Here is a 104543-nt window from a genome sequence, read left to right on the forward strand (position 1 = left end):
CCACCTCCCGACCGCCACGGAGCCACGTATCGATCGGTCAGTCTCTGATCGCTAATCAAACATTTTGCTCGTTTTGCGAACAAATGGGTCCCATAATTCAAATTGCATGGTTGGCTGCCTACGGCGCGAGGGAAGTTCAGTGTACCTACGAACAGTGGGTATATTGTGGGGTAAGGGGAGTACATAGACTGCCACGAAACTTTTAACGACAAACGATAATTTTATTGATTAGTTAACAAAAACACAATCCAATTACCGACACAAATAAGGTACATGAATTGAATCATAAAACCTACATTGCCATATGTTCTGCCAAATAAACATCTGTGCCCCCTGGTGTCTAGAGTAACACTAAACTGGTCACGCACGAACAAAGACAAAGATCTCCCATATAGCCTTCAACATACTGATGGGGCAAGTGCTGTTAGCGAGCACCTATGTAGGCCAGGAACGGCACATGAGGGGGTGGGTGGCCAGCACCATGCCCGGCCGCTTTTGTCTCTGCCCGGTGTGGCGATGATTTTTACACACCGCACCCAGGTACTAATTTGAGGCCGAGTCGACCTAGGGGAGGGCCCAGGACCGGTTCAGATAATCGTCACTGCTGTTGGCCGTGAGCGGGAAGCATGGGGTTCATAGAGCAGTGCGCTAACCTGGCTGTGTCGGGTGGTGGTGGCGGAGGGTTTAACGACACACACATTTATATTTACACGATCTAACCCAAAAAATAAACTTCTGTTATGGATAATATTGGTCGCGAAAGCTACCTCAGTGTTTAAACGTTATGTCATTTATTTGATAACTCATTGACTTAAACTACAGTCGGCTCTCGATTGATCCACATGCGGTTTATGCCGATTTGTCGATGAACTGCGCGCACACTGAGATTTTGACAGAATTGATAACTCCTGAATTTTCCCTGAACTCAAATTAATAATCCGAAAACGGTTATGCGACGTTCTTCTCGGAAATGTTCATTCTAAATAACGCGGTGTTGATACCAAACAAATATGTTTGCTCCCGTTTCATCCGAAATCAAATGTGATTGCCTCGACAGGACAGTAGTTGCCAAATCGTTACGACAGTGGGTGATGCAGTTTGATTGATGTTGATTGGCTGTGGCTCTGCAATCATTAACTCAGTGACAAGAGTCTTCTGCTGGGTGGGAACCAGGGAAGTGTCGTTATCACTAAGCATGCGCATCATCGATGGGTCGATTCTTTACCACACGTTTTGTTTTGGTAAATTAACTAACTTAATTGTCTTAGTGGGTATTGGCAGAGAGGTCGGCGGAAAATGTTAATATTTTTGGATTATAAGCAATTTTTAATTATCCATGGAACGTCCTCCCAGTCATTAGCGCGGACAATCGAGAGTTCTAGTGCATGGCTGTTGTGTAGCCATGTAAATAAAGTTGAACCAATCATGTTACGCGACGTTGGAAGATATATTATACTATCTGGGCTCATGGACTAACAGTGACCAAACTCCTCCCATCCATCCTTCCTCTCTCGCCTCGTCTCCACCGCTCCCCTTGAACCCCGGGGTCACTCGGAGACTTCGGGCGGCAGGAGGCTGTACCCGCCGCTGTGCCCTCGCCGTCTGCGGTGGTGGATCAGGGAGCCGCCCACGAAGAGAGCCGCAAACACCACGGCCAGTGGGGTGAGCAGCTGACTCAGGTTCACTGTGGGGCAGAGGTGGGGGGAGAAAGGAATGCGGCATGGCATCACGACGTCGCCCCATCGCGGTTTTGCCCGTGCGAATCCGAAGCCGGTGTGAGCGCCGCCCTGACAACAGACATTCCCTATCAACGCTCCTCCGCTCCTCCCACTGATGTTGAAAGAGCGAATGCATTTGCTCTCTCCGTCCTTCTTCTGGTCTGTCCATCTGTGACGGATGGGGGGGGCGTGAGATAACCCAATTGTCAAGGTGATCCGATACGCCTGACACGTGGCCAGGCCCAGTGCAACGGCGCATTTCAGAATCTTTACGTTATACCGCAGGAGGAATCCGATGAGCTGTAAAGTGCTTTCTCGCGCACACGTCCAGCTCGGTCTCTATGAAGCCCCACGTGACCGAACTGCCCCTGTCGACTGCTGAGATCGACCGATGAGGGGGAATCGGTAAACATCCGCAGGGTGCGACTGCGAAGATCTGGGGCCTGTGCCTTTGTTCACGCAGCTCCCTCCGTACTGTGGAATTCCCTTTCCTTGTCAGATGAGGCCTGATACTCCGTCGTTTTAAAACAGAACTTAAAAGATGAACCTGTTAATTTTGAGATGAAAATTAGTGTTTCAAAATGTACACTTCATATTCTTTGGGTCTTTTGGTAAAGTCACATAGAACAAAAAAGTGTACATAGTAGTTTTTTGTGAAAAGATTTGTTCTACGTGACTTTACAAAAGACCCAAGAATATGAACTCTTACAGTCACGGAAGCTTTAAGTCAATGATTGGTTTTAGACTAATTTTAATTGCGTGATTTTCACATTTTAATAGATGCATTGATTTATTTGAATAGAACGGGCCCACATGAGCTGTTGTTAATCCTCTATGTCGAGGATAATCATTTATGTACAGGGGGGTGGGGGGGGGGCTTGGTTTAAGAAAGTCGCCTTCTAAGGAATACAATTCCGCATCGATTTGTGGTTGCTGTGAGGAACGTAACTCTTCAAAACTGGGCACACGTTTTGGGGCAACCCTTTTGCGATCAAATGGCTTGCGCAAGACTTAAAGGTACAATTCAGTGCTAGGAGTGCAGTAGACTCTCGATGTATACGCGGCGCGGTTTATCAGATTCACAGATGAACCGTGCGCGCACTAAGATTTTGACGTGAATTAATAACCCATTGATTTACCCTTAAGCCCAAATTAATAATAAAAAACTGTTACACGTTGCTATTTTTGGAAATGTGTACTCCAAGTCACACGGTGCTTAAAGCGTAGAGATATGTTTCTCCAGTTAATCCGAAATCCACGTGATTGCCACTACAGTACAGTAGTTGCCATATCTTTACAACAGTGGGTGGCAGAGTTTGATTGATAGTGATTGGCTATGGCTCTGTTATCATCCACTCAATGGGCCCAGTTTGATTGATGTTGATTGGCTGTGGCTCTGCTATTATCCACTCAGTGGGCCGAGTCTTCTGCTGGGCGGGAGCCAGGAAAGTGTCGTCATTATCGATCGGTCGATCATGAGCGTTTGTTCTCAATCGAAAGAGTAATCGTCGGTTATGCCTCGTTTTTTGGCGATTTATCCGATCGTTTATTTTGTAAGATTACATTTTTTATGAAAACTGCTAAACGCTGGAGAGCATTGGGGAGACCCTGCGCCCACGGACATAGGAGGCCGATAAACGAGTCACCACGATATGGGAACTCAACAGACGTTGCAGGCTGTGGTTTTAGCGGTGGTTTCATGCCGGCTCTGTTGTGATGTTAACGACCTCACCTCGCTTTATTTTGGTGATTTTGAAAAGTTTTTTGGTTTGGCCATGTTTGTTGTAGTATGGAGTAAGAATGATGGCCTTAATCTAAGTTGTCTTGTGGTTGTTGTTGTTGTTGTTGTTTGACTTGCATCCCACTGGCATTTCTGCACACAGCGTTGGTGTACGGTGTTTTTTCTGCAATATTTTGCTGTCTTTTCTTAAATGTTCTGTTTGCACTTAGTCACATATTCACTTTAAGATGTTTTCTTGTTCATGTTTTGTTGTTTGTTTGTTGCGGTTGCACCCGATTCAAGAGCCAAATTGCTCACAGGGCTATACCTAATAAATGAACTTGAACTTGGTATGCAGGAGGTCGTGGGTTTGTTTCCAACCTTAACGTCTGCTGTATATTTGGAGTTTGCGTGCCTCTCTCTCTCTCCGTGGTCGCGTGGATATGTCTCCGGGTCCTCCGGTTGTCCCCTCCACATTTAGAATCAACGTCACCAGGCGTTCAGACTATTTGGCTGTTGCTATAAATTTTCACGTGATGATGATAATCCACTTGGCTGAGCTGCTGTCATTTGTGATAGCCAGGTCGCTTCTGAAAAAAGAGCTACTTCGTAGCTCAGTGGTGGGCGCCTTACACCTGGTTACAAAATAGTTTGTAGTTTTGTTTAACTAGTAGGCTTTCGCGACCAATACTCGAATTGTAGATGCAGTAGTGGGTTTACCCTCCAACACACCACCGGTGAGTGTTGGACTAGTAACGAATTGGCCACGTTTTGTTTACGTGACAAACGCAGATTAAATTGGCTTTGTCGGGTGGTGGTGGCAGGTTTAACGACACATTCATATTGACATGGTCTAACCGATACAACCCTCTCTTATGTAGTTTATAGATTTATTCTCTCTTGCCCAACCCATCCTTCTCTCCTTGTTGTCCTCCCTGACTCGCACGAACGCCACCTTTCCTGTCCCCCCAATTCCCCGTGGTCGCCCACCGTCAATCCACCATCTCATTCCCATCTCCGTTTATTCCACGCTTCGTCACTACCACCAAAGACAAAGATCCATCCCCCGTGTAGCCTTAACAGACTGTTGGGGCGAGTGCTGTTAGCGAGTAGCAGCACCTACGAAGGCCGGCACTGTGGCATACGAGGGGGTGGGTGGCCAACAGCGTGCCTGGCCACCTTTGTCTCCCAAGTGACGATGTTTACATACCGCACCAGGTACTCATTTGAGGCTGAGTCCACCTAACGGAGACCCAGGACCGGTTCAGATGATCGTCACCGGTGTTGGCCGCGAGTGGGAATCGAACTCGGGTCGCTAACCACTACACCACCACCCTCCACCACCTAATTTTACACACACACATCCGATCCACTCATCTCGTTCCATCTCGCGAACCCATCTTGTAGTTTAGTTTGTTGTGTGTCTGTGCGGGGAAGGTGGTGGTGGGTTACCTCCTCCGGTCGATCGCTCCGCCGATTCCCCGTAGACCAGCGGCCCCCGTGAGACGGTGTGAATTTCCGACTGCACTGTGCCCTCCTCCGCGCTCCTCCTGCGCCTCGCCGAGCCCCCCCCGGCTGGCAGGCAGCCCTGCTGGCACCGCGTGTTGGGCTCTCCCACCTTGCACACGATCACGTCGCAGTGGACAAACACCTGCCGGCCAGGGAGAGACAAACACAGAAATGTAACTAAACATTTCTAAATCGCCTCGATAACATCTCCTAGCCACTGTGGGCACCTATGAGATAATTAACATATCATAGTCACCATGGGTGCCCACGAGGGAGTTAACATCTCCTAGCCACTGTGAGCGCCGACGAGCAAGATAACATCTTTCAGCCACCGTGCATGCCCATTGTGGCTAGGAGATGTTAATTCCCTCGCCTGGTATGAAGGAGGTCATGGGACTTATTCTGACCCCGACGATGCGTGTTGTGTATGTAAAGTCTGCGTCTTTCTCTCCCAATGGCGAGATGTAAACTACCTTGCCTGGTATTAGAGGCCGACCGAAATTCGGTTTCGGTTTCGGCACCGAAAGTTGGCAAATGGCCTCTTTCGGCATACTTTCAGTTTCGGCCGAAAGTATTTTTTTTACTTTCGGTTTACTTTTGGTTTTGGCCGAAAGTCAATTTTGTACTTTCGGTCTGGTTTTGGTTTCGGCTGAAAATGATATTGACTTTCAGTCGTCATTCGTCAACCGAAGATCTATTTTTAGAATATAACGCTAGTGCTACGTCTATCACTCTGCCGATCGGCCGGTCAGTCGGCGCTAGGCAATCCTATGCGATAGGTTGCAAACACACACACGTCAGCAGCTTGGGAGCGAGGTTACAGCCACAACCATAGTTTGCTAATGTATATACGACTGGTCAACAGACAACAGGCTGTCTGGCTGAATGCGGAAAAACTGTTGTTTCTTAACTACAACATTTGTTTGTTTGGATATGATTACTAAGTAAGTAACACCTAAAGATTTGATATTTAGCGACTCTTACTGCAGGCTCTGAATGATTAGTTCTAGATTTATTTTTAATTAAAGTAGCATTGCATCATGACATATTTCATATCTGTATAAAGGTGTCAGTTTTTGTACCAGTTGAAAGGGTAAAAACCTATTACTATATTGTGCCACTGGTAAAGGAGGTCTCATAGTGTAAATGCTTACCCCGAGCTATCAATACTCTGATAGTGCGCTGTTTTTGAGTTGTACGCCTTTTGGCGTCATCTGGTCCAACACCAATGGAGACTAGGCTCTAAGAAAAGCTGTCTCGGGTGTGGACCAATCAACTTTAAGGACAGTGCATATCATTATCAGAGTTGTTTATTTTTGTTTGCATTTTGACTGATTGTGCTGTGGTTATTGCAAACATGATCCCTTGTATAAAGGTGTCAGTTATTGTACCAGTTGAAAGGGTAAAAAACTATTACTATATTTTACATTTCTTTGCATTCGGTAACTTCGGTTATATACCTTTCTGTTTCGGTCTCGGTCGAAAGTGTCGTAAACTTTCGGTTTCGGCTTTGGTTTCGGGCGAAAGTATTTTTTTTACTTTCGGTCTGGTTTCAGTTTCGGCCGAAACCAGAAATTCAGTTTCGGTCGGCCTCTACCTAGTATACAAGAGGTCGTGGGTTCAACCCCTTGAAAATGCCTGCTGCTGTATATTTGGAGTCTGCATCTTTCTCTCTCTCCCCGTCGTACTCAGATTGTAAATGTGGATTTGCTCTCCAACACACTGGTGTGCTGTACTAGTATACTACACTACACACTACACTACTATACACTAGTGCTGTAATAGTAACTAATTGGCGTTTTGTTTACATGACAAAACCTTACTAATTGGCTGTTTCGGGTGGTGGTGGGTTTAACGGCACGGTTATATTTATGCCATCTAACCCCCCAAAAAATCCTATATTATGGAACCATCATCAGGCGGACAGCCAGAGTTTGTGGATAAATCCTCCCGTTACAACTAGCAGAAACTCCAATGCCCCCCTCCTCCCCGAAAGAGCAACTTTTAAAAGTCAACTCTCCATCCCATGCTCTCCCCCCCCTCCCCGCCGCTCTTTGTGTTCCCACTTCGTGAAGTCTCTCCGGCCATCTCAACCCAGCCGCGCGACGCGGAGAGGGGGAACCGGCAACACAACTCAAACGCGATCGGATGTCCACACCCCCCGCCCCCCAATGCTCTCCCATCAGCCGGCCTGTTATCTTGGCACGATTAGGGCAGGAGAGAGAGCGAGAGACAGGCCGGATGGGCAGGCTACACCATTGTCGCTTTTCAAGTAGCCTCATTCTCTTTCGGGTGGCTCAATAAGGCCCCATCAAGGAAAACTTCTGAGCGGCTAAGTTCGAGCCCTGGGTCTGTGTGTCTGACCTCCTGGTCTCGGATGGATCATAATGGCCGTGTCTGGGCGGACGGACCTGGTGGAAGTTGCCGATAAAGTTGAACGCCGTGAAGCTGAACTGATTCTTCTTCAGGAAGCTGCTGAAGCTCCTCCACGTAGGGTCAGTGGGGCAGCTGCCAGGGGGATAAAAATCAGCAGCGTCACCATCATCACCATCATCACTGTTATCATTATCATCAGTATCATTAGCATCGCCATCATCAGTATCATCAGCAGGCTCAGCATCACAATTATCAGCATTAACATCAGCATCACCATCATCAGTAGGATCACCATGATCAGTAGCATCATCAGTATCATCACCATCATCAACATCACCATCATCAACATCACCATCATCAGTATCATCACCATCATCAGTATAATCGCCATCATCAGTCACAAGAGCATCATCAGCAGCATTAGTATCATCACCATCATCATTATCATCATCATCAGTTACATCAGCATCATCAGCAGTGTCAGTATCATCACCAGCATCAGCATCACCATCATCAGTATCACCATCATCAGTCACATCACCATCATCAGTCACATCAGCATCATCAGCAGCGTCATTATCATCACCATCACCAGCATCACCATCATCAGTATCATCACCATCAGCATCGTCAGCATTTTGTGTGGCGAGTTGCTAAGACGAAGCCAGGTGCTGAGCACAGGCCTGCGTGTCACGTGAGCACTCCACCCCTGCATAGATGCGGCCTTCAGATGCCCCTCGATGAGCTGTAAAACTACTTTTCTCACAGATGTCCAGTAGAGGGGGGCCACGGGGTCAGAACGTGGCCACAATAACAGCAAACAACAAAAATACTCACAAACACGATAGGAGCGCAAGGTATAGGAAAGGTAAACACGTCACTTTAACAAACATATATATAAATAAAACTATCTTTTTTCTTCTTACCAGGTAAAGCCCCACTAAGATATGTAGCTTCTTTTTCAGAAGCGACCTGGCCCTCGCAAATGATAGCAGCTCAACCAAGTGGGCCTTCTCGTATCCACGGGGTCCCAAGTTAACTTTACTACTGTCGATTCCAAACACGGGGGAATGGTTTTAAAAGTTGTAAAATCTCCTCGAGATGTAGATGCCACCGGTTCTTCATGTTCTGCAGATGTAGATGTAACTGGTTCTTTACGTTCTGCAGATGTAGATTCCACTGGTTCTTCATGTCCTGCAGATGTAGATTCCACTGGTTCTTCATGTCCTGCTGATGTAGATGCCACTGGTTCTTCATGTTCTGCAGATGTAGATGTCACTGGTTTTTCACGTTCTGCAGATGTAGATGCCACTGGTTCTACATGTTCTGCAGATGTAGATGCCACTGGTTCTTCACGTTCTGCAGATGTAGATGCCACTGGTTCTACATGTTCTGCAGATGGTGATGCCACTGGTTCTTCACGTTCTGCAGATGTAGATGCCACTGGTTCTTTACGTTCTGTAGATGTAGATGCCACTGGTTCTTTACGTTCTGTAGATGTAAATGCTACTGGTTATTCATGTTCTTCAGATGTAGATGCCACTGGTTCTTCACGTTCTGTAGATGTAGATGCCACTGGTTCTTCGCGTTCTGTAGATGCCACTGGTTCTTCCCGTTCTGCAGATGTAGATGCCACTGGTTCTTCACGTTCTGTAGATATAGATGCCACTAGTTCTTCACGTTCTGCAGATGTAGATACTACTGGTTCTTCGTGTTCTGCAGATGTAGATGCCACTGGTTCTTCACGTTTTGCAGATGTAGATGCCACTAGGTTTTCATGTTCTGCAGATGTAGATGCCACTGGTTCTTCACGTTTTGCAGATGTAGATGCCACTAGGTTTTCATGTTCTGCAGATGTAGATGCCACTGGTTCTTCATGTTCTGCAGATGTAGATGCCACTGGTTCTTCACGTTCTGTATATGTAGATGCCACTGGCTCTTCACGTTTTGCAGATGTAGATGCCACTGGTTCTCCACGTTCTGCAGATGTAGATGCCACTGGTTTTCCACGTTCTGTATATGTAGATGCCACTGGTTCTCCACGTTCTGTATATGTAGATGCCACTGGCTCTTCACGTTTTGCAGATGTAGATGCCACTGGTTCTCCACGTTCTGCAGATGTAGATGCCACTGGTTCTCCACGTTCTCGAGATGTAGATGCCACTGGTTCTTCATGTTCTGCAGATGTAGATGCTACTGGTTCTTCCCTTTCTGCAGATGTAGATGCCACTGGTCCTTCACGTTTTGCAGATGTAGATGCCACTGGTTCTTCACGTTTTGCAGATGTAGATTCCAGTAGTTTCTTCACGTTTTGCAGATGTAGATGATATTGGTTCTTCATGTTCTTCCGATGTAGATGACACTAGTTTCTTCACGTTCTGCAGATGTAAATGACACCGCCGCCAGTTAATGTACGGTGGTTGAACTTATGACTCTCGGTCCGAACGGGCAAATGGACATACAGGACAGGTTTGTTCGTATCTCTGAAATGTTTTAAGTCGAATGTTCCTAAGTAGAGGAGCCCCTGCATGTAGCAGCATCGGCATTTCTATCACCACCAGAAGCTCACCACCAAGTGTCCCGCTGGAGCCTCGCGCACTCCCCCACTAAGATCAACGCCCCCCCCCCCCCTCCCACTCACCCGTCCTTGAGGAGGTCATATCGGATGGAGTCGTGGGGGTCACCGCTGGGTGTCGCGTAGCAGTTCTCTGCGAAGAGGGTGATACTCAGGGTGGACTTGACAGCGAGCTGCAGGTAAACCTCCTGGTCCTTCTTGTAGTGCACAGGGAAGTCGTTCCTCCTGTAGACATGGCGGGGGGGGGGGGCGTGGGGAGGAGACTCACTTCAGACAGGGTTTGCCCGTGGCATTACAGGACCTCCGGTTGGCCACGTACGGTCGCGTAAGAAGTCCAACGTGCAGTCTCCGTTCTCCTCTACAACGTTGTATGGGTAGTTGCACTGCTGGAGAACACCACGTTATGGAGAAATCACGTTGTACTAAATCAATAATATTTAACATAGGTGGGCGGTAAAGCACTGTCCATGGTAACGCGCGATGTTCCACGCAACGTAGGCCCGAGCAAAGTCCGAGGCGCGGTCAGGTAGCGTCTGGAAGCATCCAGCAGCATCCCGATGCCTCGTGCGACGACGATGCTACACGGAGGCAGCCATACATACGGTCGCTTGTTCTGACTGCGACATAGCTCCATTCGCTCAATCGGCATCAGCGTTATGAAAAACGTGATCCCCCTACCATACATTCAACCATGACGTTCTGTCATCCAATTTGCATTATTAAAAGCACACGCGGAGTTATAGGAGAATTGACTACACACGTACATGCAAGTGTGTGTGACGTCAGTCGGAATGGTCAAGAAATTACGTTCCGGGAATTGTTTTGAAACACGCGACATCCGTATCACCTGCATCAAGCGGCTCATCCCATCCCACCTCCACTCAAATCTACCAGTGGGGAAGGCATTATCAACTATAAACTATTAAACAGTTTTTACTTTAACAGGTAAGGCCCACCACTGAGCTACACACTTTTACAGAAGCGACCCTGGTTATCACAATGCTAGCGGCTCAACGAAGTGGCGGTTTATCATCATCATCATCACGTGGAAAGTTATAGTAGCAGGCAATACTCTAAACGCGTGGTGATGTTAATTCTAAATGTGGAGGGAAAATACCGGATAACCCGGAGAAAAATTAACACGACCACCATGGGGAGAGAGGCACGCAACCTCCAAATATACGGCAGCAGGCATCGTCAGGGTTGGGATCGAACCCACGGCCTCCTGTATACCGGGTGAGGGAGTTAACATCTAGCCACAGTGGGAATAGGGAGAGATAGGGGAAGAGAGAGAGAAGAAGCCTCCACATAGATAACAGCAGCAGGCATCGTCAGGGTCGGGATCGAAACCACGGCCTCCTGTACACCGGGCGAGGTAGTTAGCATCTCCTAGCCACTGTGGCTGCCCTCCGCACACCCCTCCCCCCACCCCCCGATGATGGTGAGCGGTGAAAATCCCTGCCTGTAGGCGAGTGCGAATGCGTCCGTGGTGAAGAGGTCGATGTTGAAGACGAAGTCCCCAAGCCCCTTCTCCGTGATGAAGATGCTGCCCGTGTCCGGAGTGAAGCTCACGGCCAGCTTCTTGCGCTTGTCGTACACACAGCTGAGGGCAAACGGAGGGATACGATGTATGTGCTTGCTGCGCAACGCGATGTATGTGTTTGGTTTGTGCGCCTTTAGCTTCTTTCACACTGTGTATGGCCCGACCGTGACTAATTGGAGGTGGGGGGGGTGGGGGGGGACAACAAACTAACACAACAACAACGACAAGCAGAAGTTCTATAGAAATTAGTTTGTCAATCTATATGATGATGATGATTTAAAAGTGCATCATAGCTTCTAGTAGCTTCCTAATATCGGAAGGAAGAGCGTTTTAGACCACAGGAGAAACAGCAGCGCATCTGAAAGCGCCACTCGATGATGCGGTGAGCACCGTCTTTGTTCGATGGCCAGCCAAAAGCCAGCGCTGCTGTTACGAGGATAACTGGAGTGCGTGTGATGATGGTTTATGATCCTAGACGTGATCAGCGAGGTGTATGATACATCGTAGCATCGTAGCATCGCAGCAACCCTTTCCATGCACACACGGCCAGCCGTGTACACCAATGCACAAAGACAGAGATTCACCCGTGTAGCCTCTAACAGACTGTTGGGGCAAGTGCTGTTAGTAGCGAGTATAAGCACCTATGACAGCTGGCACCGCACACAAAGGGGTGGTGTGGAAAGGACTACACCCGGTCTCCTTTGTCTCCACGCTAATGATGTTTGCACACTGCACCGGGTACTAAGTTATGGCTAAGTCGACCTATAGGTGGCCCAAGATTGTTGCCACTGATGTAAGTCTCGAGCGGGAATCAAACCTGGACTGCCGGGTTCGTTGCGCAGTGCACTAACCACTATACTACCGCTCCTCACCCCATACATGCACAAAAGACAAACATCCCCCATTTCGCCTTCAAGAGACTGTTGGGGCAAGTGCCATTAGCTTGTAGCAGCTATGAAGGCTGGGATGGCACACGAGGGGGTGGGTGGTCAGCACCACGCCCAGCCGCCTTTGTCTCCCCTGTGGCAATGTTTGCACACTGCACCAAGTACTTATTTTAGGTTGAGTCGACCTAGGGGAGGCCCAGGACCGGTTCAGATAATCGTCACTGGTGTTGGCCGATAGCGGGAATCGAACTCAGGTCGCCGGGTTCGTAGCGCAATACAGCCGACACAGGCCGTACGTGGCAAGTGCACTTAGTGGGCACCCATTTATATATTTCACACAGCACAGGCCTGCACGTACGTGATGAGGAGCTCGATGTCGTTGAAGTTGCGCGTGATCACTTGGCCTTCTTCGTTCTCCTTGAGTGTCAGCGTCTGGGAGAAAATCATCGACGTGTTCGATTCCTGTACGGGGAGGGAAGCCAATGGGGAGAGAGACGGTCACACATCAATGCTGCCATCGTCGGCCATGATCCGTGCACCACTGGTTTAACTTAACTGTTAACTCTTTTTTATTTCACCAGGTCAAGCCTGCTAAGATATTAGCTTATATGTTAGAAGCGACCCTGGCAATCACAAACGATAGCAACTCAACAAAGTGGCTTGTCACATGGCAGCTAAATACTCTAAACCTATAGAGATGCATCAACAACAACCGCCATTCGCCACTAAGTGATGGTGACATCACCACGACGCTTGTGCCAGGCCATGTGCACCTTGAGGCCACGTGAAGTGTCGAATGCCTGCTGGCAGGAGGTCACGGGGCAGACCCAGGTGCCACGGGTCGACTGACTGAGATAAAGATGCATTGATACAGATAGCCACCCATAGACTATACTAAAACTAAACTATTTTGTATTGTTACCAAGTAAGGTCCCACCACTGAGTTGCTATGTAGCTCTTTTTTCAGAAGTGACCCTGGCAATCACAAAAGATAGCAACTCAACAAAGTGGCTTATCATCATCATCATCATCACGTGGAAATGTACAGCAGCAGCCAAATACTCTGAATGCGTGGTGATGTTGATTCTAAATGCAGAGGAGGAAAAAAGGAGGAATACCCGGAGAAAAATCCTCGCGATAATAGGGAGAGAAGAGAAATGCAAACTCCAAATATACAGGCATCAGGGTCGGGATCGAACCCACGACCTGCTGCATACCAGGCGAGGGAGATAGCTTCTCGACACATCACATAAGGCATCCCCAGGAAGTGTTCATCTCTCGAGGTTACTCCAATGCAAAAATCAATTCGTCGGTGGATTTATTTGTTGGACATCTGATTCTAGATTTGAAGCTTTCGTGACTGCAAGGAATCATCAGCATTGTGTTGGCGTGTGCAGTAATTGGCCGCTTGCGCACAAGCGCTTCCACGTCCATCGCCCACCCTTTTGGCCTCGCCCCACCTCCCTCCCGATACGTTCCTTTCATTGGCTACCATAGTCTGATGAGCTCCCCCCTCCCTCTCCCTCCCCCCTCAACTCGCTTTTTAGGGATTACATCTTGAATCATTGCCTCACTTGATACAGCTAATCTGGCTGTGACGGTCCCACCTGATGACGGAGACTTGTGTTGCCTCCGAAACGTCGTGATTTTTGTTTTTTATTTTATTTTACTTTCTACGTGACTTTACCGAAAAAACCTAAGAAGATGGACATCTGATGTGCCAGACAGTCAAATAGTCTGTTGATTGGTGGATTAGTCTTCTTCTGGACTGGTTAATTGATTATTGAGTTGGCCAATTGGTCAGTTGATGGACTTGTTGGTTGTTTGATCAGTCAATTGATCAGTCAGTCAATCAGTCAATCAGTCAGTTGAAGAATTTATTCCTTGATGAATTACTCGGCTAATCAGCCAGTCGGCCGATGAATGAATTTATTCATCGGTCGCTCTCTCAGTTGATCCGTCGATCATCCGACCGATCTATGCCGATGAGTCGAAATGCAATCGGTCAGGGGGGAACGCCGTTGATGCCTAGCACGCGTCACCTGACAGACGGCGCCACAGTCAGCAATGCCGATGTCGAAGGTGATGAAGTCTCCGTCGTCGACAAGGGAGCAGCCGGGCAGCGCGGGGTCATTGAGCCGCGTGTCACTCGCCGTGTAGTTCAGCACCAGCGTGCGCGGGACTCGTGCAGACATGCGCTCTCCCTCACATGACAACTCCACCTCCGCTACGGGGGGAGAAGGAGGAGGAACGAGGCACCAGGAAGTGTTTGCACTGTAGAAACTGAGCCGTGCTTTTGACCTCGCACGCGGTGAACGAGCGCGGGCGCATGCAGGTGACGCGGTGACGCGGGTATGTCACATGGTGATGCTGCGTCCTCATGGCGTACTGTCCATTTGTAGGTACGTTGAACGTATTTCGCATTGCACATAGCCAACCACACTGATCGGAGGTGCGGTGGCAGGACAAAGCAACGCACAAAAATATCTTCTAAAGAAGTAAGTTATCGAATCTAAATTTAAATGTGTATATGACTTCTTATAATCTGACGAAATAAAACAATCCACACCGTGAGATATCCTGCCGTTGGCTCGGCTCAGTTTTTCCAGCGGAAAAGGGGTTATAAGTGAATGTGCCCCGGCGTGGGTGGCCCTGGCAGAAAAGAGGGGGGGTGGTGGAGGTGGGGGTGGTGGGTACCTGCGTGGCAGCCGAAGCGGCCCTCCTTGAGGAAGCACGCCTGTCCCCCATGGCACCCGCCTGCCTCCTCCACGACCACCCCCTGGGAGCGGCATGTGAAGCGACGCGAGCAGTCGTGGGTGTACCACGACTCGGCCACCTGAAATCACACGACACATGCACACACGCACACACAGGGCACGCATCATGCGGGGGTGGTGTTAAAGTTCATGTGGTTGCTTGTCGTGTTGTATATACATATAACGACATAGTGTGAGTGTTGAGCTTACATTGTGCTGGCGGTGGTGTCAGTGCTGGTTTAAAGTTTGTAGTGTGAATGTTGTTGTGCTCACATCTCTGTAGACGCCACCCTGCTTAAACCTGCAGACTCTCACCACCGTATGGTGTTGGTGTTAGGACCGCGCTTGTCGTGATGTAGAGCAAGTGAGAGGCTCAGTCTTTATCTCAGTGTGACCGTGTTGGTGTCCGGCAAAGACAACCCCCTACCTCCTCGGTGGTGCCGGACGGTAATGCTGTGCCAGATGTGAGTAATGTCATGGAGCGAATGGCTGAAGTGCAATCTATTCAGGAAGTATGGAAGGCGATTCAGAGTCTGAGACCAGGAAAAGCGCCGGGCAGAGATGCTCTCCCAAGCGTAATGCTGAGGCAGGGTGGTATTTGTGTGCAGACTGCCATATATGACATCATAATAACAGTCTGGATCACTGGACCGTTTTAACCAGACTGGATTTGTGAGGAGCTCACACATGCTTGAAAGATCCGGATAGTATCCCATTGGTGAGCTCCTCCCGCAGGCTTTGCTGCATTGGCTGGGTCATGTAGCCCACATGCCCAGCCACTGCATGCCTAAATATATTTTGTTCCATCGGATAGAGGGGTCTAAACGAACGCAGAATGGGCTAGAAAAGAAATGGTACAATTGGATGTGGAGCCGAGTGGACTTGCCGATGACTGGTACTAGCTGTATCAAGATCGGCCTCTGTGGAGGAGGCTCGTGAAGAATGCTACTGGGCAGTTGGAGGAAGTCACCCTCCAGCACCGGCAGAAGGCACAACAATGAGCAGAGCGCCAGATGGTTAAAACACAGTAATAGGCACAATAGAGGGCACAGGTGGTGCATCGGCCAGTCATCTCTGTCAGTTAACCCATGGCACCTGGGTTTGTCCCGTGACCTCCTGCTAGCGGGCATTTGACACTTCGCGTGGCCTCAAAGTGCACTTAGACTGGCAAAGGTGCCGTGGTGACGTCTACGTCACTTAGCGGCAAATAGTGGTTGTTGCTGTTGTCTTGGTGTTGAGGTCACGTCTCTGAAGACTCCGTTGTACATGCAGTGTCGGTGTTAAGACCGTGCTTGCGATGATGTAGGGTGTAGTGGTAAGGTGAGTGGTAGGGTGAGTGATAGGGTGAGTATTTATCTCAGTGTGACAGTGTTCGCCTTGAGCTCACATCTCTGTAGACGCCGTCGTACGTGCACCCGCAGTCCGCCGCCGCCACGCACGTGCCGCCCTGCAGGAAGAAGCCGGCGTCGCACACGCAGCCCTCGGCGCAACTGCGGCTCCGCGGGCACGCGGCTGCAGGTAGGCCGCACGATGATGGGCAGGGAGGGGTGCACGTGCTGTACGTGCTGTGAGCTGGGCACGCCAGCACTGTGCACATACACAAACACGGAGAGACACACACACAGTTTTTCTAAAACTACCGGGACTATACTAGGCCAAACCAAAATGGGGCTTTGGTAGATTTCATTTTTCGTTGAGAGCATGAAGAAATTCCCCTCGCTTACAGCAGTTGGCGGCCGCCCTCCACTCAGCAAGCACCACTCCGTGCGTCAGGCATGTGTCGAAGTATCCCTGGAGGTGCGAGCAGCGCAGCGCCGTGTCCATGCCCGTCACGGCCAGGTCGAACACGCATTTGGTGAAGTACGGCCCGGGCGGCACCGTCGTGAAGCACGGGGCGAAGGGCGACTGGGCGCCACGCAGGAAGTCGCACGGCACCTCCGCCAGTGCCTTGTCCGCGTCGCTGGGCGTCACCACGCGGCCGTAGTCCGGCCCACAGCTATGATCGCCATGGGGATGGGAGGACAGAAAGAGTTTACAGACCTTTGATTAAAGTCGGTGGCCTGCGGTTTTGGCTTGAATAGAAGCCCAGGGATAAGAGGACTGAAAATGCTATTACAATTTGTTCCCTCAGCCAGATTCGGACGTCTTCTTCTGAGATCTGCAGTGCATCGTGGTTTAGTTTCTGTCTCGGCATGGCAGGTAGCGTGTGTGCGTGTGTTTGTCCGGCAAAACAACCCCCTTCCTGCTCGCGGTGCTGGACGGGAAACACTGTCGTGGACATTGCTGTGGGGGGAGGGCCAATGCCCATTGGCCTCTCCCCTCATGGCGTCTGTGACCACCACAGTGGCTAAACGGGGGCTCTGGACGGGTGCGAGGGGCTGGTAACCCCTCTACCTTCAATTAATTACCACGAGACTACGATATAAACATAAAAATGTAACAATTAAGATTGTGCTGGAGGCCCCAGAGGGACAGGCTTCTATGATGTTTCCTGGCCAAACCCCAATTGGCGGAGCCAGGAGATTGAATCTTCACCCTTGGGGCTCCTCCAGAAACAACGAAAAACCACTGTGGATGGCCACGTGGAATGTTTGAACGCTCACTGCGGAGGAGAGGCTGCCACTCCTTTGTCGGGAGCTAGACCAGTACCGCCTGGATCTCTGTGGCATTAGGAGGTCCGGTGGACCGGTTCTGTCTCCTGTCACCATGAGGGGTGGACAGTCCTCCACTCGGAGCAGGAGACTGCCAAACAACAGGGTGTGGCTCTTCTTCTGAACAAAAGAATGAAGGGGGCGTGGGAGCGTGGCGGTGAGGTGTGGGAAGCTGTATGCCCCAGGATACTTTGGGCTCGCCTTCCCATCAACCGGAGGCGAGGAGTGGTGGTCGTGGTTACGTATGCCCCCACCGAAGACGAACATCCGTGGAGGGATGCAGGCAAAGCCGATGAGTCAGATGACTTCTATGAGCTCCTGTCACAGGTGCTGGCTAAAGTGGCCACTGGGGACAGAGTCATCTTGTTGGGTGACTTCAATGCCCGGGTTGGTCATGATACTGGCACCTGGTCTGGAGTGATTGGAAGGCATGGACCAGATCAGCTCAATAACAACGGTAGGAGGCTGCTAGATTTGTGTGCAGCCCATGGGCTTGTAATTACCAACACGCTCTTCCGGCATTGGCGCATCCACACAACATCATGGATGCATGCCGGGTCCAAGCAAGAACATCTGCTGGACTACATAGTGACGGACCAGAGGATGCGAGCCCATGTCCTTGACACCAGGACTTACCGTGTAGCTGATCTGCCCTCTGACCATCGACTAGTCATCTGTAAGATGCGCCTGCCATTCTTCCACTCCGGTGGTGGGTGTACACCCAGGACCCCATTCCAACCTAAAGTGGCCTGGTCTCAGTTAGCTGATGAAAGTTGCAAGCGAGAATTTCATCATCGCTTGCAGCTGGGGTTGGCATCATCCCCCACTCCTCCTGATGTCGAGGGTAAATGGGCGAGGTTTAGGACTGTGACTCATGCAGCTGCAATGGCTGCTTTGGGTACGCGGTCCAGACCTCCCCAGAAACCCTGGCTGACAGAGGAGGTGTTCAGGTTAGTTGAGAAAAAGCGACAGGCCCACTCTCATCGGCTACAGCATCCCACGTCAGAGAATGAGGAGGTTTACCGCAACCTTCGCTCGGAGGTTCGGAGAGCATAAGGCGCTGCAAGGATGGGTGGTGGTCGCGGGTTGCCGAGGAGATGGAGTCTGCCTCAGTGGCCCGCGATCACAAATCACGATTTATCTCCATCAAAAAAGTAACCTGCAGTGCCACACCTATTACCATCATTAGGGGAAAGAACGGTGATCCAATCTCTGACCCCCAGGAACAGGTTTGCCGTTTTTTCTGAGCATTTCTGTGAGGTCCTGTGGGAGGGTAAATCCCTCAGCCAGGAAAACATCATGGCCCAAAGTGGGGATAACTCTAATAGGGCTGCGGTGCCTCAAATATTGGAAGAGGTCACCCCCTGTGAGTGGCTGGCTGAGGTGCCATCTGTTGAGGAAGTACTGAAGGCGATCCAGAGTCTGAGACCAGGAAGGCACCGGGCAGAGATGATCTCCCAAGCGAAATGCTCAGGGAGGGTGGCGTTTGTGCACAGACTGCCCTATATGACACCATAACAACAGTCTGGACCACTGGACGGGTTCCGCAGGATTGGAAGGATGCCCTGGTGGTCCCCCTCTTTAAGAAGGGGGACCGCACAGACTGTAACAACTACAGGGGCATCTCACTCCTCAGTGTGCCGGGAAAGGTCCTGGCAAGGATTATTCAACATTGCCTTGCTAGGCACGCTGAGGAGAGGCTTGCGGAGCCCCAATGCGGTTTCAGGAAAGGGCGGTCCTGCACAGATGCCATATTTTCTGTCCGTCTGCTACAGCAGAGGTGTAGGGATTTCAACAATACCTACATCTCTGCTTTATTGACCTGGTCAAGGCCGATGATACCATCAGTAGGCCTGGGCTCTGGGTTGTTCTTCGTGCTTTCGGAGTCCCTGCCCCTCTGCTCACGATCATTAAGGACCTTCATGATGGTGAGCGGGCCCGGGTAAAACTACGTGGCCGGGAGTCAGAGCCTTTCCCTGTACACCTTGGGGTGCGACAAGGATGTCCTCTGGCTCCCACATTATTTAACATCTATTTTGACTGCGTAGTTCGTGAAGCCTTCAATAGCTGTACCGGGGGAATTTCCATCTGGTACAGATATAATGGGAGGCTGATCGACGCCCGGGTGCGATCAAGGGATGGCTCCTCCCTATTGGTCAACCACGTTATGTATGCCGATGATTTGGTAATAGCTGCTCATTCAGAAGAGGAGTTGGAGACGCTGCTGCTGAGGCTGGAGCATGCCACTAACTAAGCACCTGCCTGGGTATTTTGTACCATCGGACACTCCACCCTCACAACTCCCAATCGGCAATGGGGCAGTAGTGGAGAGAGTGGAGAGTTTCCCATACTTGGACAGTGTGCTTATGACCGGCTCAAGTTTAACAGCAGAGGTCTCTCTCCGAATCAGTCGAGCGGCAATATCTTTTCATCGGTTGCGTAACGCTGTGTGGAAGCTACCTGGTCTGTCGCTCCGCACGAAGTATCAGGTCTTCTCGGCCACAGTCATTCCCTCCCTTCTCTATGCTTGCGAAACGTGGACCCCCCTAATGGAGCATCTTCGCCGGTTGAAACATTTAGACTGGCCTGCCTATGATCCATCCTGGGTTTAACCAGGCTGGATTGTGTGAGGAGCTCACAACTCCTTCAAAGTCCCATCAGTGAGCTCCTCCGGCAGGCAATGCTGCATTGGCTGGGTCATGTAGCCCGCATGCCCAGCCACCGCATGCCTAAACAACTTTTGTTCGGCCGGATCGAGGGGGCTAAACGGGCGCGGCACGGGCTAGAGACGAGATGGAGTGATGTGGTACAGGAGGACGTGGAGCTGAGTGGACTTGCCGATGACTGGTACCAGCGGTGTCAAGATCGGCCTCAGTGGAGGAGGCTCGTGAAGGACGCTACTGGGCAGTTGGAGGCAGTCGCCCTCCAACAACAACGGAGGGCAGAGGAGCGACGCTCACAACAACGAGCGGAGCGCCGGGTGGCTAAAGCACAGTAAGTTGGCACAGTAGGGGGCACAGGTGGTGCATCAGCCAGTCATCTCGGTCATCTCGGTCAGTCGACCCGTGGCACCTGGGTCTGCCCCGTGACGTCCTGCCAGCGGGCGTTCGACACTTCACGTGGCCTCAAGGTGCACATAGCCTGGCACAAGCATCGTGGTGACGTCACCGCCACTTAGTGGCGAATGGCGGTTGTTGTTGTTGTTGTGTGTTTGTATGCCTACGAGCGCTCACGTTGGTCTCCAGGCAGACTCTTCGCTCTTCCAGGCATTGCCGAATGTGTACGGCGTGCTGTGGTCCTCGCCGGCAGGCCCCGTGAAGTCGTCGCTGACGTCTCCGTTGTAGTTCCCACACAGCCCCTCAACAGCGCCCGCAAAGTCGGCCTTGAGCCCCACGTCCACATAGGAGAAGCCGTCGTACTTGACGGTGAGGCCGGCTGCCGGCGCCGACAGCACCGCCAGGTTCCCCAGCTGCACCACCGTGGCGCCGGGCAGTAGCGCCGGCAGGCTCACCGTCTCGCCGTTCAGCTGCAAGTTGCCAACAACAATTCATCATCGTCATCATCGCTTTACATTTAATACGTCACCCATAATACAGGTTTTTTTGGGCTAGATCGTGTAAATGTAAATGTTGTGTCGTCAAACCACCCGACAGAGCCAATTAGTAAGGTTTTGTCACGTAAACAGAACGTGCCAATTTGTTACTGGTATGGCCACACTGGTGTGTTGGAGAGCAAAGGCACGACATTTAAAATCTGAGTACAACGTATCACTGGTAATTACTTCTGACAGGCAGACACATCACGTTCACGCCGCGCGCCATTCGGGTTCCATTTCGAGGCACCCTGAGGTGACTCACCTTCACGGCGCCCCCGGGCAGGAGCCTGACCCTTGTGTGGTTGCCGAGCTGCACCTCGACGGCGCGCGTGTACGACACGGCGGCGTACGGCCCCAGCGCCTCGTTCTCCACAAGCACTCGCCAAGCGCCGTCACGTGATGTGCCGGCATAGCGCGCGGACGGAGCGGCCAGCGTGTACGCGCACGTGCCCATGAAGTCGAAGTAGGTGCCGTCGAACGTCACGTAGTGGGGGTCGCCAGATGCCTGGCAGTGACCTGGGGTCGGTGGGGGTCGGGAGGGGGAAATGGGGGGGGGGCGGGGGATAGTAGTGCAAAATAATGGAAATTATGGGACCAAGGACAGATCATCGTGGCGATCTAGCCAGGGAGGTCAATAGAGTTTCTTGTCAGCGGTGATGCGACTCTGTAAACGTTGCCCGAGAGGTTACGGAATGGACCGCGATGGCGCAGTTTCCCAATGGATGCCGAAATCTTCACTCAAGATATTGCAGCAGTTGCGGCGTGGTCCAACCGCCCTGTTGGTGAGCTCAAAAAGACGCCATGGGGATGCATTGCAGCTGTCCGTGGCCATCAGGAGAACGGATTTTCAGCACGGGGCCATCTCGGTGCTGAATGCATCGATTTAAATGATGGTGGTAACGACGTTACTGACGATGGTGGTGACAATGATGGTGTGATGATGATAATGGGACGATAATGATGATGATGATGGTGACGACAATGAAGACGATGCTGACGACGACAATGATGATGACGACGATGATCTCACCCTCCAGGGCATTGCACCCGATCTTGCCGTCGTCCGTGAGTCCACACGTGTGCAGTGCAGGGCAGAAGAAGGCGTCGCAGTCCAATCCACCAGCCTCACACACGCACTGACTCCTGCAGTCGTCTGAGATGAACTCATCTCCCAGCTGGGACACGCCCACACACACACACGCACACACACAAATACAAAGATCCCCCATATAACCTGAACAGACTGTTGCGGCAAGTGTTTTTTGCGAGCACCTATTGAGGCCATCACGGCACACATGGGGGTGGGTGGCCAGAACCATGCCCTACCGCTTTTGTCTCCCCAGTGGCGATGTTTACACACCGGACCAGGTCTGGAATTAATGAGATTTCCAAGGCCAAAACCGGCTTTCTCGAGGGAAGGATTAACTTGAAATGGGAACGGTAGCTGCCTCAAGGGAATATTGCTATCAATGGTGGCAAGGTCATGGATGAAAACAGGGGGGCTGTGATTTGAGTAGTGCAGTATGTTGTATTTATCCCCTTTTTCCAAAAAAATATATTAAGAATAATTTTGCCAATAATATTTGTGTTGTTTAATTAAATAATGAAAACAACCCGCTACTCCTCACCGCACCAAGCGTCTGGAGGTCGTGGAATGCCATTAAACAGCAAACCTCAGGACCTCCCCGGCCACCCTTTTTCTTCCAGCAGTTCGGCACGAAAACAGGCCGGCCATACATCTGTGTAGGGGTGTTACGGAGGGGCCGGTGCTCTTGTCAGAGCTGGTCTGGGGACTCCGGGCGCCGTAAGCCCAGTTGGCCAGTGCTGGGCTAGCTAGCCTCCCCTAGCCTGATAGTGGAGGACCGAGAGATAGGCTAGGGGTAGCCTAGAGTGTGTCTCCCCAGTTAGACGGGTGAAGGGGCCGACACCCCTTCCAGTGTTGTATGTCCCGGTCTGTTTTGCGCCTTGTACGGAATAAATAAGTGTGCCTCCAACCCCGGCGTCCAAGTCCTCCTGAACGTTATTACATCTGTATGGAGGGATCTGGCCTCGGGATGACCCACTCAGAGGGAGTGGAGTGTGAGGGCGGTCGCGAGGAGGGGTCGGGAGGGTGTCTGTTTTTTTCGGTTTGTTTTTCTCTCACAAGAGATGCACAAGGAGGGGGTTGAGGGGGTTGCACGTTTTTGGTTTTAAGCACAAATGCACATCACGCAGTCAGTCTGAGAGAGTCTAAGTTCTGTCTGGTTCGAGTTTTGCTCAGTCTTGTGACTCGGCTTGCGATGCAGCGTTGCGAGGGAGGCCCGCAAGGGAGTTGGGGCGGAGGCTTGCCGGCAGACACCGACACCAACCATGGGTCGTGCCTCGAGGAAAGATGGGACGAGGAGGGATCGTTAAGAGTCACAGAAGTCTGAGTTCAGTCTGGGTCGAGGCTGGGTTTCAGCCGTGCTCCGGCTGGCGGTGCCGTCGCGAGGGAGCAAACACCAACACCGATGGCCGGTGTCGCTTCTCGCAGAACGAAGTGACGAGGTGTGGTTAAGTACGAGTGAAGCTTGCGAAATTCCAGCTATCACTCTCGTGAAAGAACCTGAACCGGAGGAGGACCCGGAGAAACATCCACGCAGTGACCACCACAGGGAGAGACTCCAAATTTACAGCAGCAGATATATCGTGAGGGTCGGGTTGGAACCCATGACCTCCTGTATACCAGGCGAGGTAGTTAACATATCTGACCCACCGTGGTGCCCCATGTCACCTGTGCACCTCCCATCCCAGCCAAACCAGTCTACCAGAGACCGCTGCCGTTCACCGCTCGCCACTCACCTTGTAGTACTTGCCATTGCTGATGCAGCCGCACTTGTCGGCGCGCACACACTGGTCGTGATCCAGCAGGTAGCCGGCGTCACAAACGCAGCCCTCCACACAGCCTCCCGCGCACTGACCCTCGCCCGGCCCCCGCGCGCACGTCATGGGGCACGGGGAGGCGCAGTGCGAGTACGAGCCATTGGCGGGGCACGCCGGGGCGGCTGTGGAGAGGTCGCGGATGAGGGCGGAGGGGGGGGAGGGAGGGGGTAAAGGTCACGGTGCGCCTAGGTGGCAAGGGAGATGTTAACTACTTCACCTGGTGTACAGGACGTCGTGGGTTCGATCCTGACCCCTGATTATGCCTGCTGCTGCTGCTGTAGTTTTGGAGTCTGCATCTCTCTCTCATCAACATCACGGTAGCTAGGAAATGTTAACTACCTCGCCTGGTGTACAGGACGTTGTGGGTTTGATCCCGACCCTGACGCCTGCTGTATATTTGTAGTTTTCGTGTCTCTCTCCCCGTGGTCCCACGGATTTTTTCGGAATCCTCCGGTTTTACCCTCCACATTTAGAATCAACATCACCACGCGTTTACAGTATTTGGCTGCTGCTATAAATTTCCACTGCGTTGAGCTATTATTTGTGATAGCCAGGTCGCTCCTGAAAAAGAGCTACATAGCAGCTCAGTGGTTGGGGCCTTACTTGGTAACAATACTAAATAGTTATTTTTTAGTTTAGTCTATGGGTGTCTATGTATATCTATGCATCTCTATGGGTTTAGAGTATTTGGCTCCCTCATGGTGAGCCACTTGGTTGAGCTGCTATCAATTGTGATAGTCAGGGTGTTGCTTCTGAATAAGAAGCTACTCACGGCAGAGCGTCTCGTTCCTCCAGCCATTCAGGGCGATGCCGGCTTTGATGCAGGCGGCGTAGTACGCAGAGAGGGCTCGGCACAGCACGGCACCGTCGAAGCCCTGCAGCACCAGGTCGAGCACACAGCCGTCCACGTAGGGCTGAGGGTCGACGGCATGGGCGCAGGCGGCGAAGGGGCCCACGGAGTTGCTAATTGCGCCACACTTGTCATTCTGCGAGGCCGTGGCCACCTCGTTGGCGTTCGGGGTCGGGTGGTTGCCTGTGTCGTCTGAGCCGCTGTAGTTTTCATGCAGAAAAAAAGCAAGTGTGTCGGGGTCGGCGGGTGGTTTGGTGGGTGGGTGGGTGCGTGGGCGATTTGGTGGATGGGTGAGTGGGTGTGGTGGGTGGATGGAGTGGGTGGCTAGTGGGTGGGCAGATGGGTGGGTGAGTTGGTGGGCAGGTTAGTGGGTGGGTGGGTTAGTCGGTGGATTATTGGGTAGGTGTGGTGGGTGGGTGTGGTTGGTAGGTGTGGTGGGTGGGTGGGCGGACATTGGAGATCATTTAGCCCCTTCTATCTGGCCAAACAAAAGCTGTTTAGGCTTGCGGTGGCTGGGCATGCGGGCAACATGACCAGGCCAATGCAGCCTTGCATGACGGAGGAGCTCACCGATGGGACTGTGTCCAGACTTTTCAAGGATTTGTAAGCTCTTCACGCAATCCAACCTGGTTAAATGCAGGATGGATCGTCGGCAGGCCAGCCTCAACGTTTCAAACCGGAAAAGATGTTCCATTAGGGGAGAAGGGAGGGCATGACCATGGCCGAGAAGACCCAAAGCTTCGTGTGGAGCGACAGACCAGGTAGTTTCCACATGCAGCCGACTGATTCAGAGTGAGACCTCTGGTGTCAAATCCGAACTGGTCAAAAACACACTGCCCAGGTAGGGAAACCTCTCCACTCTCTCCACAACTACCCCACCTATTGGGAGTTGAGGGGTGGAGTGTTTGATGACACAAAATACCCATGGCAGGTGCTTAGTTTTGGTGGGGCTGATGGTAAGGTCCCACTTCTTCGTGACACGCTTCAGATTCAGCAGCAGCGCCTCCAACTCATCAGAGTGAGCAGCAATTACCAGATGATCAGCATACATAACATGGTTGACCAATAGGGAGCCATCCCTCGACCGCACCCGAGCATTGATTAGCCTCCCATTGTATCTGTACCAGATGGAGATTCCTCCAGTACAGCCATGGAACGTTTCTCGAACTACACGGTCGAAATAGATGTTAAATAATATAGGTGCCAGAGGACATTCCTGTTGCACTCCAAGGTGAACAGGGAATGGCTCTAACTCCCCACCACATAGCTTTACCTGGGCCCCCCCACCATCATGAAGGTCCTTAATGATTGTGAGCAGATAGTCAGGGATTCTGAGAGGGACCACCACGAAAAGCAAAAAACAACCCAGAGCCTAGGCCTACTGATGGTATCATAGGCCTGGACTAGGTCAATAAAGCAAAAATATAGGTCCTGTTGGAATTTCCCAAACCTCTCCTGTAGCAGATGGACAGAAAGTATGGCATCTGTGCAGGACCGCCCTGTCCTGAAACCACACTGGGGCTCCGTAAGCCTCTCCTCAGCGTGCCTGGCAAGACGATGAGGAATAATCCTTGCCAGGACCTTTCCGAGCACACTGAGGAGGGAGAAGCCCCTGTAGTTACAGACGCACAAACATCCACATACACACACTTACGTCTCAGAAGAGCCGGGCTCCGTAATCTTCCAGCTGTTGCCGAAGTCGGTGGCCAACGCAGCACGGTTGCCGTCCCTCATCACAAAATCGTCGCTGGGGTCTCCATTCATGTTGGAGCAGAGGCCACACAGGGCCCCGGCGAAGGAGGCAGGGAGGCGCGCCACGGCGTGGTGGTGCCCGTCATACAGAACCTCGAGCTCGAAGTCACTCCGCAGGCGCATGAAGTTCCCTGAGCGAATCACGGAGAACTCCGCGCTCCCATTGGAGTAGTAGTACGGAACGTTGATCTCCACTCCATCCAGCTGTGGTAAAGTTGGGGGAAGGAGGTTGTTTATCGGTGCTGCTACATATAGCAAATGCTGCTGACAGGTATGTTCTACCCTGTCTATAGCCGTTCTCTACGCAGAGCTGGGACCAGAGTAAAGAACGTTATCTCGTGATTCATCACACGTTTTGCAGCCTACCATGGCGTATGTATGGTCCTAAATGTCACGTGGAAAATGAATGGTAAGATCATTAACTCTCGCTGATCACTCCCACTGCTAAAGCCAATCGGCTGCTAAGACGACAACCACCATGCAATGTGGCCAACATAATGTTATCACTCCCTGTGCTGCAGTGGCAGAATGTTTATGTTATTAATGCTGATTGGTTTTATTTTTCATGGTCTTTTTTTATTGAACCCGCAACACAAACACAACAAAGGTTATACAAATGTACGGACGAAAGCTAAAAAGTTAAAACGTTGATTGTTGATGTTACGTACCTGTCATCCTGTACGGTTTAACTCGTATTCTTGTACAGGGAAATCGAGTTTTCAGGTCCATACCGTGTATAGACGTTACAATGCAGGCACATTTTTTGTCTATTTGTTTGTGTTTCTCCCTTGTGATGGGACTTTGCAGCATGAACGTTTAGGTAAAAAATTAAAATTAATAACCTGAAGACTTGTGTCGCCTCCGAAATGTCGTGGTTTTTATTTTATTTTACTTTTATTAATTTAAATTTAAAATTTTTACCTACGTGACTTTACGGAAAAAAACCTAAGAATATGAATACTTGCAGTCACGAAAGCTTCAAATCTAGAATGAACGTTTAGATTTATAAGGGGCACCTGGTGACCAATAAGGTCTGAATTGGTCTGTAATAAGAGAGGGCACTGATAAGGGGTTGACAGGTGTGATGTTATCATTGTTCATTTTGTCGTGAACTATGTAAGTCTTAAATGCTCGAGAGATATCTCCTCACATTACGAACTCCCGATGTTGTAAATCCTTTGATTACTCGGAGTGGCGACAAGCCTTTTTTTCCCCGCCTTAGGCTACCGTCGGCCATTTCTGTAACTCTGGCCGCAGATCGCCCCCCCCCCCAAACGTGCTCAAAACTCGTCGCAGCTCGTAAACTAAGCAGGGGGCTGGGGCCTGACCAGCACTGGTAGGTGGGGCCCTGCACTCACGTAGACTCTCCAGCCGAGGCCGAAGTGCACGCTGTGGTCGTAGATGTTGACGAAGACGTCACGGGTGTAAGCGATGGACCAGCTTCCGGAGATGAACTCGTTCTTCACCAGCACGTTCCAGCCGGCTCCAGAGCATGGCTGTATGTGTGCGCGTGCGTGCACACACACACACACGAACACATAGGGCAGTGTTAATTTGGTAAACATTCGTCTTTAATTGCATTTGGGAGTCTTAGTCTAGTCGAAGCCGACTTGTGGAGTTTTGGTTAAGCATTTATTTGTATTTCACTTCGTCATTGTCGGAGTTGAGTCGACTAGAGGCAGTCAAATATTACCCGTTGGCCTTGTGGCTGCATTTGCGGGCATTAACGCCACGCTGCTGCCCGCTGCATGTACTTAATTCCGTGCTCTTATAACCTGAAATGAATGGCGAAGTTGAACCAATTTACGACCTGGGCCCTCACTCTTTAGGCCCCACCCATTGCTGATTAGTCCCAGATTGTCGAATACGCTTTTGGCCCCCGCCTTTCCTTTTTATGGCCCCGCCTCTTTCTGTTTATGACTCGCCTCCCCTCATTGCGTGGTCTATAGGGAGGGGGAGCTCTCTGTAGAATGGGGCAAACGCTGTCGGCAAGTGGGGATGATGTAACCAAGCATCAGGCATACCCGGCCACCACAGTCGGTGCTGATGTTTTTTTTATATATACGTGTGCACACGCAGCAGACACTAATGTAAGGCTAAGTTTAGCTCGGGGAGGCCCAGCATCGCTTCGGACATCGCTTTGCCACCTATGCTGTGCAGGCTCGCAATTAAAGAGAAAAAGTTAAGGGGTGAGAAATTAAGAAGTGAGAGGAAGAATCAAGGTGGTACAAATCACAGAGATGAGAGAGAAAAGGCGAGTGTGATTTGGGCATGTGGAAAGATAACAGAAACATTGTGGGTCAGAAGGTGCAGGTGATGCAAGTCTAAGGAAAGAGATCAAGAGGAAGGCAGAAGAAGAGGTGGGGGGAGGGGATGTCGTGCGATTGGTCCATGGTGGCCCAAGGAGCGGAAAGAGAGATGGCGCAGGAGAGGGCAGCATGGAGAAGGTTGGCAAGAACAACGGAACACCCCACATGAGTGGGACAAATGTGTGGAAGAAGAAGTTAAGGGGAATCGTGTTGACTGTGGTCGACAACGGGATTGGGCTGGGCACATCACAGGCAATGAGTTGTTGATGAGCACGATGGGGAGAACGCGCCCGGGAGTGAGAGAGAGAGGTCACATCCACTACGGAGACGGGGCTGTGTAAAAATCGGGGCGCTATCTGCAGGACCAATGGGAGATGGCGGCGGCGGCTTGGAGAGGCTCCTTCATCCAATGGCGGATAGATCATGGGTGAGGCTCGCGCACCTGTGTGAGGGCATAGGTGTAGGTGCCCATGAAGTCGAAGGTGCGGCCGTCGAACGTGACATAGTGCGGGTCGCCCCAGGCGGTGCACTCCACTATAGCCACAACAATAGCAGCAGAAGCAGCAACAACAACAGCAAAAACAACAGCAGCAGAAAGATTAATACGAATGAAGCAACCACATTAACAACATCATCAATAACAACAAGCAATGCAAACCTTTTCCTGTTGTTCAATCTATTTGCACAAAACTGGGGGTGGCAGTGGTGGCTTTGGTTATACACATGGCCGCCTGTGATCCAGCACTGTAGAGGCAGCAGCCGCAGCAGTGAGGGCTGGTGGATCACCGCACAATTGTTGTGAAACTCCCTTCCCATGGGCATCGAGGTGGTGCCACGCCCAAAGCCTCCCAGGAGAGGGCAGTACACTCCCCGTGCGTGGGTGCAGAGGAGGAGACTTACCCTTGCTCTGCCAGATAGAAGGCGGACATAGCAGAGTGTGGGCTGATCTCCACCTGCTCCATACCCCCTTCTCATGTACTAATTGCCATCTGTTTGCCATATGTGCAGGGATATAGTGTTGCCCCCTTGCATCAGCGAGGGGACGACAACTTGGTGTGTCTCTGTTGGATAGGCACATCGATGATTGTCTTCGGCGACAACGCAGGAACTCACGGCTCTTGCGGTGGCACCCGTGCACCCCCTTGCTGTCTGTGCCACAGAAGTTGAAGGTGAGGTCGCAGGAGTTCGACTGGCACTGGATGTTGTCGGGGGAAGCACACGTGCACTGCACGGCACACCCGGGTTGCCAGAACGCCTCGTTCAGCTGTGCAGGGGCGAGTGGGCGGAGGGGAGCGGAGAGGGTAGATGGTCTCATCACATGTGGGGCAAAAAGAGCGGTCCTACATACCACCATCCCGAAGGCTAACCCTACACTCAATTCTAACTGCTGAACCCTAATCCCGAGCACTAACGTCGAATCTTATTCCCTAATCCTAAGTAGACATCCAAAACCATAATTCTTAACCCGAACCCCAGTAATCTAACTTTAAACACTAACCCATGAACCATAATCCCTAATGCTCACCTCAAAACTCTCACCATAAACCCCTAACCCTCATTGCTAACCAATGAACCTCAATCCTAACCCCTGAACCAGAGGTAGGGAACCTAGGGGGCCCGTGACCTCATTCACGTGGCCCATGATCACATGAGGCCGGCCGCTTCAAAAACAGACCCACAAGCAGAATCCATCGTCGGGGCGGACGAGTGCGGTTGGTAGTTGAGCCTCCCAGGCACGTGGTCTCTCTTGGAGGCGAGTGCGAGTGAAGCGGCGGCGGTGGCAACCACTCACCTTGTAGTAGCGGCCGTCCGTGTACCAGTTGAGCCTCCCAGACACGTGGCTTGTCTTGGCAGTGAGTGCAGGAGTGTGGCAGTCCGGGGTGGGAGGGAAGTGGAGTCGGTAGCGACCACTCACCTTGTAGTAGCGGCCATTTGTGTCCCGGCACCCGCACTGGCCCGACTGCACGCATTGGACGCCATCCCATAGCTGGGCACTGTCAGCGCACTCGCAGCCCTCCACGCAGGGGTCCGCACACTGAGCCGGGGCCGTGGGGTCGTAGCACGTGGCCGGACACGCGGCGGCGCACGAGCTGAACCGCGTGCCCGCGCCACAGCTCGTTGCTGCGAAAGAGACAAAGATCCCCCGCATACCCTTAACATTCTGTTGGGGCAAGTGCTGTGAGTGGTGCCTATGAAGGCCGGCCATCTTGGCGCACGTGGGGGTGGATGGTCAGCCCCACGGCTCGCCGCTACCCCCATGGTGTAGTAGGCCTTTTAACAAAGATCTCCCACGTTCCCGAAGTGGATCGTGAATGAAAGGATGCATCGGTTACGCGAGAAGCAGCGCATAATTAACATGACCAGTTACGTGTGCTCATTTTACTTTCATAGCAACTGCGGCTGTGATTTCAAGAATTTCGTCAACATTCAGACTAGTGGTGCTGGCTATCTTGGAGTGGCTTTGATCGTGTCACTATGGTTCTCTGCGGTGAGTCACGAGGTCTTTAAGAACAAGCGGCACTGATATCGCTACTACTACTACGATTACTCCGCCTCTCCAAAATAAAATTAACGTTGAACCGCTTGCGCGTCCCGTGAACGGTGACAGCCCACCCACTGCGCCACAGCATGGAGACGTTTTAGAATGGGAGAAGGGGGTTAGATGAGTGTTGGGATTTAGATAGCAGTCGGAAAGTCCATCCACCACCACCCGCCAAAGTTACCGCAGCCGGTGCCGTTCCTCCATGGGTCGGCGAAGGTGAACCCGGCCGCATTGCAGGCCGCCACATACGCCTCCAGCGACCGGCACAGCACTGACACATCCAGACCCGACAGCACCATGTCGAAGACACAGTCGGTGAAGTATGGCGCGGGGTCAACGGTCGCGAAGCACGCGGCCAGTGTGCCATTTACGTCTTGTAGCCGCCCACAGTTCTGGGGGCTGGATGCGATCGCCGACTTGCCGGGGTGCAGGATAATGCCGGACGAGGCTCCCGTGTCACTGCTCCCACTGTGGGGGCACGGTTCACGAAAGGAAGGAATTGCAATGTGGGCACGTGGCGCTTGTTGAAATTCCACCGCAGCTCACTGTACATACTACGTGTGTGCGTTGAACTTATTTGGCACCGTACACAGCCAACTGCGCGAATCGGAGTTGTGGGGGGGGGGGGGAACCAACTTAACATAACCATGGGAAGCAGTTATAAATTAATGAGTTTTAAATCTTGATTACGAGTCAAAAGTGCATCATAGCTCCCAGTGGTTTCCTAATATCGGAAGGGAAGTGCGTTCCAGACAGCTGCAGAAGCGCATCTGAAAGCGCCGTGTGATGCGGTGGCCATTTTGTTCGACAACCAGCCAAAAGCCACTACTGATCCCAACCTTCGAGTTGCTATCCACCAGCTCCACCACAGTGTGCACATATGTGTGTGCACATATGTGCGCGTGTGCGTCGTAGTGTTTGGGGAGTGGTGGCGCATAGGTTACCACACTCCGCTAAAAACCCGGCAGAGACCCGAGCTCCAATTCTTTCCCACTCGCGTCGACCACCAACACGGGTAACGATGACCTTTCCTGGTCCTGGGCCTCTGCTAGGTCGACTCAGTCTCAAGTGAGTACCTGGCGCAGTGTGTAAACATCGCCACTCGGGATACAGCCGCTTAAGGCTTTCCAGCCCGTTTAGGCTCTGCAGCCCGTTTAGGTTATCCAGCCCGTTAAGGCTACACAGCATCGTTTAGGCTATACAGCCTGTTAAGGCTATCCAGCCCATTAAAGCTACATAGCCCCGTTTCGGCTATACAGCCCATTAAGACTATACAGCTGTTTAAGCTACACAGCCCATTTAGACTATGCAGTCTGTTAAAGCTATACAGCCCGTTTGGGCTATGTAGCCAGTTAAGGAGACAATTCTCTTTGTGAGCCTCTACTCGGCACCTCTCTGCGTTCTTCCTCTCGGGAACCTCCCAACTGTTGCCGAACGTGGCCGCGTCAGGAGCCTGGGAGTGATCGGGCATTGCGAAGTCGTCGCTCTGGTCACCGTTCCACACCCCGCACACGCCACACGTGCCGTTCCTGTACACATCGTAATTCAGCAGAGACACCACCACCCTGCTCCAACCTATGGGTGGTGGTGGGGGGGGAGACAGAGGGACAAACCGCGTCATGCCATATTTCACAGGGGTTTTAATTTTCCATAAAAATCCTTCCGAATAACAAAAGCTCACGCACCAAGTCACACCCGGAAACCAGACCGACTCCGTTCAAATGCGGGGTCATGTCGGAAGTTGCGTCATAAAAATAAAGTTTCTGCATCGTAAATCGATCCATGGTGGCATCATACAAACGTCTAAAACACGGATCATCGTAAGTTGGATCATGGTAAACCCGGCGACCGCCTGTCCATTCCCGGTCTCGCGAAACGACGTTGATCAAAACCGATGTCGGGACGAGGACTCTCCCTGCAGTAGACACGACCATGGCCCATACCTCCTCCTCCCCCCCTCCTCCCTCCCTCATCCCGTTCACCTTCCCCTCACCATCGTATTCGACGCTGAAGAAGACGTCGGTGGTGAGACGCGCGTAGCCCCCGGAGCCAGTGATGCGGAACCTCTCCCCGGGCTCGTAGTACGGCAGGTTGATGGCTTGCCCGTCCAGCTGTGACGTGAACATGGTGGCACAGGAGTGAGGATCAGTGAAAATGCAGCAGCAGTGTTTATGGAAGCACAGTCGGTGCTCGCTTTAAGCAGCCTCAGCATCTCAAGGTTGAGCGGAAGGGTGGCAGTCTTCACGCAGACCCACCCTGTCATCAAGCGAGGAATCACGGCGAAAAATGCCTTCAATTCGGCGACTGAATGCTGACCATCAATCTCCCTCTCAGGTCTCCAGAGCAACAACAACAACAGCAGCAACACGAGGCCATGCCAGTAGCCCCTATTCAGGGCCAACGAATGACAGCGTGGCCAGATGGGCCCTGGCTGGCACGACAGTGGAATAGAAACCTCTAATTTGCGGTGAGCAATCGAACAGTCCACGTGGCCACACGCAGTGCTTTCCTGCTATTGCTGGAGGAACCTCGAAGAGGGGGTGGGGGGTTTAATCTCCTGGCTCTGCCAAATGGGGTTTGGCTGTGAGATGTCATTAGCACCTGTCCCCCCGAGGCCTCCAATACAAATTGGTATTGATCTTTACAAATCGTTTTTGTTTGTAAATAAGTGCAGTAGCCGCCAGTTCATGGTACCTACCCAGAGCCCTCCCGGTGGCCAATGTGGCAGCTGCAAGTGCCATGAGGGTATCAGCTCGGGGCACCGCCGATTAGCACGGTTGAAATGAGCTTTCACTTCCTCGCACTCACCCAGACGGCGCCGCTCTTCAGGAAGGAGATGGTGTAGCCGTAGATCTCGGTGTGCACCTCCCGCGTCCACGCCACGTCCGCGCGGCCCCGGTGCTCGTTCTTGGCGAGCACTCGCCACGGCGTTGGCTGCTGCTGCCCGCCCAGGCAGTTGGACGCCAACACGAAGGTGTGGGTGCCCATGTAGTTGAAGAGCCGCCCGTCAAACGAGCTGTAGTGGGGGTCGCCGACGGCGTAGCACTCGGCTGTGGGGAGGGAGTGCCAGAGACTTTTTTGCAAAACATCGTCGCAACCCTTCAACACGACTCATCCACTCCTCAAAGAACGATCATACAAAATACAGGTTCAGGTAAAATCTTTTAAAATAATGTTTAAGATTCTGTGCCTAAAATGTCACGAAAAGTTTTCAATTAAAAAAAGGAAGACGTTTTAAAGTGTACAGGGCTGCTGTGAAATGCTCATAAAATGGTTTTCAATGAAATATTTGACAAGTGTAAATTCTGCTTAAAGGTTATTGAACTCATAATTTATTATAAATGTGTTAGTTGTGTTGTACAGTCTAGTACAGGTACTGTAAATATACCTAGTTTTATGTACATGAAAAATACGTATTTTTTTGGCTAGGCAACATTCTCCTAAGTTACGGTCCCTATCCCTACCTTGCTCCATTGTTTATTGCGTTGCACAGGCAATGTTTACACTCGTAGGTCCCTATCTCCCCCCCATGAACATAGAGTAGTATTCCTATGGGGGAAAAGGTCCCTGTTAATCAGAGGTGTGGACTCGAGTCATGTGACTTGGACTCGAGTCAGACTCGAGTCATGAATTTGATGACTTGCGACTCGACTTGGACTTGCATAACAATGACTTTGTCCCACCTATGAGATGTGGACTCGAGTCATGTGACTTGGACTCGAGTCAGACTCGAGTCATGAATTTGATGACTTGCGACTCGACTTGGACTTGCATAACAATGACTTTGTCCCACCTATGCCTGTTATACACCGTCTCGTTATAAGTCACAACTTTCCGGTCCTTAATAACCCTCAATGTATATCGGGGACCCCCTATATGTACATTATGTATGTACATTCTGCCGTTTGACACCACTGCCACTTGAGCGATTGGGCCGATTGACACCACTGCAACTTGAGCGATTGGGCGCGGCGACGCTCACCGTAGACCTTTTTGCGCAGCGTGAACACCCAGTCCTTGCGGCCATGTGCGTTGCTTTTCGTGACGATGGAGCCATTGACGACCATCATGGCGGCGCCCTCATCCACGGTGACGTAGAGCGGAACACCGCCGGCGAATATGTAGGGCGGCGTGGTGAAGCGGACCGCCGTGCCGTTGGGCAGCAGTGTGACCGTGGTGCCGTCCATGCGGTACACCTCCCGCCCACTGCGCAGCTCCCAGAAGCGGAAGTACCTTGAGATGGTAGGCAGGACGATCTGGTGGGGGTGTGGCCAAGGGAGAGGGTGGAGCTGAGTGAGCAGGGCGTCATCGTCTTCTTGTCATATGGCTGCTAATGTAAACACAGAGACTTAAATTTCACATTCGGGTGGACAAGCGATGGATAACAACCACGTCTGGAGCATTGGAGTGGCATTGCTGTGATGTCTACCTTCGTATTTGTGGATCGGGGCATTGCGTCGTTATATGTTGTACGGTCTGTTCTGGGGTAGTGATAGGAGGAGTGATGGGGTCGTGATAGGGATAGTGATAGTTTTCTTCTTCCATACGAGCTGCTGATTTAGATGTAAAGCTACAACTACAATGTCACATCCAGGTGGTCAAGCGACAGACAACCACATCAGGAGCAGTAGCGGAATAGTTGTCTAATGCGAGCGTAAGCGAGGGTTCGCCGCTCAGTTCTGGGCCAATCGGACGGCCCGGAGTATTGGGGGCGGGGCCCAGTAAGGTGGGCATATGGGAAGGTCCGCCGCCCACCTCTGGTCCAATCGGATGCCCGGATGATCAGGGGCGGAGCCTAGGGGCGGAGCCGGGGGAGGCGCTAAGTGAAGGGCGTGATCTGGAAGGTTCGGAAAGGGCGTGGTGGAAGGTGGAGACGGGATGACGAGTGAGGGGAATAAAAGGGGGATCTGGAAGAGGCTCGGGGCAGTTGGCATAGACTCGAAGTGGGACCACGTCGAGCCATCGGCCACGTGGCTGGAGACGGCTCCAAGCACACTGTCAGCCAATGGTGTGCGGAAGTGCAACTGACGGAAAGAGCACGCAGGGCGTGCCAGTGGAACAGCCGGTCCACAGTCGGGACCGGCGGAGTGTGAGCGGCATAACAAGACTAAAGACAGAGACGGAGACCAAGCTGTGTGTCGTCAACGTCTTTTATTACAGTTGTATCATCATCATCACCACTGTGATGTCTCCTTCTTTGAATTCGTGGATCAGGGCATTGGGCCATCACACGTTGTATGGTCTCTGTTCTGGATGATCACGGTCGCACCACGACTACCGGAGAGTTAAACATTTTCCATTTGTGCATCTTCAAGTATGCTATGGTTTATGCAGAGTGGACCTTGAACTGAGTGGGACAAACGCGTGTGATAAAGAAGAAGAAATTGGCCACCTCGTCGCTGAAGGTGATCGTCCACTCGATGGGGAAGTCGCTGGTGGTGATGCTGTCGTAGGAGAATGCGATGGGTCCGCCGGTGCCTAGAGTGGACATGGTACACGCGACACGCGACACACCACGACATTAGTGGTCCCCATAGATTCGTCACACAGAGACGCAGTGACTGATCACACAGAGACCCACAGAATCGTCACACAGAGACCCATAGACTCATCACACAGAGACCTATATACAGTACACATCACATAGAGACCCACAGACTCGTCACACAGAGGCCCATAGACTCATTACTCAGAGACCCATAGACTCGTGTGCCACCGTGCTGGAGTCGCGATGTTCACACACCCCACCAGGTACCATCACAAATCATAGCTCAGTAAAGTAGCAGCCAAATACTCTTAAACGCATGATTCTAAATGTGGAAGAAAAAACCAGAGGACCGGGAGAAAAATCCACGTGACCACGTGGAGAACATGCAATCTCCAAATATACAGCAGGCGTCACAGGTTGGTATTGAACCCACGATCTCCTGTATACCAGCCGAGATAGTTACTGTATCATTCCACAGTAACACCGTTGCATACCCTCTGTTATTTGACCCGCCATCTTACTACGTGGCATTGCGTATTGATAGTACCTCGTATCTCGTCAAACTTTCCAGGCACTTTCAAGGAGAGCATCTCTCGCGTTAAACGAGGCCTCCCTATTTACGCATATTCATGATGTAATATGAATGTGAATGAACGTGCGTGCAGGGCTGAGCAATGTGATTGGCTCACCTTCAACGACGACATTGACGCAGCGCAGCTCGGTCTCCTGGCTGCTCGCGCACGGCACACATGGGTGAATAACGCACGGGTGAGTGACGCGTGCAGGCGAGTGATGCCCGAGTAAGTAACGCGCACGGGTGAGTAATGCGGCCCACACTACCATCTCAACCTTCCTTTTTCCTCGTCCCAGGACTTGCAATCCCATAAACAAACAAAAAAACACCGACCTAAAGCAACACACCTCTTGACCTGCTTTATGTACCTATGTTAAATTTATTTGTCACTGTATGTAGCCAACCGCGCTAATCGGAGGTGCGGGGGAAGTACAACAAACTAAACTTAACAACAAGCAGTTCTAAAGAAATACATTTATCAAGATAGATGATTTAAAATTGCATAGCTTCAGTGGCTTCCTAATATTGAAAGAGAATTGAGAGCAAATAAACATGTCCAAACTCTTGATAATGATAAGGGCCGATGTCTCATGAGGATTATGATAATAAAATCAGATATTTATTCAATGAAGGTAACTACCTTAAAATTAAATGAGACCCAACCAATGCCTTTGATTGTAAGACTACTGCAATCATTGCCACGTCGTCAATTCCCAAGGAAGAGCAATACCTGATCAAATTAAGGGCGTCAAAACCATCAAGACCTCATGGATTGCCAATAATTCACAAACCTGATGTCCCATAAAGTCCCATAGTACAATAGGCCCTGCCACATTCAAATGAGCACAATATGTAACAAACAAATACAGACCTACATCAACAGGGCCTCTTCGCTCATTAAAAACTCAGAATATCTTGAAAATAGAATTAAATATATTTAGCTTAACCCTAATGATATTCTGGTAAGTTTCAATGTGACTTCTCTGTTCATGAGGGTTCCGCTGAACGAGTAAATTAAGTTACTCGATCCTCTGGTAACAAGCACAGGTTTACCCAACGGTATTCCACGACTAGCTCAGAACTGTCTAAAGAACATCTATTTTTTGTGGAAAGGTGATTTCTCATAACGAAAGAAAGGAGCAGCAATGGGCTCTCCTTTGTCTAATGCCATTGCGAATCTGTACATGGAAGACTTTGACGCAAAAGGAATAGCTTGGACCCGATTTGAAATCGCTAGAACTACCCATAAATGAAACTCTTACCACGTGAAAGGGCGGGGCATAGAGTTTCAAATGATTACCGCACAAATAGCCCCTAGCCTCAGTCATTTGCAAGATGGTGACCATGCAACATAAGGCGTTTTGCGTTTTGCAGTTCAGCAAGACTGAATCCATAGTTCAGGTGCAGCGTGCGTTCAACGGCGTTTTGGCATTGATCCGCCAATGTCAAAGAGTATGGTGGCACAAAAGACCGTGTTTTTGTGCCACCATTAGCGACTAATCTGGATGATCTCAAAAACAGAATCACGACAACGGTGACTTCAGTGGAAGACACTTTGAGAGGCGTTTGGGACAAATTTAACTATCGTCTCGATGTTGTCCGTATAGCAGGTAGAGGGCACACAGAGCATTTATAAAATGGTTAGTAAATCTTTATAACTCATTAAACCGTTTGTAACTTTTAGTGTAATTGTAACATGTTGCCATCGTGAAATATACTGCTTTGAAATTGGGTTCATATTTGTCAAACACCCTGGAAATGTGGATGACACATTGGTGGTCTGGTCACATGGTAAAGATACACAATGCATTTTTAAATCATCTCAACTCGCAAAATCCATCCAGTCCACCATGGAAGTGGAGGTGGATAACAATCTCCCATTTCTGGATATTCTGCTCAGGCGCGGCCGAAACAGTAAAATAACACAGCATTTGTCGAAAAAAAATGCACCCTGACGCCTATCTGAATGTGGAGTCACACCATCACCCCACACAGAAATTATCTCTCATCAAGTCGCTCATACATCGGGCTGGGAATGTGTCAGATGGTAAAAGTCTGAGGAGTGAGATTAAAGATGTTAAAGAAGCGCTGCAATTGAACGGTTACAATGATGCACAAATCAACAGGGCACTGAATGCCAACACCAAATCAAATAGCACAAGTGTTGAAATTGACTGAGCAATTAAAACTATTAAAATACCGTAAATTTCGGGAGTAACTGGAAAACTAGCCAGAATTTTTGAAAAAACAAAACGTCCGAGTGAGATTTGGCATGGTACATAAAATAAAAATATCTGGTACTAAAGATGTATTACCAAAGCTATCAACAGAAGGTGTGTACCGGATTAATTGCTCCTGTGGAAAATGCTACGTTGGTCAGACGGGACGAATGTTCAGCATGAGAGTAAAAGAACACCATAGGCATACGAAATAGTCCCAGATACAACTCGGCAGTTGAAGAAAACACGTGTGCCAAGAAAGTCATTCAAATGCCCCCCCCACTCCTTGTCTGCCGGCTCTACTGACGCGTTGCTGTCGGAGGCGTAGAAGCAGATCTGGTGGCTCTGCACGTCTTTCCGTCCCGGTGTCCAGCTCAGCGTCGTGTGGAAGAGCTTCGAGTTTCCGGCGTCGGCCTCCAGGGCACCCTTCTGCACCCCGACAGGCGCGATGGTTCCGAGCCGCACGATCGTCACACTGTGCGGACAGACACGCACAGACATGCATGGACACACAAACACAGGGACACACGTGAAAGACACACACGGATACGCGCGGCACAACAACAATTGGCAGTGACGTCACCACGACGCTTGTGCCAGGCTATGTGCACGTAGAAGCCACGTGATGTGTCGAACGCCCGTTGGCAGGAGGTCACGGGGCAGACCCAGGTGCCACGGATCGACTGACTGTGATGACTGGCTGATGTACCACCTGTGCCCCCTACTGTGCCAACTTGCTGTGCTTTAGCCACCCGGCGCTCCACTCGTTGTTGTGAGCATTGCTCCTCCGCCCTCTGTTATTGTTGGAGGGCGATTGCCTCCAGCTGCCGAGTAGCGTCCTTCACGAGCCTCCTCCACAGAGGCCGATCCTGACACTGCTGGTACCAGTCATCGGTAAGTCCACTCAGCTCCACATCCTTCTGTACCACATCATTCCATCTCTTCAATAGACCGTGCCGCGCCCGTTAAGCCCCCTCTTTCCGGCTGAACTAAAGCTGTTTAGGAATGCGGTGACTGGGCATGCGGGCTACATGACCCAGCCAACGCAGCCTTGCCTGCTGGAGGAGCTCACCGATGGGACTTTGTCCAGATATTTCAAGAATATGTGAGCTCCTCACACAATCCAGCCTGGTTATACGCAGGATGGATCGTAGGCAAGCCAGTCTAAATGTTTCTAACTGGAGTAGATGTTCAATTAAGGGGGTCCACCTATCGCAAGCGTAGCGAAGGGAGGGAATGACCATAGCCGAGAAGACCTAAACCTTCAAGCGGAGCGACAGACCAGGTAGCTTCCACACAGCGTTATGCAACCGATGAAAAGATAATGCCACTGGACTGATTCGGAGCGAGACCTCTGCTATCAAATCGGAGCCGGTCATGAGCATACTGCCCAGGTAAGGGAAACTCTCCACTCTCTCCACAACTGCCCAATCACCAATTGGGAGTTGTGGGGGTGGAGTGTCCGATGGTACACAATACCCAGGCAGGTGCTTAGTTTCGGTGGGGCTGATGGTGAGGCCCCACCTGTTAGTGACACGCTCCAGATTCAGCAGCAGCACCTCCAACTTTTCCTCTAAGTGAGCGGCAATTACCAGATCACCAGCATACATAACGTGGTTGACCAATAGGGAGCCATCCTTTGACCGTACCCGGGCATCAATCAGCCTCCCATTGTATCTGTACCAGATAGAAATTCCTCCGCTAGAGCCATAGAAGGCTTCATGAACTACGTGGTCAAAAAATATGTTAAACAACGTGGGAGCCAGAAGACATCCCTGTCGCATCCCAAGGTGAATAGGGAAAGGCTCTGACTTTTAGCCATGGAGTTTTACCTGGGCCCGCTCACCATCATGAAGGTCCTTAATGATCGTGAGCAGAGGGTCAGGGACTCCGAAAGCATGAAGAATAACCCAGAGCCCAGGTCAACTGATTGTATCATAGGCCTTGACCAGGTCAAAAACGCAGAGATGTAGGTATTGTTGAAATCCCTACACCTCTGCTGTAGCAGACGGACAGAAAATATGGCATCTGTTCAGGACCGCCCTTTCCTGAAACTGCATTGGGGCTCTGCCAGCCTCTCCTTAGTGTGCCTGGCAAGGTGATGTTGAATAATCCTTGCCAGGACCTTTTAAGGCACATTGAGGAGTGAGATGCCCCTGTAGTTGTTACAGTCTGTGCGGTCCCCCTTCTTAAAGAGGGGGACTACCAGGGCATCCTTCCAATCCTGCGGAACCTGTTCAGTGATCCAGACTGTTGTTATGATGTCTTGTAGGGCAGTCTCTGCACAAACGCCACCCTACCTCAGCATTTTGCTTGGGAGATCATCTGCCGGGTGCCTTTCCTGGCCTCAGACTCTGGATCGCCTTTAGTACTTTCTCAACAGATTTCACCTCAGCCAGCCACTCACAGGGGGTGACTTCTTCTTCCAATATTTGAGACACCGTAGCCTCAGCAGGGTCATCCCCACTGTCCCACAATGTTTTCTGCCGAGGGATTTCCCCACCCCCATGACTTCAAAGAAATGCTCAGCAAATCTGCAAACCTGTTCCTGGGGGTCGGAGATTGGATCACCGTTTTTTCTCCTAATGATGGTAATAGGTGTGGTGCTGCAGGTTACTTTTTTGATGGAGTTAAATAGCAATTTGTGATCGAGGGGCATTGAGGCAGACTCCATCTCCTCAGCAACCCGTGACCACCACCCATCCTTGCAGTGCCTCATGGCTCTCCAAACCTCCGAGCGAAGGCTGCGGTAAGCCTCCTCATTCTCTGACGTGGAATGCTGTAGACGATTAGAGTGGGCCTGTCGCTTTTTCCCAGCTAGCCTGAACACCTCCTCTGTCAGCCAGGGTCTCTGAGGAGGTCTTGACCGTGTACCAAAATCAGCCATTGCAGCTGAATGAGCCACAGTACTAAACCTCGCGCACTTCCCCCCAACATCAGGAGGAGGGGGGGACGATGCCAACCCCAGCCCCAAGCGATGATAACATTCTCGCTTGCAACTTTCATCAGCTAGCTGATACCAGGCCACCTTGTGTTTGAATGGGGTCCTGGGTGTACACCCACCACCAGAGTGGAAGAATGGCAGGCACATCTTACAGATGGCAAATCGATGGTCAGTGGGCAGATCAGCTTCACGGTAGGTCCTCGTGTCAAGGACATGGGCCAGCATCCACTGTTCCGTCTATACGTAGTCCAGCAGATGTTCTTCCTTGGACCTGGCATGCATCCATAATATTGTGTGGATGCGCCGATGCCCGGAACAGCGTGTTGGTAATTACAAGCCCATGGGCTGCACAAATATCTAGCAGCCTCCTACCGTTGTTATTGAGCTGATCTGGCCCATGTCTTCCAATCACTCCAGACCAGGTGCCAGCATCACGACCAACTCGGGCATTGAAGTCGCTCAACAGGATGACTCTATCCCGAGGGGCCACTTTAGCTAGCACCTGTGACAGCAGGTCATAGAAGCCATCTGACTCATCGGCCTTGCCTGCATCCCTCCACGGATGTTCATCTTTGGTGGGGGCATAAGTAACCACGACCACTATTCCTCGCCTCCGGTTGATGGGAAGGCGAGCCCAAAGTAGTCGTGGGCTTACTGCTTCCCACACCTCATTGCCACGCTCCCACACCCCCTTAATTTTTTTGTTCAGAAGAAGAGCCACTCCCTGTTGTTTGGTGGTCTCCTGCCCCGAGTAGAGGACAGTTCACCCTTCATGGTGGCAGGAGCCAGAGCCGGTTCACCGAACCTCCTGAATGCCACTGAGATCCAGGCTGTACTGGTCCAGCTCCCAACAGAGGAGCGGCAGCCTCTCCTCCGCAGTGAGCATTCGAACATTCCACGTGGCCACCCTCAGTGGTTTTTTGTTGTTTCTGGAGGAGCTCCGAGGGTAAAGATTCAATCTACTGGCTCCGCCAAATGGGGTTTGGCCAGGAGACGGCATAGATACCTCTCCCCCTGTGGCCTCCGGCACAAGCTTATTCATTAGATATTTAAATGTGGGTTTGTGGTAATTAATTGAAGATGGAGGGGTTACCAGCCCCTCGCACCTGTCCAGAGCCCCCATTTGGCCACTGTGGTGGTTACAAACGCCATTAGGGGAATAACCAATCTAAATTGGGCCCGCCCCCCACGGCACTGCCCACCACAGCATTGCCGTCCGGCACCATGAGGAGGTAGGGGGTTGTTTTTTCCCGATACATACGGACACATGTATCTGAATGTATCAAGCGGTCACCAAGGCGGGTACCACTGAGGTCACCACACTTCACTTACTGATCGTCATCTCTAGGGGGTGGTGAGACATCTCTCGAGGGTAGAGAGAAATCTCTAGGGGGTAGTGCGACATTTTTAGGGGGTAGATTGACATCTCTAGGGGGTAGAGAGAAATCTCTAGAGGGTAGCGAGACATCTTTTGGGGGTAGTGAGACATCTTTACGGGGTAGTGAGACATATCTAGGGGGTAGTTAGTCATCTCTAGGGGGTGGTGAAACATCTCTAGGGGGAAGTGAGACATTTCTAGGGGGCAGTGAGACATCTTTAGTGAGCAGCAAGTTCAATGAGCGTCTCTCCCGGTTGACGATGTCACTGCCGCTCGTTCACTCACTCACCCTGGTGCCGCGTCGCTGGGCAGGGTGATGTCCACCTGCAGATTGAAGGGGAGCCCCTGCGTGGCCTGGAACGTTTGTCCGGCACGGGGGGTTGCTCCCGTGAACAGGGGACCCGAGCACGAGCTTCCTGTCTCGACTGCCAAAGCAAAAAGACGGCGGGGGGTGCGGGTAGACGTTTTACTCGAGCGATTCAGATCAGAATGTTAGAATCTTTATTTCGACTGCAGGAGGAATCCGATGAGCTGTGAAGCTTTTTTCTAACAGATGTCCAGTTAGGGGCACGGGGGTCAGTAAGTTACGACAATAAACAATGCGCAACAACGATAGGAGTACAAAGTATAAAAAGGTGAACAAATAAATGAAGAAATACAAGTTAAACTGAGCTATTTTTATCTTACCAGGTAAAGCCCACTGAGCTATGTAGATCATTTTTCAGAAGCGACCTGGCCACAAATAATAGCTCAACAAAGTGGCATTTCACGTGGAAATTCATAGCAGAAAAATCATCTAAATAATATAGATGCATGTTTCTAAATACGGAGGGAAAACCCAGAGGACCCAGAGAAAAAAATGTACGCGACCACCACGGGGAGAGAGAGAGACCCGCAGACTCCAATTATACAGCAGACGTCAGGTTCTGGATCGAACCTCCGACCTCCTGCATACCAGGCGAGGTAGTTAACATTTACTAGCCACCGGGGTGTAGCATTGGCTTGGTGGGGGCACCGTGACGTCGTACATCATCACGTGCTTTGCCCAAACCACTGCGTTGTTTAATTTGTTTTCCCCAAATCAACGTTGCCGTGAATTGGTGTATTTATATCGAGTTGCACTCTGCTCAGGGGACGGGGGACAAACTGCGTGGAGTTGCCACGAAATAGTTTTTCACAAAACGATCCGATGTCAATGCACCCCTCTCCCACCACCCCGAATGTGACGACTATCAGCAGTTATTATTCTCTGTCTTTTTGTCTTTGCATGAAAGGATCTTTAGTTGCGTTGAAAAGCGTAAATTATCTATTTGGCGTTTGAACATCTTAACACCTCTTTTATTATCATAGAGAGTGGCTTTGCGACGCGCGCGCCTAACAGGCGTGCTGCGACTCACTCTCGAAGAGGACCTGCAGTGGGATGCTGGAGAGTGGGCTGCTGGGGGAGTACGAAGCAGAGTCCATGGTTATGCTATTGCGTGGGAAGTCCTCGATCATCAGCGCCAGGGCCCAGAGGCCGGAGGCGGTCACGGGCACCGTGAACGTGATGGTGCACGTGTCCTGCCACACACACAGCAGCAACAGCCACACAACATGGGGCACATTCATTCATCTGTCCACGTAGTTATCCGTTTGCCGCATAGACTTTCGAGGTCGGGCTCTGTTAGCTATCATACAATGGTACGTCGAAGCCGAGCCAAATGCGGGGCCACCACTGTGTGGGTGTTTTATTTTTTCCCACTGGCTAAGTATAGTGCCGAGCCTGAACCAACCTGTGATGCGCTGCTGGCCTCGCAAGAAGACGTCTAAATCTAGCTTGAGGACAGGCAGGGCCTGGGGGCGGAGCTAATGACACGTACATTGAGTTGTGACGTTATCACGCTTGAATAAGAAGCTAAACAAAATGGCGTCCGAGTGACGTCGGCCCTTTGGGGCGTTGAATAAGTATGTGCGTGAGCGAGTGTTTCTGTGTCTCTGAATGTATGTACGTGGGGAGTGGTAGTGTAGCAGTAAGCATGCTGCGCTCGAACCTGAGTTTGATTCCTGCTCACGGCTAGTACCAGTGATGATTATCTGAACCGGTCCTGGACCTACCCTATGTCGACTCAGCCTCAAATAAATACCTGGTGCGGTGTGTAAACATCGCCACATGGTTAGACAAAGCAGGCCAAGCATGGTGCTGGCAACGCACCCCCTCGTGTGCCGTGCCGAACTTCATAAGTGCTCGCTAACAGCACTCGCTGCTACAGTCTGTGGAGGCTATACGGGGGATCTTTATCTTGTTCCATGTATGTATGTTGAACTTCTTTCACGCCGTATGTAGCCAACCATGCTAATTGGGGGTATGGGGGAAGGACAACAAGCTAAATACAAAGAACAGCTCTAAAGAAATGAGTTTTTCAATCTAGAGGATTTTATAAGTGCACAGCTCCCAATAACTTCCTTATATCAGAAGGAAGAGCCTTTCAGACGGCCGCACGATACCAAGAAAAAATAATTGTGAGCAATGGCACCACGGTTAGCGCGCTAGAACGTTCAGTGGTGCAGCCTCAGTGTATCAAATCTCCCAAGCCAGCCAGGCCACCACCACCTCCTCCACCTCCTCCTCCCTCCTCTTCCTCTCGTGATGGAAGTGACAGGGACTCACCTGATTCAGCGTCCCAAAAGGAGCGACTCCGCAGATGTCCCCACACTCGTTGTGCACGCTGTTGTTGGCATATCGACACTTCACCACATCGCCATCAGCATCCAACACGGGGATGGCCCACACCTTGGTGCAGCCCACTTTGAGCCTGAGGGCACACGTGACGACCCCGGTGATGCGAGTTGAACGAAAACTAAACTAAAAATGAATAAGTATTTTAGCAGGTAAGGCCCCACTGAGCTGTGTAGCTATTTTTCAGCCAAAGATGTTGGCTGATGACGTGGAATGTATAGCAGCAATGGTGACAGTTTTATAGACTCGTCAAAGGATAAAGATCCCCCGTATAGCCTTAACAGACTTTTGGGGCAAGTGCTATTAGTGAGACCCTATGAAGGCCAGCACGGCACACGAGGGGGTGGGTGGCCAGCACCGTGCCCTGCCGCCTTTGTCCCCCGAGGGTCAATGTTTACACATCGCACCAAGGACCATCATAAATGATAGCTCAACAAAGTGGCTTATCATCAAGTGGAAATTTATAGCAGCCAAATACTCTAAACACGTGATGTTTGATATAAATGGAGAGAAAAACCAGAAGACCTGGACAAAAATCCACGCAACCAGAGAGAGACACGCAAACTTCAAATATACAGTAGGCGTCAGGGTCGGAATCGAACCCACGACCTCCTGTATACCAAGTGAGGTAGTTAACATCACGCCACCGCCAGTTATATACTTTGGGCCAGTGCGGTGCGGCAACCCTGTACGAATGTATGTTGAACTTTTTTCGCACCGCACGTAGCCATCCACGCTAATCGGAGGTGCAGGGGAAGGACTACGTGTCATATCAAATGTGTCATATGAAACGAAGTCACGGGTCGTGTGAAGTGAAGTCACGGGTGGTGTAAAGGGAAGTCGCGGGTTGTGTGATGTGAAGTCACGAATCGTGTAAAGTGAAGTCACAGGTCATGTGAATCACGGGTCATGTAAAACGAAGTCATGGGTCGTGTGCAGTGAAGTCACGGGTCATGTAAAACGAAGTCGTGAGTCGTGTGAAGTGAAGTTACGGGTCATGTGAAGTTAAGTCACAGGTCGTGTGAAGTGAAGCAACAGGTTACGTGAATCACGGGTCATGTGAAACAAAGTTATGGGTCGTGTGAAGTGAAGTCACGGGTCGTACTTGGCCCCGTGGGCCACAGGCTCCCCCCAGGCTTGGTGCAGCTACGTACTTGATGAGCGGCTTGGAGGTGGTCATGGGGGAGATGTTGGGGCTGCCGGTGTCGCTCCGGGTCCCCGGGTTGAGTATGGCGATCACGGACCACGAGCTTGCCATGCTCTGGGTCCCGTAAGCGGTGACCACGTTCGCGCTCACCCAGCAGCAGCTCGCGAAGCTATAGTCGGACCAACATGCGCGGCGTGCCACCACCGCAATCATCATCATTGGCAACAGCACCATCTCTGGCGCCATCCATGTCACGGTGGTCATCTATTTATATTTTTATTTTATTTTAACTGGGTCAGGGCCTACTGAGCTATATAGCTCTTTTTCAGAAGCGACCTGGCCATCACCAATGATAGCTCAAAGAAGTGGCTTATCATACGGAAATTTATAGCATCCAAATACTATAAACGCGTGTTTATAAATGTGGGGGGAAAACCCGGAGGGTCCGGAGAAAAATCCACGCAACCACGTGGGGAGAAGGCATACCCTCCAAGCAGGTGTTAGGGTCGGGATCAAACCCACGACCTCTTGTATACGAGGCGAGGTAGTTAACATACCCTAGCCACCGTAGCGCCTTTCGTACATACGTTGACGTCGTCATTATCATCATCATCATCGGCCACGTGTCTCTCACCTGACAATGCTCTGCTGCGTGGTGGGGACCGTGAAGTTGAAGCTCCCCGTGCCCACCATCCAGTCAGAGTTGCTGTTCTGCTCGATACACGCGATGCTCATAGTGCGGCTTTCACTGCAGCCCTGGGTGCATTGCCACCAGTCGCCCGTGGAGAAGTACGCTCCGGCCGCGATGTCATTGTCCGTGCAGGGGGTCATGGAGGAGCGGCGCCAGGCCAGCATGTAGCTGAACTTCACCTGGCGGAAGCGAGTCAACGCGGGCGGCACGAGTGCGGTTGTCGTCTGGTGACGGGCAACGAGGGCGCATGGGGTTCGATCGCCGACCCCTGACGATGCCTGCTGCTGTATTTTTGGAGTTTGCGGTGTCTCTCCACCCCCCACCCCCCCGTGGTGGTTGCGTGGATTTTTTTTATCCGGGTCCTCTGGTTTTCCCCTCCACATTTAGAATCGACATCACGCAGTATTCAGCTGCTGCTGCAAATGACCACGTGATGAGGATGATCAGCCGCCACTTGGTTGAGCTGATACCATTTGTGATGGCTTCTGACAAAGAGCTACGTTGTTCGGTGAGGCTTTACCTGGTAAAATACAAACTAGATTACAGAAATTACCATTATTATTATGGAGAGAACTTTGCGGATTTTCTCTACGTTTGAATGCAGAAGTGCACCTCTAATCATACGGCTATCAAATATAATTCATAATAAAGATGACGACGAGAGTTTCCTGGCTTGCTGCTGGTTGGCCTCCTCTCCTCCCCAAACACAAACTCTGTTGCTGGTGGTAGTGGCTGCTGCGGGGCCATTGCCACCGAAAATAGCTGGGTAACTGGCTACACGGGATTTTCCAGGTAACACACATTCCTGCGGAGGGAGCTGGTAGGAACGTTGGGTTGCTCGGTCAATGGCCAGGGTCAATGGCGGCGTGGTGTATTCCGCAAATATGGGCGACTGTGAGAGTGGGCACAAGCCGGTGTGAGTAGGTTAAACGTTGAGTTTTATAAGGGCACCACGGGGTGACCAGCCCCTCCCCACCCAGCCCCACCCTCCCCACCCAGCCCCACCCTCTCCATCCAGCTCCTCCCCTCCCCACTCAGCCCCTCCCCTCCCCTCCCCACCCAGCCCCTCCCTCCCCACCCAGCCCCTCCCTTCACGACGGACGGACGGACGCACACAATAATCCCCTGTGGGCTGGTGAAACCAGTGGGTTCCTACCAGTATTAAAGATTGCATTGATTTGAACAGGCGTGGGGAAGTTTGGGGAAGACGTTTAATAATTATAGTAATATATAGCAATACCAAAGAGGTGGGAGTAGACATGCAGAATAATCACACGTGACGTTTTTGTTGGGTTAGATCGCGTAAATATAAATGTCTCGTTTAATGTTGTAGTTGTGGGTTTTACTCTCCAGCACACAACCGGTTAGTGCTGAGCTAGTAGCGAATTGGCCACGTTTTGTTTACGTGGCAACCTCCTTTAGTGATTGGACGAAACAGGTGGTGATGGGGGGTTTATCGACACGGCATTTATATTCACCCAATTTAACCCAACAAAAAACGTTTATTATTAATAATATTGGTTCCGAAAGCCTACCTACTTCGTGTAAAAAATACTAACACATCTCGCTTAAAATAGCTCTTAACTTTTCGACCGTGTGTGCTGTCAGTTTAAATGTACTTCTTTCATTTCTATACAAGCGGACGCACAATGCGCTTCTCCAGGAACTGCTAATTTGATTATTTTTGTTGCATAGTGCACAAATAATGCGATGATTTTTACAAAAAAATATTTTGTCATATCCTCAAGTTCGTGCTTTTTTCCGGCACGGTACTTTTTTCTGTTGTGATGGGGGAAGGGGGCTTCCCCTGCTACCTTTCAATTCATATCACAGTCGACACATAGGAACGCAATGCCTCCTTCAATACATCCGCCTCTCCACGTAACGAATGTGAGTATTCATTTACACGACCCATCGCCCCCCCCACGACCCGCTTGTGAGTGAGGAAGTTTGCAGCAGCGTTGGTTCAGTACAAGTGCAGTGATTGTCCCACACGATCCCTGGGAACTAGAGTCGCCAATAAGGCTGGAGAGCAAACACTCCACCCTCCGATTGGTTAAGGGTACGGGGGAGCCAAGAGGGTTGTCCCCGGAGACGTTCAAAAGGAGAAAAGCTGGAGGGGTTGGCTGAGCGTCAGGCGAGGGTGAAAGACAGGCGATGATTGGTGGAGACGGACTTGCGACGAGGTACGTGGCCAGGAAGGGGTTAAAAGAGGGAGCGGGAGGCAGAGGTCGTAGAGTTTCAAGTTTCATGTATTAGGTGTCGCCCTGTGAGCCATTCGGCTCTTGAATCGGGTGCAACCGCAACAAACAAAAAAAATAAAACATGAACAAGAAAACATCTTAAAGTGACTATGTGCAAACAGAAAATCCAAGAAAAGACAGCAAAATATTGCAGAAAAAATCACCGTACACCAACCCTGTGCAAATATCCCAGTGGGATGCAAGTCAAACAACAATAACCACAAGACAACTTAGATTAAGGCCATCAGTCTAACTCTGTACTACAACAAACAAACATGGCAAACCGAAAAACTAGAGAGAGAGAGAGAGGGAGCGAGAACGGAGGTGTGGACCGTTGTCATGAAATTTAGACCTTAAACCTTGTGGACAAAGAAAAGGCCAGAGTCTTCTTTCACGAGCGAAGACTCAGTGTCTCCTTATCAGCAGCAAGAGTCACGCTCTGCTTGAACCAAGACTGGTGAAGTGCCCAGATATTTACATGTAGGCAAGGACCGGTTTCGACTCTCAGTGTCGCATCAGCAACACGAGTCACGCTCTGCTTGAACGAATGCTGGTGAAACTACCCAGGTGTAGTGGCGTAACGCGCGCGGGGTTTGCAAACGGCAGTTGCATTATGTGCGGGGGTGCAGACGGTGAGGTCAGCTGAGGATAGGCATGTGCAGGCGGGTGGCCTGGGTGACAGCAGACAGAGAGACGCCAGTGATTGCCTGGCTGCAAATGCAGGCGGGAAGTAGGCGATAAGTGGGGAGACCACGTGCGGGAGGCGTCGAGATGACGCTCTTTAATGAGAGCCATCTGAGGGCAATTAATGAGTGAGAGGATATACGCGGCTTGGAAGCGTATTATTAAATAATACATATTGCAATTCCTTATAGGGGAAACACATACTAATTAACTGATTACTAACGAAATATATAATTACAAAAACACATTTCGATTTAAAGTTTTCGTGACTGCAGGGATTCATATTGTAATGCGGGCGTAAACGACCTCCCGGAAGGGACGTAATGGGGGGAGGAGTTACGTCACGTGGGGGAGAGGGTAGAGGTCTATAAGGGGGGTAACCGGAAGCAGTCGGGAGTGATCGGAGACTGGGAAAGTGTGAGGCCACGCAGGGCGAAGGGTGAGAGAGAGAGTGGCGAGATCGCCACACACCCGGGCCACGAGGATCGGCACCGTCGGCCAACGGTGACCGACCCCCGGGCAGCAGGAGCAGCGAGGAGGCTGCAGACAGCAGCGGGTCTGCAAGGGAGGAGTCGGGCAGCAGGGGTCTGCACGACGAGACAGCAGCGGGTCTGCTAGGAGGGAGTTGGGCTATGTGAGCGACAGCAGCCTGGGGCTGCAGAGCAGAGAGTATATAGGGGAGTGCCGTGAGGGAAAAGAGACCGAACCCAAATAAAGGACACAGGACAGAGAGAAGCGTCCGAGTCTTTTATTACAATATTATTGGTTCTTTCGGTAAAGTCACATAGAAGGGAAATAATAAAATAATTAAAATAAAACATAGCAGCATCATTAGGATGCTGTCTTTCCGACAGCTCTGTTTCTTCACCTGAGGACGGCTGCTTGCGTTGTGGCCGAAACGTGAGAATTTTATTATGTTTTATTATTATTTTATTATTTCCCTTCTACGTGACTTTACCGAAAGAACCAAGAATACAATAACACACATTATAACTAATTACTAATCTACAACTTATTACTAATCATAATAATGAATTGATTACTAATCCATTATATCACCTCCCCCTCACCTTCAATTTCTGCACTTGAGTGGTTATAGTAATTGGGTTCAGTTAAAAATAATACACATTTAAACTAATTACGAATCTACAACTCATTATTAATTATAACAATTGACTGATTACTAATCTATTATATAATTACAATACCCCCCCCTCTGCCTCAAATCACTGCACCTGAATGAGTTAAATGATTACGTCACCCTGCTGCTCTATTTAAGACCCGGGAACAAGCGAGGGCTTAACCATTCTGGCAAATTGCCTGATGATGCTGGATGTAATTACCAGCGAAACGTCGTACTCAAAAATTGCAAATGTTGTGGATTCACTCTTCAACACACCGGTGGGCTAACGTAGTGAACCATTTGTCGTTTGTCAACGTGACACTTTTTTACTGATTGACCGTATCGGGTGGTAGAGGGTTGCGACACATTTATAAAACATCTAACCCAAAAACGTTTATTATGAGGATATAAGAAGATGTGCGGGCAAACGCGAGTTGAGTTGGTTGGAGTGAAGACAAGAGAGAGGCTAGCGGAATCCTAAGTGTGAGTGTGATATGGCTAACAGTAGGGAAGCTCACAGAGTGTATAGTAATAGGCTAGAAGTGGAGAAGCTAGCAGAGCGTATAGTAATAGGCTAGCAACGGAGAGGCTAGCAGAGAGAGAGCATGCAAGCGGAGCGTAGCAGGCGAGCAGCGCAAGCGGAAGAGTTGCTGCGGAGATACGTGGTGTTGAACGCGAGGAGTTCTGCTCGAATAAAGTGACACAGGAGAAAAATAAGTTGTCCGTGTTAAATAACACCACTACATAGGCAAGGGCCCTCTCTTTTAAAGATATTGTACCTAGTTCGATGAAAATAATTCACACAATGCACAACTCGGACTACGGGCATCCGTCACGTCATCTGGCCTTGCGCGTAACAAATGATAGTAGAACGATACCACCCCGGTTTACGTCGAGGTGAGGGGTTGCGTTCCTGCAATGTGCGACGACGACGTATATTGAAACGACGACGAGGGGTAGTCGTAGTCAGTGGTGGTGGTGGAGGAGGCTGAGATTAGGTGACGGATAACGAGATAGGATGGACGAACGACGCTGCTGTGGACGATGTGAGTGAGCGTGGGGTTGAGGCGACCGCTATTCAGGTGGCGGTGTTAGTAATAACGTGTAACGACGGATATCGAAACAACGTCAATCGAAGTGACGTGCAGGGGTAGTCATAGTAGTAGTAGGAGGTGGAGTAGGAGGCTGAGAGTTGGCGACGGATAACGAGACAGGATGGACAACGATGTCGGCGATTTGAGTGAGCGTGGGTTTTAGGTAACCGCTAATCACGCGGCGGTGTTAACAACGACGTGACGACGGATTTGCGAAACTACGTAACAGGGGGAAGACGTACATTGGGGTTGCGCTGTAGTTCTTTACACAAACCTATCGGCCCCATGGTCTTCTGCGAGTGAATATATGTTTTATTTAACAATATTGCCTGCGAACGGGGGCAAGGACTCATTTGTGATTGCCAGGTTGCTTCTGCAAAATAAGCTCATAGGGGGCGTCCATAAATGACGTCACGCGATTTTGGACGATTTTTGACCCCCCCTCCCCTTCGTCACACAGCGTCACAAAAAGTCAGACCCCCCCTCAAATATGACGTCACAAAGCTCTGCCCACCCCGCCCCCCCAAAAAAATAAAACACGCTTCAAATCGCCTTAAACTATTGTCATTGTACCGTGTATTTAATGTGGCGCTGCACTCTGATGTTGTAGGAGAACGCATTTATTAAAATGTCTATTTAATTAAGCAGAAGGTGTTGACTATATTTATTTAAAGTTGCGCATTTTGATGTGACGTCACATTTCTCAAACCCTCGCCCCTCCCTCTCGTCACACATCGTCATAAATGTCTGATCCCCCCCCCCCCAGGTGCGTGGCGTCATTTATGGACGGCCCCATACCTCAGCGGCAGTCCAGGATTATCCTAAGTAACAAAAGTAGCTACACATGCTAGGGGCCCCGCACGTTCAAGGGCCCCGCGCTAAATGCTTTCAAGCTATCAATTCTGTCTAGATTTGATTTCAAGTTTTCGTGACTGCAGGGATCCATACTCTTTGGTTCGTTCGGTAAAAGTCACGTAGGTATAAAATAAAATAAATTAAATCACGACGTTTCGGGCGCAACACAAGCGTCCGTCATCAGGTGGGACAACCACAGCAAGAAACAATTGCTGAAGTGGGCAAAATGGGGGGCTGCCGTGACAAGAGGCTATAAAGGTAAGAGAGGGGAGAGGACTAAGGGGGGGGGGAGAGATAAAGAGGGGGGGGGGGGGTGTGGGGGAGGGGGACGGGAGCGCTGCGAGTGCGTTTATCAACTCCGTCTATCAATTCCGGTTCAGTGATTCTGCACTTGCTCTATTACTATAGTACTATACTGCCTTCAACTTTTACGAACGGCTGGGTGTTTAAGGTTAGCGATTTGTCGTATTATCTGGCGGTATAGCAACTGAAAATATCAAATTACTTTACTATGCAAGTAAAAAAAATAATGTGTTTCATATTTATGTGTTTTTTTATATTTAGGGCCCATTTATAACATAAGCTGCAGGCCCCTGCAACAGCTTAATCCGGCACTGCTCGGCGGGCTTTGCCTGATGAGATGGGGATGGTTTAGTGTTGTATTTGTTTGGGTAATGCATTCACCTTTCCTGTACTCTGCACTCCTGCAGTCAAAATATATATTCTGATTCTGATTGATCGCCGTCAATAGCACCACAGCCTTCGTGAATTATGCAAGATATGCGTGTGTATGATCAGTCAGTTCCTGGGGAAGCGCATTGTGGTGGCATTTGCTTATCTATGCTCGCCATCAAAATTAATTCACTGACTTGTCAGCAGCAGCAAACAGCCGTGACGCAGATTGTAACGACCAAGAGGTTAACAGTAGAACCGGTCCCCTTGCTGAGACGTTCATAATCTGTCAGCCGCTTACAGTCAGTGAATTTATTTTGATTGCGAGCATAGATAGAGCAACAGGACCGCAACGCACAAGAAGTACTTATTAAATAGACGTGTGTGTGCGTGTGTGTTTGCATAGTTCGCAAAAAGCATTTGGTGATTTTGCATATTTCCCCCACTTTTTTGAAACTTAAGCCAAAAAATGGGTAAAATATTACATCTGATGGGTGAGGCACGGCACACACAACGACAAAGTTCCCCCGTATAGCCTGTAACAGACTGTTGGGGCAAGTGCTGTTAGCTAGCACCTCACACAGACACAGACAAAGATCCCCCCGTATAGCCTTTAACAGACTTTTAGGGCAAGTGCTGTTAGCGAGCGCCTATTAATGCCGGAAGGATACACGAGGGGGTATGTGGCCAGCATCACGCCAGACCGCCTTTATCTCCCTAGTGGCGATGTTTAGACACCACACAGTTCAAACCTTATTGAGGCTGAGTCCACCTCGGGGACGCCCAGGACCGTTTCAAATAATCGTCACTGGTGTTGGCCGTGAGTGGGAATCGAACTCATTTGGCCGGTTTCGTAGCGCAACCTGCTAACCGCTATGCCACCGCTCCCCATACACACACACGGACACTCACACACGCACACCCACACGCACACACGGACACCCACACACGCACACCCACAGGCACACGCACACGCACCTGGTTGCCGTCTTGAGGAATCCAGGAGATGGTTCCCCCGCGGAAATGGGAGCCACTCGTCGTGCCCAGGGCCAGGACAAGTACAGCCAGAGCCAGACACAGCCTCATGGTGGACTCCTGCAGGGGGCGGGGTGGACAATCAACACGGGGTGGACAACGTCTGACTAATCCCGATTCATAAATCCATAATGCCTCGCGGGTCACTTCTTGTGGACATCAAATTTGCAATGAGACATCGCGTTTCCATCCCCACATCTATCCCTCGGCACACAACACCAACAACAACATAAACCAACATCATATTTTTGTTTACACATCCCGTCAGCAACACTCACGGTCGACGCTCTCGGCGTCTCATCGACAGCACCGGTCCACGGGTGCTCGCTTGAACATTTCAAATGCTGTGGCAGTTATGGAGCCCTCCAAGACAATCATCCCCAGTGTAGCCTTTAACAGACTCACTCACTCACCCACCCTCACTCACTCACCCACTCACCCACCCAACCACTCACTCACCCACTCACCCACCCACTCACTCACCCTCGTTCACTCACTCACTCACCCACTCACCCACCCACCCACACTCACTCACCCTCACGCACTCACTCACCCACTCACCTCACCCTCAGTCACTCACCCACCCACTCACTCACCCTCACTCACTCACCCATCCACTCACTCTCACTCACCCTCACCCATTCACCCACTCACTCACCCTCACTCACCCACTCACCCACCCAACCACTCACTCACCCACTCACCCACCCACTCACTCACCCTCGTTCACTCACTCACTCACCCACTCACCCACCCACCCACACTCACTCACCCTCACGCACTCACTCACCCACTCACTCACCCTCAGTCACTCACCCACCCACTCACTCACCCTCACTCACTCACCCATCCACTCACTCTCACTCACCCTCACCCATTCACCCACTCACTCACCCTCACAAACTCACCCACTCACCCACCCAACCACTCACTCACCCACTCACCCACCCACTCACTCACCCTCGTTCACTCACTCACTCACTCACTCACCCACTCACCCACCCACCCACACTCACTCACCCTCACGCACTCACTCACCCACTCACTCACCCTCAGTCACTCACCCATCCACTCACTCACCCTCACTCACTCACCCATCCACTCACTCTCACTCACCCTCACCCATTCACCCACTCACTCACCCTCACTCACCCACCCACTCACCCTCACTCACTAAACGGCTGGATGCCGTATGGACCAGAAAAGTCATTTCCCTGTATAAGAATGAGGGGTAAACCGTATAGTTTGATGGGTATGGGAGGTGCGGAGGGAAGGACAACAAACTAAAGAACAACAACAAGCAGCACTTCTATAGAATGAGTTTTCGATTTAGTATATTATTGCAGTGTATAGTAGTGTAGTGGGTAGTAGTGTATAGTGTAGTGTATAGTAGTGCATATAGTGCAGTGTATAGTGTAGAATATAGCAGTGTAGTGTGTAGAGCGTATAGTGTAGTGCATAGTATATTGTAGTGGAGTGTATCGCAGTTTAGTGTTTAATAGTGTAGAGTACAGCTTGTATGTTGAACTTCTTTCGCACCGTACGTAGCCTATCGTGCGAATCGGAGGTGCGGGGGGAAGGGTAACAAACTAAACAAAAGGACAACAGGCAGTTCTAAAGAAATACGTTTTCAATTTAGTATAGTGGTGCAGCCGATGAGTGCTGAACTAGTTAACTAATTGGCAATATCGTGTTTGCTTGACAAACTCTCTTCTGATTGTCTGTGTCGGGTGGTAGCGGGTTTAACGACACACATTTATATTTACGTGATCTAACCTAAAAAAAGGTTATTATGAAGAAGGATACATATATGAGTATGTATATGAATGTACATTTATGCAAAAAAATGAATGTTTGTATATAGATACTTATAACTGTCTGTATGTATAACTATATATATGGGCGTGTGCATATTACTTTGACTCCGGATGTATAGCATAATACATATGTTTGTGAGAATTAATGTGTGTATATAGCTATTTATAACTGTGTGTGTATATATAACTATATATATGGAGACGTGTGCATATGACGATATATGAGTTTAACACGTAGGCTTTCGCGACCAATTCTCAGATTGTAAATGTTGTGGATTTGCTCTCCAACACACCGGTGTGCTGTATAAGTAACGAATTGGCATGTTCTGTTTACGTGACAAAACCTTACTATATTCTTGGTTATTTCGGTAAAGTCACGTAGAAGGGAAATAATAAAATAATAAAAATATAAAACTATAAAAATTCTCACGACGTTTCGACTGCAACACAAGCAATCATCATCAGGTGTGACATCCACAGCAATGATGATTGCTTGTGTTGCAGTCGAAACGTCGTGAGAATTTGTATTGTTATATATATTTATTATTTTATTATTTCCCTTCTACGTGACTTCACCGAAAGAATCAAGAATATGAATCCCTGCAGTCACGAAAGCTTTAAATCAAAACCTTACTAATTGTCTGTGTGGGGTGGGTTTAACGACACGTCTATATTTACGCGATCTAACCCAAAACAACCTTCATTATGGATACTATACAGGAGGCTTCAAACATGTTTTAACACTTATATGGCATTATCGTTTTTAATGGAAAAATAACGGATAATATGTTAATAGCTTCAAAAAGTCAAAGAGTCTCCACTTGTCCGCTATGATTGTCAACGCGTGGCCTGGAATCTTCTCCAGGTGGTCTCCAGAGCCCGGAGGCAGCGCATTTCTCGTGGCATTGTTGCAAAGTCTCAGAAGTGTTAAACATTTTTTGAAGCACCCTGTATAAGACTCTGTATACATAGGATAAAACATATATGTGCGTGAGAATAAATGTGTGTATATAGATGTGTAGAACTGTATGTGTGTATATATAACTATATATGTGGGCACGTGTGCGTGTGCGTGTTGTGATGCGTGCAATACCGAGCCTTGTGATGATCGCAGGCTGATAGCTGAGCCGGGAGCTCTCTTGCCTTCAGACAGACGCAGAACAGAGGGCACAGCGAACCCTCTCGCCTACCTCGCTGCTCCTCCACTCGATCCTCTGCCCCATATTTATACCAACAGACTCACCACCATCCTCATCAACATAATCCGTCAACATCATCATCATTGTTGGTGGGGGGGGATGGGGGGGGAATCACCCTTCCGTGACGGTACTGAATTAAAAAATAACTCTGCGAACTTCCTCGCGAAGATTGCCCGCGGCGGTCCTGATAAATGGGGAACCAAGTCATTTGTGAGATTTGCATAGGTATGAGGGGTGGGGGGAGGATGGTATCGGTGTGTCGAGGTGGTACGGGTTGCCGTGGTGGCTAGGAAGATGTTAACTGACCTAATAATAGAGGGTGTTTTTTTCCGTATGTATCGATAATCGTAATAACGTTTTTGTTGGGTTATATCGCGTAAATGTGAATGTGTGTCGTCGTTAAACCCGACGCCACCACCACCCGACACACAGCCAATCGGTCAAGGTTTGTCACGTAAAGAAAACGTGGCCAATTCGTTGCAAGTTCAGCACTCACCGGTTGTGTGTTGGAGAGGAAACCCACTGCAACATTTAAAATTCGAGTACTGTGACGTATTGTGCTGAGCAAGTAACGAAGTGGCACGTCCTTGTTAAGGTGACAAACCCATTTACTGATTGGCCGTGTCGGGTTGTGGCGGGTTTAACGACACAAATGTATATTTACGCGATCTAACCCAAATAACCTCTGTTATGGATAATATTGGTCGCGAAAGCCTGCTGCGTGTTAAGTTAACCACCTTGCCTGGTATACAGGAGGTTGTGGTTTCGTTACCGACCATGACGATGTCTGCTGCTGTCTATTTGGAGTTTGCATCTCTCTCTCTCTCATCACCATCACGGTGGCTAGGAGATGTTAACTACCTCGCCTGGTATACAGGAAGTCGTGAGTTCGATCCTGACACTCACACCTGTTGCTGTCTATCTGGTGTTTGTGTCTCTCTCTCTCTCTCCGCGTGGTGATCACCGTGGATTTTTCTCCGGGTTCTCCGGTTTTCCCCACATTTAGAATCAACATCACCACGCGTTTAGATTATGTGGCTGCTGCTGTAAACTTCCACGTGATGATGATGATGATCAGCTGCCACTTCGTTGCAGCTGCTTTCATTTGTGATAGCCAGGGTCGCTTCTGAAAAAAGAGCTACGCAGTAGCTCAGTGGTGGGGGCATTACACCTGGTAACAATAACACATTCCGGCGGAGGGAGATGGTAGGAACGTTGGGTTGCTCGGTCAATGGCCAGGGTCAACGGCGGCGTGGTGTATTCCGCAAATATGCCCGACTGTGAGGGTGGGCACAAGCCGGCGTGAGTAGGTTAAACGTTGAGTTTTATAAGGGTACCACGGGGTGACCAGCCCCTCCCCACCCAGCCCCACCCTCCTCACCCAGCCCATCCCTCCCCTCCCCACCCTCCCCTCCCCACCCAGCCCCTCCCCACCCTCCCCTCCCCACCCAGCCTCTCCCTCCCTCCCCACCCAGCCCCTCCCTGCACGACGGACGGACACAATAATCCCCTGTGGGCTGGTGAACTAGGAGATTCCTACCAGTATAACATTAGTTTAGACTAGTCTATTTGTCTCTATGGGTTTTTATGGGTGTCTATGTATCTCTATGTATTTCTATGTGTCTCTATGTGTCTCTACGTGCCTCTATGGGATGCTATGGGTGTCTATGTATTTCTATGAGTTTCATTCTGTCTCTATTGGTCTTTATGGGTGTCTATGTATGTCTATGTATCTCTATGTATCTCTATGTGTCTCTATGTGTCTCTATGTGCCTCTATGGGATTCTATGGGTGTCTATGTATTTATATGTGTTTCATTGTGTCTCTATATGTCCCGATGGGATTATATGTATCTCTATGTGTCTCTATGTGCCTCTATGGGATTCTGTGGGTGAGTATGTATTTCTCTGTTTCATTGTGTCTCTATGGGTCTCTATGCATATTTGTGCTTTACACCTGGTAAAAAAACTAGTTTTTTTTATTAGTTTACTTTTCGGGGTTAAGGGGAGAAGGAAGTGGTGGCGAATGAGCGAAGGGTGTAAACATATGTTTGGTATGGAGTGCATGATTTGCCCGTTAATTTGAATGCTGATTAGGCACACGTGCACGAGCAGTTCACAAAGGGGAATCACATCGCTTGCGAAACACTTCAATTACATAAACACGCAACGATATAGGAAGATACTTTAAAATCACGTAGACTGACAAATTCATTTCTTAAGAACTGTTGCTTTTTGTTGTTGTGTTCAGTCTCTTGTTCCCACCCCGCACCTCCGATTAGTGTGGTTGCCGTGGTGGCTAGGAAGATGTTAACTGACCCAATGTTAGAGGGTGTTTTTTCCCGTATGTTTCGTTAATCGTATTAACGTTTTTGTTGGGTTATATCGCGTAAATGTGAATGTGTGTCGTCGTTAAACCCGACGCCACCACCACCCGACACACAGCCAATCGGTCAAGGTTTGTCACGTAAAGAAAACGTGCCAATTCGTTGCAAGTTCAGCACTCACCGGTTGTGTGTTGGAGAGGAAACCCACTGCAACATTTACAATTCGAGTACTGTGACGTATTGTGCTGAGCTAGTAACGAAGTGGCACGTTTTGTTTACGTGACAAACCCACTTACTGATTGGCTGTGTCGGGTTGTGGCGGGTTTAACGACACAAATTTATATTTACGCGATCTAACCCAAAAAAACATCTGTCATGGATAATATTGGTCGCGACAGCCTACTGCGTGTTAAGTTAACCACTTCGCCTGGTATACAGGAGGTCGTGGTTTCGTTCCCGACCATGACGATGTCTGCTGTCTGTCTATTTGGAGTTTGCATCTCTCTCTCTCATCACCATCACGGTGGCTAGGAGATGTTAACTACCTCGCCTGGTATACAGGAGGTCGTTGTTTCGTTCCCGACCATGACGATGTCTACTGCTGTCTATTTGGAGTTTGCATTTCTCTCTCTCATCACTATCACGGTGGCTAGGAGATGTCAACTACCTCGCCTGGTATACAGGAAGTCGTGAGTTCGATCCTGACCCTCACACCTGTTGCTGTCTATCTGGTGTTTGTGTGTCTCTCTCTCTCTCTGCGTGGTGGTCACCGTGGATTTTTCTCCGGGTCCTCCGGTTTTCCCCACATTTAGAATCATCATCACCACGCGTCAGATTATGTGGCTGCTGCTGTAAACTTCCACGTGATGATGATGATGATCAGCCGCCACTTCGTTGCAGCTGCTTTCATTTGTGATAGCCAGGGTCGCTTCTGAAAAAAGAGCTACGCAGTAGCTCAGTGGTGGGGGCATTACACCTGGTAACAATAACACATTCCTGCGGAGGGAGCTGGTAGGAATGTTGGGTTGCTCGGTCAGTGGCCAGGGTCAACGGCGGCGTGTTTTATTCCGCAAATATGCCCGACTGTGAGGGCGGGCACAAGCCGGCGTGAGTACGTTAAACGTTGAGTTTTATAAGGGCACCACGGGGTGACCAGCCCCTCCCCACCCAGCCCCACCCCTCCCAACCCCCACCCAGCCCCACCCTCCCCACCCAGCCCCTCCCTCCCCTCCCCACCCTCCCCTCCCCACCCAGCCCCTCCCACCCCATCCAGCCCCTCCCTGCATGACGGACGGACACAATAATCAGATGTGGGCTGGTATAACCAGGAGGTTCCTACCAGTATAACATTAGTTTAGACTAGTCTATTTGTCTCTATGGGTTTCTATGGGTGTCTATGTATCTCTATGTATCTCTATGTATCTCTATGTGTCTCTATGTGTCTCTACGTGCCTCTATGGGATTCTATGGGTGTCTATGTATTTCTATGAGTTTAATTCTGTCTCTATTGGTCTTTATGGGTGTCTATGGGTGTCTATGTATCTCTATGTGTCTCTATGTGCCTCTATGGGATTCTATGGGTGTGTATGTATTTCTCGGTTTCATTGTGTCTCTATGGGTCTCTATGCATATTTGTGCTTTACACCTGGTAAAAAAACTAGTTTTTTTTATAAGTTTACTTTTCGGGGGTAAGGGGAGAAGGAAGTGGTGGCGAATGAGCGAAGGGTGTAAAAATATGTTTGGTATGGAGTGCATGATTTGCCCGTTAATTTGAATGCTGATTAGGCACACGTGCACGAGCAGTTCACAAAGGGGAATAACATCGCTTGCGAAACACTTCAATTACATAAACACGCAACGATATAGGAAGATACTTTAAAATCATGTAGACTGACAAATTAATTTCTTAAGAACTGATGCTTTTTGTTGTTCTGTTCAGTCTCTTATTCCCACCCTGCACCTCCGATTAGTGCGGTTGGCTATGTGTGGTGCAAAATAAGTTCAACATTAAACTAATCTAAACTATTTTTTATTTTTATTTTTACCAGGCAAGGTCCCACTACTGAGCTATGTAGCTTGTTTTCAGAAGCCACCTGGCTATCACACATGATAGCTCAACGAAGTGGCTTATCATCATCATTATCACGTGGGAATTTAATAGCAGCAGCCAAACACTCTGTACGCGTGGTAATGTTGATTCTAAATGAGGAGTGGAGAACCGGACGACGCAGAAAAAAATCCATGCGACCACGGGGAGAACATGCAAACTAAAAATATATACAGTAGGTGCCAGTTTTGGGATCGAACAGACATTCTCCTGTATACCAGGCGAGGTAGTTAACATCTCCGAACCACCGTGGCGCGACACTCATATAGAGACCCCCGCACATAGAGATCCATAGACTGACACATAGACAAATACATTCATACAGAGACACATAGACACACAGAGATCTATTGATTCACACTGAGACCCGTACCCTCACATAGAGACCCATAGATTAACACAAAGATCTACATGAAGGAGGCATAATCATCACAGCAACGATTCACCACTCGGCTACTCCTGACTCAATCATCTGCCTTGTTGACCACCTCGATGTAAAATTACAGCTTCACCTGTTCCAAATAGGAATTCTACCGGTACATCTGTGGGAAGCTTATCGAACTATATGGGCAAACATGATGTGAAATAGTGTAGGGACCAAAAGACATCCCTGTCGAAACCCCAAGGTGAACAGGTAATCGCTCTGACTTCCTGTACATAATACAGTTTTTTTTGGGTTAGATAGCATGAATATAAATGTGTCGTTAAACCCGCCAACACCCGACACAGCCAATTAGTAAGGTTCGTCACGCAACAGAACATGCCAATTTGTACTAGCAACGAATTGGCATGCTCTGCTCATGTGACAAACCTTACTAATTGGCTGTGTTGGGTGGTGGCGGGTTTGAAAATACCTTCATATTTACGTGATCTAACCCAAAAAACCTTTATTATGGATCATATTGGTTGCAAAAGCCTATGTGTCAAACGGATGTTATGCAGCCGGGATATTGTATCATTCTGCGTACCATATCACTGCACCGCTCAGCCACACGGCTCAAAGAAAGTTCACAGTGATGACGTCATCATGCCCTATTTAAGACCGGAAGCAGGTAGATTGCTTCACTATTCTGGTAAATTGCTCAATGATGCTGGATGTAATTATCAGCGAAGCGTCGTACTCAAATTGTAAATGTTGTGGATTTGCTCTCCAACACACCGGCGGGATGAAGTAGTAACTAATTGGCGCGTTGTTTACGTGACAAACCTTACTGGCTGTGTTGGGTGGTGGAGGGTTCATTTATAGTTACGCGATCTAACCCAAAAACCTTTATTATCAAAGAAAGTAGTTTGTCGTCGACTGCTCATAAACTACGCTCTTCAGATCAGGACCTACTACTCTCTCAACCTCGCCTCTTGCGCTCAACGCTGGAGGGGGTCGGGCCTTCTCAAGTGTTGCCCCAAGGATCCGGAATGCCTTGCCGGTGGTGATCTGGCACGCTTACGAGCTTCGGCGTGTTTAGGAGGGTGAGTGCCAAGACTCGTTATTTTCACATGGCCTTTACTTAAACATTATTCCATTGTCTTTGCGTTTTATTTTAGTGTACATTGTTTTGATACCACCTTGAGTGGAGGTGATATTACAATTAAAATAAGTACGGTTTATATGGGTGATAACGGCACGCGTGCGATCCGCGTTGAGCGAGGGCTTGCCGTATATCTCAGTGTCGCCACATCGCGGCGACCCTCCAGTATCGCAGTGTGAGAAGTGGACGCTGCCCCCTCGTGGCCAAGGCGAGGTTAACACGGACTCACGACTAAAACTGTGGCCTTCAATGATTACCCAGTGCGATGTGTAAAAAAATACATCAGCACTGGGAAGGCAAATGCGGCCGGGCGTGTTATTGGCTATCCAACCCCCTCGTGTGCCGCAGTGCCGGCCTTCATAGGTGCTACTCGCTAACAACACTTGTCCCTAATAGCCTGTCCGAGGCTATACAAGGAATATTTGTCTTTGTGTCTATTCGTGTGTCTTTGAATGGGTGAGGCTGAGTGAGTGGGTGAACCGGTCCTGGGCCTCCCGTAGGTCGACTCGGCCTCAAAATGAGTACCTGGTGCAGTGTAAAAAAATCGCAACTAGAAAGACAAAGGCGGTCGGGCGTGGTACTGGCCACCCACCCCCTCGCTAATAGCAATTGCGCCAACAGTCTGTTAAGGCTATATGGACGTCTTTGTCTTTGAGGGTGAGTAAGTGGGTGGGTGAGTGAGTGGGTGAGTGACTGAGGGTGAGTTAGTGGGTGGGTGGGTGAGGGTGAGTGGGTGAGGGTGAGTGGGTGAGGGTAAGTGGGTTAGTGTGAGTGAGTGGAGGAGTGAGGGTAGTGGGTGGGTCAGTGAGTTGGTGGGTCAGTGAGTGAGGGTGTGTGTGTTGTGGGTGGTAGTGTAACGTTTAGCATGCTGCACTACGAATCCGGCGACCCAAGTTCGATTGCCACTCACGGCCACCAACACCAGTGACGATTATCTGAACCGGTCCTGTGCCTCCTCCCGTAGGTCGCCTCAGCCTCAAATGAGTATCTGGTGCGGTGTGTAAACATCGCCACTGGGGAGAAAAAGGTGGTCGGGCGAGCTTGGTGATGGCTACCTAACTCGTGTGCCGCGCCAGCCTTTATTGGTGCTACTCGCTAACAGCAAGTGAGTGAGTGGGTAGATGAGTGAGTGGGTGGATGAGTGAGTGGGTAGATGAGTGAGTGGGTGGATTAGTGAGTGGGTGGATGAGTGAGTGGGTAGATGAGTGAGTGGGTAGATGAGTGAGTGGGTGGATGAGTGAGTGGGTGGATGAGTGAGTGGGTAGATGAGTGAGTGGATAGATTAGTGAGTGGGTGGATGAGTGAGTGGGTGGGACTGCTGGCTGTACCTCAAAATATTAGAAGAATTAGCCACTCCCCGTGAGTGGTTGGCTGATGTTGCCATCGTTTGAGAAAGTGCAAAGAGCGAGCGGGAACCTCAGACCAGGTAAAGCGCCGGGGAAAGATAACCAGAGATAACCTCCCAAGCGAACTGCTGAGAGAGGGTGGCGTTTGTGTGCAGACTGCCCTACGTGACATCGGCACAACCGTCTGGTTCACAGGACGGGTTCCGTGGGATAAGAAGGATGCCCTGGTGGTCCCCTTCTTTAAAAAGGGAGACTGCACTGATTGCAACAAATACAGAGGCATCTCCTTCCTCGCCAGGCATACTGAGGAGATGCTTGCGGAGCCCCAATGTGGTTTCAGACCAGGGCGGTCCTGCACGGATGCCATATTCTCTGTCCTTCTGCTACAGCAGGTGTAAATAATTTCAGCAGGACTTACATCTCTGCTTTATTAACCTGGTAAAGGCCTATAATACCATAAACAGGACAGGGCTCTGGGCTGTTCTTCAGGGCCTTCATGATGGTGGGCAGGCCAGGGTAAACCTACGTGGCTAGGAGTCAGAGCCATTCTCTATTCACCTTGGGGGGTGACAGGGATGTCCTCTGGCCCATACACTATTTCACATAGTTTTGACCATGTAGTTTGATAAGCTTCCCATGGGTGTTATGGAGGAATTTCCATCTGCTACAGATACAATGGGCAGCTGATCGATGCCCGGTGCGGTCAAGGGATGGATTCCTATTAGTCAACCATGTTATGTATGCTGATGATCTGGTGATTGCTGCTCACTTTGAGAAGGAGTTGGAGGCGATCCTGCTGAACCTGGTGTGTGCCACTCAAAGGTGTGGTCTTACCATCAGCCCTACAAAAAAACATAGCACCGGCCTGGGTATTTTATGTCGTCAAATGCACCGCTCCCTGAACTCCACATGAGTGATAGGGTAGCTGAGGACATAGTGGAAAATTGTCCGTACTTGGGCAATATTCTTATGACCAGCATCGGTTTGGCAGCCGAGGCCTCACTCTAAATCAGTAGGGCGGAATTGTCTTTTTCATTGGCTGCTTAACGCTGCCGTGTGGAAGTTACCTACCTGGTCTGTCGCTCTATATAAACCTCTGGGTCTTCTCGGCCACAGTCATGCCATATCTTCTTTATGCTTGCGAAAATTGGACTCCTCTGAAGAAACATCTGCGCCGGTTTGAAACGTTCAGGCTGGCCTGCTTACTATTCACCCTGACGTTAACCAGGCTGGGTAGTGTGAGGAGTTCACACATCTTTGAAAGATCTAGAAACAGTCCCATCAGTGAGCTCTTCCAGCAGGCAAGGCTGCGTTGGCTGAGTGATTTAGCCCACATGCCCAGCCACCAGCCACCGCCTGCCTAAACAGCTTTTGTTCAACCGGATAGAGGGGGCTAAACGGACGAGGAACGGGCTAGAAAAGAGATGGAGTGATGTGGTACAAGAGGTTATGGAGCGGAGTGAACTTGCCGATGACTGGTACCAGTGGTGTCAAGATCGGCCTCTGTGGAGGAGGCTCGTGAAGGACGCTGCTACTGGGCAGTTGGAGACAGTCGCCCTCCAACAACAGTGGAGGGCAGAGGAGCGAAGCTCACAACAACGAGTGGGGAGCACAGCTGGTACATCTGCCAGTCATCTCAGTCTGTCAACCCATGCCACCTGGGTCTGTCCGGTGACCTCCTGACACTTCACGTGGCCTCAGAGTGCACCTGGCCTGGCACAGGCGCTATCGCGACGTCATTTCCACTTGGTGGCGAATAGCGGTTGCTGGGTTTTTATGTCAGTAGCGGTAGTGTAGTGGTTTGCACCACGAAGTGCTACGAACCCGACGACCCGATTTCGATTCCTGCTCACGGCCACCATCAGTGACGATTATCTGAACCGGTCCTGGGCGTCTCCTAGGTCATGTCAGCCTCAAATGAGCACCTGGTGCAGTGCGTAAACATCGCCTCTTGGGAGACAAAGGCGGCCGGGCGTGGTGCTGGCCACCCACGCCTGTGTGCCACAGCGCCGGTCTTTATAGGTTCTACTTGTTAACAGCACTTGCCCCAACAGTCTGTTCAGGCTATACGGAAGATTTTGTGTCTTTGTGTGCCAGATATTTGAATGTAGAGGAAGTATTTACTCAATTCCTTGTTGCTATAAACCGGACGAACTGGATTTATTTGCGTATAAAACGCTCCCTTTACCTTAATCTTTTGTAGTTTAATTTGTTGTGACATCTTAAATATCATATGTCATTAGAACTCATTTTTTCCGTCGCTGAGCGAGTGCCTCTGTAGGGAGCTCACCTTTACCCAATGGGCATCCAGACGCTTGGCTAATGCCAAGGTCACTCGCAGTCATGGGACCTTTCTTGCCAGTATTAAAATATAATAATTGTTTTTTCCTTTTCTGTCAATTAAACGGGTAGTGTTAAGATGTTAAAACACCGAGCAGAAACCTTTTGCAAGGAATCATGTCTGCATTCACCACATGTACTTGTGGTGAAAATGCAAACAAACAAAAAACATGCTCTGATTGTATATGATGATGCATTGTCTTTGAAAATGATTGGTCTACGCCAGAGACAGCTTTCTTTAGAGCCTAGTCTCAAACAGTGTTAGACCAGAGGACACCAAAAGTCGAAAAGCACAAGGACAATGCACTATGAGGGTATTGCAAGCTCCGGGTGAGCAGCGACATCATGGGACCTCCTTTGCCAGTATCAAATGATAAGGACTGGTTTTACCCTTTCTGGCAATAAAACAGGTGTTAAGATGCTAAAACACCAAACAGAAACCTGTAGCAGCGCATCTGAAAGCGCCGCGCGATCCGGTGACCGCATTTGTTCAGTGGCTTGCCAAAAATGTATTTTATAGTGGTATGTAGTGTATAGTGTAGTGTATAGTAGTGTAATGAATAGTAGTGCTGTGTGTAGTGCATAGTTTAATGCATAGTGGCGTGTATAGTCTATTGTAAAGTAGTTTAGTGCATAGTGTAGTATATAGGGGAGTGCAATGTATAGTTTAGTGTATAGTAAGAATCTAAACGCGTGATGTTGATTCTAAATGTGGAGGACCCGGAGAAAAATATATGCGACCACCGGGAGAGGGACACCGCAAGCTCCAAATATACAGCAGGCGTCAGAGTTGGGATCGCCTTCTTGTAGAGCAGGCGAGGTAGTTAAAATCTTGCCAACCCACGACCTCCTGCATACCAGGGGAGGTAGTTAAGATCTCCTAATCGCTGTGCCATCCATGGCCAGTTAATGCTGACCAGCGAGGTTCCATAACTTTAAGCACATCTTGTTGTGTGTAGATATGTTGAACTTCTTTTGCACCGTACATCGCCGACCGTGCTTATCGGAAGTGTGGGGGGAAGGGCAACAAACTTAAACAACAACAACAAGCAGCAGTTCTCCATTGCTGCTTGTGATTGGGATGGTGATCTGTACTGATGAGTCCTATGAAAGATGAAACCAGTCTACAGTTGTGTCCATGTCTAACTGCTGCTTGTGATAGGTATGGTGGTCTGTACTGATGAGTCCTATTACGTATGAAACCAGTCTACAGCTGTGTCCATGTCTAACTGCTGCTTGTGATTGGGATCGCCACATTGGAGTCGCTGGGTCCCAAATGACAAAAATAGCCACACACACCCAATTTCTGCTGAGCTTGTGGTTTGGACAAAGGCTGCGGTCACTTCTGCATGAGCAATCACAATCATTTGTACTCGAGGCTGGGTTCAGACAGGTAAATCTAGGATGCGTATCATGACGGAAACAATACGAGCAGTATGCGTTTTTATCCGCGTTCCATGAGCTCTCAGTGCCCTCGTTTGAAGGGGGTAATTTGAGCCCAACAATAGCCTTAAAAAGCAAACATTTGATAAGTCAACATTTGATAAGTCATCGGTAACCGCCTCACAGCCGAAAGAATGTAGAGCATGCATCAAGAGGGGCGAATCAACCAAATACAAAGAACCCCCCCCTCCCATATAGCCTCAAAAGCCTTTTGGGGCAAGTGCTGTTATCAGTACAAACGCAAAGATCCCCGTATAGCCTTAACAGGCTGTTGGGGCAAGTGCTGTTATCAGCACAAACGCAAAGATCCCCCGTGTAACCTTCACAGGCTGTTGGGGCAAGTGCTGTTATCAGTACAAACGCAAAGATCCCCCTATAGCCTTAACAGGCTGTTGGGGCAAGTGCTGTTATCAGCACAAACGCAAAGATCCCCCGTGTAACCTTCACAGGATGTTGGGGCAAGTGCTGTTATCAGCACAAACACAAAGATCCCCTATGTCGCCTTCGCAGGCCGTTGGGGCAAGTGCTGTTATCAGCACAAACGGAAAGATCCCCCATGTAGCCTTCGCAGGCTGTTGGGGCAAGTGCTGTTATCAGCACAAACGCAAATATCCCCCGTTTAGCCTTCGTAGGCTGTTGGGGCAAGTACTGTTATCAGCACAAACGCAAAGGTCCCCCGTGTAGCCTTAGCAGGCTGTTGTGGGCAAGTTCTGTTAGTAGCCAGAAGCTTAATTTCTTTAGAACTGCTTGTTGTTGTATTTCGTTTGTTGTCCTTCTCCCGCACCTCTGATTAGCGCGATCGGCTACGTACAGTGCGAAAGGAGTCCAACACGTATGGTGTGGGCTAAGGAGCCGTCCATAAATGACGTCACGCACCTGGGTGGGGGTGTAAGACATTTGTGACGATTTGTGACGAGGGGGGGGGGGTGAGAAATGTGACGTCACATCAAAATGCGCAACTTTAAATAAATATAGACAGCACGTTATATTCATATTCTTGGTTATTTCGGTAAAGCCACGTAGAAGGGAAACAACAAAATAATAAAAATATAAAACAATAAAATTCTCACAAAGTTTCGACTGCAACACAAGCAATCATCATCAGGTGTGAAAAACACAGCAAGAAAATTTGAAAAATGTGGCCGTTTTTCTTAACGTTAGCGCCACGGACAGCGATTTTGGCAGTTGTTCAGATGGACGAGTCCATCTATGTTCGGAAAATAGGACGGGGGAGAGGAAGAGAATGGAATGCGGTCTGAAAGTCACCGTAAGCATAAACAATCAATTAAGACCCGAAATGGTTGATCAAATCCTTCCAATGATTGCTAAGCCAGAATCCATCTTCTCGGTTGAAATTGTCTCTGTGTTTGTATATGTGGATACCCTCATGAACGAATCTCTCATGGTAGCCAGATGGCTTGCAGAGAACATCTGTCTTGGAGAAGACAATGTCATGTGAGCCCACTGAATTATAACAGTGATCTGCCACGGCCGAGGTATTGGTCCTACCGTGTTTTAGGTCTGCTTTGTGCTCACAGATGCGGTCAGAGACATGTCGTTTGGTTTCTTCAATGTAACTACTACCACAGAGGCAACTCAGTTTGTAGACGCCAGGGTACTGTATGTCCGGAATCACATCTTTTACAGACGGAACCTGATCACGGATTTTATGTAATGTGCTGAATCGGACCTGGATCTTGTGTTTGTTCAAGATTTTGGAGATCTTTTTTGTGATCCCCGCAATGTAGGGTAAGGTCATGGTTTTGAATGGCTCCTCAAGAGGGTCCTTCTTCATGGTTGGAGTGATGGCTTTGCGGATTGTGTAGTCGGAGTAACCATTAGCCTTAAGAGATTGGTGTACGTGCTTGAGTTCACTGGCAATGTGTTCCTGGTCAGAGATGCATTGGGCTCTATGGTGCAAAGTCTTGATGAGGGAATTCTTTTGGGATGGATGGTGGTGGGAATCCGGTTTCAGGTAAGCATCCGTATGGGTAGCTTTTCTGTAGACAGAGTGGCTCAATGAACCATCAGGTCTCTTTTGTATATGGACATCCAAAAAAGGTAGCTTGCCATCTTTTTCGACTTCCATGGTAAATCTGATGGCTGGGTGTATGTAATTGATGTGCTCGAGGAATTGGTCTAGAGCAGGCCAGCCATGTGGCCAGCTGACAAAAGTGTCATCCACGTACTTCTTCCATGAGGTTGGGCGCAGAGTGGCAGTCTGGATGGCGTCAGTCTCAAATTTCTCCATGAAAACGTTGGCTACAACCGGAGATAGGGGGGAGCCCATTGGGGTGCCCTCAGTTTGTTTGTAGAAAGTTCCATTCCAAGTGAAGTATGTATTGGTGAAGCAGTGTCTCACCAAGGGCGGTACCTCAGTGTTCAGTCCTTGATGAACCAAGTCTTCAATGATTGCGATGGTGTCAGGTACAATAACTTTGGTGAATAAGGAAACTACATCAAAACTGACAAGCAGGTCGTCTGGGGACAGGGAAATACCCTTGATTGTCGATACCAGGTGAGTAGAATTTAGTACTGCAGAGGTGTTTTTTTTATTATTTTTACCTTCTATGTGACTTTACCGAAAGAAACAAGAATATGAATCCCTGCAGTCACGAAAGATTTCAATCAAGATTGAACCGCCTCTACGGGGAGGGTTTTCACTCAACTTTGAGATCCTTCAACAAACTCCGGGATAAGAAGGCTCAGCTGATCGAGTCTCTCACCTTTCTGAAGAGATGCCGCGACTCTGGGGTAATGCCAATCGCATTTACACTGACCTCTGCTGCTGTAACTTCTTCTAATGCGAAACGAATTCTTTCCAGTACATTTTTTTTTTGGGGGGGGGGGGGGGCAGAGCTTTGTGACGTCATACTTCAGGGGGGGTCTGACTTTTTGTGACGCCGTGTGACGAGGGGGGGGGGTCAAAAATAGTCCAATATCGCGTGACGTCATTTATAGACGGCCCATGACCCCAACATATCAGAGTGGTTCACACTCAGTTCTGTGACACAGCCGTGATGAACCACTTCTGTGAACGATCGGGTTTATTTACTTTTAAACTCGTTATTCTCCAAAGCCCATGCGATGTCGGATTACTATTTTGGCAAGTTCATCAATAAGGGATTTGATTACTCTGCCTCCAGTACGCAGTTCAAATTGTCGTGATTACTCTGTTTTGAGGACATGTGTGTGTATGTGTGTATTCTGAAATTATTTCGCACCGTGGCGAGCAGTGGTGTAGAGGTTAGCGCGCTGCGCTAAGAACCCGAGGTCCCGAATTCGATTCGCCGTTCACGGCCAATACCCAGTGACGATAATTATCTGAACCGGTCCTGGGCCTCCTGTAAGTTGACTCAGCCTCAAATGAGTACCTGGTGCGATGTGTAAACATCGCCACTCGGGAGACAAAGACGGCCGGGCGTGGTGTTGGCCACCCACATCCTCGTGTGCCGTACCGGCATTTACAGGTGCTCGCTAACAGCACTTGCCCCAACAGTCTATTAAGGCTATACAGGGAATCTTTGTCTTCATCTTTGTCTGAACTTCTTTCGCACCATACTGAGCCAACCGTGCTAATCGGATGTGCGGGGGAAGGACAACACACTAAACACAAAAAGTAGTTTTAGAGATATTCGTTTTCAATCTAGTATCGTGGTGTAGTGTATAGTAGTGTGTAGCAGTATATATTAGTGTAGTGTGTAGCAGAGGTGGGACAAAGTCATTGTTATGCAAGTCCAAGTCGAGTCGCAAGTCATCAAATTCATGACTCGAGTCTGACTCGAGTCCAAGTCACATGACTCGAGTCCACATCTCATAGGTGGGACAAAGTCATTGTTATGCAAGTCCAAGTCGAGTCGCAAGTCATCAAATTCATGACTCGAGTCTGACTCGAGTCCAAGTCACATGACTCGAGTCCACACCTCTGGTGTGTAGTGTATCAGTGTAGTGTCTACCAGTATTGTTTATGTATGTTGAACTTCCTTCGCACCATACGTAGCCAACCATGCTAATCGGAGGTGTGGTGGGGAAGGACAACAAGCTAAACACTACAACAAGCAACAGTTATAACGAATTTCGATTTAAAGCTTTCGTGACTGCAGGGATTCATCTTCTTGGTTCTTTCTATGTGTGTGATTATGTCAGGTCTCGAAAGAACCAAGAAGCGTTATAACGAAGTTAATTTGTCAATGTAGATGATTTTAAAGTGCATCATAGCTCCCAGTGGCTTCCTAATATCGGAAGGAAGAGCATTCCAGACGGCCGCAGAAGCAGCACATCTGAAAGCGCCGCGCGATGCAGTGACCGTCTTTGTTCGATAGCCAGCCTATAGTTTAGTGTATAGTGTTGCGTATAGTAGTGTAGTGTATAATAGTGTTTTTGGCAGAGTAGTGTGTAGTAGTGTTATTTGTAATGTATAGTTTAATGTGTAGTATCGTGTATAGTGTATTGTATAGCAGTGTAGTATATAGTGTAGTGTATAGGGGTGTGTAGTGTATAGTGTAGTGTATCGTCCAGTGCTTGCAGTGTATAGTGTATTGCATATATTGTGATTAAAAACATTATTATTGCTAAAATAATGAAATAAGAACGTGAATTTTTTAAAATTAAATATGCTAATATATTTACTTAAGTGTAATTAACAAAAATGTGCGTGTTAAGTGTAAGTAAAAATGTGTGTGCAAAACAAATAATTATTAATGTGTGCGTGAGTGTTTGTGTGTGTGATTATGTGTGTGTTGTCTCGTTGACTAGGGGTATGTATCACCAATCGTGTAATATAAATGGTTCTCGCTTCAACATTCATGATTATCGCTTTAATAATTAATTATGTGTGTAATTATGTCAGGTCTCGGGATTCAGATGTCACCGCAGGATACAGTTCGTTATTACGACAATGATGCACGAATTTAGGAAAGAACCACTCAGAAACCTGTTTCTAGTCGAAGCAACTTTAATCTCAACTTATCCTAACATCCAACAACTCTTATCATCACATTTCCAATAACAGTGCCCATGCAAATATACCTACTCATCAATCGATATTGGATGATCATAAAAGCATCAATGGTCAAATTTCACGATCACGTGGTTAAACCAGAACAATAGGCAACACCTCAAAATACTGTTTGGTTCTTTCGGTAAAGTCACGTAGGTATAAAATAAAACTAAATAAATTAAATCACGACATTTCGGACGCAACACAAGCGTCCGTCATCAGGTGGAACAAACACAACGCAAGCAGCCGTCCTCAGGTGGAGAACAGGTCTGTCGAGAAGAGAGTCTGAATGACACACCCCAGGCTTGGAGCGTCTATTTAAGCTGGGATGGAGGTTGAAGAGCGCCTTGACAAAATAATTTGCATATCAAGAGGAATTTAGCATATTTATGGGAAATGCAGATATGCGATTAGTACTACTTGTGAAATGCGTGAGGACGAAATGCGTGAGGACGGATGCTTGCATTGTGGCCGAAACGTCGTGAGAATTATTTTATTATGTTTATTATGTTTTATTTTTATTATTTTATTTTTATTATTATTTTATTATTTTATTATTTCCATTCTACGTGACTTTACCGAAAGAACCAAGAAGATGCGTATCAAATAGTTAGAAAACATCAACGGTCGGATCTCACAATCACGTGATTAAAATAAAACAATAGGCTGTCTTATGGTAACGTGACCATACACAATTCCCTTGTTATGGTGGGTGAGGCCTGCAAGCTGAGATTATTCTGCAGTTGGAGTGTTCTGTGGCGACGCGGCTCGACACGTTGCCGGTCAGCAGCTGCCTGCTTCGCGAGAACACCCTTGGTGACCCACCCACCCTAGGAAGGTCTCCTGATCCTGGCTCACTCTCCAAAACTCATAAAAACTCTTAACATCAGAATATCAGTCACTTGGATAACATAACCTTTCCAGCCAATAGCTTCGACAACATTTCATGCACACTCGATATTGGTGCTATTGGTGTATATCTCAAATCTTCACTTAACTTCTCACCGTCTTAGCTGATCACATTATTATATGAAAATACATTCGCACACCTCTTGGCTTCTCAGAACTCTTAGCTTAAGTGCAGTATAAATTCTCTAAGTCCTTGACTCTGAAAGTGACTCAAAACATCAGGAAATACATAGAATAAAAACTTTCAGCCACACTCAGAGTCTGTCAGCGCAGAACTCAACACTTGCCTCTGTAAGACTAAACCCTCTCGTCTATTTTACGGGTGTCAGTCCCGTAGTTTGCCTCTGCAAAACTCGACTCTTGGCTGGTTATGGGTGCCAGTCCCGGAGTTTGCCTCTGCAAACTCGACACTCGGCTGGTTACGGGTGCCAGTCCTGGAGTTTGCCTTTGCAAAACTCGACACTTGGCTGATTACAGGTGCCAGTCCTGGAGTTTGCCGTTGCAAGACTGACTTGTATGATTTTCGTATATTGTTACGTCGGAATTTCTTCCCAAAGACACCAAAAGCCCAAAGCTACTCCCACTATCACACCCCTTGCATTCGTCCGGTCAGTTTTAGTGGACCTTTTGATCTGGCTGACTGGACATCCTGATGCCAGTGGTTGTCATCTCGCCCATATTTTCCCCCTTCCTCCAGAGGTCATCTCAAGGCTTGTGTGGACGCAGATGTTCTGTATTGCCCCTAGGTATGGTGTGTGTCGATAGCCTTGTTTATTGTGAAACGGCCTTTCTCCTTCTTTAGGTCGACTCATCCCTAAAATGAGTTTCTGCTGGAGCATGGAATGACAGCCACTGGGAAGACAAAGGGGGTCGGGTATGCTCTCCTTATACCCCTGGAATATTAAGTTTTACTGGTAGGAACGAAGTGAACCAGCCTACAATAGATTATATCGTCCGTCCGTCCGTCCGATATCCGAATAGGTGTAGCAACATCGCCCCCTTCTGCAAACACTTGGCAGGACCCTACATAAACATTTAGACTCAGTGACGCTTTCCTGGCTAAACAAGTGTAACATTCCCTTATAATTCCCTGAGATAGCTTTTAATGAAAAAACCTTTAGACTCAGTGACGCTTTCCTGGCTAAACAAGTGTAACATTCCCTTATAATTCCCTGAGATAGCTTTTAATTAAAACATTTAAATTAAAAATGTACTCACAGCGGCCTAAAGCCTACAACTAGGCCTAAAGCCTAGAACTAGGCCTCAAACTCTCCCGTCGTATCGTACCCCCGCGTGTGTGAAAGGGAGTTAATGTTTAACAATGTTACATTCCCTGATGTTTTTAAATAGAAACATTTACATTTAAAGCTTTTACATTAATAATTATACATTAAAAATTAAAACATTAAAATTAAAAATTAACTCACAGCGGCCTAAAGCCTACAGCTAGGCCTAAAGCCTAGAACTAGGCCTCAAACTCTCCCTTCGTATCGTCCGATTAGGTGTAGCAACATCGCCCCCTACTGCAAACACTTGGCAGGTCCCTACAAAAACCTTTACACTCAGTGAAGCTTTCCTGGCTAAACAAGTGTAATAATACATTGTTTATATTATTTGGTTATTCGTTCCTACCAGCCCACCCCGCAGGGACCTGTTACCTGCTTATCCCAGACCGTATGGCGTAATAGTTAATCAAAATAGTCATGTTAAACCTTTTGACCTGAGCTGCATTATCATATAACAGTACATTATATGATCAAGTTAACGTTTAATACCATTATGTTTCAAAATATTTATTTGAGGTGGTGGTCAATCCAAACTCTACAACTTTTCCAGGCTAAGGCTTGTGAGTAATTAACCTCCAGATGCCGTCTCCTTTTTCTGAGGGACACTGCTGAAGCAGCAGGGGCGCTTCTTTGGCCTTTGTTGTTTCAAGGGAGAAGTTCACATGCCACCTTCACTGCATTTCTATTTGAGAACGCGCTAAATCCTGATACATGTAAAAAAGAGAACTATTACATAAAAAAATATGCAATATACCTCTTAATATATTTTTTGTTAAATGGCATATATACAACAGGATAGCAGTAATAGTGGTTTTTGGGTTAGATTGTGTAAGCGTAGTAGGTAAATAACTAGAGGTGAGTTCTCCGAGGCAACACGTTATTTATTTAACAATAACTTCTTAACACAAAGGGGTAACGGCCCCTTACACCCGATACACTAAGGAGGTAGCCCATCCGGACTAATACACCTCTGACTGGCTAATATACACCCTTCTTGAGTGAATATTGGGTCTTCACTGGTATAAGCTTGAGCCAACCCTAGCCAGGGGTACGGCTCTGCCCCTTGGGCTCTTCTCTTCCATCTTCACTGGTTAGCGTGAGCCGACCCTACCCAGGAGTACGGCTCTGCCCATTGGGCTCTTCTCTTCAGGAGGCTTCTTCGATCTTTGGGTTAACGACGACTGCCAGGACCGTTCAGAGGTCTGGCTTTTATACAGAGCCGTGGCTCGCTCCGCCCCGGCCACACCTTCCTTCTCAAATCTTCCAGCGGGACCTGGGGGTGATGTCATCTCCCAGCCCCCTCCTGGGGTCTGGGGTCTGCATGCCGTTCCATAAGGGTTACCGTTGGGCCCTGTGGGCCATAGTCCCTTAACACTGGGGCTCTGCCCCTCTTCTGCCGCCTATTGGCATGTGGCCGGTACTACCAGCTAACTGCATGGAGATAGCGCATCTTCGCCCAATAATACCTTTACATAAGTATAAATGTGTCGCAACTCTCCACCACCCGACACAGACAATTAGTAAGGGATTTGTCATGTAAACAAAACGCCAATTAGTTACTAGTGTAGTGTATTCTTGGTTCTTTCGGTAAAGTCACGTAGAAGGGAAATAATAAAATAATAAAAAGATAAAACAATAAAATTCTCACGACGTTTCGACTGCAACACAAGCAATCATCAGCATCAGGTGTGAAATCCACAGCAAAGAAATTTTGAAAAAAGTGGCGTTTTTTTTCTTTCTTAACGTCAACACCACGAACAGCGATTTGGCAGTTGTTCAGATGCACGAGTCCATCTATGTTTGGAAAAGAGGACGGGGGAAAGAAGAGAATGGAATGTGGTCTGAAAGTCACCGTAAGCGTGAACACAATCAATTAAGACCTGAAATGGTTTATCAAATCCTTCCAAGGATTGCTAAGCCAGAATAAATCTTCTCAGTTGGAATTGTCTCTGTGTTGGTATATGTGGATAGCCTCATGAACGAATCTCTCATGGTAGCCAGATGGCTTGCAGATAACCTCTGTCTTGGATAAGTCAATGTCATGTGAGCCCACTGAATTATAACAGTGATCTGCCACGGCCGAGGTGTTGGTCCTACCGTGTTTTAGGTCTGTTTTGTGCTCACAGATGCGGTCAGAGACATGTCGTTTGGTTTCTCCAATGTAACTACTACCAAAGAGGCAACTCAGTTTGTAGACGCCAGGGTACCGTATGTCCAGAATCACATAGCCTGTAGCTGTCAGAGCGGTTAAAATGATTTCTCTCAATATCAATGGATTCTCGAATTAGTCTTGTCAATATAGATTATTTAAAAGTGCACATCTCCACTGCTGCCTGTGATCGGGTTGGTGGTCTGTACTGATGAGTCCTATTAATGATTAAACCAGTCTAAAGTTGTGACCATGTCTAACTGCTGATTGTGATTGGGATGGTCGCATTGGGGTCGCTGGGTTCCAAATGACAAAAATAGCCATACACGCCCAATTTCTGCTGAGCTGAATGTTTGGACAACGACTGTGGTCACTTCTGCATAAGCCGTCACATTAATTTGTACTCGAGGCTGGGTACAGATAGGTAAATGTATACCGATAACGACGGCGAGAATGTGCACCTCGACGGAAACAATGTGAGCAGTATGCGTTTTTATCCGCGTTCGTGAGCTCTCAGTGCCATCGCTTGAAGGCGATAACGAACCCAACAATAGCCATACAAAGCAAACATTTTATCAGTCAACAATCGGCAACCGCATCACGGCCGAAAGAATGTACAGCATGCATCAACGCAGGCGAAGCAACCAAATACAAAGATCCCCCATGTAGCCTTAACAGGCTGTTGGGGCAATGCTATTTTCAGAACAAACGCAAAGATCCCCGTGTAGCCTTAACAGGCTGTTAGTAGCGAATAGTTTCGTTGCTTTAGATCTGCTTGTTGTTTGGTTTAGTTTGTTGTCCTTCCCCCGCACCTCCGATTAGCGCGGTCAGCTACGTACGGTGCAAATAAGTTCAACACGCACACACGCGCTTTTGAGGAATGCGCCACCAACGTAAACCGGGGGGTGGTCGCTGTAGTCGCACTCTTGGGCTAACCCATGACCCCAACATATCAGAGTGGTTCACACTCAGCTCTGTGACACAGCCGTGATGAACCACTCCCGTGAAAAATCGGGTTTATTTACTTTAAAACTCGTTATTCTCCAAAGCCCACGCGACGTGGTATTATTATTTTGGCAAGTGCAACAATAAGCGAGGTATCCCTCAAAGGCATAGGACACATCCAAATGAACGTTTCGAGAGCTGAAATAGCCACTATCCTCAAGAATGCTAAGAAACCCGTCAGCAACATCAGCAAGGACGAGCGCTCTGAACTCGCAAATTTGAGAAAGAGGGATAACATAGTCATCCTCTCGGCCAACAAGGGCAATGCCACTGTCATCATGGACACAAAATCATACAACAACAAAATCCAGGACCTACTTATTGATGGTAGCTACTCCAAAATCAATAGAGATCCGACTAATAGCCTAACTACAAAAAGCATCAAGATCATCACGAGTTCGACTTCCCTAATCGAACCAATCAAACGGCTCTCTCTGAAACCCTCGGCTGCGAGACCTCCCAGATTCTATGGGCTTCCCTTCACTGGTAAGACCACCTCAGCAATACTTAACTCAACTCACTTGGTCTCTCTAGTCAAGGACATTGTACTGTCTCCTGATGATGTCCTCATCAGCTTTGATGTGGTCTCTCTGTTCACCAAGATTCCAGTGCCTGACACCATAACAATAATTGAAGACTTAGTCCAACGTGGATTGAGCCCTGATGTCCCTGCGTTGGTTATGCACTGCCTCACCAACACGTATTTCACCTGGAATGGCACCTTCTACAAACAAAATGAGGGCACCCCTATGGGTTCCCCCTTGTCACCAGTGATCACCAATGTTTTCATGAAGAAATTTGAAACAGACGCCATCCAGACATCCACTCTGCGTCCTTCCCTGTGGAAGAGATACGTGGATGATACTTTCGTCATTTGGCCACATGGCCTCCCAGCATTGGACCAAATGCTAGACCACATCAACTCCATACACCCATCCATCAAATTCACCATGGAAGTGGAGAAGGATGGCAGGCTACCATTCCTGGATGTTCTGTTTGAGAGGAGGCCCAATGGCTCTTTGGGGAATTCTGTCTACAGGAAGGCCACCCACACAGATTCCTACCTGAAGCCTGATTCCCACCACCATCCAGCACAAAATAATTCCCTCATCAAAACCCTATACCACAGAGCCCACTGCATCTCAGACCAACACCACCTAGCCAGTGAATTGGAACATGTATATCTGACCCTCAAGATGAATGGGTACTCTAAACGGGTACTCCACCAGGCTGTCTCCCACCGTGGAGAAACAACCCCTTGAGACCCCGATCAAAATCATTACGTTGCCATACATAGCAGGTGTGACCAAACATATTTTAAAAATTCTAAACAAACACAAGATCCAGGTTCGATTCGGTACAGTACACAAGATCCGTGATCTGATCCCATCCATAAAGGATGTAATTCCTGACTTACAATACCCTAGTGTTTACAAATTGAGTTGCCTGGAAGAGATCGAGGCAGTTGGGGAAGTTAAGAGGCTGAGCCACGTTGGGTGGTGAGAGGAGATCCACGCCATCGGCCACGTGGCCGAAGGACCTCAGCACGCCGTCGGCCAGCGGTGTGCGGAGTGCGGGAGTGGAGGAGCTAACGGAGGAGCGTGTGTGGCGCGCGAGAGGAGACGCTGGTCCCTGATCAGGACCAGCGGGGTGTGAGGAAGAGTGGAGGAGCTGACGAGGGAGCGCGTGCGGGGCGCGCGCGAGACGACGCTGGTCCGCGGAGGAGACCAGCGGGGTGCGGAGAAAGAACTTGAATAAAAGACCAACGGAGACCAGCAGTGCCTGACGGAGTCTTTTATTACACAGATATACAAACATAGACGTAATTTTAACCGAGAGGATGGATTCAAATTGAGCAATCATTGGAAAGATGTAATTAACCAAGTCAAACTTTAGCTACCGTGCAGTTTACTGCTAGACAGCCGGTTTATATTTATTTTCATGTCCATATCCATTTTCCCAGTATGTTACCCCCTAGTTTCACTCACTACCATCACCACACGCTGTTTTAGCTTGCACAGCATAACAAAGACTGCTTAATCTTAGCATTCCTATCTACTTCCGCTCCCTGCATCACAAAAGCTTCATCAGTTGCCTCCGAGGAAATCGTCGCCGTCCCCCCCTCCCCCCCCCCTCACCATGCCCCCTCCCCTCCATCTCCCGTGACTATATAATTCCTCGTCACAGCCACCTCTTAGACACACTTAAGCTGTTATGCTTACGCTTCGCTGGCCCCACTTGAAGAAGGACGCTTGTGTTGCGCCCGAAACGTCGTGATTTAATTTAATTAAATTTTAGTTGTTTTCATTCTATTTTATTTTATTTATTTTATGTTTTACCGAAAAAAACAAAGAGTAATAAGTGATTTGATCACTCTGTCTCCGGTACGTAATTCAAAGCGAGGTGATTACTCTGATTAAAATTGACAAAACAAAACAAAACGTAAATAATAAAATGTTCAATTGTGAAAAGAACGTTAAAATGTGGAATGTTAACGTGATTAAGCGTGGATTGTAATTAAATATTATAAAACATTTGTATGTGGTAAATGAATAATGGTTATTGCGATTAATAATTAATTCTTTGATGATGTATTAGTATGGGGAGGGGTTGGGGTGGGCAGTGATGTGTCTCGCTATAGCCTCTCGCTGACAAATTTGTGTCAAGTCACCTTCTCGTGGCTCCCCCTGTTGATTACCGAGTCTGTGCATGCGACCGAACGTCCGGCGGTATAAATGGTCAGGGAGCAGTTGCTGGCCACGTAGCTGCGGTGTGCTGGGTCCACCGGCATGTGGGTAGATCGATACCTTGACTTTTGTCGCGTTGCTCTTTCGGCCGTTTTCAATTATAACCACATTTAAAATTTCGTCCACAACGTTTGCGCCACGCGCCATCTTTTTCGTTCAGTCTTTGAATAGAAGTCGTTCAGTGAGCATACTCTTATATTTGTGTTTATTCATATATTATTGATACTGTACTTATTTCTGTGATTATACTGTAAATAATTAATAGTTATTTTTGTGATAACAGTATAATACTACAGTGTTCATAGTTAGTTATTTGTACACGTGTTATTTTATTAATCTAGGGATTCCCCCTAAATTACCAATATATTCATCGGCCACTTATGCAAAAAATATTTCAAGGTATCATTTTGTTTATTTATTTCGTTTTGTTTATTTAGTTTTGTTTATTCTTATGTTTATATTTCTTATATTTCCGTTTTTTTCAGGTTTCGAACGCATGTGTTATTTAGTTACTGTAGCTATTTGCATGCACGTTTTTATATTTACTGCAGTTATTTGCATGTACGTTTTTCGGCGGCCAAAATAAATTTGCAAGCTAAATAAAGTATCTGCTTTGACATTCGTCCATTTTTGACATTCGTCCATGCTCTGGTCCATAACCAGACGAAAGTGCAAGGTATTCCTGTTTGTCCCGACGCTCAGCAACAGCTCCCTCTGCTGCGAGCATGGCTTCATCATGCCATTCCATAAAAGTAAGGGGAGTAGACACGAGTGCAAGAACAAACACGATAGACCATATCAACACATTGAACTCTCTCATACAAGCAATGAGAGAGTTTTGGCGTCCGTTCTGGGTAGCCTACGCAGATCTCAAGGTTGCTTTCGACTCTGTCGACCGCAATGCTCTTTGGCTGCTCCTCACAAGCATTGGATTAGCGCAGAAGATTGTGACCCTGATGAAGGAGCTCTGCACAGACACAATCAGGTGCATTCGTGTAGACGGGGAGTTGCCCGAGTGGTTCCACATCCAAAGCGGCGTAAGGCAAGGCTGCACCATTCTGTTCCTTGCCCCATTGGACTGGATACTGCAGAGCATGGTTTACAAAGACCTGATGGGAGTAACCCTAGGCAACGAGGCATTCACTAACCTGGACTATGCAGATGATGTTGCCTTGCTAGCTGAACTACTTTAAGTTTCTCTCCTAGCCCTGAAGCCCCCCCCCTGCCCGTATTTGGCCTGGAAATAAACTGAGTTGCCTGTTAGTTGCACCTGCAGTGTAAATAACAGGCAACAATGTTGCATTGGTAAAAGCATTCACCTATCTCGGCTGCACAATGCAACACACTAGAAGCAGCGAGGTGGATATTTAAAGGCGAATCTCAATTGCACGCTAGTACATGAAACAGCTCCGACATATCTGGCGCTCCAGTATTATAACAGCAACAAAGATTCGTCTATTGTATGTGTAGTGGTTTAACGCACGCCAAGGGGGCTAATTGTAAACACGTGTGGGCTGGGAACAGTGGGGTCGTATCGGGACATGCTGGTGTTGCTGGGGGACAACGGGAGAGACGGAGATGGCCCGTTAGGCAATTATGGATGCAGGGCAGTAATTGGCCGGTTGTTGTTGTCAGGGACAGGGTGGCGCCTTTAAATCTGGGAATGGGGACAGGTGGCAGCGGGGTCCGGGGGCGCGGGGCGTTGGGGGGATGCCAGTGAATTAATTGGAAATTAATAGGAACGGGGATAAATACGGGAAGGTCAGAGAGAGACAGGGAGTTGTGCTGGGAACTGGACGGAGACGGTCGGAGCAGAAGAAGATACAAGAAGTATAGGGTAGCAGTGGAGTAGAATAAGAAGTACAGAGTGGCAGTGGAGCAGAATAAGAAGTATAGGATAGTAGTGGAGACGAGGAAGGTACGAGAGGTAGAATAGGGTCGCGGTGGAGCAAGGAAAGAGGAGTTGACGAGAGGACGGATAGGCTAGCAGTGGAACGGGAACGAGAGAGACAGTCGGAGAGAGAGGGACGGCCGGAGTGAGACGGAGAAGCCGAGAGAGAGCGACGGCTGAGTGGGACGGAAAAGCAGAGAGGGGAGTCGGGAGAGAGAGAGTGAGGAACGGAGCGAGCGAGGCCGGCAGAGCGCGGCGAGCAAGCGGAGAACGCGATGGAGAATGATGGTGAAATGTGCTGAGTTGGATAAAATAAAGTGACGACAGAAAAGGAAGAAGTTGTCCGTGTAAAGTTCAGCATTACATATGCATATATCCTCCCCGTACTACTTTACGGCTCGGATACACGGTCAATGACGGCGTCCCTAAGCATGAAGCTGGATGCCTTCGACGAGTTGTGCTTGCGACAGATACTCCGCATACACCTCAGTGAATGCGTCACCAATGCCGAGATCCGCCTTCGCACGGAATTCCCTGCAGTGTGAGACACGGACTTAGGCTCTTCGACACGTTGCCTGGGCAGACGCATCAACACATCACACCAGAGCCCTGCGCGCAATCGTAGACGGCTCACCGCGGGACTGGAGGCCCCCCCCCTCCCCCGGGGCAGACCACAGCCTGACGTGGACACGCAGGGTCGACGCCGATCTTCGACAACACGGACTTGGCTTGCATTCAGCGTGGCGGCTAGCGTAGGATAGGATCGCCTGGTGGTGGCTTGTAGGGACTGCGATGCCACGAGGGGCAATCACCTGATGATGATGCGATTATGCATAAAGTTATCATCATTTCTTATTATTGTCTCTCTCTCATTGTCTAGGGGTACGTGTTTTCAATTGTGATAATATATATCAATTATTCTCACTTTAACATTTACTGATTTTCACTTTGTCAATTGTGTAATTATATCATGTTATATATTGAATGTGTATTGTATATGATTAGCAGGTGTTATCATTATTGAGAATTCGGGTGGACACTACAGACAACACAAAGATTTACAGCTCCATTAAAACATAGATAAATATTACTGTAAAAAATGTGTATTACTGCTATTTTGATATTAACCGACAGGGATTAAGCAATGTTAATCGTTTGATGATTGTTTAATAATAGTAAATATATTCAGAGTTAAGAGTTTGATATTTAAACACGATTTTGATCAATTAAGACGTAAATAGTTTCGGACATGGTTCTAGAATATTTGCAATCTATCCCGTCAGTCCAGTGGTTGAGCAGTGTGTTGATGTGAATTGGGCTTGATTGGTGTGCATCTGGTCATAATTACAGGTATTATAAGTTTACTTCTTTATAATGTTTAATTTATTTTGCCGTTTTTGCTCGGAAATGTTGAAAAACAACATTCCGGCAAGACCCTCGTGATTGTACTTCATTAATTATTAACGCAATTGGTAATAACTTGTTTAGTTTTTATATATAGTACTGAGAAGGTGATTTGATTGTTATAGTGGTAAAAACATAGGAGTACATTTTGTTATAGTTGATTTAGTTTAGTGTTTTATTTAGTTATATTGTTGAGATAATAAACCCTTACACAATAACCGTCCTGCAGCTTTTAATTTAACATTGAACAGATGGAACAAGCACAATTTATTAGTTTTTTTGGTAGATATTGTTATGATTCACATATAAAAATGCATTCTTTATATATTTATGGTAATTAAATAGATTTGCCAAATGAATGTGATATTAATATAATGATAAAATATTGTATTTTTTCTGTGCCATATTATCACAGTGGCTGACTAGAATACAGTATTGAGAATATTATCTAGATATTTATAGGTAAGATAGTTTTGTTCAATGTTAAATCTTTCAGATGTTAGATGTTGAACGTGTATTGTATATAATAAGCATGTGTTATCATTATTGCGATTTGGGTGGACACTACAGGCAACACAAAGATTTACAGCTCCATTAAAACATAGATAATAATTACTGTTTAATAATCATGTGATGAGAGCGCCATCGCCTGGATTCATGGGGCATGTATGTCATTCTACAGCCATACTTATCCATAGTGGGGTTTATATCTGGATGAAAGTTGAGAGGCAGTTCCACCAGGGAGGCTTTGGGAACGTTCGGGAAGGTTCCAGAAGGGGCGTGGCCAGAGGCGGGGCTTAGATCCGGGTAGTGGGATATAAGCGGGACACGGAGCAATGCGAAGGGGTCGGTGCTGAAGACTGAAGAGGAACCCCACTGCTGTTGCCCCACCATCTCCATCAACCACGTGGCGGCTCGTCCTCCAGCCACCCAGCCGCTCTTTAGCCACCGGCAGCCAGCGGTGCACTGGAGAGCGGGTGAGTGCCACGTGGCACGGGGCAGCGTAGCTATGCAGAGAGTGGAAGCCGCAAGGAGAGAGACGGAGAAGTGTGGCTGGAACCGAGCTTTTTACCGTGTCGGAGACCACTCCTTTCAATTAGTATTATTGCTATTTTAATATTAAGTGACAGGGATTAAGCAATGTTCATTATTTGATGATTGTTTAATGATAGTAAATATATTGAGAGTTTAGAGTTTGATATTTAAACACCAATTTTATCAATTAAGACATAAATAGTTTCGGCAATGGTTCTAGAACATTTGCATTCTATCCCGTCTGTCCAGTGGTTGAGCAGTGCGGTGATGTGAATTGGGCTTGATTGGTGTGCATCTGGTCATAATTACAGGTATGATAAGTTTATTTATTTTTAATATTCAATTTATTTTGCCGTTTTTGCTCGGCAAAGTTGAAAAACAACATTCCAGCAAAACCCTCGTGATTGTACTTCATTAATTGTTAACACAAGTGGTAATAACTTGTTTAGTTTGATAAGTTCAGAATATGTTTTTATATATAGTACTGAGAAGGTGATTTAATTGTTATAGTGGTAAAAACAGGAGTAAATGTTGTTATAGTTGATTTAATGTAGTGTTTTATTTATTACATTGTTGGGATAATAAACCCTTACACAATAACCGTCCTGCAGCTTTTAATTTAACATTGAACTGATGGAGCAAGCACAATTATACTTGTTATTTTTTTGGAGATAGTTTTGATTCAGATATAAAATACATTCTTTATATATTTATGGTAATTCAATTGATTTGCCAAATGAATGTGATATTAATATATTGATAAAATATTGTATTTTTTCTGTGCCGTATTATCAGTGGCTGACTAGAATACAGTACAGTAATCCCTCACCACTTCGCGGTTCAAGTTTCGCGGCCTCAGTGCATCGCGGATTTTTCAAAAATATTCATCGAAAAAGTACAAATTCAAAAATACCGCCATATCGGCAGCCGTAGTGCGGAAAGCAGCGTTGTTTCATCGTGATGCACGAGAGAAACGGTTTCCCAGGATGCCAGACAAAGAAAGAAACTCTCTGAGGCTTTGTACATACCCATGGGCACTCGGACAAGGCAGGTGATTAGTTCCCGGCGCGAGATCGACGAATGAGAGCACGAGTGGATGTATCCCGTGAGCTGATTGGTTGCGCATCATCGTTGTCATCGTCGTCGTCGTCATTACTGGAGTCAAGTCTCAAGATACTACTGTCATTGGTGAGTGTAGAACACCATAATACGTATCGTATGAGAGAGAGAGAGAATTTATAATATTAAGGTTTTATAATTAAATAGATTTAAGTAAAATATATATATATAAAGTATAAATATACATCTTCTTGGTTCTTTCGGTAAAGTCACGTAGAAGGGAAGTAATAAAATAATAAAAATAAAACATAATAAAATAATTCTCACGACGGTTCGGCCACAACGCAAGCAGCCGTCCTCAGGTGAAGAATGAAACACCACCAAGCTTGGAGCGTATATTTAAGCTGGGTTGGAGGGGGGGAGGTGGGAAGAAGAGCGCCTTGACAAAATAATTTGCATATCAAGAAGAATTTAGCATATAGAAAATGCGTAGGAGGTGGGCGGGGGGGGGTTTCAAATTAATATTATGCCCGTGCATTATGCAGGATTAGCAGCATCAAAGGGAGGGGGAAGGGGGGTAGCATTAACAAAGGAAAGGAATGTTAATAGTATGTAGCTGCAGTTACTAAACAACCACGTAAAAAACTAAAGTATAAACTACATAAACAACTAAAGTATAAGCTACATAGCATCATCAGTATACTTACTATACTCTACAATAAGCTCAATTACTAACAGTAAGTAATACATTACAATTCTACGTCGTAAACATTATATAATATGCTTCCATCTAAACTTTATTCTCTTACTTCACACGAGTCTACACCGTACTATATACTGCCATAGACAAACCCAACATTAAATTACATACTGTATTGCTATAAACCACCTTTAATATAACACTATGTATTATTCTACCCACCCTAATGTGTATCACACTGCTATATGTTTACTATACAATTACGATACTATATATTACTTTGTAAATTGTATTAAGCATATAAATGTTATACTATTTGTTATTATACACTGTACCATTGACTGTCGTGTCAATGGGTGAGTCAATGGTACAGTGTATAATAACAAATAGTATAACATTTATATGCTTAATACAATGTACAAAGTAATATATAGTATCGTAATTGTATAGTAAACATATAGCAGCGTGATACTTTGTACATTGTATTAAGCATATAAATGTCATACTATTTGTTATTATACACTGTACCATTGACCGTCGTGTCAATGGGTGAGTCAATGGTACAGTGTATAATAACAAATAGTATAACATTTATATGCTTAATACAATGTACAAAGTAATATATAGTATCGTAATTGTATAGTAAACATATAGCAGTGTGATACACATTAGGGTGGGTAGAATAATACATAGTGTTATATTAAAATGTATAAGGTCTATAGCAATACAGTATATAATTTAATGTTGGGTTTGTCTATGGCAGTATATAGTACGGTGTAGACTCGTGTGATGTAAGAGAATAAAGTTTAGATGGAAGCATATTATATAATTTTTACGACGTAGAATTGTAATGTATTACTTACTGTTAGTAACTCCGCTTCACCTATCGCGAGGGGGTTCCGGTCCCCATTAACCGCGATAAACGAGGGATCACTGTATTTAGAAAATTATTTAGATATTTATAGCTAAGATTGTTTTGTTCAATGTTACATCTTTCAGATGTTAGACGTTGAACGTGTATTGTATATGATAAGCAGGTGTTATCATTATTGCGATTTGGGTGGACACTGTACAGGGGTTGAGCAGTGAGGTGGTGGGAAATTGGGTTGATTGGTGTGCATCTGGTCATAATTACAGATACACGAATGCTCCTCTTAAGAACACTTGAAATCAAGATCACGGGACGAGAGGGATAGGCCAGGCCGGTTCCACAAACAAGCTTGCTGAGTGGTGACGGGAGGTTCTCCTTGGCGGAAAAAATGCAGCAGCCCAAGCTGTAGTAAATCCTGAACAGTGAGCATGGAGACAAGGCAGAGAATGCACATCCAATGCTGCAGCACAGGCTGAAGAAAATCCTGCTTTGAGTGCATTTAGACAAGCCAGAAACCGCACAGTTGCTGCACCAGCACGGGCTGAGGAAAATCCTGATCAGCATGCATTTCGACAAGCCAGAAACCGCACAGTCACTGAAGCAGCACGGGCAGATTCCTCAAATTATCAAAGCAACGGGACAAAGTCATCCTCACAAAACTGTCTCCTCTAAGGACTTATATTCCTTCAGATCCATAAGCTGATCCGGAACGTGCACATCCCAGTTACGTGGGATGTGCGCCTCCAATTGGCGCATGGTTGGTGACGTACGGCGCGAATGAAGTTCAACGCACGTCCATACATAGACTCACATAGTCACTCAACCCACTCACATAATCAATCACCCACTCACATACATAGTCACTCACCCACACAATCATCCATCCTACGATTAGCGCGGTTGTCTACGTACGGTGCGAACGAAGTTCAACGTATGTACATATATACACGTGAGACTCAAATTACAACCGTGGTCTACCAATCTGTGTGCCGCTCAGTCACTACCTCGCCACCTCCGTCCACCAAACGGATTTCGGCAGGTAACTTGAGGACACATTTTACGCTATCTCTGTTGCTCTTTCTCCTTGCACTCAATCCATGCTTTCGCTCACTCTTTTATCGCCCCTCCTTCGCTGGACAAACTCCCTCTTGCACATTAAGGTCACCTTCACTCCACTTCGTTTCCGCTCCACACTCAAAACTCACTTATTTACCTTGGCTTACCCCACGACCCCCTCAATCTCCCCCTCATAAACGCCACCATTACTTTTCTTTCTGCATATTCTCATTATACGGTTTTCACTCATTAACCCTCATTCATTAAAACCATTCATCATCATTTACTGCCATCAATTTCGCTTTCACCGAATCCGCGAATCACAGATTTGTCCACATTGCTTCCTCTCATCCATTTCATTCACATCATCTCCACCATCGCATCCGTGTTGTACCATTGTTAATTCTGTGTAAAGCGCCTTGCATAAGGCGCTATATAAATTCCGATAAGATAAGATGACGAGCATGCTAGGGTGGACAGATTTCGGACGGTTAAAACATTTATTTCACCTGAGCAGAGTGTCTCATTGTGTGGAGTGGTGACAGTTTGCGCACAGCTGTGAGAACACAACACAATGAGGATTCAAACACTTCAAGGGTTCAAGCAAGTGTATATGTCAACTCTCAAATATGTTCTGCTGAAAATCTGACATCGAGAAGCTACAGTTGTGCCCTGACTCGTAACCAGAAAGCTCTCCATTCTACACCCAATCTGCCACATTAATTGGCTAAGAGATGTTAACTGCCTTTGCCTGGTATACAGGAGATCGTGGGTTCGATCCCAACACCTGTGTATTTGGAGTTTGCGTCTCTCTCTCTCTCTCTCTCTCCGTAGTCGTGTGTCTTTTTCTCCAAGTCCGCCGGTTTTTCCCTCCACATTTATAAATACGCGTTTAGAGTATTTGGCTGCTATAAATTTCCACATGATGATAAGCCACTTCGTTGACCTATCATTTGTGTACAAAGACAGAAAAATTGGTATTTGTTAATCCCTCTACTGGTACTAGGGACTCGCTCTCCCAATTGTCGTATTTAACAAAAAATATAACCCTGAAAGTCGGCTATATAAGGGATCCTGAACCAATGAGATGAAACTAACATGATGCCACATCCACGCTTTTCTTGCCAGGAGTGGTGGTCACATCGCATCGGTTGGTCACAATTACCGCAGTGGTTCCTAGAGTGTGGTTTGTGAACCGCTACTCTAGCGCATCTGTTCCTAGAGTGCAGACCCCGGTCCACCAGTGGTCTCCAACGGTCCTCCAGGTGCATTCCCGGTGGCCGTGATGAAAATGGACAGTTGATCCTCACAATGATGACAATTTTTTATACCTTTTGTTTCAGACATTCATATTTAACTTATATTTGGATGTATGTGTGAACTTCTTTCTCATCGTACGTAACCAACTATACTAATTGGAGTTGTGGAGGAAGAACAACAACACTAAACACAAAACAATTCTAATTTAAAAATTAAATTAGGTAAACTACCCTGATTAAACAGTATGCACTGCTGTTATCATAGCAGGTACCACCACAGTATATATCCACTGCTGTAGTGATACCAGGTACAACCACAGTCAGTATGCACTCCTGTAGTGATAGCAGGTTACACCAGTCAGTAGGCACTGCTGTAGTGATACCAGGAATCACCACATTCGGTTTGCACTGCTGTAGTTAAAGCAGGTACCACCACAGGTCAGTGTGCACTGCTATAGTGAAAGCATGTACCACCACAGTCGGGATGCAATGCTGTAGTGATAGCAGTGCATACCGTCGATATGTGTGTGTGTTAGTCAATGTGTGTGCATGGTGTGCATGTGTAGACAACTACTATTTTAAAATTCAGTTACTTATTTTCACAATGATAATGCATGTGTCTAAGTCCATTTGTGCATGTGCGTCAATGTGCGTGTCTTCGGCGATGTGTGTGTGTGTACGTCCATGTGTCTGTGTGTGTGAGTCGATGTGTGTGTGTGTGCGTCGATGTGTCTGTGTTTGAGAGTCGATGTATTTGTGTGTGTGAGTCGATCTGGGCAAAGTCCCATCGGTGAGCTCCTCCGGCAGACAAGGCTGCGTTGGCTGGGTCATGTAGCCCGCATGCCGAGCCACCGCATGCCTTAACAGCTTTGTTCAGCCGGATCGAGGAGGCCAAACGGGCGTGGCACGGGCTAGAGAAGAGATTGAGTGATGTGGTACAGGAGGACGTGGAGCTGAGCGGACTTGCCGATGACTGGTACCAGCGGTGTCAAGATCGGCCTCTGTGGAGGAGGCTCGTGAAGGACCCTCCTGGGCAGTTGGAGGCAGTCACCCTCCAACAACAGAGGGCGGAGGAGCGACGCTCACAACAACGAGCGGAGCGCTGGGTAGCTAAAGCACAGCAAGTTGGCACAGTAGGGGGCACAGGTGGTGCATCAGCCAGTCATCTCAGTCATCTCAGTCAGTCGACCCGTGGCACCTGGGTCTGCCCCGTGACCTTCTGCCAGCGGGCGTTCGACACTTCACGTGGCCTCAAGGTGCACATGGCCTGGTATAAGTGTTGTGGTGACGTCACCGCCACTTAGTGGCGAATAGCGGTTGTTGTTGTTGTGAGTCGATGTGTGTGCGTGGGTCCATGTGTGTGTGTAAGTCCATGTGTGTGTGTCTTAGTCGAAATGTGTGTGTGTGTTAGTCCATATGTATGTGTGTGAGTCGATATGTGTGTGTAACTCCATGTGTGTGTATCTAAAGTCCATGTCTGTGTATGTGAGTCCATATGTGTGTGTGTCTAAGTCGATGTCTTTGTGTGTGTGGGTCAATGTCTGTGTGTGTATGTCTTTTCCCCCAGGCAACGCCGGGTACTTACCACTAGTATCCGATAAAAACATGGACCTGATCGAGCCAATGCCTGCATCTATTACATTCATGTAGAGGTAGAAACTACATTGAGATGTTGACATTTTTTGGTATTATATTTTATTAATCTCGAGTCCATGCTCCTTTTATCGTTTTCTAGTTTAAACTAGAGTAAACTTACACTGCTGGAACAACGGAGCTAAATCAGACCAGGTCCGATAATATCTCAGAAGGAATTAAAAAAAACAACTCACCAAGGGTGATTGACCGTCGTGGCAAAGTAGCGACACAAACATTGTCACATTTTAGATAACAGGTATTTATATTTTGTACCCAAAACCGACAGGATGTGGCCTGCTAGAGTAAACTTACACTGCTGGAACAACGGAGCTAAATCAGACCAGGTCCGATAATATCTCAGAAGGAATTCAAAAAACAACTCACCAAGGGCGATTGACCTTTGTGGCAAAGTCGCGACACAATTGTCACATTTTACATAACAGCTATTTATATTTTGTACTCAACCGACAGAATGTGGCATGCATGGTGTACATGAACATTGTATGTGCATCTCACATGCGCGTTATGCATGTATAGCACTTTTGGTTCTTGTCTACTTCTCCAGTCTCACCTTTATCGCAGCCACTTATAATTTTTGGTCAGCCAAGTCACTGTGATGCCGCCGCCACGAAGCGGCTCGGCGGGCGCCCCATCTATGACCTCGCCAACACCCAACGACGGAGCCAACCCCGCTTCCCCCTCACCTCACCTCGCATAAACACACCCGCACGCATTTCCCCCCCATAGAGCTCCGAGGGGAGGTCACCTGGCTGACTGGTTTTCACCCGAGAAGCCCTTACCGGGATAATCTTCACGGTTTCCTGTGGCCAGGGAATTGAACGACCTCCCTCGATGCTAATTCGCACCGCGGCGCTGTGACCGGCATTAAGATTGCATGGTCGCGGCGAGGGGCCACTCGGCCACCGCGGTTGAAACGCACCCCACACACACATGTATCGACGAGGCAGGCAGAGGAGGAGCGAGACGACTAATTGGCATGACAAAGGCGTCGTGCACCGGCGCGGTCAAACCGACCACCCATTATTATGGAGGGGCATGAGAATAGGACTAATTTGAATACGCGCCGCGCATAAGCATTGTTATGGAGGAGCAAAATTAGAATAAGCGCCGCGCATAAGCATTGTTATGGAGGAGCACAATTTGAATAAGCGCCGCGCATAAGCATTGTTATGGAGGAGCATGATTAGAATAAGCGCCGCACATAAGCATTGTTATGGAGGAGCATGAGAATGGGACTAATTCAGAATGCGCGCCGCGCATAAGGGCCGCAAGAGCGAAGAGGGCTGGGGAGGCGGGGCCCTGGGACGGGGAGATAGGATAAAAAGAGGATGTCGCGAGGTGAAATCTCTCTTGCTCCGGAGTCAGGCCACGAGACGCTCTCCAGCCCAGCGACGCGGACGTCCGCGCGACGCATCGAGGTACGCAGTGAGGACGGGATCAGCGGAACGCCGTGGGCACCTAATCGTGTGTGCGCTCGTAGCGTGGGGGGGAGTCGGTGTGTCCGCAGGTACCCGTTCCGTCTATCGCCGCAGGGACTCACGCGGTGTGAAGACAGCGTCGTTCGCCCTCCGACCCCTGACCCTGTTCAGAGCGTGTGCTTGGCGGAGAGACAACGCAGCATTTACAGGTGAACGAGAGCGGACGACGAGCTATGTCTCTCACGCAAGCTCGCTTAGGGGCGGACCAGGGAAGGGAGCCGTCGGGTGATGAGCCCAGCGACGGCAGCAGCTGGTCGCAGACCAGCGAGGGGTCTGCAAACGACGGAACCCCTGCCGTCGGCGAGCAGCATGGAGGGACCGCGGGGGCCAGCGGCCCCAACATCACGCCCGTGTCAAGTGTGCTTCGTGTCGAGTGAGAGAGCAATCGATGCGAAAATTGGAGGGGATTCAAGAGGGTTGGTTTCTCTTTAATTTGTAGATAAGCTTCCCCTGTCAGCTTTCACACTGTAACATATATCTGGGACAACACTGTGCTCACAATAGGCCACAGGATGACCCCTTCATCCCGACACTCACACCTGAGCCTACGCATCCCCGAACACTCACACCCCTTATGACACGTTTAGCCTTAGATGGCGTTTACCACCAACTTTTGATCTTTATTTCATAAGAAACCAGACTTCAAGGTGAAGCTCGACCCCGCACATCGTGGGCCACCACCGCCCTGCCACCCTCGTTCGAGAGAAAGTGAGCTGGCGCCTGCTGGCCCCTTTCCACAATAGGGCGGTGTCATAAGCAGCTTCCCTGCACTCCTCTGCACGTCCGTGCTCCCCACCGGGTGTCCACTTAAAAATAATTCACGCAGGGACTGTTAATTAGACCCTGGGCATTAGAAAATATCCCAAATCTAACCCTAGACCTGCCGAGCTGCTACTTACAGCTGGGAGCTTGGCTGTTTTCTGGGACCGCTCCGATTCCCTGCTGGCTGCAGCTTGAGAGCAAAAATGGCTGGGGTCTTCCTCAATTCACCCTCCGCTATACTCTGGGGGTGGGGGCGGGCGGCAGTGGGGTCCCTATTCATAGGAAACCAGCCACATTAATGGTGATTGACACCTTGTTTGCTGCAGGTTTCTAATTTTAAATCACCCGCTTTCTCTATTACAGGTGGATACCACCCTCCATTGTAGTTTCCCTTGGCACTTATTTCCGTCATGTGACAGCATGCACATTATATATGTGTAGAGGAGGAGTTGGTGATAAGTCATGCTCACCTTCTGGTGCAATGACGTCACAGGAAGTGACGTCAGGCGGACCTTTTGGTACGATGACATTATGGGAAGTGACGTAGTGCACAGGGGGCGGTGACGTCATGTTCCCCTGGGGTACTTAAGCAGGGACCCGTGACGTGAGGCGGGGTCGTCGTGAGAGCCAGGAACGTGAGAGGGTGGAAGTTGGGACCCAGGGTAGGGTAACTTAACACGAGACTAAGGGTGGCTGCTTCACCCCGGATAGCCGGGGTGGTAGGTTTCCCAGTACCCTAACCCTGGGGAGATATATACTAGTCCCGCCCCGTGTTAAGCGTAAGCCGTATTAACTCTTAGGCGTAAGCCCATAATAAACCCTGGCGTCAGCCCCTACAAGACCTGCCTCTGTGTCGTAATTTGCACCATAACATATGTTTAACACACTATGAATGACCAAACCGTTAATGGATAGCCACCATAACTTATATGAATACATTAATTACCGGCGAAACCTCACGGTACCAGAATTATAAATGTTGGAGTGGGTTTACTCACCAACACAACCGGTTAGTGCTGAAGTAGAAACTAATTGGCACGTTTTTTAAGTGACAAACTTTACTAATTGGCTGTAAGAAGTGCACAATTATACATGTGTAGTGATATCGCGGATGTCACTATGTGGTGCCGGCCCTAGAGAGGCACGGCGGGCGATGTATTGACATCGTGGACACCCCGTACATGTGGGTGTAATACCAGCCCTAGAGGGGCTTGGTGAGCGCTGATAGCGCTGAGTGGCACCACGCTCGGCGTGCAGTGCTGTCCACTATAGGAGAGGGTGTGAAGGTGCAGGTTATGAATAGGGTTAATGTAGGCCATGGCAATCTGGTTGACCCTGGAAGGCACGTGACGGGTAAGATCTACACAGGGGCCCCCAGGTGTGGGCTTGGGGTGGTCACGTGTCGGGCGAGAGCCTGCTAGAGAAGGTGGTCGTGGTCAAGGGCGGGGCCAGCCACGACCAGTGAGGATATAAACAGAGTCCCCAGAGGGACCGCGGTTCAGCGTTGCTGTTGTTATCCTGAAGATATAAGATCTGCGTTCTACATTCGACGTCCGAGAATAGTCACCAACACGTGAGCCTGGACCCAAGCCGGGGTCCTTTCCATTGTAGCTACTCCCAGTGTGATTAGTGTAGTTAGCCTGGTGGTCCACCACCATAGGTTGTTACCTGGTGAAGGGGCAGTTATGCCTTTGTGTTGGTATCAATAAATGTGTTGCCTCCAAAGAGTATGTCTGCGACTCAGTTGAATCCACTACACATGTGTAATGTATCAACTTCAGACAGACTGTAGAGGGCTTCTCATGTATTACTCGTCGACATACAGTTACGACTTTTAATGACACGGTCACTAAATCGTATCTCCGACTGACGATATATCCGGCTGACTATAACAGCCACAATGGCGATGTCTGACTATACAGCTGGTAGATTATATAGCGACTATGACGATGTTAACTATATAGTGAGACAGCTACATAGCGACGACAACGACAGCGATGAGACAGCAGCATCGATGGCGAGGACCCCGATTTCCTCGCGTGCCCAGAATCCCGTTCCACTCTCCCTTATATTCCCCTAGTGCGGCCATGCCCCGCCCCTGCCACGTCCCTCTTCGCGAAGTCTCTCGCGGGTTCTGAGAGCTTCCTGATAGACCTCCTCTTTGACCCTTGGCCTAGTTCTTCCCCCTCTTGTGTGCTGTTTTGTCACCCGCAATTAGTCCTTACAGGCGCCAATTGGCGCACTGATGCTACACATGTGATTCATTACAGGCGAGCCTACAATGGCTACACGCGCTTTCAATGTTGCCTTAAACACAACTAAATAGCGTCATCTAGGCGCCAATGAACTTCGTCAATGTGAAGCAAACCACCTATTCAAATATTTTTTTGGTATGGTTTCAAGTGCCCGGGATGGGGCCTGCCAACAAGAGAGAGCTAAAGGTAGGTGGGGGGAGAGGGTAAACATATCAACATTGGTGTCCTATCACAGGGCGGCCGTATTCAGTCTGGGGCGCCGCGGTGGCTTGTAGATGTTAATTACCTCGCCTGGTATACATGAGGTTCGTGGGTTTGACCCCCGACCCTGACACATACTGCTATCACAGGGCGGCCGTATTCAGTCTGGGGCGCCGCGGTGGCTTGTAGATGTTAATTACCTCGCCTGGTATACATGAGGTTCGTGGGTTTGACCCCCGACCCTGACACATACTGCTGTATATTTGGAGTTTACATACGTGTCTCTCTCTCTCCCCGTGGTGGTCGCATGGATTTTTCTCTGGGTCCTCCGGATTTTTCCTATACATTTAGAATCAACATCATGCGTTTAGATTATTTGGCTGCTATGAATGTCCACATCATGATAAGCCATTTCGATGAGCTATCATTTGTGACAGCCAGGTTGCTTCTGAAAAAGAGCTACATAGCTCAGTGGGGTCTTATACCTGGAAAAAAAATTAGTGTAGTTAAATAAAATAATTTAGTTTTTTTTGTTTTGCCCAGGACCCATCACTCATTAGGGAATTTGGCCAATAGGAAATTTGGGCAATAGGGAATTTGAAAAATGTGCTCGCCAATTTGTGGAATTTGCTGCTTGACAATCGAGGCGGAACACTTCACTGACCCTGTCCGAGGGAGCCGACGGAGCCCAGGGGAGGAGGCCTTGATGGCGGGAAGGAGGCCGTGATGGCAAGAGGAGGCCGTTATATACTCACTCATCTTACACTGACTCACTCACACATCATACACTGACTCACTCATCATACACTGACTCACACAACCACTGACCCATTCACTCATAATACACTAATTCACTCATCATACACTCACTCACACTACCACTGACTCACTCACACATCATACACTCACTCACACTACCACTGACTCACTCACACATCATACACTGACTCACTCATCATACGCTGACTCACACATCCTACACTCACTCACACTACCACTGACTCACTCACACATCATATACTCACACTACCACTGACTCACTCACACATCATACACTCACTCACACATCATAGACTCACTCACACATCATACACTGACTCACTCATCATACGCTGACTCACACATCATACACTCACGCACACTACCACTGACTCACTCACACATCATACACTGACTCACTCATCACACGCTGACTCACTCATCATACGCTGACTCACACATCATACACTGGGAGTGTTATGCTGGCAAGCTATGGCTGCAAGTTTGGTCGTACATGTCATGTATATCGTTTATTGTTAAATTTGAATCACAGTTCCGATGATTACTGTTTGTATATTGTTTTCGTAGCTTTTTTCATGGTGATTTACTTGCATCACACTGGGATTTTTGCACACAGCGTTGTAATGCGTTTTTTTGGAAGATGTGCTGTTCATATTGTGTTTGTTGCGGTTGCACCCGACTTAAGAGCCGTATGGCTCACAAGGTTATACCAAATAAATGAAACTTGAAACTTGAACTTGAGAATCATAATATTTATTCATACTGTACTGGAGGAAGAATCCGGCTCGTGGGTCTGGTCACAGTGGTGGCAGAAGTATGATCAATGTGGCTAGCGAGGGAAGGGTATTGTGCAACGGCGAGTAGCGAAGGGTTGTTTGTCTCCTGTGACGGACTGGGACGAAAAAAAATCCCAGGCATTTGTAAACGCGCCGGCAATTATATGTTACATCTTTTTTTAATGGGTTGTGCGACAAACTGTGTAGTACTAGTGTTGAGTAGTAGACGGAGGTACTCAGAGACGGAGGTGAGTTAGGGGCTTCCACCAGGGTTTATTAACAAGTATCACTATAAAGGGTTCCCTCTTCACCCCTTCCACTATCCCCGTTCCTCCAGTGACCCCGCTTACGTCACGGGGTCTCCCTTAAATACCCTCTGAGGCGTGACGTCACGTGCACTGCCCAGCGCGTGCGACCCCACGTCCCGTGATGTCACCGCACCGGACAGCGCACGCAATGCCACCACTCTCCTCTACTCCTCTACATCACCCCCCCCCGTGAAAAAAAAACAGCCGACCCGGCTGCAAGCACCCCGCAAGCGGGGCCCCACACCGGACCGAAGACCTAATAATCACGAGTTCGTGTGCCTGAAGGTAAAACCGGCTGCTAGAAAACTCAAACTCAACCTTAGGGCAGCACGGCCCCTCAAATAGAACAGCAACAACAACCACAACAAAAAAAAACAAAGCAAATAGAGCCCGAAGGCCTCATCCGCCGGATAGCGCCGAACGGGCGCCAGGGGCTGGGCCCGCTGAACGGCCATCAGGGCCGTCACCGGAGCCGCATCCCCCTCGAGCGGGTATGCACTGCTGGCCCGCTCCCCCGTGCGATGTCCGCCTCCCGTGCAGGTGGCCCGTCAGCGGGCAACAGGCCCACCGCCGTGGCCTCCGGTGACCGGGGGGTCTCTGTCGGCCTCACTCGGGAGGGGCCTGGGGGCATACACACAGGTCGGACGTCACCTCCGTCAACGAGACCCGGCCGGTCAGGCACGCCGGACACATCATCAGCCGGCCGCTCCGGAATTGGGGGTGGATCCCCCAGGGTAGATGGAACATAACGTTTGAGCCGGGTCGGGTGCACTATCCACTGCTGGCGACCGAACCGAATCCGGACGCATTGCGGCCGGCGGACCTCCACAACCTCCACGGGGCCCTGCCAAGGGCGATGCAATTTGGCCGATGTGCCAACGGGGACCTGGGGACAATGCAGCCACGCTTTTTGACCCGCTACCCACGGGAGGCCAGCTGCCTGGTGTTTGGGCAGCCGCTCATTAGCCGCCTGCCGGCTTGCGGAATTCTCGGCAGCGGCCTGTCGCGCCTCGCGCAGCCGGTCAAGCGCAACCTTCAAAGGGGTCGGCACCGCCGACCCCTTCTTGGAGGAGCCAACGTCCATCTGGACGTTGGCTCCCGGGGGCTCCGGTTCCCTACCGTACATCAAATAAAAAGGCGAAAATCCCGTGGAGGCATGAGGGGCCAACCGATACGCCGCCAAGACCCCCGGGACGAACAGGTCCCAGTCTGACTGGGACGTGTTCACCTGGTGGCACAGCATGGACGTAAGGGTGTGGTTCAAGCACTCTACCATCCCGTCTGACTGGGGGTGGTAGGGCGAGGTGCGGATTTTCTTGGTGCCAAGGAGGTCACACACCTCCTTGAGCAACCTAGACGAGAAATTCCGCCCCTGGTCAGTCAACAATTGTTCCGGCGCGCCCTTGTCAAACACGTACCCCTGGACGAAGGCCTCGGTGATAGAAGAGGCCAACTGATCGACCAAAGGCCATGCCATGTGCCAACGTGTGAGGTACTCAACGCCCACCAAGAGGTATTTGTGGCCTGTTGGGATGCAGGGAATGGCCCCAAAATGTCGAGCGCCACGAGCTCATTAACGCGAGAAACCCGGATGGACTGCAGCGAGGCCCGGTCCCGGACAACTGGGGCCTTCCTCCGCGCGCAGTCGTGGCAACCCTTCAAAATCAGTGCCACGTCACCCTCAACACCCGGCCAGTAATAGTCCCGCTTAAGGGTCAATAAGGTCTTGTGGTAGCCAAGGTGCATAAGCTTCTCGTGAATGGCTCGGGTTAATTTACCACACAGGCTAGTGGGCACAACCACACAATAGCGTTCCAATTGGGCATCCCAACGCATGAGTAGTCCGTCATGCACGGCGATCGCCGGGGCAGCCGACGAAGCTGAGCTCCGGGCCTTATATCCGACACAGCGCCGTAGCTTCAGCAGAGAGGAATCCTCCATCTGCAAGCCGGACCATACCTCCCGGGGAAGTCCAAGGCCGAAATCCGCGGGCGCCGCCGCACCTGGAGGGGTGTCCGCCTCGGCCGACGCGACCAACTGGGCCGCGGCGTCCCCTGGGGCCTTGCAATGGCTAGAGCCCAGGGCGCAAGCACACCCGCCGCCTGCCGGCAATCGGGATAAACCGTCCGCATTTCTATGCTGTGTCCCCTTCCTGTAGATTACATCAAAGGGGTAATCCTGGAGCACTTCGAGCCAGCGAGACAGCTGACCCGAGGGCTGACTAATCTTCAGCGAATATTGCAGGGCCGCGTGGTCGGTTCGGACCGTAAACAGCCTACCGTACAAATATGGTCTATACAACTGAACAAAATAAACTATGGCCAAAAGCTCCCTCCGGGTCACACAATATCGCTGTTCCGTCGAGGGCAGAACGCGACTGCCATAGGCTACCGCCCTCTCAACCCCGTCGACCACCTGGGCCAGGACAGCCCCAATTCCCGTGTCGCTGGCATCAGTATCGAGCAGGAAGGGTTTCGTAAAATCCGGGTACCCCAAGGGCGGCGCATTCGCCAAGGCCGTGCGAAGCGCCGCAAAAGCCGCCTCCTCCTCCGCGCCCCAGTGAAACCTTTGGCCTTTGGCGGAAAGGGCGTGCAGTGGCTTCGCAATTGTCGCAAAATCGCGGACAAACCGGCGATAGCACGATGCGAAGCCAACGAAGCTACGCACCTCTGCGACAGATGTGGGAGTCGGCCACGTCCGGACACAAGCCGTTTTATCCGGGTCCGTGGCGACACCTGACGTGCTAACAATGTGTCCCAAATACCTCACCGATGGTTGTAGCAAGTGGCATTTCTGGGGTTTGAATTTCAAGCCAGCAGCACGCACTTTGACGAACACCGCCTCAAGGCGTTGCAAGTGCTCGCCAAACGTACGGCCAAAAACAATAACGTCATCCAAGTAGATTAGACAAGATTCCCACTGCAGCCCCGACCATCTCCATGAGATGCTGGAAGGTGGCCGGGGCCGAATGGAGACCCATAGGAAGCCGATTGAACTCGAACAACCCCTGGGGCGTGCGGAACGCTGTTTTGGGTCTAGAGGCCTCAATCCAGTGGCAATTGCCAGAAGCCGGAGAGCAAATCTAAAGTTGAAAAGAACCGCGCACCCGAGAGGGCGTCCAGGGAATCATCCATGCGAGGCAATGGATATGCATCAGCCACCGAGATCTTGTTCAATCTACGAGAATCGACGCAGAACCGGAGACTCCCGTCCCGTTTCTTGACTAGCACAATGGGGGCACCCCAAGGGCTAGTAGATGGGAAGATGATGTCCGCCGCCAACATTTCCTCGACAGCCGAGCGGACA

The 104543-nt window shown here is 48.9% G+C and overlaps 1 protein-coding gene across 1 annotated transcript; it reads right to left on the bottom strand.

The window, feature by feature from the left end:
- Positions 1–200: 200 nt before the first annotated feature.
- Positions 201–59572, bottom strand: LOC144733872 (IgGFc-binding protein-like). The gene is made up of 35 exons (XM_078615879.1): positions 59458–59572; positions 56491–56607; positions 48785–49020; positions 48158–48319; positions 46935–47079; positions 45685–45847; positions 44577–44712; positions 40273–40440; positions 37862–37902; positions 37077–37162; positions 35667–35940; positions 34493–34734; positions 33678–33795; positions 33076–33259; positions 31866–32152; positions 31058–31263; positions 30256–30406; positions 29585–29676; positions 28192–28329; positions 26736–27037; positions 25004–25281; positions 24151–24353; positions 22361–22505; positions 21593–21846; positions 20969–21261; positions 16809–17080; positions 16472–16671; positions 15026–15164; positions 14371–14555; positions 12687–12790; positions 11361–11501; positions 9965–10123; positions 7359–7455; positions 4891–5089; positions 201–1684 (listed from the first exon to the last, which is right to left on the bottom strand). The coding sequence occupies exons 2-35, from the start codon at positions 56596–56598 to the stop codon at positions 1548–1550; spliced, it is 6045 nt and encodes a 2014-aa protein (XP_078472005.1). The 5' UTR covers positions 56599–56607; positions 59458–59572; the 3' UTR covers positions 201–1547.
- Between the last annotated feature and the right edge of the window lie 44971 nt (positions 59573–104543).

This window comes from Lampetra planeri, chromosome 48 (genome assembly GCF_965212315.1).
Source record: "Lampetra planeri chromosome 48, kcLamPlan1.2.h2, whole genome shotgun sequence".
NCBI lineage: Eukaryota > Metazoa > Chordata > Hyperoartia > Petromyzontiformes > Petromyzontidae > Lampetra > Lampetra planeri.

Coding starts and splice junctions, on each gene's coding strand:
- LOC144733872 (XM_078615879.1), bottom strand. CDS start 56,598: ATGAGGCTGTGTCTGGCTCTGGCTGTACTTGTCCTGGCCCTGGGCACG. Junction 27,038..28,191: donor GCCTCGGCTGGAGAGTCTAC/GTGAGTGCAGGG, acceptor ACTTTACCACAG/CTGGATGGAGTGGAGATCAA. Junction 25,282..26,735: donor GAGCCCGGCTCTTCTGAGAC/GTAAGTGTGTGT, acceptor TGAAAACTACAG/CGGCTCAGACGACACAGGCA.